Source organism: Argopecten irradians, chromosome 9, assembly GCF_041381155.1.
Source record: "Argopecten irradians isolate NY chromosome 9, Ai_NY, whole genome shotgun sequence".
Lineage (NCBI taxonomy): Eukaryota > Metazoa > Mollusca > Bivalvia > Pectinida > Pectinidae > Argopecten > Argopecten irradians.
In genome coordinates, this window is record NC_091142.1 from 16,558,927 (window position 1) to 16,703,105 (window position 144,179).

At 34.8% G+C, this 144,179-nt stretch overlaps 5 protein-coding genes and 1 pseudogene across 6 annotated transcripts in view; 4 read left to right on the plus strand and 2 right to left on the minus strand.

Moving 5' to 3' along the window:
• Window positions 1–12,662, minus strand: part of LOC138330564 (thioredoxin-related transmembrane protein 2 homolog) — a 23,447-nt gene extending 10,785 nt beyond the window's left edge. The window contains exons 1-3 of the mRNA XM_069278128.1: window positions 12,639–12,662; window positions 10,174–10,280; window positions 7,789–7,854 (exon numbers count right to left, since the gene is read on the minus strand). Of these exons, the coding sequence (XP_069134229.1) occupies window positions 7,789–7,854; window positions 10,174–10,280; window positions 12,639–12,662 (197 nt within the window). The remainder of the gene's footprint in view (window positions 1–7,788; window positions 7,855–10,173; window positions 10,281–12,638) is intronic.
• A 1,648-nt stretch (window positions 12,663–14,310) lies between these two features.
• On the plus strand, window positions 14,311–16,920 carry LOC138331634 (switch-associated protein 70-like). The gene is made up of 3 exons (XM_069279354.1): window positions 14,311–14,316; window positions 14,504–14,702; window positions 15,195–16,920. Exons 2-3 carry the CDS (start codon window positions 14,520–14,522, stop codon window positions 15,693–15,695), a joined length of 684 nt encoding a protein of 227 aa, XP_069135455.1. The 5' UTR covers window positions 14,311–14,316; window positions 14,504–14,519; the 3' UTR covers window positions 15,696–16,920.
• Window positions 16,921–18,626: 1,706 nt separating this feature from the next.
• Window positions 18,627–42,183, plus strand: LOC138331635 (NACHT and WD repeat domain-containing protein 2-like). The gene is made up of 28 exons (XM_069279356.1): window positions 18,627–18,873; window positions 21,836–22,260; window positions 22,735–22,937; window positions 23,668–23,783; window positions 24,463–24,674; window positions 25,149–25,283; window positions 25,624–25,752; window positions 26,249–26,457; window positions 26,860–27,008; window positions 27,968–28,070; window positions 28,598–28,810; window positions 29,279–29,609; window positions 30,457–30,609; window positions 31,080–31,226; window positions 31,548–31,761; window positions 31,913–32,069; window positions 32,442–32,610; window positions 33,258–33,617; window positions 34,080–34,328; window positions 35,478–35,748; window positions 36,361–36,490; window positions 36,846–37,014; window positions 37,635–37,768; window positions 38,157–38,412; window positions 38,850–39,017; window positions 39,875–40,041; window positions 40,328–40,472; window positions 40,611–42,183. The coding sequence occupies exons 1-28, from the start codon at window positions 18,791–18,793 to the stop codon at window positions 40,706–40,708; spliced, it is 5,295 nt and encodes a 1,764-aa protein (XP_069135457.1). The 5' UTR covers window positions 18,627–18,790; the 3' UTR covers window positions 40,709–42,183.
• Window positions 42,184–45,604: 3,421 nt separating this feature from the next.
• Window positions 45,605–64,107, plus strand: LOC138331636 (intraflagellar transport protein 74 homolog). 2 transcript variants are annotated; one of them, XM_069279357.1, is made up of 7 exons: window positions 45,605–45,730; window positions 47,078–47,622; window positions 58,748–58,870; window positions 60,176–60,334; window positions 60,554–60,669; window positions 60,760–60,862; window positions 61,322–64,107. In XM_069279357.1, the coding sequence occupies exons 2-7, from the start codon at window positions 47,302–47,304 to the stop codon at window positions 61,529–61,531; spliced, it is 1,032 nt and encodes a 343-aa protein (XP_069135458.1). In that variant the 5' UTR covers window positions 45,605–45,730; window positions 47,078–47,301; the 3' UTR covers window positions 61,532–64,107. The 2 variants fall into 2 exon arrangements, with proteins under 2 accessions (XP_069135458.1, XP_069135459.1); XM_069279358.1 differs by lacking the exon at window positions 45,605–45,730 and adding an exon at window positions 45,864–46,123.
• Window positions 64,108–68,192: 4,085 nt separating this feature from the next.
• Window positions 68,193–72,201, plus strand: LOC138330849 (uncharacterized; annotated as a pseudogene).
• Window positions 72,202–140,812: 68,611 nt separating this feature from the next.
• Window positions 140,813–142,287, minus strand: LOC138330565 (uncharacterized). The gene has a single exon (XM_069278129.1). The coding sequence runs from the start codon at window positions 142,073–142,075 to the stop codon at window positions 140,813–140,815; it is 1,263 nt and encodes a 420-aa protein (XP_069134230.1). The 5' UTR covers window positions 142,076–142,287.
• Window positions 142,288–144,179: the final 1,892 nt, after the last annotated feature.

Here is a 144,179-nt window from a genome sequence, read left to right on the forward strand (position 1 = left end):
TAACATAACTTTACTATTCGTAATATAACCGTAATTTTTACGAATATGATAAGAAAATACTATGTGATTTTACCAAGCTGCTTTATCGTTGGATACTTAACAGAATACATAATGTAATGCTGGCTTGACGATAAGAAATTAACCAGTCATGTTAATTTTACAGTTCATATTATTTTGTTTTCTTTTTATTTCCAGAGTGTAGAGGTCCCGTGGTATAGCGATGACGTCGGGGCCGAGAATGACTACTGATGGATAGAAGAATAGATTACAACGGTTATCTAAATTATTGTATATAACGCAATTCAATTGGTCATTATTAACATTGACCTAGTCAAAAAAGAGGAGAATGTGGCAAGATGAATACTAGACGAATGGAGGGTTGATTGATCTTTAATATAGTCGGCGACCATAATTATATAATTACCTTTACATTCTATTGCAGGTTGTCATGGTGCAATCATCCATGTTGTCTTTTTTAGTATTTGGTCTATCGTACCGAAAAGTTAGTTAGCATTTTGCAGGCGTAATACGTCATTTTATAACGCAGGCTCCACGAAGACTGTGAACACCCGCTGTGTTTTGTCAGGTAAAGCCTGTCGCCTGGCACGTGTGTATACCAGTCGGACACCTCTCTACAGGGGGTACAAGGTGGTCACAGGTATTGTATACAGATATTGAATTCATTTAACAAGGTGAAGCTAACATGCTTAAAACACGTACTCTGCATCATGATTGTATGATGATCGACATGCATCAACCCTAATAGTCTAAATCTTGCACGGACCATCACATGTTCACTTTTATCACATCTATGATCAGCAAGTCTATATCTGAACAATAATAAGGTCTGATACATTACCATTACTTATATCCCGGCAATCGGTAGTACACGCTGGGATTTGGCAGTTTTATTTAGTTCCAAACAACAACAAGACAATACTCCTGTTTAATTACGGAATGAAACTTATTCAGATCCTTTTACAAAAACTTCACTTCTTTTATCTGGTATACTACCATTACTTATACCACGTAAATCGGTAGTTCACGCTGGAATTTGGCAATTGGTAGTTCACGCTGGGATTTGACAGTTTTATTTAGTTACAAACAACAACAAGGCAATACTTCTGTTTAATTCCAGAATGATTTTTTTTTCAGATTCTTTTACAAAAACTTTATATACCAAACCATTCCGTGTACGCTTTAATAAATAAATCTGCCGATATTTTGAAATTTATTCTGATTTATGTTACGTGTTTTATTCAATAAAGGCATTTTTCAGAAATATCGAGAAGTTAAAGTCGCATAATATATATTTCGTCTTTATGTCCAGCAAGTTATCGTTTCTACAAACTTAACGTAAATATGATTGATTTTCAGTCAAACGTTCATATGTTTCATTTAAAATATTAATTTCAACACAAGACGATACATACATCATGCGAATATAGTACCAAACAGGTAGCGAGTTGTCCTAATTTAAAAAAAAAGTGTGTATAACCAGAGACATACATAATTTATTTTATCTACGTCTCTGTTATATTATGTCTACGTCTCTGGAATAAGTCACGGGGAAAATCACCATTGTAAACTAAATCACAACCTGTGTTAACTAAGCAAAGTACCTGGCCGCGGGCAAAGCGTTACAAAGACAATGAGGGATCACACATATTGATAGCGGGGAAAGCCGACCTGTTGTTTGATTGACAGCCACAGGTACGCTAATTAGTAATTGATCCATGTCACTGCAACTCACAGGTAAGTGCCCGAGCAATTTTCTTCTGATTCTTTAACAAAAACTTCACTTCTCTTACCTGATATACTACCATTTCTTATATCCCGACAATCGGTAGTTCAAGCTGGGATTTGGCATTTTTATTTAGTTATAAAACAACAACAACAAGACAATACTTCAGTTTAATTACGGAATGAATTTTATTCAGATTCTTTTCCAAAAACTTCACTTCTCTTACCTGATATACTACCATTTCTTATACCCCGGTAATCGGTAGTTCACGCTTGGATTTGGCAGTTTTATTTAGTTACAAACAACAAGACAATACTTTAATTCCGGAATGAATTTTAATCCGATTCTTTTACAATAACTTCACTTCTCTTACCGGATATACAATTGTACTACCATTTCTTATATCCCGACAATCAGTAGTTCACGCTGGGATTTGGCATTTTTATTTTGTTACTAACAATAAAAAGGCAATACTTCAGTTTAATTTCGGAATGAATTTTATTCAGATTCTTTTACAAAAACTTCACTTCTCTTACCTGATATACTACCATTTCTTATACCCCGGTAATCGGTAGTTCACGCTTGGATTTGGCAGTTTTATTTAGTTACAAACAACAAGACAATACTTTAATTCCGGAATGAATTTTAATCCGATACTTTTACAATAACTTCACTTCTCTTACCTGATATACTACCATTAATTATATCCCGATAATCGGTAGTTCACGCTGGGATTTGACACTTTTGTTTAGTTACAAACAACAACAACACAATTTTTACGTTTAATTACGGAATGAATTTTATTCAAATCCTTTTACAAAAACTCCTGTTCTCTTACCTGATATACTACCATTAATTATACCGCGGCAATCGGTAGTTCACGCTGGGATTTAGCAGTTTTACTTATTTACAAACAACAACACAAAACTTCTGTTTAATTCCGGAAAGAATTTTATTCAGATCCTTTCACAAAAACTTCACTTCTCTTACCTGATATACTACCATTAATTATACCCCGGCAATCGGTAGTTCACGTTCGGATTTGGCAGTTTTACTTATTTACAAACAACAACACAATACATCCGTTTAATTCCGGAAAGAATTTTATTCAGATCCTTTTACAAAAACTTCACTTCTCTTACCTGATATACTACCATTAATTATACCCCGGCAATCGGTAGTTCACGCTGGGATTTGACAGTTTTATTTAGTTACAAACAACAACAAGACAATACTTCTGTTTAATTCCGGAAAGAATTTTTTTTCAGATTCTTTTACAAAAACTTCACTTACCTGATTAACTAAAGTACCATTTTATATACCCTGCAATCGGTAGTTCACGCTGGGATTTGGCATTTTTATTTTGTTACTAACAATAAAAAGACAATACTTCAGCTTAATTTCGGAATGAATTTTATTCAGATTCTTTTACAAAAACTTCACTTCTCTTACCTGATATACTACCATTTCTTGTACCCCGGTAATCGGTAGTTCACGCTTGGATTTGGCAGTTTTATTTAGTTACAAACAACAAGACAATACTTTAATTCCGGAAGGAATTTTAATCCGATACTTTTACAATAACTTCACTTCTCTTACCTGATATACTACCATTAATTATATCCCGATAATCGGTAGTTCACGCTGGGATTTGACACTTTTGTTTAGTTACAAACAACAACAACACAATTTTTAGGTTTAATTACGGAATGAATTTTATTCAAATCCTTTTACAAAAACTCCTGTTCTCTTACCTGATATACTACCATTAATTATACCCCGGCAATCGGTAGTTCACGCTGGGATTTAGCAGTTTTACTTATTTACAAACAACAACACAAAACTTCTGTTTAATTCCGGAAAGAATTTTATTCAGATCCTTTCACAAAAACTTCATTTCTCTTACCTGATATACTACCATTAATTATACCCCGGCAATCGGTAGTTCACGTTCGGATTTGGCAGTTTTACTTATTTACAAACAACAACACAATACATCCGTTTAATTCCGGAAAGAATTTTATTCAGATCCTTTTACAAAAACTTCACTTCTCTTACCTGATATACTACCATTAATTATACCCCGGCAATCGGTAGTTCACGCTGGGATTTGACAGTTTTATTTAGTTACAAACAACAACAAGACAATACTTCTGTTTAATTCCGGAAAGAATTTTTTTCAGATTCTTTTACAAAAACTTCACTTACCTGATTAACTAAAGTACCATTTTATATACCCTGCAATCGGTAGTTCACGCTGGGATTTGGCTGTTTTATTTAGTTACAAACAACAACAAGACAATACTTCTGTTTAATTACGGAATGAAATTTATTCGGATCCTTTTACAAAAACTTCACTCCTTTTACCTGATATACTTCCATGATTTATGCCCCGAATATCGGTAGTTCACACTCGGATTTGGCAGTTTTATTTATTTACAAACAGCAACAACAAGACAATGCTTCAGTTTTTGGAATGAATTTTATTCAGATTAAGTTACAAAAACTTCACTTCTCTTACCTGATTAACTACAGTACCATTACTTATACCCTGCAACCGGTAGTTCACACTGGAAATTTGCAATTGTAATGAAAAAAAACAATAGCAAGACAACATATCTGTTTCTGAATGATTTTATTTGAGATTAATTTAACAAGCTTCACTCCATTCACCTGACATACTACCCTGACAGATTGATGTCTCGGTAACCGGTAGCTCATGCTGGGACCTGGCACTTGGCCAATTCTGGCTAGCTGAAACACAGGTAAGCCGTGCGCTCAGCCGTGACCGACCCTGGCAGGGGGCCAGTACCTTATCGAAGGTGACTGCTGGCAGGGAGCCAATATCTTCAGCGACAACTCTGAATTTTCGATGACATTTGTCTGAATTTTCGATTACATTTGTCTGAATTTTAGGTGACTTGTCTGAATTTAAAAAAACGTGTCTGAATCTTCAGAATTTGTCTGAATATTATAAAACTTGTCTGATTCTACAAGGAAAGTCTGAATAATTCAGATAAAACGTAGTAATTTCAGACTTTACTATCTCCTAGTGATACAGAGTTACATCATTTAGACCTATCGTAACAAGAGGCCCAAGGGCCTTAACGGTCATCTGATTACCTTTGCAATAATCATATAGGAAATTAATTAGATATCGTGTAATGGTAGCCATCTTCAATCTGGGATCAACCAGAGATGTAACAACACTTTGTCAATGCAAGTTTCAGCCAAATCGCACTGGCAGATCTTGAGAAGAAGTTCAAAAATGTGTTTTCAAGATGGCCGCTGCGGCGGCCATCTTGGATTTCGATTCAACCCCCCCCCAAAAAAAAACTTTGTCGGGACCATGTCAGGATCATTTCATGCAAGTTTCAGTCAAATCACATCTGTAGAACTTGAGAAGAAGTTCAAAATGTGTTTTCAAGATGGCGGCTGTGGCGGCCATCTTGGATTTCGGATCGACCCGAAAAATAACAACACTTCGTCGAGACCATGTCAGGATCATTTCATGCAAGTTTCAGCCAAAGCACACCGGTAGAACTTGAGAAGAAGTTCAAAATGTATTTTCAAGATGGCGGCTGTGGCGGCCATCTTGGATTTCGGATCGACCCGAAAAATAAGAACACTTTGTCGGGACCATCTCAGGATCATTTCATGCAAGTTTCAGTCAAATCGCACCGGTAGAACTTGAGAAGAAGTTCAAAATGTGTTTTCAAGATGACGGCTGTGGCGGCCATCTTGGATTTCGGATCGACCCGAAAAATAAGAACACTTTGTCGGGACCATCTCAGGATCATTTCAGGTAAGTTTCAGCTCAATCCCACCGGTCAAACTTGAGAAGAAGATTGAGATGTGAAAAGTGTACGGACGGCGCACGGCGCACGACGACGGACGAAGCATGACCTAAAAATGGCGAAGTTGCCAATCTCTATGTATATATGTTTCTGCTGGTGCATACATTAATCATCCGACAATTATATCCGACTCATCACTGTTAGCATTGGATCACATTATTTTCTAGTGATACACACTATTCTAATAATAAAATAACACAATTAATAATATCTCAACCATCGCTTAATACAGTGTTTCAGATGAACATTTTTTTTTACATATTTCATGTAAAATTAAGAACGTACCGAAGTCAATGATATTAAATTATAATTGACGTATATATATATATACATAGTCGTGCAACTAGTGTTGGAAATTGGTTGAAATTTTATGATTGATAATCAGTTTTGTGTAACCAATCAATGATCGTTTAAAATCGATTATATTTGACTGTGTATATATGTTTTCCAGGAAAATTGTACAAACTCTCTTCTACAGGCTCATGTGTTGGCATGTTCCCAGGTCGCTTATGTTTTCACAAATAAAATCATACTCCTCTGAACGTTTACATTACGACATAGTGCTTATGTGCTCTTCAATTCGTTTAGATGCTTCAAATGGTATTTGAAAGGATATGAGAAACAACATACATAAGCGATTGATTGCTACAAGTTTTATATGACATTTCTTGCATGTTTTACTGACCAGCTACATATAGATATACTCTCCTATATCATGATATCGGGCAATTCCTACGAAACTCGATTACAGATTAATCGATTAATTGTTCAAACACCCCGAACCAATGATGCTCCATGAACTCAATTAATCTAAACACCACTGCGTCCAACATGAACTGACAGTTAATACATTCAACTGTATTTCTGTATTTACACATATTCGTCATTGATATGATTGATCATTGTATTTTATTGGTATGCTGATGTAACAAAACACAGGAATAAAATAACCATAGAGCTGGTTTTCTGTAATGACTAGAATAACACAACATTGTTGTTTTTGTTGTATGCTTTGGTACATGTACATGTATGGCGTCACGTATTATACACAAACATGTGAGGGGCCGCTGCCAAATAACAAATTGTATAAATGACAGCAGGTTATAAATTGAGAGGGGAGTGGGGATGGGGTGGGGTAGGGTGTTGTGTTGTCCGTGAATTGTTAAGCAAATATAAGACATCCAACTGGGTCAGGTAAATGCTACAGGTGAGTATCCACATTGATATCTATATAACTGGTACGAGGACCTCGTCTGGAGTCATAGATATACATGTAATACATAACTACCTAACCGCTAGACCTAGGGTTTATACTTGCAGTAGTCAAACGTACATGTACACAATACCTACACTAAAATAAAAAATTCTTCTGTCAGTGTTTTCTTTTCTGAAACTAATACTTTCTATATCATAGTATGTATGACGAAATTCAGAGCAGACTTATAGATACCACCATTGATTGAAGACTATTTGTACACCTGTATGTTTTATAATTATTTTCAAAATGTTGCTTTATAAGTTAAACAAAATGTATTAATGCTTGAATAAATATACGTCATCACATACTTATTGGTAATATATTTATAAAAATTACATATTTTCTAAGACAAGATATATTTTTCATAATGTTACTCGTACTAAATCGAAATTGCGAATAGACATCGCTTTCAGAATCCAGATCACTAAACTACCGGAACCCGATTGACATTTATGATTGCATTTTGGCCTTCCGGTCACGCTATCACTTCGTTTACGTTTTTTCATTTGCGTTTTTGTTTTGCGTTTAGCGCTTGACGAAACACGTTTTTCGTTTTACGCTATTAGTTTTTCTTTTGTGTTTTCGTTCGTTTTCGTTTCGAGGGAAAGTTACATGCTTCAAGTACTGTAGGTCTGGATTTTTTTAAAAGCGTTTTTCATACTAAAGTTATAGCCAGAACCAGAGTCTGAGATCAAAATCCTGACTTTAATTTTTTTTAGGGTTTGAATGTAAAAAATCAGGGTCGGTCGGGTAACCCTAAACAGATTTTTTTTTTTTTTTTTTTTTGCCTAAACAAAATATTGTATTATATAAACTGTATACATTTTATGTGTCTATCGGGCAATACAGCATATAATAGAAGAAAATATCCCTTATCTTGGATATTTATTGAATACATCATAAGACACATATAAAACACATGTACTTACTTTTGCGCTACTTCTGGATACTTTGAAATATCTATTTTTCCAAACTTTAAATTATCCAAGCTGTATCTGCAAAAAAAATCAAATGATGATTATAAACCAATGTCATACACAATGTGGGTGTGTGTCCTTTTACATTTATACTTCTTACATCTAGAGGATTACATGTTTTTTACACAAACTGAATATATAAAATGTTCACAGAGAGTGTATAGATTCTTTGATCAAACATTTGTAAATGAGAGCTTTTCATTTCTATATACATAAGTAAATAACTTAATAATTTAATTATGATTTACAGTTTACAACACCACTATTAACATATCTATCAAGTTGTCAACCTATAAAACCATGAGTTGATGCAGAAACACATATTTCATTATTTTGATTATGTTATTTAGGAAATTGATATTTGTTTTGTTGAGGTTATGAGGGTATAATGATAATAGATCATGTGTAAATTATGTAACCCCGGCAAAGTCGGGTTACATAAAATTTACACAGGCTCCATTTTCATTATAACATCAACAAAATAAAACTCTATTTCTTATATTTTTTTACAGTTTTTACAAATAATTATTATTCATTCTTTCGACAGTTGCATATTTTTTAATAAAATATCCATGTTTTTTTCTCTCCTGTCATCGTCAACGAAAGTTGATTGGAAACGGCTGATTGGAATCAAGTCATTCATATGTTCCCACCAAAAGTGGGGTCATGACCCGACAGTGCTATGCCAGCAACTATTCCTGTAACAATAGAATCGCCGCATGTGCTGTACTATCATTATGCACTGATAATGATAAGACTAGAAAGCATGGTTATTGAGTCCATGTCAGACCAAGCTGAAAATGATCAAATTTCAATCAAATGATATTATCCTTAGGCAAGTTTTAGAGTAGTTGTCTACAGATGATATAGACTGAAAATTGAAGTGTACTCTTATTTATCCAGAGTGTACTTATGTTTTTGGTTTATTCATCCCATAGACAAAATCTATATTGCGTTCAACCGTTTGAAATTTTTTTCATTTGTGATTATACTGTATTTGACCCAATAAGTGCCCCTGTCTACCCCTTCACCTCTTTCAATCAAATATTATGATACTGTAAACCAACTTGTTTCTTGTGGTAAGTTCAATTTTGCGTATTTCACTGGTGACAAGAAATCACGAAAATATATCGCAACAAAATGTTTCAAATACAGGTAATAAAAGTAGAACCAAAGAGATCTCTAGATCTATGAGGTCTAAATCTCGATATTAAATATAAGAAGTTGTTACTCACCTGTTTTTTTTTATAGTAATTATTCAAAAGACTCTTAGTGTCTTACAATTAGAAAAATTGACCCCTTAGTTTGTTCAATTTTGGATCCCAACCATGTAATGATGCTATAGATATCATACAAATATGCTATCCAATACATAGTTTCAGCGAGGAAGTATTTCATATGAAAAAAGTAGTCTTATTGACCTTTTTGACCCTGCGCCTAAGGCCCCGGAGGGGTCAGCCCTATCATTTGTACGATTTTGAATCCCTACCCTGTAAATATGCTACTATTGCATTATGGGTGTTTTATCCCATGCTTAGTTGCAGAGAAGAAGTTGTTTATATGGTAAAAGCCAAATTGATCCCTTTTCACCCCGCCCCATAGCCCCCGGTTGGGTCAGTCCAATCATTTGCACAATTTTGAATCCCCACCCTATAAGGATACTACAATTGCATTTTGAGTGCTCTCCCATGCTTAGTTGCAGAGAAGAAGTCTTTTATATGGAAATAGCCAAATTGACCACTTTGAACCTGCCCCTCAGGCCCCCGGGGGGGTCAGCCCCATCATTTGTACAATTTTTGATTCCCTACCCTATAAGGATGCTGCCATTGCATTATGAGTGTCATTATGAGTGCTTTCCCATGCTTAGTTGCAGAGAAAAAACTGTTAATATGGATATAGCCAAATTGACCCCTTTTGACCATGTCCCTCAGGCCCCCGGGGGCGTCAGCCCCATCATTTGTACAATTTTGAATCCCCACCCTATAACGATGCTACCATTGTGTTATGGGTGCTATCCCATGCTTAGTTGCAGAGAAGAATTTTTTTTTTAAATGGTAAAAGCCAAATTGACCCCTTTTGACCCCGCCCCTCAGCCCCCGGTGGGGTCAGTCCCAGCATTTGTACAATTTTGAATCTCCATCCTATAAGGATACTACAATAGCATTTTGAGTGCTCTCCCATGCTTAGTTGCAGAGAAGAAGTCTTTTTTATATGGAAATAGCTGAATTGACCATTTTGAACCTTTGAAGCTTTGAAGTTTCAGATATTTGTCTGGTTAAACAATGATTATTTAATACTTGCCTTCAAATCAATGATAGATAGATGGTTTATACTTACTCTGCTGAGAGTTCAGAGAAAAGATTGGCAAATGATACACAAGGTGGAGACCAGGCAACGTAAAAAGTAACAACCCATATCACTCTTTTGTCACGCTTGATTTCCTCCTACCGAAAAAGACCAATAAAAAACCTGTCAGATCGATCTTGGTACTTAATAAATCCATTTCTCAACAAAAGCTAACGGAAACATTGATAATTCACAGGAAATAATACCACCAACATGATAAAAGAATTATTTAGATATTAAATCAATATTGCTCTATGTCTTAAGTTTGAATCTGAAAAGAAATCACTTTGAGAGTTCACTTTAAATTATACTTTATCTCTTATACACAGTATAAGTAAAATATGTATCTTGTTTTTCCACAACCAAATTTCATTGAAAGAGAAAAAATCGTCAGAATGATACAAATTTCACAATTTCACATTTATATAGACATGGTTATCTGCCCTTGGATATAGGTACAACTATAATTGTTTTGTCAAGTTAAATGTTGTATTTTTAAGAGGAATACATAATTTTTTGCTGTGTAATGAAGGTCACGATGCTGCCTACCCACAAGTGACCTTACCTTGTGTTATAGATATATCAATCCTCGATAAACCACGCAGGGGTTTCGCCGATCATCTTACGCATCGTCTACACCCCTTGGACTATTCTCATAGTGGAAATATGAAGGCAGCGTCAGCTAAAAAAGTTTTGACCAAATCACTATGCTAGCAAACATTTCCATTTGGAAGATTACAGAGAGAAGCGCGACGCCTAACATCAAAGCCTAGAACAATTAGTCAACCCACAGAGCTACCATTATACGGCTCTTTTGATGTAGCATTCGAAAGGACTAAATTACCTGTTCTATTCTTGTTTGCCCTCCAGTATTCACTATTGAGATAAGTCCGAGGGGGTGTAGAGATCGTAAGTGATCATGAAACCCCTGGAATATCGAGATGGTGTATATGCACTCAGTAAGAAAATCGAATACTATGTAGCAGTCAATATGACGAATTTTAAATACAATGATATAATTAATTCAGAATATAAAGAGAACCTACAATCTAAGTTTGGGTCCTCGAAAGTAAGGTAAATGTTGTTCTGTCCGCACTATAGTAATGGGCACTGCTCGCAGTAACACAATATGTAAGTACTGAAAAAAAATACACATCCATTTCTAATTAAAAAACAGAATGGAAAAAAAATTATACATATAGCTCTGATAGGGACACAATGCAACTTAGCCTAATTTTTGTAAACATCAAATTGCAAATCTGAAATTGTACACAATCTGGGCATTTGGTATTTGTAAAATACACTGTAGTTTACCTCCCTTGCTTGTTGTTTTCAATCATACATTTACTTTCATTAGATCAATGGAGTATTAACACCACAACTGAAGTTCTAAACAATTAAGATACTGTATTTTGAAACCCAATAACGCATTCAATCCTATTAAGCGCCCCACCAAAATTTAAGGCTTCAATTTTACAGACGTTGATTCATGAAAACCAAAAATATAAATCTGAGTTGGTTTCCTTACTGATTTTCTTATTGCTAAAATTTACTAGAATGGGCGAAGCAAATGTATGAATCAATTTTCATAATGGCTAGAATTTAGGCTTTTGTTTCATGCCCCCCCCCCTCCCTTATTTGCCTTTCACTTTCTCTAAGCGCCCTGGAGCGTTTATTATATGGTTCAAAAATCAAAGAAAAAGAAGAATTTACGGTAATTTCTAAATTATAAAACATTTAATTTAAGCTCCTATGAGACCATCCCAAGCTCACTTAAAAGGTCATAGTCTGGCTAAGGATGTGTATTAAGTAATTATTGAGAGGTTCCTAGAGAAGAAACAACCCTGCGGACAAGATGGACAGTGGGGTACTCTGTTCTTTATGGTAACAAAGTGTACTTGTGGAGCCAGAGGGTTCGGAGATGCTGTCGTTAATGTTTCATGGATACGATAATACTAACCACGCTCTCCATAGGGTAAGTTATTTACTGTACAGAAAAACATATAGATATGACATGTACACAAACAATATCGAAACCGCATAGAAGTATACCATACGCAGATTGCATTCGTCTCTGAAGGAACATGAAAACCACAACAATACACGTTTTGCGAAGTAAAGTCAGGCTGTATTTATATACCAAGAACTCCGATAGATTGTTGCTAAGAAACAATGAACAATATAAATGAAGAGAGTATTCCCCACACCATTGGGTTGTCCAAATATGGAAACGTTAATGTACAAACAGTGTTCTGGAAAAATTGCTTTTGTTCAGTTATTTATGATAAATGCTAATGATCAATTATCAGCCAAGGTCATTTAAGGGGGACGACCTCTGGCATATGGAATATATCGGCAACTAAACTTAACTCACTATAATCTATAATATCTTTATCATTTATTAACAAATATTTAGTCCTTTACCTTGCTTTCTGTTCTTTAACACAATTACACACCCAAGGAAAGTTATCCACTCCCATTCTTTCTGAAAAATAAAAATAATACACTTATATTACTATGTTATTAAAGTTAATATCCAGACTGATCCTTTTTTATTTGTTTTACAGTTAAAATTGATCAATCTTTAATTGGTGTTATAAGACATGTATTTGAGGGTTTTTTCAACACTGTTTAAAAATTGTTCATAATCATAGTATGATCTGTTAATGGCTGAAAAGTTTTGAATGTGTTAAAATAGGAGATATATTAAATGGTAAAATTTGTTATCAATATGGTGTTCTTAAATGAATACAATGATGTATTTGTTACTGGTAGAAAAACAATGTAAAACATAAAACATTAACGGAAATTGAACTATATGTGATTGATTATCATGACAGCTACATCTCACATCTTCAGACTAAGATTCAAACCTTGGACATCTATTCGTCAACACTGATGTCACATGAACAGATAATGTCCAAATAATATTTTATTCTTTGTGTAGCTGTCAACAAGAGGGCAGTACATTGTATGGTAGTGTTTAGCCCAAGGCTATATAATTATGATGTGATAAGGTACAGGTTGGGTCAGGCAGCTAGTTTGCATGGGGCTTTGGTTTGCACTATATGTATGTGTTCCATCAATTCAGATAAAATGAGCCTCACTGTGTTCTTTGAAAAGACTTTCGGAAAAATATGGGAGTCTATTTCATTTTCTATAATTATATATATTAATATGGTATAAGGGAACGGCGTAAATGCAAAATCTGAATGATATTTTGTCTGTGAAAAGACCTTTTTTTCTAACCTGCTAAATAAACACAAAAAATTACACTGGAAATAACTTATATTATTTTATATAGTAATAAACATTAAGAATTATATTAAAGGCCCATTACCTTTCCGGAGCAAAAAATAAAGGTTTCTTAAAAAACATTAATAACATCAGAAAATGCATACAGATGACCTAAAATAAGGTTACGACACCAAACATATGTAAGAGATCCTGCGTAATATATAAAAACAGTGGAGAGTCAATTCGCTGTTTTGCCGTCTGGCGCAGTGATAGTCAACTACCGCGCGGTATTTAGGACGACGGCGAGAAACATAATACGACCCACTTAACATATATTATTAGGGCTGAAACGATTATTCGAATAATCGGAGGCGATTAGATTAATGAAGCTAATCGCTGATAATCGATTAAAGATTTTATTAATCGTTAATCGTAACATGCATAGCAAGTGCATTGTTAAGCTAACTAAACACGTTGACAGATCATGGATTTCTGAGTAAGCCATTCCGACTGGAGTTTCATCTCTTTATGTACATGTTTTGAACTCAACAAAGCATATATGATGTGAGAAATACTTGTTAAATTACGTCTCTGTGGAAGTTAAAGTCATTAATCAATGAAAAAGTGGATGTCATGAGAAAGCTTGCAACACGCTGTTCGCCAATTTTCACTAGCGATCGACTCCATGTTGTTACGTCACGGAGGCCTAATCGCCGCCGGGACGCTCGGGAGCGGAAGGAGCAGTAATCTTGAACATTTAAATTTTACTATTGCATGTGTTTATCATATAAAAAGAATGTTTTTGTTCATATTCTAATTGAAGATAAGAGTTGTTGATTTATTTTATTTTTTTGATCACGGAAATAAAAAAGTTCATTGACGAAAATTGCAGGCTAGGTAAGATACCCTTACAAAAACACATAGAAAATAGACCCAGGCATTTCGCAAGAAAACGCTATCTATTTCTTTGACACTAACATGTAACCGTAAATATAGGCCGAATTCGTCTCGAGAAATTGAATATGGATAATATTTCATGGTCATTATTTTTATAAAATTTTAAAGCAATATGTACATTTTGCAGGTTACTGGATGAGGAGATGGAAAAACGAGAAGAACTGGAAACGTTACGTAAGGAGCAGGAGGAGTTACTGAAACAAGAAAGGACCCGCAGAGAGGGTTTAGAGGAGCACCAGTTAGAACAGACACGTAAGCTTCAGGAGGCTGCAGAGACGCTGAGACAGCTGGAAGCTCAGAGACGGGAGGCTGAACAGAGCTTATCGGTATGGATTTTATAGTATTCAGATGAATATGGTATTGACACGGTCTTGACTTCAAAAATGAGTACATTTGCTAAGTTACATGAATACTAGTTCAGGGTACAGAAGTGCTTGCGTATTTCGACTAAAAATCCTTGGCTTTTATATATATATTACTTCATTCATTGATACCTATGTGTATACAATTCATATTAATATTCAATTTAAGAATTTACAAGTCTTATAAAACATATTGGAACGAAAACAAGTCTTATGAAACTTATATGAATCCGTTTCCATGATACAAATGTAGTTTATATCGGCTACAAAATGTGCGTTACATAATTGCAGAAACTGGCTCCGATCTACTTGGTATTATCTGAAACAGTGATTTTTGAATTCGACTTGGTCAATATATTCTAATTTAGCATGCCGGTATAACATAATGCTATCATTTCAAATTTGCTTTAATGGATAATATACTATTTTCAATACGGTGCTGATTTTTCATTGTAGGAAGCATCTGAGAAGTTGCAGGTGGCCGAAAAAGAGCGTGTGAAGCTGGAACACAAAGTGAAGCTATGGAAGACTCCGACAGTGGGATTGGCCAAACCAATAGGACCTAAAGTCGACAAGTTAACCACACATAGAGGACTAGGCGCGTTCTGTGAGGAGGACTTTTTAAAGCCCTTCCATACCCAAACAAGTGTAGATGGAACAGGAAGCGGCGGTGAAAACGAGACTGGAAAACAGTTAGTTAAAAACGAGGCTGAAAAACAATCGGATACTGTCAGTGACACGCCTGTGGAGAGTGAGAATGTGACACTTTCAGATAAAAATTCACATACCGAATCTGATGCTGGCCTAAATGTTGAACAAAACAAAAGCAATAGTGAAAGTCTTAAACAAACGAAACAAAACGAAAACAAAACAACCGATCTAAATTCTATGGAGTCGGTGAAAAAACATGATGATTTAAAGCAGGAGATTGTTGAAAACAACGCTGATGACCAGTAACACAAGAAATAGTTGTTAGAAAAGCCTACAGGCCAGGATTAGTGCTAGTCGTAGTTTTAAAGGTTAACTTTGCTTTAATTTTGTTGATATCAAAGTTACGACCAAATATTCATTTGCATGTATGTACTGTATTATTATGAAATGGGTGCGATATACTGTTTCATATCAATATCTTGTGTGAATTCTCTCGTTATTTAACGTCGATTTAACAAACATACGTAGCACATAAATGCAATGTTTTATAAATACCATGTTGTCAACTAACGAAAATAGATTGTAATCACTCATGCAAAGTTTGATCTTCACTGAAAACTTCAATGGTCTGCAATTTGTGTTGAATCAAATGGCTAAAACAGAAACAAGACATTCCAGGTATGCAGTATTTCTATCATCAATTTGAAGTTGTATGCAAATCTCTATTTTATTTCATCTCTTCTTTATTATTGGCTAGTTTTCAATGGATCCATGTTACTGTATCTAATCAAAATAGTATTTCTTGTACATGTAATTTCCAACATCACGAACTGTAATAAAACATACAATGTGTTAGTATGGATGCTTATATATGATGGTTCATATCCATAAACACACCAATATACTATTGACATAGTTGTAAATGTCGCAAGAAATATCACGCGTTTTGTTTCATATTTTGGGTTATATGGAAAACCGAGTTGCATCCCGTGACCGACATCGGCGATACACGTATAGATCGGAACCTCCCGAGTCGTCTCACTTGACTAATATTGACAATACCCATACAGATCGGAATAGATCGGAACCGTTCGGAGACTTCCGAGCTATTTTAAACGTGTACACGTTAAAAATAAATAGTCAAACTTAATTGTTTAATAACTTTGCGAATACGAACTTTTCAAAAGTCGGTAAATATGGAAAGTTTAAAACGTAGAAAGGCAGAGAAAAATATGTAGGACACTTAAATACTTTTTCTATGCCAAAATTACAGCAAGTCACAGACCATACAACTTTAAAGATAATTCCTTCATCAATTTTCGGAAGTTTTTCCTTTCTATTATGTGGCCTCATTACTTTCCGAATTCTAATATGCATTCCTTCCTAACGTTTGCTATATATTGTCTATATGGGTTTCATGACACTTCTTATAGTCACCTATCACCTTACCTGTCTTATGTAGTATCATTTATTGCATATAGCAGTTCAATTTATTTGTTTGAAAATGAAAAATAATAAAGATGGTTTTACATATCTTGTTATTGTTGTATTTATGTTCATGTATGTGTGTTACGTAGATATTTTACTAGACATTATTGTGTGATTATTATACGAGATTGCGCTATAACGATACACTTTGTTGTAAAACTGGGTTAGTGAATACATACACAAAAGTTCATATGTCTCCCAAAGTACGCAGATAGAAAAATGCCCAACATGAACAAATTCTGGCTCTGATAACAACCTTAATATTTAATAGATAAAATCCAATTAATCTTCACCAACAGTTGTACAATATCGATCCATCGATAAAAAACTATTGCTGTATATATTTACACTATCATTTGGAGGGAAATTACAATGGTATTCACAGAACCATGATCATATATATACAATATTTGTTCAGTGTCCGATAAATATCTAAATGGTTTAATTTATGGCTTTGCTGAGTATGGTTTATAATCCAGAACGAGTTGTCGCCCCTGTGTCGCAAAGAAACTCAACATTAGGAGGAACAACATATTATTTTTTATACACAAGATCATCCTCGATACTCCAGGGGTTCCGATCACTTACGATATCTACACCCCTGGACTATATCAAAGTAAAATTGGAGACAACAGAACAGTACATGTAATTCAGTCATTTGATTTATATCAAAAGAGCCATATAATGGTACACTGTGGTCGACTTTTGGCTTTGATGTAAGTCGTGTCTCTCTCTGTAGTCTTCAGTGGGAATCTTTGCTTGGCTGTGATTGGTCAAATGTTTTCCGCTGAGCTGCCTCCAATTTTACTATGAGATAGTCCAGGGGTGTAGAGATCGTACATGTAAGTGATCGGAACCCATGGAATAGCGAGAATGACACAAGATGTGCGGACATATTTGGACGTCATCTGAGGTCAATTTTATAAGAAACATATAGATATGTTTCATATGTTTCTGATTTTACATTCAATATGATTTTTGCGAATAAATAAATTTAAACTTCTGTAAGTCCTCTTTATAGTGACAGTCTTTCTGCATTAAGTGTTAGTGATCATTTGTACATGACATCAACAAATTTCTATTTACAAAACTATAATAAATACCAAATGTCGGGTGGAAGAGTTGACGTTCTACGAAAACAAAGCTGAAAAAATCTGGTTACAAGAAATTTAGTTATCGAACATTTTTGAGGCATTTTTGAGAAATCTGTTAATCTATTAATAATCTTTATACTGGTTTAAGTATCGACTCATTTTTCATATATATATAATAAACGATAGAACGGCAGAATAATTCTAACTAACTTCATGTATACACATATTTACATAAAGTGTATATATTATAAATGGTATATTTACTCTACCCTATAACTTGTTGGTTACTACATACATTGTATGTACACAGTTTGTGATATGTTTTATATAATATACGTTTTATAGACATATTAAAGAAACATTTTACATACACTATCAACCATATGATTTTCGTTTTCGAGTTTTCATACCTTATATTTTCCCCAGTATTTTTTCAATCTATGAAAAATATGTATTGAATAGCAAATGCACAATATAAAGATTGAATAATAATTTATATCCCATACAAATCGTTACAAATAACATAGTTTGTGAAATAATTTCTGATACATTACATGTAACGGGTATCTGTAGACGCGTAATACACATTTGGTGTTTGTTTTGTGTTGACACAACAAAGAGACAACATGACGTTGACTACCTGCAATAGACACAATAATGTTTCTATTTATAGACCAGTGGTGATTGATCATACGTGTATCGATTTTAGAATAACTATAGGTAGTTACTACAGCCAGGTAGAAGGGGAATTCCAAACGGAAGTCGCCATGATTAACAATCTTTCCAAACGACCCATGTGACGTACATGAACCCCCCAGGATGGGGTCGGGAGGGAGTAAAACCGCGGCCCCTAAAAGGGCTGAGGACAAGTCGGCAACCCCTAATAAGGCACTTAACAAGAGGTATTTATACATATGTCTCAATGTTTACTGTGTGACTAGGCCCTGTATAGTATGTTTATGTTTACATATTAAATGCAGTTAAACTGTACATGAATATACACATTATATACCTGGAAACTTGGCTATATTTAGGTAAATGGCGCACTGTAAAATATGCATGTGATATTAATTATAAATGCATGTATCTGCATACATTTATAATACACATTGTACATGTACATGGAACTTTTATTGAATTCGAAATGTATTTTATAACCCGAAACCCGTTCTTAGTAATTGATTTTAAAGGAGCAGGTATACATACAATGTACAGTATGAATGTTGACATTTGAGGTACATAACAGAACATTTATTTGAACTACGATTACAAACTCTGTGTGTATTGTAATTGTTTTTGACTTGGATTATCTGTTGACAAGAATAGGAAGGTATCGATTACACAATAGTTACGCGGTATGCAATCAGCTGATTGAAGGGAACTACATTTTATCAGAACTGTTTCACAAGTTCTGAGTCGTCTAATTTAAATCTTGTCCACGTCATGATCTAGAAAGTCATAAATATATAGTAACTTGTAAGATCTTGCTTTACATAAAATATATTGCACCAGTTAGAAGATAAAAGGTCGCCGTGACCTTGACCTAAAGATCAACATTTCAGCTATGCCCATTTTTTTCACAATTATCGCCGATACCACTTAAACCAATTAGGATAATGAGATAAATATATAGACTTATTTGTTATTAGAGTAATTTAACGCCAACACACATGATATTGTAAATAGTGTGTCCATTGACCAAATCAAACATTTCTATATGTATTACGGGGTTACGCTTTTGTTCTTTAATATCAAAGCTGTTGAACAAAAGATAAATTTAATAATAATTGTATTCGTAATTAATTCTACCATGTACATGTTCTATGATTGTTTATACGTTTAATAGCAACATTATAACGGACAGGTTTTGCCCTTTGTAGGTATAATATACTCTCTTTCTATGCCTGTATTGCTGAACTAGCCTCGTTTACATTCCCAGATGTGCGTTGTACATTTGTATATATATACAAGTGTAGAGACTAACATAAGAGTATGCATTCATAAATCCCTATTAAACCGACCTTCTAAAATATTACATGTGTGTACATGGAAAGTATATGTATATAGTGCATTTATACATTGCCTTATTTATCTTATAGCCAACTAAATTACTATTTATAGAATCAATTCAATTAAATATAGTCTGGAATCAAAAGTGGAATGTGAAATCAATATGTACACATGTCGATTGTGAAAACTATATGTATTTCAAATTTTGATATTTTTGAGTGGGTATTTACATGTACATGTATAGATATGGTTATGTATAGGACAACACTTAAAGTGAAACAATACCATTTATATTTTATAATATCAATTTGAAATACAAATCAGGACAGAACGTCTTTTGGGGAAATCTCAAAATGTAATTCATGTCTATAACTATTGTTTGTTAAAATGATGATAGTTGGTATTCTATCAGTGAAACACACGTGATAAATACGTTTTGTATTGACCATAATTAATTATTTTGTCCCTCAAAAACTGCAGTCCAATAAGTATCCTTTCGTTAAAAATACCTTACTTGTTGGTGACGGTATATTATATCGAGGGTTAAGATTGCATAAATGACACTCATTGATCTCTATTAATATCGACAACATATTATACCCTGTACATGCAATTTCATTATGCACAAAGGAACTTCTGTATTCAAAATGCATTGCGCAATTTCGACATACAATGTACACATTCAACGTACGCATACCTGGAACATATATCATTTATTCATGTATGAATAGCAAGTAATGGTATGGATTAGAGAGCAAGAGTATTTGAAACGTATAACAGACATACAGATTTAAACATGACTTCATGCATGACCAAGCACTGACCTGTCCCCTTTCATTTAGTTATCACTCAGGGTATTGAAAGTATACCTCAAATATCTATTTAGTTATACAAATACATGTAGGCAGCACTTGATAGCCTACAGTCACGTTACATTCTATACGTTATGGTTTAAATCCCTACACTTTAGGGTCGTCTACAAAACCAAAAAGATTAAAGATATTATTTGTAATGTTTTTCATACTGGTAACAGGTATGTTCAGTATATTTGCAAAGTAAAATGTTTATAAAAACAATATTGTTTGTTTGTCTTTTACATCAATTGAACACATAGGTTACCATTATTTCTGCGACTTAGGAAACCGACGTTCATGTAATATAATCGACCAACAAAAAAGTAGAGTCAAACCTGCCTTAGAGACCGCGGAACCAAATGATTTCGCTATATACGATATATGAACGTTCGCCACTGTCCAAATTAAATGGAGTTTCAAGTCTGGTTACCTGTTACTAATTTTGAAGAATGGCATCTCGCATAACTATGAATAAAAAGAAATTAAGATCTACCATCTTGCTAAACTTTTATGTGGGGGGTGCCATCTTATGTTGAATTCCGCACCAAAAATTGACCAAAATATTAATGAAATTCCAATATTGATTACCTCCCCCTGTCAGACACACACTTTAGTAAATTTCTTTAGATATTTTACATCTATATGTATTGCCCAACCCAGACATTAAACATTTGAAACTGATGCGCCCTGAATACCCAGCAGCAGGCTACGAAACATTCACCTCTCTATGAAATCTTGTGCCCAAAAGGGGATTTCTAGGAATCTATTTTTGGTTTGATTCTGCAGTCCCTCTCAGCGACCATCTCTGTATAAAGACCACCTCCTTAATAAAACCACTTTCCTAGGATCCAAAATAAACAATTTCAACGCACTTTAAATTCTTTTGACTATTCATGGTTTGTTTTTGGTCGTTTAAATTTTTTAATCTATCGATGATTTGTTTATGGTCGTTCAAATTCTTTTGTCTATCCATGATTTCAACAGTGTGGTATGTTTTCAGTGTTCATACAAATGGATCATCAAAGACAGTGCAAAATGATAAACAACCAGTGCCAAATTCTGATACCAAAAGACCTACAGGAAATCCCTCGTCCAGTTCAGACCCAAAATCAACTTCTAATTCAAAACACGTTTCAAACGGTACATCGACAAAAGTAAATAACCAAGGAAATGAAAACAAAAAACCAGACGAGACTTCGTCGTCAACAACGACGGGCACCAAGACTAAATCGGTGCTCACGAAATCAAAAAGCAAGACAAAGTTCCAGCATGGTGTGATGAAAACTATTAAAGAGAAGGAGAAGAAAATACCACGGGTGAATCTGACCAAAACATCCACAAACCCTATACTGACCGGTGACGTCAATGTGACCGTACCGTCCACCAGTAAAATTGTCCGGATATTTACAAGCAGTACATTCACAGGTAAATTATTGATGAAAGCACAAGACATAATTTTTAAATTTTGTTCCAATGATTAAAAAATGGCATTTGTATTGCTAACTTTTGCATTTGACTTTTATCCGCGGATCAAGGTGAAACCCACTGTCACTTATCAAGTATTATGGTCATATGCTTTCAAAAACAGTTTATTTGATTGACGTCCTCTTAACAGCCATATCAATGTAAGTATGGCCTCCCAAAAGTGCGTTCGTGTTGTGGGGAAATACAGTACGTATGGCGTGACTCTTTGTAATAGTGGAGTTCTTGCTCTATACTCTTTCATTGCTCACTGAAGCATGTCGCTGAGGAACCGCTGTTTGGTGTCTCCAGCGGCATGCTTCAGTGGGATAGTGCCATAAAAAGGACAACATTTTCACTGATACACGGAGACATAGCATGGATATCTTTCCTTCTTAACCTTACATAATAATAAAATACTATTTGAAAATTGAACAGACACTATGCACGAGAGAAACACGTGGATGCAGGAGGCTTACCCCCAGCTCCGTACGTACTGTCAGACCCGGGGATACGAGTTTCAAGTCGTCGATATGAGATGGGGAATCCGTGAAGACGCTTCTGACGACCACACGACCTTTGATCTTTGCATGACTGAACTACGACTGTGTCAACAACTTTCTACCGGACCAAACTTTATCGTAAGATTAATTAAGGTCTAATTTCGGTAGAAAATAACATGAATATTGTTTCTCTATAACATAAAGAATCAATTCAAGATCATCCCCAAGTAATCGTTACGCTGTAGTATTTGACAAGCAGAGGTGCAATGTTATCTTTACGTAACATGTGTTGATACCATAACTTTTAAGCCAATACAAATACTCGTTAAAAATATTTTATCAATAGAAGTATTATGTTATGGTAGTTATTAGAATCACTCATTGTAAGTTTTATCATATTTGTTTTCTTTATAATGTTGATGTGTATTTAATTGCAGTGTTATCCCTTATCAAATAAATTTGTTCTTTACATGAATGCCTTCATTAGCAAAAAAACGTTTATAATTTAGGATTTAAAATAAAAACCAAACGCTTTTCATTATTTAAAATACACTTTGATGTTATTTTTGTGCTTCATTGGCAAAAAAGCGTTTAAAATTTAGGATTTAAAATAAAAACCCAACGCGTTTCATTATTTAAAATACACTTTGATGTTATTTTTGTGCTTCATTGGCAGAAAAGCGTTTAAAATTTAGGATTTAAAATAAAAACCCAACGCGTTTCATTATTTAAATACACTTTGATGTTATTTTTGTGCTTCTTTGGCAAAAAAGCGTTTAAAATTTAGGATTTAAAATAAAAACCCAACGCTTTTCATTATTCAAAATACACCTTGATGTTATTTTTGTGTGTGATTTTATGTTGTTAGTCCTTGCTCGCCAATAAATACGGATATCGTATGCCACCGCGAACCATCCCGGTGGACGAGTTTCATACACTCTTGGCAGGAGTGAAGAAAGAAGAAATCAAAACTCTTATAACTAAGTAAGTTGTCAATACGTTTCGAGATTGCTACTAAATTGTTACAATTCCTTAATTCCTATCACACCGAGTTCCCTTTAAGGGATATTTACTCTGCATACGGCATGGATATGCGTAATGGGTTTGTGTGCATTTGAGAGATTATCGTATACTTATTTCTTTCTATGGCAATGGTACGATTACGAGATATTCCTAGTTTTGTAGTGTTGTCTAACTGATGAAGTACATGTCACAATATACCACAATCATTCTTGTCCTACCGAAAAAGTGTTGCCACTGATACTTGTATTAGAGTTTCCAAATTTTCATACTATAAGCCAACTTATGTTTGCGTTCTATCAAAGATTCGCTCTGATAGTACATGAAAAAGAAGAACCAAATGATTCTAAATCGCGAAAATAATTTTCCACTAATATGAATTGGTTTACAGTATGATACCGTAAAAAACATTTAAGATTGTATTTTAAGCAAAGACATTTTAACACACAGAGAAAACCCCAAGGTACAATGTAGACTAGTTTACAGGTTTTCAACACAATTTGACTTGCATATATAATGACCATTTGTCTATTAAGGGCAGGCATTTCATATTCTTGATGATAGTCGTTTTCTTTTTCATTCATTTGCGTGGTCTTTATAATAGATAGGTTTGAAATTAGTTTTTGTTTTGTCTAACCTGCAGGTGGTACCTTCTTGACAATAATGCCGTGCCCCCAGAATACGTGTTACAGCCGATCAGTAAATACATCCCTAATCGACTCAGCAAGGACAAGGACTTGCTTAGTGCTGCTAAAGACGAATGGAACGATGATGAATGTGACATGCAGGACGCCTTGGAGGAGTCCGCCCGGGCGAACCTTCCAACGGAACAGGCTGAGAAATACTACGTCTCTAGTAAGGACAACATATCTCAGTACGATCTCAGTTACAGTATGTGACACTAGCCTAGAAAAATTCTGCACCAAAACGTCCGACTCATCTCAAGAAATTCCATGTTGCAATAAACTAATCAGTTTTTTCCGAGACACGAAAACACGAATCTTCGTGTAACACACCGAAATATCGTGAAGTCCTCCTGATTTATAACAATTAAACCACTGTATCTATTGAAATATAATCATTAAACGTCAGAACAAAATTCGAGACAGAGTGTTTATAGGTAAACATGTGTACCGTTTCAGAAAGCTTATTAACTTACGAACTTTCGTGAGTCATGAAGTTCGTAAATATGACCTACGCAAAAGTTATGAAAATTCATAAGTTACAAAGCTTTGTGAAATGTTACCCCGACCAATGCAGCGTATGCTCTATAAAAGATGAAACATTGAATTGACATTATACTAATTTATTGTCGACTGTCCTTTATAGTAACTGAGAAGGAGATACAGAAAGGAATGTTAGACGTAACTAACCCGGGCCCTCACTGTCTATGGTTCTGGAGACATATCGAAGGAATTGAAAATATGGACGGCAGCAAGTACAAATTGCTCAGGAGATATATAGGTAAGCATGGCATAACCTCAATCTCATTACAAACTGAAAATAATATGAGGAAAAACGAGATATGATCAAAACAGTTAACAGTTCGGTTTAGCTGCATTATCACTTTTGTATGGTTCATAGGTTGAGTTCAACGAACGTACATTAAACACAGAATATGAACCCACAAACAATAGGTTCCATTGTTTGACAAGCATGCTATGCATATGTATCCGTTCTCCTCTTGAAGATTATCTAATACTTATACATTTTGTACATGTATCGTTCGTAAATGATAATTCATAGAATTCAGTTTTGTTAATTGCGGCTGTATAATATTTGGACCACGTGATAATGGTTTCAGATCTTAGTGGCGAAGATGAGTACTGGCAGGAATCGCGACGACTACTTCGTATACTTGAGGACACAAAGATGAAACCTCATCTACCAACGGAAAATATACACCAGACCACCGTCACGTGGACAGAGAAAGGTAACTTATATACATCACCTACAGTCCCATGTCATTGCCCCGTCGGTCCGATTTAGAGGAATTTACTGCTTTCCCCGAGTTTGATGCAATGTCGTACTGAATAACCCGATTTCAGTTTCATGTATATGCCTCCTTTTCTCGGCGTTGTCATTCTTCATATATCTTGATACTGCCTCTTTTACGTGTTTCATATTAGAGCACTTGGTTCATTGAGGAAGGAAGCATTTGAAATATGTACCTTGATCGAGATAAATTATACATAAAGTGGAACCCACTTAATTTTAAGTGATTAATTCGAAAATAATAATTATACTTTTTCACACATATTCATTGCCTTTCCCGTTTGTTATATTGAAATCTGGATAATTTGAAGACATTTTCCATTCCCCGAGGACTTCAGTATAAACGTGTTCCTCTGTAACTATGTGCCGCTGTCAGTCTAGTTAAATTTGTTGAACATTTGTACGTCATTTTGATTTGATGTCTTACCGTTAAGGTATCGATCCCGATTTTGACGAACACAAGAATTACCTGCAGACCATGACGAAACACTTCATTAAGGAGATGAAGCGGTTGATTGACGCTGGTATCCAACAGCGATCGGACACGGAACTGACCGATCCACTCATGCTAGAATGTTGCCAACACATTCGCTTCTGTCAGCAGAAGTGTGAAAATTTCTGTGGGAGGGCAGCATCCCTAGAGGTATTTCTGAAATGAGCGATAGAAAAAATGAGTGTGGAAGCTTTAACGAAACTACTTATTGTAAATAAAATAAATAAGCATATTGTTACAAGAGGGATAAATTCGGTTTTTTTGTATTTTTCAAGACGATGAAAAAATAACGTAAAGCAATGAATAGTATATTTTTCCATTTTAGTTTGCCAAAATTTATTTTGTGAAAAGAGATGTCTCCTCTTGCTTTTTCACATGTTACCTACTCAGTATGGTTTATTCAAAACCTACTACTATTACCTACTACAAATAAAGCAAACGTAAAAACAAAAAAGCCGAAAGAACAAATTACCGTGTTGTTGTCGATGAAAAGAGTGATCATTTAAGATGAAAATATATATTAAAACGTACAATGTCGTTTTCCTTTTGAAGAAAATCAAAGCGTACATCACAGCCACCGATACCACTAAGCCATTGGTGATCCACGGAACTTCTGGATGTGGTAAGACGTCATTGATGGCCATGGCGGCCAAACTGATGCCCTCTTGGATGTCAGACCCACAACCAGCTGTCATCATCAGGTAAAGCGAACACAAATACGATTTAACATTAATTTTCCTTAGAAATTTAGAAATGTCTGCTTACAAAAAGGTACGTTTGTGTTGCCAACAGTTTACATTGTAAATGTTGAAATGTTCAATAGTTTGGAACACATTGAATAAGAATTATATACTTCCGTATAATGCGGATTGTTTATAATTTGTATTGTCTACTAATGATGGAAATTTCTCACAATGAAATTATGACGTATGTCTTCAATTAATTTGGTAATGTAATTAGTGGTGGAATTAGCATTGCATTTTGGACTGGTCTCACAATAGATATATCATAGACCTTCTCGCTAACATGAAACAAATCTGTTTCCTCTTTTTAAGACTTCTGCAAACAGTCGAACCATTTATTTACAATATAGTTGTTGTATTAAATATATAATATTACGGGGAAACCACACTTCAATTCTTCATGCTACACAGGATGCACAGGGTTTTTGCATTACATGCATATAGCATTATATAAAGAAAAAATATATTTAATGACATACACTGACAATATCAACTTCATGTAGTAATTAAAGACATTAATCAATAAACACACTCGCTGTTTTAATGGTGACCAGACTTCGTGTATATAGCAATAAACTCACACAGAGTAACGATACTTGGAATTAATTATTCATCTGACCTAAATTTCAGAAATAAATCGAGAGTTAATGTGTCCTAAAAGTCAGAAGTTCTGTTTGTTGCTTCATTTATTCATTAACACATTCTATCTATAAATAAAACCAAAACACCGACAAAGTACAATATTCGTTGTTGCAATGGCATCAATCTAATACTTCAAAATTATTCTTTTACTGTTTGATTAGGGCATGCTTGTACATGTGCTAGTTTCCAGATGCTGTTTGGAAAGTAGTAGATATGTCATATATTCATTTTACATTGAACTGACTTTAGCTTGTACTTTTTTATTTGGAAAATAGATTTATAGGAACGACTCCCGACAGCTCCAATATCAATGGTCTACTCACCTCTGTCATCAATCAGATAAAGACGGTCTACAACCAGGTTTCCCTTAATCCGGAGGTAACACAGTTGGTCCATAGTTTAGTGTATCACTATTATATCTGATACATCTGATATATACTCCAGTGCTAAATAGTCCACTAAATATGGCATTTACTTATCTGTTGGTCATGACGCAATGCATTCCTATGGGGATATCAACATTTATTGTGTTTTCATTAATGGCTGGTCAAAAGAGTTAATACATGTATAGCATGGCTCAATATTGTGCCAGACACTCACTTAATAATTGGTTGTATGAATGACCAGAAACCATTCAATGAATTTCTGGAATAAAGATTTATAATATTTTTATGTTTTGGTAGCCATATATAGTGGTTACCAAGGTTATTTGCATAATTATGTTTTTATGCTAATAAAAAAATGTCTGTAGCTTTACGGAGCAAAGCAACTAAAGTGTTAATCAAATCATAATATAATGTAAAATTACCATCAGTAAAATGATGATATGCCAAAACACTTAAGAAATAAGCAGATATTTCGAAAATAATATTGTTGATCAAAGAAATTAACCAATTTGTTCACAGAGTCTCCAGGAATTATCGAAGGAGTTGGACTATGTACTAAGTTTTGCCAAACCTTCAAAGCCTCTTGTGGTTATTCTCGACTCATTGGATCAGATTGACATCTCCTACAACGCTCGGAGTCTGTTCTGGCTACCACGGACTGTTAGTAAATATGTCAAGGTCATAGTATCTACACTTGAAGATGAAGAATTCGAATGTTTTCCTAAGCTAAAGGTATGCATTAGCAATGTCTCTTAAGTCGAATCTTTGGAAGTCGTCTTTAACTAATGATTTTAACGATGTTAAGTGTTGTGTAGAAATTTATATATAGGTTTTATTTTAAGGTTTACTTCTATTTTCTTTGTTAATTACAGCGATAACAGACATAGGCAAATCGTCCCCATACACCATTCTCTCTAATTTGTATTCATCTATTTTTATTTTCATTTCATTTGTACAATATATTACCCTATCCTTCGGTTATCACACAAGATGGCACAAAAGATATAAAATATGTTTTCAATTCATTCATATAATGTCTCAACCTTTGCAAATTTATGAGTAATCATTGCGATTGCCCAACATCGATTCATCACAAGATACATTACATTGTTTCAAAAGCTACATATCACTACACAAAGGTTGATATGCAACCAGTCAATTTATTAATATGAAATTTAATGCGTTTTATTGGAAACTTAGGCTATGTTCAAAGACGAAGAGGATTTTTGGCTGGTACCTGAGCTGAAAGCCAGCGATGCGGAAGGTATTATTCAGCAATGGTTAAAATCCAGAAACAGAACTCTCACCTCGTCACAACTAGAACTCCTCAACAGGAGTGTCTTCCATTGTCCACTACCATTATTTCTGAAACTGTCGTTTGAAAATGCACAAGGATGGCATTCATATTGGACCAGTAGCGAAACCGTCCTTCAGAAGACTATACGAAGTAGCATTGATAAGCTGTTTTCTAAATTGGAAAGCAAGCACGGGGAGATGTTCGTGTCGAGAACTCTGGGCTACCTCACGGCATGTACGTAGACTACTCCAAATAATCGTTATTCTGTATCTAAAGATGAACTAGTTTATGCGAAATACTGCAACCATCATAGAACTAATTTGCATACAATAAGCTTATTTCTACATGCAATAAAAAATTACAAATGTTTGTGCTTTAACTTTGCGAAAACAAATATTGCCACAAAAGGTGTCAATCGCAAATACAATAGAACTAGGATGATTCTAATTCGGCAAAATTTAATCGCAGTTAAAAGATAAATTTGTCCAGCATAACATCTGAAAATAGATTATTCGTGTGAAATCGTACAATGTAAACAGTATGGCAAACAAATGCTGATGAACAGATGTAATAGGCTGGCAGTGCAGCAGTTCGGATTGTATTATGTTACATAACGCACAATCATTTATGACAAAGATAGTCCCCAGAATTAAAAATTTACATTAATATGGTATTAACATATCTGTTGGTCATGACGCAATGTATTCCTATGGGGATATCAACATTTATTTTGTTTTCATTTATGGCTGGTCAAAAGATATTGTGCCATACATGGCTGGTCAAAAGATATTGTGCCATACACTCACTTAATAATTGGTTTGTATGAATGACCAGAAACCATTAAATGATGATCTGATGAACAGATGTAATAGGCTGGCAGTGCAGCAGTTCGGATTGTATTATTTTACATAACGCACAATCATTTATGACAATAAACATACAGTCATCAACTACATGTATTACTTTCTTTTCCAGGTTTTGATCATAAAATAATGTTTTGATACAATGTATCCATAGAATTAAAAATTTACATCAACAAGATTCTGAATGACATTCTTTTATTCGTTTATTATTTTTGCAGCCAGGAATGGTCTGTCGGAGTCGGAGTTAGAGGATGTGTTGTCGTGTGATGAGGACGTGTTGAATGACGTATACCAGTTCTGGGTACCTCCAGTTAGGCGATTACCTCCACTGTTGCTGGTTCGGCTTAAGGCAGAAATTCAACAATATATAGGTTTGTAATTCAAATAACTATTTATCTATGGTTGGATATATAAACTACATTATGTACTTTTAATGTCACATTTCATTTGTATGAATGATACTTAGTTTTGTTTATCGTATCAATAAAAGAAGATTAATAGATTCATTGATTTAGAAACAAAAATAAACAAAAAGAAATGAAGTCTATTTACCTAAATAAATTCATATTAAAGGACATTTATTTAATAGACGATAAAACATGAACAAAAGAGTTATATTGGTGTCATTTATTGCATATTCGACTCATCAAGCGCGTGCTTCTTTTTGTGTTGAGATGTACAATAATGTATATGATACCTCCATGTTGCAGTCGAGAGAGTTTCTGATGGTATTTTTTGTGTGGTGAACTGTATATGATACCTCCATGTTGTAGTCGAGAGAGGTTCCGATGAATACGTATTCTTTGTGTGCAAAACTGTATATGATACCTTCATTTTGCAGTTGAGAGAGGGTCCGATGGAATTCGTGTATTCTACTGGTACCATAGACAGTTCATAGAGGCTGCTAGAGCCAGGTACTGTAAGGCCAATGTCAACGTCACGATTAACAAGGGTCTGGCCGACTTCTTCGATGGGAAATGGGCTGATGGTAAGTGTACTGGAACGTTTTGGTTTTCGCATATGGATTTATTTTCTCTTTGTCAAACTTTAATCTGTTCACCTGTTGTGTGCCTTTTTTACACAGTACATATATTATAATCTAACATGTAAAATGTACACTTATAACTATGTTAGTACGTTGATATGTTCACGGAGAAAGCAAAATAAAAAAAAAAAATCAAATTCCCATGCAGCGAATACATCAAATTTTCCAATACAGTTTAACTTTTTTCTAATTATCCATTTCTAATTACTTTATTTCAGTCTACTTATTTATTCTATGCTATTCATGATATTGCTATTTTCAAAGGAAAAAAGAAGCCCTATGTAGATAAGAAGAAAAAGTCTGGAGAGAGTGACCGTCATGTTTCTAGTCAGCCACTTACCTACGGAAACTCTTACAACCAGCGTAGACTGAACAACTCCCCCTATCATAGGACTAAGGTTGACGTCACAGAGCTGAAAAAAGAATGTCTGATGAACTTCAAGTTTTTACAGGCCAAAGTGGTGGCGTCTTCAGTAAGGTAAATTGTATATGTATAATTTTATTTTAGTACTAAACTAAAACCCTGTGTCTTTTGTCGATTATTTCGTTAAATGTACACGTGTTACAATGTGTACTGAAATGCCTTACTATTTTATTTCTCGGAACTTGTCCATTTTGTTTTTATTTAGGCCCATCTTAGATGATTTCGCCTTTGCAAGGAAAACCTACCCAAAAGACCAGGACATTGAGGTTGTAGGGGCAGCCATAGAGATGTCACAAGGGGCATTGCTGTATGACCCGTATCAGTTGGCTCCACAATTGATGGACAGGCTGGCGGGAGAGAAAGTAATTTTAATAAACTTTTCTATAGCAAAATCCATTACACATTACAGTTTACACTATACATATTGTATTCAATTAGTTGAACAGATACTTATCTGTATAGATTCGCCATACTTGGGAAAAATAGTATTCAAACATAACTTTAACAGTATTGAATTATAGGTCTTTCTTACATTCCAATCGACAAATGCTATCGAATATTTGCATTAGACTGCAAATCTGTGCGCTTCTCGTCGTCGACACTCAGCCTTCTTTATTACTGACGAGACTTGAATGGACGAAACTTTAACCCTTCTAATGTATAAAGTAAGTATCCCGGAAGGATAATGCATGTATACAAATATTTCAATAACTACTTTTCTGCTTTCATTCCAGCTTTCAATAGACCTGTTACAGCAGTGTAAACAATGCAGTGTTCCCTTTCTGGCTCCGGACCAAGACGTGTTGATGAAGCCAGGTGGTCAACTCATCTACTGTCTAACAGGACACCAGGGTCCTGTCCTCTCAGTGGACATTAGACAGGACGGAAAAGTGGCCGTGTCATGTACGTGTTAAGCAGAATCACATAATCTGAGTGGCCTCTTTAGGAGATCACATGTTGAAGCGAAAAAGTGTTATATTCAACGACTTTACCCACTACTCATCTAGATTATTCAAGGACATACATGCACAGTGTTCATGTATAAACTAAATTAACATAAAATATATCGAACTGTTAATTTGCCGTTCGCCAGGTACTGTAGCCACGCCTCGTGCCTCGTGCTCGCAAACACATTCAATGTCGTAGCATTCACAACACGAAATACAGAGTGACATGTTATACCCGGAGGGTTTGATTGGCAGCTGGCGAATCGTCAATTACTCTCCCCTTAAAAAGATATTTCTTCAATATCTTACTCATTATTTGTTGATGTGATTTCCATTGTTACTTTGATGTGATACAGGTCTTTTCGCCTGTATTATGCGATATAAGAATAACATCTAGAGGTTTTTATTTTAATTGCCCTTTATTAGTCTCCAAATTAATTTTTAAGTTTTATTTTTTATGGCATAATGCATCTGAACACTTGCTTTGTAAAGTACTCTATCGCTTCGCGTCTATGATTGAATGATGATATCATCAATATTATTAATTTCATTTATTTATGATTATTTATTTGATTTTATATAACGTGTAATGCAATTTTTAAGGTTCTGATGATGACGAAGATTCCGTTAAAACCTGGGATCTAATAGATGGGAAACTCCTCAAGTCTTACGACGGTATAAAATTGAATCCATGCCAGGTTCGATATGTCTACAATGACAAATATATCCTGGTTGACTACGCTGACGATTACATCGCCTTACAAGGGTCGGGCGAGATCGCCTTTGCCATCGATAACATTGGCGGACAGTCTGCGGTCGGAGGCAAGAACAAAACACTGTTCGCAACGTTCTGTGAAAATACAATAGACGTTTACAACATGGAGAATGGTGACTGTATGACCACGATAGAAATTTCAGAATCCGAGTTATCGTTCTGTATGGATATGCCAAGTGCGATTGCAGGTAAATTATAAGATTAAATGTTTTTTCGCATACTGTTAACATGAGCATTTTAGCGTGCCGAAAATTTCCAATCTGTTCGTGTTGTAATGATCTTTATATTAATTGATTTGTTGATATCGCCTTGAACATTTCATAAAAGAAAAATAAACGAAAATTTCTACCCGCAAACAATTCAATTTTTACAGTATTTCATTGCCTACTTTGGGAATATGGTGTAATAAATTTCAAATGTTTACTGTTGTTTAGATCTATCCCTGGATTCCAGATTTAACAATTACAAGAATACCTTTTTGATTTATCTTATAAACCAAGATATTTTAAAGATATACAAAATATTTTTAAAATATACTGTTACTAGAAGTGAAATCTAAATCATTAATTGATGATTTGAATGCTAAATTCCTTTATGACTTTCATTTTTGTGTATGCGAAGTTGTTTAAAATTCATATCTGATTCTGAAGCCTCTGAAAACTACGTGGTTCTGACGGATTCTGACCAGCATTACTTCACGGTCTACAACTTCCCGAAGAAGTCCCTCAGTCACTGGGTACCCGTATTTAGTTCCAAACGGACTTCTGGCCAGCCAAATCTAACCATAGATGCCATAGTCATCGTACCTGATGAGACAAGATTCATTCTCTCTAATGTCCGGGACAATGACCTGCATATCTACAATTTGACATCTCTGGACAAAATTAAAACAATCAAAGGTATGGTTGTCTTTAACCATTTACAGTCAGACCTGCCATGAAATGCACCTGTTTATAAAGACCATATTCATCAACCACATTCTGTACAATTACCCATATATATATAAGTATGAGTTTATTAACACATCCATGCATTTGGCATTGTGAACAACTTTGGTAGAGTTTTTCAGATGACAGATAAAAGAGAAATGAAATAAATGTCATGTACTTTGTATTTGACTGTACACAGATGGTCCAAATCTAACTAAAGAATTCAATTGATAAATCAACATACAATATCTAATTAGTTGCCATAGAAAAAGCGTGATTAGTTCAAGTAAATATGTCTAAGGCTTGTGATACAAAAAATGTACTAAAAACCATAAAACGGCTGAAATGTTACTCTATGTAATATGTGAACTGAAGTATTTGTCTTTCACAAAGGTCTATGAATGATGATATATCTTTATCTGTCGCACAAAACATGTTAATTAAACTCTTCTGGTTATCTTACTGGATAGTGTTATAAAAGTAAATGAGTAAATGAATATGATAGAAAATGTAAATGTTATTAAAGTAAATGAGTATGTTATTAAAGTAAATGAGTATGTTATTAAAGTAAATGAGTATGTTATTAAAGTAAATGAGTATATTATAAATAAAAGTAATAAAGTAAATGTATTAAAGTAAATGAGTATGTTATTAAATTAAATGAGTAGTTATTATTAAAGTAAATGAGTATGTTATTAAAGTAAATGAGTATGTTATTAAAGTAAATGAGTATGTTATTAAAGTAAATGAGTATGTTATTAAAGTAAATGAGTATGTTATTAAAGTAAATGAGTATGTTATTAAAGTAAATGAGTATGTTATTAAAGTAAATGAGTATGTTATTAAAGTAAATGAGTATGTTATTAAAGTAAATGAGTATGTTTAAAAGCTGGTTATCTTACTGGACAGTGTTATAAAAGTAAATGAGTATGTTATTAAAGTAAATGAGTATGTTATAAAAGTAAATGAGTATGTTATTAAAGTAAATGAGAATGTTATTAAAGTAAATGAGTATGTTATTAAAGTAAATGAGTATGTTATTAAAGTAAATGAATAAACGAATATGATAGAAAATGTAAATGCACTTTGGTGTTCAAATATTGTATTATATTTCTGTAGGTTTCCGTATGGACTTCGCCCAGAACTACAGAATCACAGCCACCGGAAACTTCCTTTACTTTCCTGGGGAGGTCGATGTCATCGTTTGGAACCTCAAAAAGGAGCAAAGGTCAGCTATTCTACCCCACCCTGTTCCGTTACGTGATGTCATTTGCAGGGGATGGAAAACCATGGTAACGGCTACAGATGATACAACAGTTCGAGTGTGGGATCTGGAGAGGAAAGAGAAAGAGACCAAAAACCAGAGTCTGGTTCTCGGCCATAGCATACGGTAAGGCCAAAATATCACTATTGTTATGGTATAACCCGTTGATTTCCCTAGCTATGATTGTAACGTATTTTACTTAATTAATATGGGTTGTGAACATTTCGTGAAAACTGGTTTATATTCAAAGTATATGTTTCGAAGATCGGTGTTTTTCATCGTTATTTCGGGCCAACACAACATTGCTTTTCTGTGAATTTTTGATGTTTGAATGTCAGATTTCAGATGATTTCTAACAAAAGCAAATTAAATATAAAGAGCTTTAAGCCCTTGTCTGGGTTTAATTGGACAAGTATATGTTGGGAAAACTATGATACTTGTAATACAAATTCAGAAGATCTTGTGGTTTCTACGGCCAGTACATGTATGTGCATTCCTGCTTTTTCGTTCAGCACATTACTAAAAGAAAAGTTAAATGTGAAAAGTCGCCTTCACATTGACATTGTATGCGAAATTAGAAAGCATGGCGTCTGTAGTTTTTATGTATAGAACAAGAAAGGGAAAGTTTGGTGCTGCTGTTATAATGACGTCATCACTCGATATATTGGCCCGTCAAGGGAAGATAAAAAGACGATAATTATCATATTTAGTAATTTGCATCCTTGTTGTATGTTTCAGATACTTTGTCCCCATGAAGAATCCTCGTTATGCTGTTGTCATGTCCCAGACGGATAAGACGGACACTGAGAGTGTGTGCCTACAGGTTTACGACATCCCCACCAAAACGGTTGTCCGCTCAGGCACGCCGGTAAAATCATAACTCAGAACATCGTTCAATTATACACCCATAGAGATACATCGTACCGTACCGAACAAAACACACGCATTAATGTAAGATAATGGATTGAAATAAAATCAAGAGATGTGCCAAAATGGGGCGAGGATTGTTAAAATTGTTGTCGCCGCCTGTTATCCTCAGTACAACTGGTATCAAGATCATGAAACAATCTTAAATTTAAATCAATCTTAAATTTAAACTTCAATAATTACAGGTTTTGAAATAATGTCATGTGTTTGGCTGAACAAACACTTAAAGTTTTCGATAGTTTCAGGATCTCGAAATATTGTTAACTCTCTCCTGTTTTCAATTTGAACTGCTGCAGAACGCTCCACCAGGAGTGATTAAAGTCCTGAACGACAATCATATAGCCGTAGTGACGAGCTCCAGGAAAATCAAGATAGTTAACCTTGATACCATGACAGTGAGCAAAGTGTTTGAAGGCGACGTATCTCCCTATACAGTGGATATCTGTGTCAAGGACGATGGTTTAGGTACGGACAAAACGTTCTCAACTATTTCGTTCTCATGCAGGAAAACATAAAATGATTGCAATTGCTTCATAATATAGCACTAAGTATGGAGATAATTATTATTTATATTCCTATGTATCATGTTGAATTATTTTAGCCTTGTAGATGCATACTAAAATTTAAGCCTGAATCGAATATAGACCGGTCTTGAATGTAAGCCTCGAGTGTGTTACAGTCTGGTGTATCTTGCAAATACACCAGTACTGTCATCTTGATAACAATTTAGTTTTGATTTAACTTACGAGAGTAAATAAAGACGGTTGCACTTCAGGAACATTTTTTGTTTACTTTTGGTTAAGATTTCGTCGTTTTCTTATTACTTTTCCAGTGTTACGACCTTACGTACAATTACATGTTGGTGTAAATTATGTTTCGTTCAATATCCTCATATATTTATGATTTATGATGCTATATGATTTTGCGGTAGTGGAGTTGTATTGAAACACCTATCAAGTGATTTTACGTCGTAACAAAATAATTTCTTTCCCTTGCGATGAGTTTCTGAATCAATTTAATCAGAGGAGGCGTCTGTTTGATATCATATATGTACATATGTTCACAATATACACCACAATTTTCAGAAATTATTACTCAAACAAGAGGAAGACAGCGTTTCAAGGTTTACAACACTTCGACTGGAAAGACAAAATCAATTATCCAAAGACCGTCAAACATTAAAAAGGACAAGAAAAGTCCGTTTGAAGAAACATTCTACGTACGTATAATATATATCAACTGAATCACACTTTATCTTATGGGAATGCTTTAAATTCGGTAACATTTTTGTGAGACATCATTTCCTTTGTAGTGTTTTGTTGCAAATCAAATGGCTAAGGTGTCTCAATAGTCATGTGTAGTGGACGTCCTGACTAACAAAGTACTGTAACAATAGTCAGTCGACCTCGTCTACAACCCAAGTAAGGAACAAAGAGAAAAATATCTATATATATAAGCCAAACACTTACATGCAAGGGGGATACTGTGACCACATATCTAGTGATGATATTTTTGCGATTTTGCGAATTCTTTGATAAATAAGAGCTATGGTTAAATTATCGAATTGGAATATTCATCAAAAATTATATATTTTGCTCTATGTACAGGTTAACAAAGAATGGACGGTGCTAGTCGGGCGTATATCTGGAGGTCCATGGGTCCTGTTCGATATAACAACATCACAATGTCTTATAACAATATCTCAAAACGAGTACAACTTCACCGACTTGGACATTGATAGATCAGTTCTGTCTGACGATGGGAACACGTTCGTATTTGGTGTAAACTCATACACCGACAGTCCAGGGACCTCTAAGGAACAATACAGATTAACATCCTTTGCAATCTGGAATGTAAAGGATAGTAAGTTTATATGCATACCAAGACGATATAAAGAAATGTAGTTATCTTTATTTGGTTCAATCAAATTATAGTAAAATCCTATTTTGAACATGTTTGCGACATAATGAATATGCATATTAACAAATGCAGCTACAGTAATGAACATGTATGTAAGTGACACATAGAAGATTCAGTAATATCTTATCATTTCTCTGTCAAAAGCGCTAAAATTATCTTATCATTAAATAATATCCTTAATAGTATTTATTTAAACATGTAACTCAAATGTATGTTTAAGACATGGAAAAGTGACTCTCGTTCAAGTACACCACAATGTAATTGAGAAGTTACAACATAAGATACAAAAACCAGATAAATTGTCTGTTAAATAGCACCCTTAATATTCATTAAAAAGAAAATATGTTTCATTGACATGTAAATGTATTTGACAACGCCAGATAAAAGTGTGTGCCTGTGTGAGGATGGGGAATACCAACAACAGTACTTTGAGGTGGCCAACAGGAAGGGTGTAGATGTTTCGGTGGATGAGATTCACGTGCTAGACGCCAACAGGCTGATCACAGCACATGATGACTTCATACTCAGAGTATGGGACAGAAATACAGGTACATTGTTAAACTCATACTTAATTAGTACGGAAATATTCTGATCTACCAGAGTTACTTCCCTTCGTTTCTCCCCGTCAATGAAGAGGACTGGTACTGATATACTTGCTATACTTCAACGTATTTGGTCTGTTTGTGATAGCCCGTTAAAATACGAAACTCTTATTTTGTCTGACTGCCTCAATTAGAAATACTCGCTGAATTACATATACTTGAAAATGTATTACATCATATTGCATAGCTCTCTTAAAAACTGTCTGGTGCTGGTCTTTCAATGCCACCAACAACGGGTAACATTCGAATACAAATCCAGTAAAACCCACATAATTTGGTCTCAGGTTTCTTAAAAAACTACTTATACTTCTTCATTCGTAATGAAACTAAAATCCTTTCCATATGTTGTTATTTTGTATTTGTTAATGCTTCAATATCCAAACGGCTTTCAATTTAACTTATTGGGACTGTATTTGCAAAGTTTATACCTGGTTTTATTTGTGTTGATACTATGTGTTACACCTGGTTGTGCTTGTATTAATAGTTTACTATTCCGAATTTGCATATTACAGTGTTATCTGCACTTGCGGGTAGGTATTGATTGTGACGTCATATGTTTGCGAGCGTAACGTCATAAATTTCGCAGAAAATGACGTGAATTGCGCTCACAAAATAATGACGTAGCAATCGATACCTACCCGCAAGGGAGTTAACTCTGTAATATGCAAAGACGGAATTGGAAATGTTGAGATTTACAATGTAGAAATACAATGATTCTGCCATGGTAAATTGTTCTATCAAACAGTTTACTGATTTTCTTGCAAAGCAATTACTTTTTAAAACTTTGTTTCTGTTACTCTTAGGTCAATTACTAAAACGTCTCGAGGGCCACTGTAGTGCTGTGCAGGTTCATCTGACGGAGAACGGTCCATATTTCTTTTCTTATGCAACATACGAAGAGGAAAATTCAATACGCGTTTGGGACAAATCCACTCTAACATGTCTGGCCAGCTATCGATTAGACAATACGGTTTGTATAAACAATAAAATTACATGCCAAAAAATAACGAAGAGTGATTAAAATTACAAGTTCTTAGCTGCATGTAAGATGTACATTTTGTGTGATATTTGTGAACATCCAATATTGTTTTAAAATATTATGATATCTCATAGCCTAAAAATGTCACGTCGCCTTTTATTGGTTGATGCAAAGGCGTAATAATATCTTTTAAAAAACTTTATGACCTAAATAAGAGTTTCACAAAATTAGATTAATTTTAATAATTTCCGCTGAAATGCTTCCCATTTGTTTCCAGGTTGTGTCCACCAGGGTTTGTTCAGATGGTAAGCAGTTCATAACGTCTACCCGAAGTCCAAATGCTCGGCTGGTCCACTGGAGAGTAGAAGGGGTGAATAACTCTACCGGTCTGTCTTCCATCCCTGTGCTGTTTAAAGGAACAGGTAAACTGGAAATATGTACCTTTATCATCAGTGTATATAAGTATTATCTATTTCTAGTGATATGTCACACATTGACTGAAACCATTCTTCCATGCCTGATGATGATGTGCTATTGACTTGATCATTTTTGGCTTGCAGTTTCTAACTCATCGTTGGCTCTTGAAGTAGAGGACGACTATATAGTGGAGGAAAATGATTTGGACACGGATGAAGAAGAAAGTGATGAAGAAGATTGAGAATATTATTTGATGGATAGATAGAGGATGTGATATGAAAAAGTGAGAAAATCATATGCCAAGGCCAAATTGATACAATATTTGTTCATGAAACCAAGGATTCCGTAAATTGACATAATTATACAGTACAGTATCTATGGATGCATAGAAGATGTGATATGAAAAAAGTGGGACAATCCTATGCCAAGGCCAAATTTATATTTGTTCAAGAAACACTGGATTCCGTAAATTGACAAAATTATACAGTATACATGTATATATCTAGGATCATGAACCGAACTTAGGCTAAAGTTTAGATTAAGCCAATCAAAACTGACATTACTAATATTGTAACATCATCTTTGATTGGCTAGAGACAAGATATCTTATTACAGAGTTATCTGCCCTTGTGGGTAGGCATAGATTGTGACGACATGTGTTTTTAACATAAGACATACAACATAATACTGTTCGGAGAAAAGGACGTGAATTTCACTTACAAAATACATAAACAAATAACGGCATAATTGATACCTTCGTAACTGAATAAACGGTCAATCGACTTGCCCTACAATGTTGCGGGCGAGGAAGTGATGCTCTTCGTACATGTAGCAAGCCTTAAATACTTTATCAACTTTTTTTATATATCAAATGATATTAAAGGTTGAACAACCACTGTTGATATATATACTAGACGAGTTGACCACCTGTAATATGATAGAAAAAGATACATGATGCTGGACATCATTGTATCATGTTTGAAATTTATAACCAATATCGATATCAAATATTGAACTATATAATTATATTGTATAATTTTTATTATTAAAGTGTATTTCAATTTTTATTTTTATTTATAGTAGCATTTTCAATAGTTAAAACACTAATATTTCTTTTTAATTTGTGGAGTCTATTCTATTTAGCATTGGTCGATCCTACATGTAATGGTACAAATACAAATATTTAATAGAACTATGAGTTAAGATATTTCATTAAGTTAGAAAAATATTGGTGAAACTAAGACCTGAGGTATTGTTTTTTATTTCTCGTTCTATTGGCAGCGTCTACTGATACCTATAATACACAACTGTTGATTCAGTTATACATCCATAATTTAAATAATATGTTGTGAGTGAAATATTGTAGAACGAATGGTAATGTTTTTTTATTTATATATTTTTCTAACTTATTTCCTTAATATTAAGTTGTCATATGTGGCTAATAATATCTAATCTACACTTGTTGATGAAATTAAGCATTATGATCTAGAGATTACTTATAATCTGTATGTATATGTCCATGTCAGCTCGTTAAAGAGCCTACACTATATACACTTATTTATCTCATACCTATATATGTAATACTGGCTGGTCTAGAGCAATTGAATACACTCATGCCGCCTGAGGCTGTATTGCATGGTACCCATGCACTAAAGCCTCATGACGTCACAGCGTCAACAAAATTACTATTTTCTAGGTACAATTTAACATTTCTTTTCAGAAATTAGGGTGGATTAACTTTAAAAGACTCAAACAGCGGAATCTGCGTTGAAAATATCATGTAATTTTCATGTGTGAAGAATTTATTTGCAGTTGCGTTTTGTTTGTAATTTATTTCAAAATGCAGAGAAAAATAGTTTTAAAATTGCAATAAAATGTCAATGTATGAGAGAAAAATACTCTTTTATTTGTCGATATGAAGGATAGGGATATTCTACCCTCGGGATCACAAAATGTTTTAAAACCTCGGCAAGCCCCGGGTTTTATAACATTTTGTGACCCTCGGGTACATTATTGATATTGTATATATTTGTTATACAAAATAAATGTTCGCATAATGAACGTTTAACTGCTTTAACACAATTGCTTATGATTGAAGCACATGTGAGAAAGCGGGATAATTTTAATTTTGGATCGTCCCTCTAGATCTTCAGGAACATGCATAAAACACGCGTGAGTATATATACATGTATATGCGAACCGACTTGAGACGGCGTGTTTGGTAGTATAGCAAATGTGGCACTCTAATTGGTAGTTTAACATGGGGAATCCCAGTCATTAACAACACAGGAGGAACATTCCATTTAAGTACGTCTAGGCAATATGTTGATGCATTCTATTTTTCTCTATAAGATATACATTATTATGTAGTTCTAATTTATTCTCGCAACGATTTTCTTACTGACAAACATCAAATAAAATTGAAAATTTAATAAAGTCTTGAGTGTGTTTCTGTTCTTATATTAATGTTGGTTTTTTTCGTCTTTGTCTTTTTCCCGTTCTGATGTTTGTAAAGCCCAACATTGTATATTCTTTTTTTCACATTCAAGAATAATTGAGTAGAGGAAAAAGATGGAGAACCACTGGACTGGGTGGTAATGCAATTATAGCAAGTAAACTATTAGAACAGAATGAAACTTTTTTGTCTCTAATGGTAATGCTGAATTCCAATAAAAAGACCATTCATGTTGTGTCTACCAAATTCGACAGGAATTGCGGGATGCTTTGGTTTTTGAGTCAACATGATTCACGCTAGGGTTCGTTGAGGGAATTTATCATATTTTACCATATTTTTTTTCAATTCTAAAAAAAAATTGTGTTGACTTCGTCTATTTCAGATAAAGCTAAAAGATATATAAATACACAAAACATTTTGTACTTCGTTTTCGATTTGCAGTACAAAGGCTTTGCCAGGCTGTAGGGAGCTAGGAATTTCTAAAATAAGAAGAACCGAAATGTTAAATAGTTTATAATCTCATACAGGTATATGGCACCTGGTATTGAACCATTTTATTGAATATAAGTACATGTATGAGTATTGAAGGAAATTTTTGTCAAAATAAAGGGATGTAACTCTTACATGAAAGACTGTTGTATAAATTGTACATGTGCATTGTACTAATTTACTCTCAAAATAATAAATTATTACTTGTGAAAATAAATTATAACTTTAAATGTACCTGGAAATTAAATATGGTAAGGGCAAGTCAAATAGAAAAAAAAGACTACCAAAGGCATTGTCTGGACGTGGAGCTCTGCAAATATTCAAACAAAGGGAGGAAGAAAAATTAGAGGAAGAACGCAAAAAGGAAGAGCGAGCTGAAAAGAGAACGGAAATGAAACAGAAGAGAGAAGAGGAAAAGAAAGCAAAGCATGAACGCGCAGAGCAAAAAACGGCTTAAAGAGGAAAGAGAACGAAGTAAACGGGTATTAAAGAGGAAGGAAGCTCAAAGAAAGCTTTTTGCCACATACAGTAGGAAGACTTTGAAGAGGAGTTCGAGTCGGAGAATCCTTTTTTTTTTTTTTTTTTTTTTTTAAGAATGCGCTACTTGATGCAGCAATGATGAGCACTACACTTATTAATCTGAATCGGGAAGCAGACATCCTCGCCTATATAGATTTACATGTGGCTTTTGTAAATAAGTTAGTTTATCATTGACTGTAACCGCTCTACATTTTATATAATCAATTGTTCTTTGTTTCTTGTTTGCACTCGGAAATTAAAAACATTTTTTTCTTCTTTTATCTGATGATAACTTATGGTTAAAAGGGAATTAATTAGTCAACTTACTGGTAATATTGTGAAAATAGCATAATAAATTGAATCAGCATAACAACATTTTTTGATGGTCGATAATACCCGGATATGGTCGATAATACCCAGCACTAGTCCGCAAAACCGGCCTATATTATAAGGCTGTTTTAATTTTATTTTTGCCGTATATGTATATATTAGGCAAAAAAAGCCTAATAATATAGGCAGGTTTACCGGACTAACCCAGCACATATTGTTGCTTAATATTGAAGGTCATATCAAGGTCAGCTACTACATGTACCTTTGCATCAAGCTTGTACAAAACGATGATTCTTTAAATGGACTATCGCACCGCCTTAGTCCCGGTTGTATAAAGCCGTAAAGTGGCCCAGTGTACCTTATAATTTATCCTAAGTATAAGTGGTCGATAATACCCCAGTGTGCTCTAATTCATCTGCTCCTGTTTTTGGTAGAAAAAAACCCAACATTTTTCAGTGTTAGAACATCTTTAAATGATTCTTAGACATACACGTACATGTATCATGAAACAGATTTTTAACTTAGTAGTTCAACCAGTTAATTAGTATCAACTTTCATACAGTCTTAGTTAAAGATGCTCCACCGCCGACAGAGCTAGTTCGCTAAACCTGCCTATATTATTAGTTTTTTTTTTTTTTTTTTTTGCCTTATATAGAGTCTAGATCTATTAGGCAAAAAATAAATCAAAAAAGCCTAATAATATAGGCAGGTTTAGCGGACCACGAGTCTACGATCGACAGAGCATAAATGATATTCATCATTTGATCAATAATTGGTGTTAATCGTGTATAAGTATGCCTAATTAACTCAAAAAATAACAAAATAATTTATTTCGCCTTTGGTGCATTCGCAATCATTAGATTCTACTTCATTTTATGATAAGAAATAGATCTAAATGTACATGTAGAATTCTACATGTACATTGTACATGTAGGTAGTGCCACGGAATATTTTTTTCGGGATGCAAATATTTTTGATTAGGCCTATTTTCAATATTTTTAACTTGAAGTAAAATTAGAAGTTCAAACTTTTCAATGGTGGTAATGGTATAAAGTAAGTGGAATAACTTTAGTAACTGAAGAAAAATACAAAATCGTCTGGTCTTTTTTTTTGATAGTGACAAAAATACCATTTTTGAATATGACTGTTTGTGGTCAGCTTCTGCTAATTTTCGAAGATTGAAACAAAAAGAAATAAAAAGAAATTAAAAGAAGTTGAAGAGCAAGGAAACGGTTTTCTGTCTAAAATTACAGCTCTACAGCCCTACAGAACATATTTTGTGGAATATGGTTATCTAAAGCAGACGGCATACCGGATGACTGAATGAGTTACCGCCCTTGGTAGGTCTTTATTGACCAATCGGGTGTCCTGTATCAGACAGTGTTCGGTTTCGACTTGTCGACAAGGACGCCTCTGTGAAATTCGCCAGTGTCTCTTCCTACTGAGAAAATGGGGAATTAACCAGAACACGTGAGTATCATTACGTAGTGTGCTTTGTAATCCGATACAGTTTAAGTGTAGGATAATGACAGACCCAGTGCTGTGTGTAGTAGGCTTGGCGTATATCTGTTAAAAAAAATGTAAGATGTAAAATTTTCAACAAGACAAAGTTGGCGCCGAAAGCACATGTTTTCATTTCTATCGTTGAGTTATAATTATTGTGAACGAGGACTGGGTACCTTTGGATCAAATTCCAAAATTGAACAAACATATCAGAGTGTTATTGTTGATGTGTATTAAATCGTTGAGGATCCTATAGGTACATGGGTGTTATTATACTGGACGTTTGAGTCACCAGCTGATCAGTTGTGTAAGGTTTAATCAAGCATGAAAACTTACCACGATACACAATGAAGTCACCGTGTAAGAACGCTTTCGATCTGGCCATATATTGAACTTATCACTAAAATTATATATTGATGTCAAGGACGTATATGAAAAGGATAAGTCACACTGAGTTTTGGGGAAATATAAGGCAGGAGCTTTTGTGTTTGGGCACTGACCATGACTTTGCCTTTGGGCGATGACTGATTTTCCTTTGATATCCGCCGGCGCAGCCTTTGATGTAGCTTGCGGATGCGAGGGTCACCGTCTTACTTTCTGAAGCGGGTTGTCATTTCATGAGCTGTCGTACTTTTAAACGCAAATTGAAGACATAATCTCTAAATATTCCGTTCTTAAAGCAAGGAATAAACGTTATGAAATTTAATAAACTTTACATTGGTGTTTCGTTTGACTTGATAAGACAAGTATTTGTTGAGAAAAATGATTTTTATTCCTGGTTCATAGGCGTCTCGCGTGTGGTGTTTAGTAATGTAAAGAGACAGTCACGAATCCTTCTCACTTATAAATCCTTGATTGATGTACAGATGAACGGTCAACCAAATTATATTGGGGGAGTCTCCATAGCAAATTAATTAAAGGAACATATGTACATGTAAAATGCCTGTATATTTTATACATGTACAAATGTACATGCATGTATACTCCCATAACATAGAGTCAGTGGGTCATCCAGTTTCTTGTCGGATGTTATTTTACTGACTGTCGACATGGCGTGATGTTAAAAAAGTGTCTTTTTATGCTAAATATATTATATATTAGTCTTTTGACTATTGTTAACAGCTAGAACTAACTGTTATTATGTTAATCTTTCACAACTGTCCAATCTGACTTTCATACAGTTGTTTTATAAATTATTAGGTATTGTACCATATTGCATCTGAAAACTGGTTTTGAATGTCTTATATGTATATATGTAAATGTTGATTTCAAATTCATTCTTTTCAAAAAATGTTTTTCTTTCTTTATTTACAGATGATGGTAATTCACTTCAAGACTGACAAAAATAAAAATGAGCAACAATGTTAAATACCGATCATGAATATATGACATCCATACAAATTTAAAAAATCTTTTTTCATCGATACACATTACGCAATCCTCAATATTGTGTTATAATGAGGCAAATTAATGAACTGAGTCTTCGGAAAGCAGAGTATATAATAGAGGTTCTATAAGTGGATCGTAGGATTAAATTTATGATGTCAAAGTCAAACACAAAAGTAAGAAAGCTCGGTGCTATCAGACAGTCTGCTAAGACTCCTGGAAAAGATGATATTCCAAAATTGTCTTCATTCCATTCTCCAACAATTCACGGAACAGGAGATGGGAAGACTGGTATGGCGGGGATCACTGGGAATGCAATGGCTGTTCCGCCACAGAGGGAAAAGAATATAGCAAGGGAAAAAGAAGCGAAGCCTAGTAGTGTTAGTGTCAAGTCTGATTCTGGGAAGTCAGACTCGGCATCAAGTACCAAGTCACAGGACCTGGCAGACAAAAAGGAGATTCAAGACCTGAAGGTAAAGTATAGAAATAACTTATATTTTGTATATTACATTTTATGAATATAGTATGCATATGGTTTATTAATCACAGTTTTCATCAACATGACCAGGACTTTCAAAAGTATAACTTCTCAAGTGAAGTGTTTCATTAGTGGCATATAAAAGCTGAAGTTTGGCTGGATTTTTTTTGTTGGTAAGTCTGAAATCAAATATGGCCACCACATTCCCATTATGTTTATGTGCATGCATATGAAGAGATGGTAAAGAAATCACCACATGATATTCAATTTGGTTTAATATATATATATCATCATGTGAAAGATAAATGGTTTAATATAACACATTTAATTTTATGAAATGTTTAAATGCATGTTGCAAAGTTTAAATACATAAAAAGAAAACACATGATGTAGAAATCATTTGTTAATTAATATAAGTTTTTCTGAAGACATTAACTGGTAGTTAAAATTTTATGGCTTTAAGTTTTTTAATACTTTTGGATTCCTTTGATTTGCAGGACTGGATACTGAGAGATTATTTCTCTTTAATGACTGTCAAAATTATTATCTATTATCTTCATTATACACAAACATTTAATAGTCAAAATTATTTCAAAATCTTCTTTATTACTTAATAATGACCAGCATGACTTAAAAATCTATTTGAAAATATTCCATCTGCTTGTTACGCTATTATATAAATTTGCTCAACAATAGCACTGAAGTATTTAGTATATCCTCTGATAAGAGAGCTGTAATTTGTTCTGAAGAGGTCTCATGGACATTGAATTCCCATTTTACATGTAGAATCAATTATTTCTAGATATACAGGTAGTCAAGTGACCTTGTTATTGATCTGACCACAATTAAACGTTTGTTGATATCCATGCATGGCTGTTATAAATTCTATTATGAGGGTATGAAATAATGGGTAATCAATATTTTCCTGATATATATATATTGAATACTTTACCTCGCATGTTCTACTTGGAGTGCATATCAAATAAATGTCATTGTGGTAGAACAGAGGAATATCAATTTTGAAGACTAATGGTATAATTGGGCTGAAATTTGGCTCTGTAAAAATGAATTTGATATGCTATTTAAAGGATAAATTATTGATTGTCAATTTTATAGGTGTTTACAAATATTTAGGGACAATTCACTCAGGCTAATTCTTTTACATAACCAAGAAGCAAAATATGGCATAAATGTATTGCTCTACATTTTTTATGAAAAATATAACATAAAATATTGACAAATTTCACGTCATTGTTTAGTATTTTAATTAATACTGTTGAAATATCAAAATGTTGATAATACGATTAAGCAGGTACAATATGGAAGCTGTACCCATTCCAGAGCCAAAGTAACGCACGGTAAACAAATATACTACATAACCACTCTGACTGAGAGGGCGATAAAATGATTTTAGGCAAGAAAATTCACCTAATAAGTTAAACACGCTACTCTAAGAGGGATTTGAGCAGTTCTAGACAAAAGTTGAATTACTCTATGAGCAAGGTACAGGGTTCGGCATACAAGAAATTTGACCACAATATGGGTAATGGAGGACAGCAAGCGAGTTTGAACATCTACACACATGTCGCCACCATGGGCTTTTCAGGCATATCACAGTAAACTGACAGATCTAATTTCCATTAGAACTGGTTTTTTCCGATATATGTACAAATTTTAATGTTCTCTTAGACTGAATTGTCCCTTTAATAGATTTATAAATAATGTAATAAAATCAATATCATATTAAATGAACACATGTGAAAATAGCATGCAGATATGTCAGAATGTCAAAAGATACTGAGTCAACTATAATATATAATTACTAATTCTGATGATTATTCAGTTGAAATGCTGAGGAATGGGAAGAATTAAAACGAAAACTAGCCAGCATACTCTTAATTTAATTTGATCAGAATTTTCAGGCTGAAATTTATTAATAGATTATATTATCTCCCTCTAGTTTAAATCGGACACATCTAGAGATAAAAATAAAATCGGACACATCTAGAGACAAAAATAATCAAGAAAAAGTTTAAGATGCTCCACCGCCAACAGAGCATAAACGATACTCATCATTTCAACAGTAATTGGTGTATAATCATGTATATATATGTCTAATTAACACAAAAAATAACTAAAAAGAATTTCTTTTGCTTTTGGTGAATGCCCAATTAGTACTTGATTTCATATAGGACATAGTGCCACAGGAATTTTTCCAGGATGCAATTAATCATTTTTAATAGTTTTATCTTGAAGCAAAATTAGAAACTCAATGGTGGTTATATATAATGGTGTAAGGTAAATTACTTTTGTAACTGAAGAAAAATACTAAAATCCTGTTAATACTCTACAGGCTGGTACTGATTGTAGGGAAGAACAGTAAATTTAATACTTAGATGAAAAATAATGCTCGCAAAACAACATCTAAAAATACTGAGCCACCTTATATTTGTAAAATGTAACTACAAGCACATATGTATCGATCAATTTTGTTTGTAAGGTTCTTGAAGATTTTGTAAACATTGAATAAAAGCAAACAGTGGGGTCGATCATCTAATTTTTGACAGTTGATTATGGAGGTAAAATTTATCGGCCAAGTGCTTTCGCCAACACTGGGAGTCATAGTGGCAAAGAGGAATCAAGATGTCTTATCACTTGATATATATGTATGCATACATGTATAACCTTGTCTTGTCGTCTGTTTTTCTCTTTGTACTTTGGTCCCTACCCCATATATTCCACACCATTTTCAAAACTTTGCATTATAATGCGTATACTAGTCTTAAACTAAAAGGATGAAAAAGAATATTAATATTAAGTGATAATTATTGAATGCGATGTATAATTTTGAAACAAAAATAACATTTAATCTCAATTTCGTTTTAATAAAAAAAAATAATACTAGTCGAATGGTAAGCCATGCTACTAGAAAAAGGTCAAATCGATATTATAAATATTATGTACATATACATGTAAACACATGAGTTTTTGTGGACTTTGTAAGACACTTTTACCCCCTTCCTTATTCCTTTAGACAATTACATACCAGGTATATAAACTTGGACTTAATTTGTTATTGAGTGCTTGCTAGAATTATAAGTTTGAACAATAACATCTGTATGCATATTTGTCACATAATTCACCTAATATTCAGTGATTTTGCCCGTGTAATATTTCTGCATATGTCACTAGTGTAATATGACCTGGAGCGATTTTCATTGGCTGAAAATTCATTGTGATGTCATGATCAGATAAACAATAAAATGATGTCAAGAAAAATGACTTGACCTCAGGATTACAAGGACCGTTTGACAAAATGGCGGTCTATGCTGGATTTTTGAAATACATTTTGACGTTAAATTCTTTGTTATGAAGGTATTTGTAGATATGTGATAAAAACTATCTTAAATTTGTGTTCATTTCATATGAGACTTAATGAAACTCATGTTGAAGTATACTTTTTGCTCGTTTCATAAAATCTCTGTTGAAGTATAATTTTTGCTCTCATAAAATCTCATATGAAATGAATACTCATGTAAGATCCCATATATGTATGTCTATGATTATGTTGAACATCTCTACTGACAACATTGAAATTCTCAGAAAATAATCAACAGCATCGCAGAATATAATAGTGATATTGACATCGCAACATAAAATAGTCCTTGGAGAATGTCCCAAATATCATCTGGTTTTTTTATATGCTATACCCATGGTTTAATAATTGAAATTTTATTTAGATTTAGTCCATATTAATAATTAAAAAAAGTAATATCTTTCTGTCAAGTAACTTTCAACTTGATCTAGTCCCTTGGTCTATTAAAACTCTAACTTTATATATATGTATACATTTATACAATGTAAAATATTGAATAGGAAAACATATCCATAATATTTGAGTTATATTACTAGTTTGATGGATGAGATTTTTGCTGTGTATATATACTTTCAATAGAATCTTTGTAATTCATAGCAATTCCTGTTATAAAGTTTGTCTTTATTTTGCTATAATTGAAATATATATTGTTATAAGTTAAGGGGGGTATGCAGGAATCAGGTTGTTAGTCATGCATTCACTCTAGCGACAGTTCTACAATGTAGTTATAAAATGTATATACATTGTATACACTTTATTATAGCATAATAAATTATAAATAAACGATATTGCTTCCATATCTGTCATATTCTAGAAGCATTCATAAATGTATTAAATTCAGGTTTGGAAATTATCCACCTACTCAATTTCAGCTTTGCAGAGTTAGTAGTATATAATTTCTGTTTATAAGTTAAGTCTATTTATAGGAGAGTGCCTAGTTTATAATAAACGCAAACTTTTAATCCGGTCTATCTATAATTCCTAAAGTACAAACATAAACACAGATTATAATATAGGAATAATTTAATGGTTTTGGGCCCTTAAGAGGATAAGTCATTTTTAAGTGGGCATATACAAAGAATGACTACCTCCATGATAGGTCAATATAATTATATATTTAATACTAGTATAGTGTACTACATAGATAGGTGTGCCTCCAGCTGGTACATGCATATAAAAGGCCAAATAATGATTTATGTGTTTCGCCCTTTAATAGAGAGGGTTAGTAGTTAATCAGTTTTTTTCTGTTGAGTTGATTGGAATTAAGACTTTATATCTCTGCTGATTAAAACCATCAATTTGATTCAGAATATTTTTGATATCTCTACCTGAATTTATTTACAAAAAAATGAATTTTGCAAAAACTGATTGTATGGGGTCTGTAGGATTACCAGACACAGCTATTGTTTTTGGAATGACCTAATGTTATTTTGTGCTTATTATATAAGAAACTACTAAGTGCTTAATATGTCAGTTCATTACCTATTCGATAAAAAAACAATCAATGTGGACAGTCCACAACCCACTCGCCCACCTAAGTTCACGGCTTATTCACATAACAGTACAGCCAATGTGGACAGTCACAGCCAATAAGGGCGGTCCCAATCCATTCCCCCTACTACTTTCATTACCTATTCACATAAAACAGCAATTGTGGACAGTCCACAACCCACTTACCCACCCCAGTTCATTGCTTATTCACATACAGGTCAACTAATGTGAACAGTCCACACCCCACTCATCCACCCAGTTCATTTCCTATTCATATACAGGACAATTAATGTGAACAGTCCACACCCCACTCATCCACCCAGTTCATTGCCTATTCATATACAGGACAATTAATGTGAACAGTCCACACCCCAATCATCCACCCCAGTTCATTGCCTATTCATATACAGGACAACTAATGTGAACAGTCCACACCCCACTCACCCACCCTAGTTCATTGCCTATTCATATACAGGACAACTTATGTGAACAGTCCACATCCCACTCACCCACCCTAGTTCATTGCCTATTCATATACAGGACAACTTATGTAAACAGTCCACACCCCACTCACCCACCCTAGTTCATTGACTATTCATATACAGGTCAACTAATGTGAACAGTCCACACCCCACTCACCCACCCCAGTTCATTTCCTATTCATATACAGGACAATTAATGTGAACAGTCCACACCCCACTCATCCACCCAGTTAACTTCCTATTCATATACAGGACAATTGATGTGAACAGTCCACACCCCACTCATCCACCCAGTTAATTTCCTATTCATATACAGGACAATTAATGTGAACAGTCCACACCCCACTCATCCACCCAGTTCATTTCCTATTCATATACAGGACAATTAATGTGAACAGTCCACACCCCACTTATCCAACCCAGTTCATTGCCTATTCACATATAGGTCAACTAATGTGAACAGTCCACATCCCACTCACCCACCCCAGTTCATTGGCTATTCATATACAGGACAACTAATGTGAACAGTCCACACCCAACTCACCCACACCAGTTCATTGCCTATTCATATACAGGACAACTAATGTGAACCATCCACACCCCACTCACCCACCCCAGTTCATTGCCTATTCATATACAGGACAACTAATGTGAATAGTCCATACCCCACTAACCCAACCCCAGTTGATCGCCTATTCATATACAGGACAATTAATGTGAACAGTCCACACCCCACTCATCCGCCCCAGTTCATTGCCTATTCATATACAGGACAATTAATGTGAACAGTCCACAAACCATTTACCCACCTCAGTTCAGTTTCTATTCATATACAGGACAATTAATGTGGACAGTCAACACCCCACTCATCCACTCCAGTTCATTGCCTATTCACATACAGGTCAACTTATGTGAATAGTCCACACCCCACTCATCCACTCCAGTTCATTGCCTATTCACATACAGGTCAACTTATGTGAATAGTCCACACCCCACTCACCCACCCCAGTTTATTGCCTATTCATATACAGGGCAATTAATGTGGACAGTCCACAAACCATTTACCGACCTCAGTTCAGTGCTTATTCACATACAGGTCAACTAATGTGAATAGTCCACACCCCACTCATCCACCGCAGTTCATTGCCTATTCATATACAGGGCAATTAATGTGGACAGTCCACAAACCATTTACTGACCTCAGTTCAGTGCTTATTCACATACAGATCAACTAATGTGAACAGTCCACACCCCACTCACCCACCCCAGTTCATTGCCTATTCATATACAGGACAACTAATGTGAACAGTCCACACCCCACTCATCCACCCCAGTTCATTGCCTATTCATATACAGGACAACTAATGTGAACAGTCCACACCCCACTCACCCACCCCAGTTCATTGCCTATTCATATACAGGACAACTAATGTGAACAGTCCACACCCCACTCACCCACCCCAGTTCATTACCTATTCATATACAGGACAACTAATGTGAACAGTCCACACCCCACTCACCCACCCCAGTTCATTGCCTATTCATATACAGGACAACTAATGTGAACAGTCCACACCCCACTCACCCACCCCAGTTCATTTCCTATTCATATACAGGACAATTAATGTGAACAGTCCATACCCCAATCATCCACCCCATTTCCTTGCCTATTCATATACAGGACAACTTATGTGAACAGTCCACACCCCACTCACCCACCCTAGTTCATTGCCTATTCATAAACAGGACAACTAATGTGAACAGTCCACACCCCACTCAACCACCCCAGTTCATTTCCTATTCATATACAGGACAACTTATGTGAACTGTCCACACCCCACTCACCCCCACCCTAGTTCATTGCCTATTCATATACAGGACAACTTATGTGAACAGTCCACACCCCACTCACCCACCCTAGTTCATTGCCTTATTCATATACAGGACAACTAATGTGAACAGTCCACACCCCAATCATCCACCCCAGTTCATTGCCTATTCATATACAGGACAACTAATGTGAACAGTCCACACCCCACTCACCCACCCAGTTCATTGCCTATTCATATACAGGACAACTAATGTGAACAGTCCACACCCCAATCATCCACCCCAGTTCATTGCCTATTCATATACAGGACAACTAATGTGAACAGTCCACACCCCACTCACCCACCCCAGTTCATTTCCTATTCATATACAGGACAATTAATGTGAACAGTCCACACCCCAATCATCCACCCCATTTCATTGCCTATTCATATACAGGACAACTAATGTGAACAGTCCACACCCCACTCACCCACCCCAGTTCATTCCTATTCATATACAGGACAATTAATGTGAACAGTCCATACCCCAATCATCCACCCCATTTCCTTGCCTATTCATATACAGGACAACTTATGTGAACAGTCCACACCCCACTCACCCATTCCCTATATTCATTGCCTATCTATTCATATACAGGACAACTAATGTGAACAGTCCACACCCCACTCACCCACCCTAGTTCATTTGCCTATTCATATACAGGACAACTAATGTGAACAGTCCACACCCCACTCACCCACCCCAGTTCATTGCCTATTCATATACAGGACAACTAATGTGAACAGTCCACACCCCACTCACCCACCCTAGTTCATTGCCTATTCATATACAGGACAACTAATGTGAACAGTCCACACCCCACTCACCCACCCTAGTTCATTGCCTATTCATATACAGGACAACTAATGTGAACAGTCCACACCCCACTCACCCACCCCAGTTCATTGCCTATTCATATACAGGACAATATGTGAACAGTCCACACCCACTCACCCACCCTAGTTCATTGCTATCATATACAGGACAACTATGTGAACAGTCCACCCCACTCACCCACCCTAGTTCATTGCCTATTCATATACAGGACAACTTATGTGAACAGTCCACACCCCACTCACCCACCCTAGTTCATTGCCTATTCATATACAGGACAACTAATGTGAACAGTCCACACCCCGATCATCCACCCCAGTTCACTGCCTATTCATATACAGGACAACTAATGTGAACAGTCCACACCCCACTCACCCACCCCAGTTCATTGCCTATTCATATACAGGACAACTAATGTGAACAGTCCACACCCCACTCACCCACACCAGTTCATTGCCTATTCATATACAGGACAACTAATGTGAACAGTCCACACCCCACTCACCCACCCCAGTTCAGTTCCTATTCATACACAGGACAACTAATGTGAACAGTCCACACCCCACTCATCCACCCCAGTTCATTGCCTATTCACATACAGGTCAACTAATGTGAACAGTCAACACCCCACTCACCCTCCCCAGTTCATTGCCTATTCATATACAGGACATTTAATGTGAACCGTCCACACCCCACTCACCCACACTAGTTCATTGCCTATTCATATACAGGACAACTAATGTGAACAGTCCACACCCCACTCACCCACACCAGTTCATTGCCTATTCATACACAGGACAACTAATGTGAACAGTCCACACACCATCCACTCACCCACACCAGTTCATTGCCTATTCATATACAGGACAACTAATGTGAACAGTCCACACCCCACTCACCCACCCCAGTTCAGTTCCTATTCATACACAGGGCAATTAATGTGAACAGTCCACATACCATTCACACAGTACAGCCAATGTGGACAAACCACAACCCACTTACACACTTCAGTTCATTAGTGCCTACCTATTCACCTACCGGACAACCAATGTGAACAGTCCACAATCCACTCGCCCACCGACTGGGTGATATAAATAGGAAAGGACTGTCCAAAACTTTCCAACTGGCACACGGCATCACTATTATAGATTATATAAGTACATTTGAATATACAATATAATAAAACGTGCTGTTACTGATCTGCATGCCTTAATATGTCACACATTGTGTGCTATATATACGTTACACAAAATACATTTAGTGTAGACTCGCATTTTAGGAATTGAGAGTAGGTAGTTTATTTTTATCCTAAAAATATTTGTAAAATAAAAATGAGCCTCTTAAATAAGGTTAATAACATAAAAACAGAATAATTGAAAACAGTGGAATATTGATACCTTATCCTATATGTCTCTGACATCGTCGAGTTCTATGGCTTTAAGTCGATACACTTCTATCACATAATTTGATTTTTAAAAGAACATTAGTTGATTGATAGACATCCTGAGGATGTACATAATACATGGTATCATAATCCTTAATCTGATATAATTTCTTGTCTTAGTCATAACTACCTAGTAATTGCCCTGCTGTTTTATATCGTGTCACTCTGCATTTTTAACATAGGTGATCGTTAATAGGAATAACATATAGTTGTTAAAGGTTTGCTACCAAAAATTGTATTCATGACTATAAAATAATTAATGGACAGATTGAAGGAAGGTTCTGTTAAAAATGACAATACTTTTAATCACGGTTCGCTTGCTAGTGCAATGTACCACCTACAATCCTAAATGTTCAATATATAGAACACATTCTGCTTGTTCCTTCGATTAGGAGAAGAGTGTAGCTGCGCCATTTTCTTACAATTGTTGGGCAGACTGTCAGACTCATCACCTGTTCATCATCCATATAGTTTGATGATCGTTTGCTCGATTGTTTGCAGTAAACTGTAATATCCATGCGTTCCATGTAATTATTCATCGAACATATTCCACACTGAATGTATTACTCTCCATGACCGAGGCATTTAAAGCTATCAATGCACCGTTAGTTATACATGTATGATATGTCTTTAGTCATAAGTAAAAAAAATGCTTATATATTGGAATTACACAATAGAAGTAAATCGGTATGGAACAAAAGAAAATGTCACTTGATAGGCCTGCTATCAGTCACTTTGAATATTTCTATTGCCGAACGTTTAAAGAAAAGATATTAGCATGATTTAAATTCTGTTCTGTGTCGTTTGTCCAGTATGTTTATATATACATATTAACATGTACCATATTATTGTAATTAACCAAAGCTCAAATACGTCTTAAATCTTAATACCTATACATCCACTGCACATTCTATAAAGAATGCCCTGCCAAAAATTAAAGCAGTATAAATGCGATACATGTATGTAACAGATCGTGTTCAGACAGCACTTGGATCGTGCGAGTTGTCTGAGTTATAGTTAGTGTAAGACATTTTGTTATTACGAAAAGGAAATTGTCTATCAACATGCCAAAAGCACGACGGCGAATTGGATTGAAAGATAAGGTATTTTTATACATAATTACATTAATATTTGTCAATTCTTGTTAGAAGTTAAGGAAGTTAAAACGTCATTACAGTATTTGTTGTAATTTGTATGCTTGAATTTCATGCTTTCATGTGATTTAACAAAAAGGTATATTGCAACAGATCTAAAGACAGGAATTACTGATTATTTTACTTAATGAATGGTTTGCTAAATTCGCGATCATCGTGATTTCCACGAATAGAATGGAAAGAATGGTGAAATAGAACGTATTATTTGTAGCTTATTACTGTTAGAAACTAACTGGCAGTGAACTTGTAGTTTACCCCTGCGAATAAGTATAAAAAGGGCAACCTTGAAATCCCCACTCCGTGAAATTTAAGATATAATACCGTACATACTTTGTACTGTGTTTGGTCAAGGGTGATCCCGATGATTTTTATGGAACTCGGATAATACGAACTCTTAAGGGATCACGAGAGTATTTTGTTATACCCAGAATGCAAGTCATTTTGTAATAATAAACTTTCCATTACAGGCAAGGGAACGAGACCTCCTGAAACAAATCAGCAGTCTACAGAAACAAGTAGAGGATCTACAGGAACAGATACGCAACAAGGAAGTAGAGGCGGTCACGTTACAGGACCAGATTCTGAGACAGGTTAGTGTCACGTCAGCGCCAATATATACCGCAAACATAAATATTTATACGTGATTCAATTACATTCTGCAATAGTTTGCAATATTTTCAGCAATAGTTTACGATGTACTGTTTTATGTATAAAGGTCCCTGCATCGAAAATATTGTACAACTCTATTACGCATTAACGTTACAATATGAATTTGTCAATGTTATTAGAACAACGAACATATGATTCAAGCTTTAAATCTCCAGATTATCCATCACGTCTAATTCTACATAAGGTATCAGAAGGTCATATAATAATAAAAATTTAGATAATTTACAGCAACTAAACTACAAAACACAACCTCATAAAGATTCTTTTTGGAAATTCTTCAATTAAGTTATGAAATGCATTACCAGTAGATATTCGTGAAAATCCACCTATTGGCATAATGAAAAGTGTTTTGCAAAAAGGTATTATTAAACCCCCTCCCCCTGAAGTAATCTGAAACAACATTTTATTTAAAAAAAGTAGAAGATAGTCCACTTTATACCTGTGGTTCAATCGAAACTATCATTATTTTAATACAATGTTTTAACTATACTATAATAATCATTAATACATTACATCAATTAATTATTGTTCTTACCGGAATATACAAACTTTTGGAAAATGATAGCTATTTAATCCAAAATACAAAGACAAAAATATTTCTAGCAGTTCATACCTACATGTATATCAAATTAAGGAAACGATTTTGTTGGAGCGTAATTTCATCAGCTTTGTTAGACTGGCGTTTATTGATAACACTTTATACCACATTTTGATAGAATTATGAGCCCATTCTCGTATATTGTAATCACCAAATGTATGTTTATTGTATGTACATGTACATATCTTGTATTCACCACATGTTACTATGAACACATTTTTCTAAATTCAATGTTTTCTGTGTTTTGATTTGCCTTGATAATTCAGGAAAAGGAATTTATATAAGCTCTGAGCTTGTTTTCCGATTCCGAAATATGCTGATGCATTTTATATATGAATAAACATATATACATATTAAAATACTGTATAAACTAAGCTTTAATTGCAAACTAAAGCTGATATAAAAGAAATCGCATACCTATAAGTTGTACAACTCTCATCAAATACAATATAGACCATTATGCATACACCTAGATAGCTAATGCTCACACAGTTAATGCAAAACAAGAAATAATTTTTGCAGTTATTACTTCGAATCCTCGGGAGTTACTTGACTTCCTGTTATTTTTTTTTATTTTATGTACTGTATTAACCAAGGTTTAACATTGTACGAACGTACTGTGTTACAGGAGGAAGCTCATAAAGCAGCACTGTTAGAAGAGAAGACGTCACATGACACAACACGTGCAGACAGAGATAATCTTCTGAAGGAGCTTGAAGCGCTCCGAGCAGAGATCAAGACTATCCGGGAAGAAAACGCAAAGAAGATGGAGAGCTTGAAGAAAGAGGTTAGTATTCGCATGCTTGAAATAGTCAATTTATTTCTATAGCAACGCATAATATTGAAAACAATTCTCCAAATCCAAATAATAAAAGCATAACAACTTGAACCTGTTGTATGCTTTGCACAAATCTTTTCGAAGGTATTTTTTATATTGTAAATTTTGTTTTATCTTAAAACTACCATAACATATAATGATATATACATAAACATTATTTTTGAACAGATGGAAGAAAAGCACTCATTAGAAATTGCCGAGAAAGACAAAGAAATAAAACTCCGTGATGAAAAGTTAAATCGGTTGAAGATGCAGATGGCAGATGCATTAAAAGGAAATTCATGGTATGTATTGGGATTCAGCAATTGCTAATTATAATAAGCGTATATTACAAAGTATATATCCGAGTCTGATAATCATTTATTTTACTACAGGGAAAGACAACAGCAGTTAGAGGAACTGACAAAAGAGCTAGGCCGACTTCAGGAAGAAGCTGACAGTCTAAGGATGAAACTCAAGTCATTCAAATCACAGAAGGTAGTTATGAATTTTAATATACAAACAATAAACGCAAGAGTGGTCCATGACCATTTACAATATACGTTGTATCAGTTTCTGATATACCCATCGATAAATCTTTTTTCAGACAAATCAAAATGTTTGTAGATATGACCTGTCATCTGCTAAGCACGACGTGATTTAACGACATTAGTATGCAGACCCTGACTTGACATGATCTATGTTGTCGTTTGATATAGCTATAAAATATATATTAGAGAATTCTCTTAGCGATTTTGAAGAATACTTAAATTCATTGTATAACAAATGAGACCATAGGAAAGAATATTCTTAACATTATTTCTAATCATACTGAGCACTGCAAAATTATTTTGCATTTGATTTTTTTTTAAGATTTTCTTTTGATAGTATTTCCTATTATAACCATATATGATTATGAATGACAAGTTTAATGGTGGCAAAATGTGTTTGTTTCAGAACAACCAAGCTGGCCAGTGTGGAAATTGTCAAGAATCTCAAATGAAATTGGAGAAGTATCAGCTGGCGGTAAAGGAACGGGACGCAAACATCAAAGATCTCAAAGCTTTGGTGACAAAATTTGAAAAGCAACTGACGCAACAGGACGAACTATTAAAATCATGGGCAGAGTCTAAAGGGCACAAAATAGCGGGTTATCCGGGGAAATAAGCTATAAAATGGGTGCTATGTAAATGTACATTGTAATACACGTACATTTTAGTAGATTAGTTAAGGGTACATTTGTTGATTTATTTTACTGGGTCTAATTAAAGTATATTTTCTTTTTATGATATCTGTGATAACATTTTTCTAATATTTAGTTGTATGTGTTACCACTGAACAAAAGTTTTCGAAACTTGCTTTTCTTGTTGACCGGGATATGTAATCTAGATTTTAAATCACTTGATAACTGTTCCAATTCCGTCCATTTTGTACACCAACCTGATGCTGGTATAGTTCTTCAGCAGATAACAATCCCGTTATATAATCGTTGTGTGCTGCATACAACATAATCTGTTTTTCTAGCCTGTTAATTAGATATTACATATTCAAATTAATCTAACTAGACGATTCTGTGTTTGCATATTACAGAGTTATCTGCCCTCGTGGGTAGGTACTGATTGTGACGTCATGTGTTTACAAGCGTAACATCATACTTTTCGGAGAAACTTACGTCAATTGCGCTTATAAATAATGACGTAACAATCGATACCTAACCGAAAGGGAGCTAACTCTGTAATATGCAAATATCTCTGATCTGTCATTTGAAGTATCAAACATTCTTGGATCTTCATTTGTGTTCGTTTTCTTCGTGTTGCTACTTATTTAGTACATGATATCTGTCTTTGCGAGATTTCACTACTGGGTAGGATAAAAGAGTGTTTAGTGTTGGTATTATATATAAGTTATATTTTATAATGGTTTCACCGGATAGGTATTCATATAGTTACTTCATGTCGTGATATTTCATCAGTAATATACATGTATTTGTTTTATACATCTGCTGATGAAAAACTAAAACACAAATTTTATATAGCAACATCCGTCAGTAACTTGAAGTGTTTGAAGCAGTTCAGTTTCAATGCATGTATACACCTATTTATGAAATGTGTATTTTCTAGCGAAGGGAATAATGATATTTTCAGGTTTCTATCTAAAATGATAATGATAATAGTAAACTTTATTTCGAGGATATAAAACCTGTATATTATGATCAGACGTATTTCTACTCTCTGAAAATATGTTATAAGACATAATTCTCCGCTATGAAAATATGTTATTATAAGACATATTTCTCATCTCTGAAAATATGTTATGAAGAGGCATTTTTCTTCTCCCTGAAAATATGATATTATAAGACAGTTTTCTCCCTCCTGAAAATATGTTATTATAAGACATACTTCTACTCTCTGAAAATATGTTATTATAAGACATATTTGTAGTTGTTCTGCAATGAACTCATTAGGCACGCTCTATGCACTTCCGTTATCTACACTTGTAAATGATCTATGAAATACAGTTATAAATTATACGCTGAAGTCTTGACGGATGCCCTCTCTGTATGTTATGATTAAATTACATGTTATCTTGAAACACTTGAAAAAGTAAAACAGTTTGAAATATGCATAAGTAAAATCGTGTAAATTGTGGAGATTTTTTGGTATGGTTTGTTCTCTATATTTTCAGATATTTTGTTATCGGCATTTTACCACTTAAAAGCTTCTGACAATATATACAAGTCCTGTTTGAGTACAATTCAGGTGACACTATTATCTTCCTACATATATGCAATCTTTGTGGAAAATATATTCACAAAATCTGCAGAAAAACATCTTTGCTTAGAGATTTAATTAATGATCAATCGGCCTGCTTGATCCTGTATTAAAAAGTTTGTTTTCTTGTGACTAGTTTCCAAGTCAGACTCAAGATGTATTGATGGTGCTAATGCCATATTGTCTTTTATGTGATCGTTGGACGCTGCCATTGTGAATTTTTGCTATTGTATTAGAAAAATGTCCATATTCATATTGTCTCGACGTAAGACAGTGTATTGAATGTATTATACTAGTACAGTATGTCTATATAGTATTATAGTATGTGTTGGATATCAACAAAAAAACTAATGTTTATTTTGACGCCCTTAGTACTGATATTGTTATTATATTCTGAAAACAACTCCCTTAAATGAGCGAACTAATATAATTTGGCATGCTCATACACAAATAGCTTATTTTCGAATTATACTGCCAAAAAGACCTGTAACTATGACGTAATAAACTGATGTGTAATGTGTATTCGCAAATTGTATTTGCTCGTGACTTTAATCTCTCGTTGAAATAAGTTCGTTTACACAAATGTGAATATCATTTTTATTTTTTGCATAACATTCCTGGTCTATACACTCTTTAACTTCTTTTCCTCGGTTATAAAGTATTGCACAATTAGTGTTGACGTAGAAAAGTTTACTATGTATATCAAATTTATTTGTAATTAAATACCAATTTAATTTTGTAGTAAAATATATACACATGATATTTCTTTGGCCATGCATATATAGTGGTTATGATAGAAAGAGAAAGATATTATGTAACAACATTCACATTTTAAGTGCCTCAGAATCACAATATTAAAAAAAAATATTTTTATGTTTCTCTAAGATAATCCGTATAATAATGTCATTGTGCTTAAGATGTACAATTTTACATTTACCGACCACAAAAACAGTATTCTTATTGAAACGCATTTTATTTTAATACGTATAAATTGTTTTAAATATTCAAATTGCATAATTATAAATGTTGTATTTTATGTATGATCACATGTAGATTTAACCCTAATGCCAAAATAAGATTTTGGTCGTGATGTTATAGATGACTCAAGTATATAGACATATGTGTATACCCCATGTCATTAAGTATAAAAGGAGTATATATATACAATGTATATAGAATACACACACAAAATGCCAGAATTATGTCAGATATAGGTGTGATTGCAAAGAAGTTCAATGTCATTATTATTTTTTTGTACAGCTTTTAGTACATTTAAATAATCATTTTCGGTAAAAGGTATTATAATAATTAAGAATTAGACTTCATTGTCCTGAACTGATAATTGTCAATATAAAACATTAAAAAGGAATGTCGCTATAAAGACGAAAACACAAATAGTTAGTGAAGATAATAGATTACGAGAATAGATTTCATGACTACGACAGTCAGATTAAGATACAGGTTTTCAGTACATGTATCATACATTATGTTGTGAAGATATTTATAACATAGACTACATTGATAGCAAAGATCTGTATTTTAGTCGGATTATTTCTTCGGAAAACCATGCAGAGTTTGCAGATATTCATTTTCAAACAGACATGCAGAGACGTAGAAAATGACAAAATTGTTTTCGTGACAATTATTGTATTATAGTAACGCAGAAAAAAATCGTGTAAATGTTAATGATATACGTAAAACATAAATATTGCGTTCATAAATAATCATTTTCATATAAAATGTGAGCTCGGCGTGTTGTCATGATTAAACAGTTCTATTGGAGGAAAATCCTGAAAGGGCGTGAACGGTTTCATGTTATCTTTGTATCTCTGCTGTGTATGTTTCTGTCCGGATGGTTGCTCTGTAAGTGTCAACGACGATTAATGTAATTAAAAGCAGAAATAGCAAAAATATAAAATAGTCAATGAAACTCGCTTTCAAAAGAAACAAACAATGATGATTTGCGTCAGTCTTAAACTTCTATGATATAATCTCAGGGCAAGCTTCATATTGCCCCCATCTGCCTTATGAAATCATATTTTCTCTTTCTGCATTTGAAGTGTAAGCTCTGCATGTGGAATATTATTTTTCATAACGAAATTTGTTAAAAATTATAACTGAAGTAACGCTTACATTTTATTTATCAATACAATTGTTGATCTATGACACATTATCCATGCTACTTGTCTAATAATGACTATTTATTTGTATGATAAGATGTCTAGTCTTAGATGATTATATTATATACATTGCCTATTGGAAGTAGCCTTACACGATATCACTTGTTCTGGGGTACGTATTCACAGCAGGGAAATAAATATATTTAAAATTCATGAATTTGTGTCTGTTGAATTTTCTTCGCACATGGTTTATTGTCTTGTTTATAGGAACCACAGAATCAAACCAAAAATAGATTCCTGGAAATCCCCTTTTGGGCACAAGATTTCATAGAGAGGTGAATGTTTCGGAGACTGCTGATTGGGTATTCAAGGCGCATCAGTTTCAAATGTTTAATGTGTGGGTTGGGCAATATATGTAGATGTAAAATATGTAAAGAAATTTTAAAATGCTGTCAAGTTTGTGTCTGACAGGGGGAGGTAATCAATATTGGAATTTCATGAATATTCTGATAATTTTTTGGTGCGGAATTCAACATAAGATGGCACCCCACATAAAAGTTTAGCAAGATGGTAGATCTTAATTTCTTTTATTCACAGGTATGCGAGATGCCATTCTTCAAAATCAGTGACAGGTGACCAGACTTGAAAACTCCATGTAACCTGGACAGTGACAAACGTTGATATATCGTATATAGAGAAATCCTTTGGTTCCGCGGTCTCTTATACAGTAAAAATACGTTTGTAACAAAAATATTTATACCAAATTCATTGACTACAACGTAGTAATTTTCATTCCCCGTCAATGTTTCTTTAAGATGTATGTAACCTGTGTATAACGTGCTATGCTTTTAACGAAATGATTTCGTTTTACTTCAAAGGTTCATTATAAAATGTTTTAGTGTGTTTGGATATGTTTCAAAGCATTGTTGTAGTCAAGCGAAGATGCAAAGAAATCTTAATATATGCAATCAACAGCAATCATCAATTTTAGACTTATTGCATTGGTCTTAAGGAAAACATATTACCTTGATTGCGGATATATATTTTTTCTTTGTTTTTTATTCTGTTCATACTTCATCAGTCTTTCTGAATGGTTGATTTTCAAAAACATTCGACCAGCAGTTATTTTGATTTTTGACGGACGACGGAGGCTGCGGTTTCGCATAAGCTCATCACTTTGGTCATCCGTACCGAATGAGCGAAAAATAATCATTCTATTGAAATTAAAAGTTTTGTATGAAAAAAACAGAAAGCATTAAAATAAAGTAAAGAAATAATTGTTATATTTTTTGGACGCGCGTCATTCATACACCAGTGAATCACTGAAATTATTTTCTTATTCTGATAAATATTTATTAGAACCTAGCAAATGTGGACTACATGTATATGTACCCAGGGGTGAATACAATGTAAATGTCAGTGCAGTGTAAACCTCAGACCTCGACTAGGATTAATATCCAGGAGCTTGTCAAAAATGAAATTATTATTATAATTATAAAATAAATACTTAAATTTATGTCCTTTTACAACCAATATCATAATGTACGAAAATATATTGTTTCGTGATATGTGTAAGCATTTGAGAAAAATCAAAATCACCAAAAAGGAATTTTCGTCGAATTTTCAATTGAGAAAAAGCGATCTCGAATGTAGAATTCACTCGCACATTCGGGGCGGACCTAGACAGTGCTTTTTTATGTGGAAGATAAATTTATTTGCACCATCTAGTTCCGCTTAGATTGCTATAGGATGAGATCGTAGAGGGCGACGCCAGTGATTTGGCAGTCATATATATTGCACAAAGAAACGAAAACTATTGTTTTTAAACTTTGTACTGATGCAAACATATTCTGTTTAAAATAACACACTTGAACATACTTAGCCAAGAGGAAATGCTTTAAATCCGGAAATGCCTATCTTGTCACAAAGAAAAAGAAGGAGTTTCCAATTCCTATGTATATACGTTTCTGAAAATATGTATAAGAAAAACGGGGGGAAAGGAAATAAAAAAGAAGAAAAAAAAATGACTTCATGGAAGAGAAGATCGTTAATGCAATGTCTCTATGCTATATGTATCCTATAGTGTATCATGTTTGATACAACATCCTAATCAATTAATAAACAAATAAAAACTCATTAGCATAACTTATATAGACATCAGTCTGTCAAAACTCGTAATTAACATATATGTAAGATACTCGTTACTCGTCCTTTGTTAATACATGTACATGTTAGATGGTAAATGTATTAATATTACGTCACACGATTCAATGACAGATCTAGGTATTACTAGTTATGTTTACTAATTGTCAGCGACCTACACCGACTTACACACTAACTTATATTTAAGGTAATGATTGATGGCTACTGCGTCACAGACATTAACGAGTGGAAAACCACATAACCCAACAATAAACATTTAAATTCTTAGAAAACCATTAACAGATACACGCACTGACAGTCTGACAGAATCAACACAGATTCATAGCATGAATATTAATGATCCCTTCCAAGTAAACCTACGTGATAAATTAAGAAAACTAGTAAAAACATTTAAATAAACCGTTCATATCATTCTGTGTATTTCTCCTACTTCTTATATAAGCCAGTGTCTGCCTTTGTCTTAATTAAACTATCGTTTACACAGCTAGGGTAAGTGTTATACTATTATAGACTAATTACAGGCATGTTTATATATGTGTATTGTATATTGTAGTATTATTTCTGTGGTACATACAAATCTTAATACAATGGAGCTAAATTCACGATTGAATACACACTTTCTTGTAAACTAATGTTATATCGAGTTGCACGTTAGAATAAACCAATTTATAAAATATTGTTACAATATTTATACATCGTTTTACATTTATTGATTATTTTCATAATGTGTAAATATTATCTTATATATTTTCCTTTCAGCATACAATATCCGCGATGAAAACAGCGATTATCATGGATATCTTTTCTGTGATCATTTGCCTATTTCAGTTACAAGCAGGTATGATTAAATAAGATCACCGACCTTGTTAAAATGATTTGAATAGAAAGAGGTGCAATTTTGAAAAGGTTAAGTGTTTTGTTTTGATGCATTTAATCTATCCATTTGTATAGAATTAGACATGATATCACAATGAATCTAAATGTTCATTGTATCAACATTGTTTTGCAGAGAAAAGTGCTGAAACGTAATACAATATTTTTCTATTTGTTTTTACATTGTAGATGAATAATATGTTGTTTTTATCTAATACCTATACCGCAAACCAACTTTATTTCGCGTCCGGTTTATTTTTTGCGAATTTCAGGATCAAAGTATTCGCGAACGGTTATATATGCGAATTAATATCCTCCACAATTTTTGTACAATTAAATTCAAAGGTATCTCTGTTCGCTTTGAAACGAAAATCGAGAAATTTAGAAACTTGGATTACAGCATATATAAGGTATTGCATGAGTGTAAATACATGTTGTCAGAAATTTAAATGAATTATATATATATATATCAACTCAATTAAATAAGTGTCATACTATCAAACGACAAAAGAAATCATCAATTCTTGTAATGCAAATATACCTACCTTTGATGTCACGCGAAATATATATACATATTTCCTAATTACAAAAGTATCTTTCTTTCGAAGTTCTTTCCGCGAAATTGGATTTACAAAGAGGGCGGACGACGGGGGCCCGATTACCAGGATTGTCTTCACAATATGGCTACCAGAACCTGGGAGGTTAAGGACCTTGTAGAAAGAGTGTGGTTGCCAAGGTGAATTTCGCGAAGGCTCCCTGCAGAATTGCCAATGGTCTGGCGTGCGGGCATCGCACACCACGTCTTAAAGTTGAGGTCAATCTCCATAGACACGGACCAAGAAAAGGATGGCTTGTCAATATTGGGGACAGTATCTCCAATGATGGCTATGGTATATTCTTTTGACTATATAAATATTGTAGGTTCTAGTTAACATATATGTCTGATATTTTATCACAGATATTTGATTTGGATATTAGAGTCATATGGTGTACTGTACATGTGCTAGAGACAGTTTAGTAACAACTATTTTTGGGATTCTTCGTTCTCCACTTGAAATTCAATCGCTCACATAAAAATATACTTGTTTACTCTTTGCAGAAACAGTCAGTCTGAATGATAGATTGTATAGATGAGTTTGTTTTCATTTCTATTTCAAAGTATGTCATTGACAAATAATATGTAGATAGGATTGGACTTCATTCATAACTTGTATACCTTCATCTCTAGCTAGTTGAAAACAACACTACATACACAGGTTCTCTCTGCACTGCATACCTTATAAATAACTCAACAACTTTAATTTGTTTGTCAATAAGAGCATTTATTAAAGGGACAATTAAGTCTAAGAGTACATTAAAATTTGAATATATATCGGACTCAAACCATTTCTTATGGAAATTAGATTAGTTGGTTTTACTGTGATATGCCAGAAAAGATCACTGTAGTATAATGTATGTGAAATGTTCAAACTCGCTTACTGTCCGCCATTACACAATGTGGTCGGACGTCTTGTATGCCGAACCCTGACCCTTGCTAGTGTAGTGAAGAAATGTTTTGTCTAGACCTACTAAAATCTCTCTTACATAAGTGTGTTTACGTTATTAGGTGCATTTTCTTGTCTCTTGATACTTTCAGCATACTCCTCAGTGGTTATGCATTCCATTTGATTAACGTACGTGACTTTGGATCAGGTATGGGTACAGCATACATGTTATACCTGCTTAATCGTATTAATTAACGATTTGGAATTTCAACGGCATCAATCAAAATACATAACAATGTCGTGGAATTTGTCAATATTTCTTTTTATATGTTTCATAAGGAATATAGAACAGTACAACTAAGTCGTATTTTGCTTCAAGGTTATGTAACAGAATTAGCCTCATTGAAATGTCTCTTTAACTAAATGCCAATAGTAAATAGGAATTTTGTTTCAAAGTATTACATATATGTATACAAGTTAGTATATTCCTAAACTTTTAAAACAACACCAAAAGATAGTGGGGAGGGAACAATTACACAACGCCTATCCGTGAACATGGTACTAAATGAAACATCAAATTACGTAAAATTGGATTAACTAAAAAAAATCTGATACATGCAAGGTGGACAAAAAATAAGTCGGGGAGGAGGAGGGCAAAAAATGTACATAAATAGTTCTGTGATGCACAGTTATACAGTCCTCTCCTTATGTAGGCGATACAGACTAACACAATAAACATAAATACATGTTGGGGTCTAAAAAGGTAAAGGGAGGTGACTCCCCGATCGATAGTTGTATTACACTGAATATCTGTAACTCTTTGCATGTTTTTTAATAATTTGTGTTTCCTCTAATCATACTGATATTGTTTTGATTATACTTCATAGTATTTATGTATTTACGCAACAGAGAAGGATATAACGTCGATATGAATCAAACACCAATATAGAATATACATGAACATATATCCGTATGTGGATTTGATTAGTAAGATTAAAATACTAATCCATAATTACTTTACTAGGGGTTACCACGCATAGATACTGATATCAACACCTATCTATGTATAATTGAATAAGATATACATGTACTAAGCTGAGCTTAAATCTAAACAACAACTAGTTGTAATTTGATACCCATAGTATTGTTATTTGTTTATTGACGGGACACTATGAGTCAATACTTTATCTTGTGATTTGTTTATCTATAGTCGTGAATGGTAGTATTTGGTTATGTGTGACTGGCTAGCTCTAAACCTAAGGCTGTTTCTGGGTGTAGTTTCATCAATATTTCTTAAGAATTCCGTAATTCTTTATAAGAAAGCATTACAGAATATAATGTAATTTCATGAACTTTGCAATGCTTTCCTACCTAAATTAAGAATTTCCTTTTAGTTGTAGGCTGTTAATGAAACTCGACTATGATGTAATTTTGACATGTGATAAACCAAATCTAAATTTAAGTCTGTTTCATGATCATGGGTCAGATGTGAAAAGTGTTGGTATTCCCTTTTTCTATGTCATATTTTATATATGTCATCTGTTTACACCTGTAGGTGGAGATGCCGGGCACAATGATAACGCCGCGGAGATACAGGCTGTGGTAGGGGCAACGACCTATGACGTCACTTCCTATAAACGAGGTGGAGCCGTCTGCCAGTACGCGAAAAAAGCGTTCACTGACCATCATATTATCAATCCGTCTGTCGACACCGTCACATTCTATGTGTCCGATCGGACGTATCGTATAACCAACGACCGAGGCTTCGACGCCACTCATTGCAGCGAGTGTCTCTTCGCCCTGGACGGACAACCGGACACTAAAGGCGGAGCCTATCGCGTCAACAAAGATATCTACCTATCATTTAATAGAGTGATCAACAGGGTTTCCAGGAATGGATATGGCGTATGCTCAGTTAACCTATCATGGGAATGTGATCCATAAATGAATAGACGTGTTAAAACAGGGTTACGAAATCTCACGATTTTAGAGGGAACTCACGATTTCATGTGGTTGTCATTCACCGAGCTGTGTCGCACGCAACGGGAGTTAAATATCATGTTGTTGGGAACTACTATCCTTCATTCATCTCTAGTCTGCCTGTCGCCATTCACAGAAAGAAGCAACTAAGGCAATCTGATCAAACTCATCTGTTCGTGGCTTATTCGTTATTTCTGTTGCTTGTTGTTCTGGCATGGTACTCGCAAAAGGAGAGGATCGGTGTGGTATGTTATGGTGTTAAAATACGGTCTCTGTCACTCAGCTGACGGAGCATGCTTGTTTGGCTCAGTCGGTAGAGTCGTACATTTCTATTCCGGCGATCCATGTTTGGTTCCTGGTCAGCGCACTCCACAGGAATCATATGTGTATTTTTCCTGTTCTTTTACACTTACAGAAGTTAATTAATGAAATTGTATTGAACCTTTGATTTTTTATATGAAATCAAAACGTTAACATTGCATAAGTTGGGATGAACTTACAACGTCATCAAGATGGCTGACATCTCAAATTTCATTAAAATTGAAAAATAGTCATAACATTGACATTTTTCAACCGAAGAAGACAAACGAAGTACCAAAATGACCGCAATAGAACAAAAACAAAACATATCACGACCAAAATATCAAATATATATGTAGTGATTTGTAAGCAGGAAATAAATAAATAAGATCATAAGCTCACAATTGTAATTTTTGAGCAAATATTTCATATTTGGCTCGAAGCAAAAATGTTTTCTAACAACAAGCTATTATGCGTTGACTTTTTATCAATCAGTTAAAACAACAACAACACAAAAATATAAATATAAAGGCAAAAGAGAATTATTGATATAGCGACATTTGGTTTCCAAAATATCACCGGGTGCGTAGTTAGGGCATCTAGTTGTTATCTTTCCAAACCGCTGACACTACAGTTTCCTGGTGTATTATGATTTTCTTAAATAGAAAATTAACTATTAACTCAGGAGAAAACATGAGTTTAAATTTGGCAGAATACCTAGGTGGGACAGCTAGGTCATTGTTTCCTAACTTAAAAATTTCCTAACATAATCCATTTTCATGTTTAATTCCTATACATAGCATTATCAAAATACCAGATGGTTACTTCAGTGAATAAAGTAAAGTTGGACAGTTATTCGTTATTCGAATAACGAATAACTGTCCAACTTTACTTCTTGCCGGGTAAAAAAGCGTCACCTCTTTTGACGGATGCAGCCAAATTCAATATAGTATTTTTTGTATAATTCTTTGGAATATCTATAATTTTTCGGAGTTTTCAAATAAATATTTAAAGCACACATCTTTATAAATCATCTGAGAGTTTAACTGTCGATACTAGATTATTTTACTGATACCAAATCTTCAGTTGCGATCACATTTGTTAATTTTTAACTCGGATGTATAAGAAGTAAAATATCAGAATAAGACACTTATATAATTCATTTGAAGCATAATACTAACTAGCGGAACGCGCCCTGAGCTCCAGGTCGGAGACTGGATCTTCAGCTTAAGTATGTATTCTTCTGAGGTTTCAGTCCCGTTGAAGTCTCGTTTCGACAAAGATCAAAGAAGTTATGAGATATTCAAATACAATTTATCAATATCTGTAGCAAGTTGCCAGTTGCAAATTTTGTCAAAAAATTACAGTTCTAACTTTAGCAGATTTTTTTATACGGGGATATTAAGAAATGGCCCATTTGGCGGCCATTTTGAAATTGTGTCTTTTTTCGCTTTGAGTAGAGCCAAAGTTTTATCATTTTTTACTAAAATTGTTTTTACTTAAAACATCACTGCACCAGCATTTTTAGCTGTATCGAGCTAATTTTTGCTGTAAATCTTTACTTGGTTCGTGATATTTAAAATATTGAGCATTAATGTATGCAATGATTCACTTTTTTCACTTTTTTTTACATTTAATGGTAATTTTAGCACTTTTATTTTTTTACTCTAAAATACTGAAAAATAACAAATATTCAAGTGGGGCAAAAAAGTAAGCACACGGACCCCCCATTTTTCTGCCTGATTTCGAAAGAACAACCCTTTCCTTATTGACATGCAAAATATAAAGAAAAGTTTAATACCAGAACTTTTTCTATAAAGTGTTAGATTTGGCAAATATGGCTGAAAATGGTGCATTTTGAAGCTCAAAATTAAGGGGTAGGGTAGCATATGTTGTTATTCTGAGAAAAAATATTAGTCTTATTAATCAAAACTGGTATATTTTAAAAGAAGACTACTGGAAAATAAATTCTACAAACATTAATACATATCAAACACCTCATAAGGAAATTATGGCTTTAATATCTTGTGTATATGGTCAAAACGGCAAAATTCCCATAAAATCCAATATTTTGTCAACTAGGTATCTTTGAGTGACAGTAGCTCAAAAACGAGCACACGGACATATGTTTTTTCTTTCATTTTCTTTCATGGTATGAACTCCTCTTTCCAAAAATCTATATGAGAAAAAAAGCTTAAGTAACACATCTTACATACATTATCAGCCGTATACGGTTCAAGGCAGTAGGAAGACGTGCTCGTGCACGATTTTTGAAGGTGGCTGTCAACTCAGTGGTGTCCATAAGACATTCCATGGTAATCTTATCCGGATTGAAAGCGGAACAAACCCTGAACTCTAGGTGGGGGAGAGGTTACCTAGCTCAAAAACCCCATCTTAAATACATTGTCAGCCGTATACGTTCGCTTTCAATCCTAATAAGATTGCAATGGTATGTTTCATGGGAACCACTGAGATGGCAGCTACCTTCAAAAGTCGTTCACGACCACTGCCTGGGACCGTATACGGCTGATAATGTATGTAAGATGGGTTTTTTGGTCTGGGGATCTACTCTCCCACCCAGTGCTGATGTTCGTTCCGCTTTCAATCCTTATAATAAGAATGCTAAGGAATGTTCCATGGGAACCACTGAGATGGCAGCTTGCTTCAAATGTCGTGCAGGAGCACGTCTTCTCTTCTCCAGACAGGGGTATCCATAGTTTTACCGGTGTGAGATTTTTCGATCTCACCCTAGGTAAAGAAAAGCTACACGAAATCTTCACACGTGCTAAAAAAGGGTATGACGTCACGAACACAGTATCATGACGTCGCGGTAATAAATATAATAGCGTAACAACAACAATGAAATGACGTCACAAAAACGGCGACTCTTTGAAGTCACGTCATCCTCGCTTGCATAAGTGAAACGTTTATTAGAGACAAAAAGTGATGCACGGAGTAAGAGAAAAAGAATCATTCATCCTCTTTGGGGTGAGACAGAATATATCAATCCTCGTTTCATCTGGAGATCCACTCTTCTACCAAGTGCTGAAGGGTATGACGTCACGAAAATAGTATCAGGACGTCGCGGTAATAAATGATATAATTTTAGGCAAAGCCTATCTGAGAGCACAGCAGTTAATCCATTCTTTCGTTTTTGTTTTTTTAAATGTGTAATTAATTAGAAATATACCAGGTAAATAAAGGATTTCGAACGGCGAAAGAGTAATCTCCCCTGACCCATCAGTCTTATCGATGTTGACATGTGTTTTGTTTTTATTGTTATTGTGTGCGCTGAATAACTGTACTGCTAGAAACCATTTATAGAGTTATTAATTATTAGAATAAAAGCTTTGCTGAATTACTGGCATTGAGTTTAAAACAAGAAAACTAATATTGAACACAAGACACTTTTACTTTCACTTTCTGCACAAAAACGTGACTGCGGCTACAAAGATTCAGATTAAGTTAAGATTCAGGACAAAATGTAATTGTTAGATTAAGGTAAGAATAAATTGGAAGGTTTATCTTTCACTAATGTTTTCATTTTGAAATTTTTGCAAGCGTTACTTGTTTGTAATCACGCGAGAGTGTGACTTTGGATACTGTCTTGCGTAATGCTGGATCATGTGTTGACTTTGTGTTTCCGGTTTATCAGAAAGTTTTCCAACTCTACATATATGGATGAATTACATAGAATAACGTTACCGAGACACCTATATCACAAGAGTTCGCTTCGAGACACCTATATCACAAGAGTTCGCTTCGCTTTCTATAATAACGTAACAACAACAATGAAATAACGCCACATAGACGACGACTCTTTTAGGTCACGTCATCCTCGCTTGCATAAGTTAAACGTTTATTAGAGACACAAAGTGATGCACGGGGTAAGAGAAAAAGAATCATTCATCCTCTTTGGGGTGAGACAGGATATATCAACCCTCGAGATAAGATTCTTAAGCTGTCAAACACTCGGCAAAGCCTCGTGTTTGACAACTTAGGAATCTTAACCATCGGGTTGAGATTCTCTTGTCTCACCCCAAAAGGGGTGAACGATTCTATTAATCTCACCCTAGGGTAAAGACAAGCTACACGAGATCTTCGCACGTGCTAAACAAAGGTATGACCTCACGAAAACAGTATCATGACGTCGCGGTAATAGTATTATAACGTCACGACTACAATGAAATGAAGTCACGAAGACGGCGACTCTTTGAGGTCACGTCATTCTCGCTTACATAAGTGATACGTTTATTAGAGCCATAAAGTTGTGTACGGGGTAAGAGAAAAAGAATCATTCATCCTTTTTGGGGTGAGACAGGGGATCGCAACCTTCGGGATAAGATTCTTAAGCTGTCAAACACTCGGAAAAGCCTCGTTTTTTGACAACTTAAGAGTCTTATCCTTCCGATTGAGATTCTTCTGTCTCACTCCAAAAAGGATGAAAGATTATATCATTCCCACTGCCTTAGCCCGTATACGGCTGATAATGTATGTGAGATTGTTTTTTTGGTTTGGTAATCCGCCCTCCCACCCAGTGCTGAAGATTCATTCCGCGTTCAATCCTTATAAGATTGCTATGGTATGTTTAATGGGAAACATGGGTATCCACTCTCCCACCCAGTACTGAAGGTTCGTTCCGCTTTAAATCCTGATAAGATTGCCATAAAATGCTCTATATTAACCACTGAGACGGCAGCTAACTTCAAAAGTCGTGCGCGAGCACGTCTTCTCACTTCTTGGGACCGTATACGGCTGATAATGTATATAAGATAGTTTTTTTGGTTTGGGGATCCACTCTCCCACCCAGGGCTGAAGGTTCGATCCGCTTTCAATCCTAATAAGATTGCTATGGAATGTTCCATATGAACCACTGATATGATTGCCACCTTCAAAAGTCGTGCACGAGTACGTCTTCCCACTGCATTAGACCGTATACGGCTGATAAAAATAGTGACTTCAATGCTTAAATGAATAACTGTACAACTTCACTTTGCTAAGACAACCCACCCCACAAATCCCCTCAAGGTTGTCTTCACCGACGTTCGAGCATTTTGGCAAATGTATCAATAAATAGCGATTTTTAGGATTTACCTCTATTACCCCTATTTGGCCCTACCCCTCCTGCCCCAGGGGGGTCAGGGTCACCATTTATACAAAATCTGATCCCCTTCCCCTAAGGAAGTTTCTGGCCAAATTTGGTTGCAATCCATGCAGAACTCTAGGACAAGTAGCGATTTATAGGATTTACCTCTATTACCCCTATTGGGCCCCGCCCCTCCTGCCCCAGGGGGGTCAGGGTCACCATTTATGCAAAATCTGATCCCCTTCCCCTAAGGAAGTTTCTGGCCAAATTTGGTTGCAATCCATGCTGAACTCTAGGACAAGTAGCGATTTATAGGATTTACCTCTATTACCCCTATTGGGCCCCGCCCCTCCTGCCCCAGGGGGGTCAGGGTCACCATTTATGCAAAATCTGATCCCCTTCCCCTAAGGAAGTTTCTGGCCAAATTTGGTTGCAATCCATGCAGAACTCTAGGACAAGTAGCGATTTATAGGATTTACCTCTATTACCCCTATTGGGCCCCGCCCCTCCTGCCCCAGGGGGGTCAGGGTCACCATTTATGCAAAATCTGATCCCCTTCCCCTAAGGAAGTTTCTGGCCAAATTTGGTTGCAATCCATGCTGAACTCTAGGACAAGTAGTGATTTATAGGATTTACCTCTATTACCCCTATTGGGCCCCGCCCCTCCTGCCCCAGGGGGGTCAGGGTCACCATTTATGCAAAATCTGACCCCCTTCCCCTAAGGAAGTTTCTGACCAAATTTGGTTAAAATCCATGCAGAACTCTAGGACAAGTAGCGATTTAAAGGAAATGTTGACGGACGGACGGACGGACGACGGACGCCGCGCCATGGCAATAGCTCACCGGCCCTTCGGGCCAGGTGAGCTAAAAACTGTTAGAGGTATCTTCATAATTCCAGCTGTTCCAAAATCAGAGAGCTTTTTTAGTGTTCAAGCAAAATTACTGTATTTTATTTTTCTTACTTTTTGAGAAAATCAACTTTTTATGTCCCTGTTTCCCCGATGTAAAAATTCACTTGGAAGGTCTTTATCACTACGGTGTTAATTTCGTTTGAAAACAAGCGGCGTTCTGACGCCCTTCGAATTTGCGAATTCAAACTCAACAAATGTAGCGGAACAATAACAATAAACCAGATATTTTCATCACTAATATCGAGATTAATTAGGCATAGAACTCGATACTAGGTAATAAGAATTTCCTGTAACAGTTGCGAGAGGAAAATATTGCGATGTGAGTAAATAAATGTTAAATTTCTTCATCTGATTACCATTTCGAAATTTGACGATTTGATCCCGAACATTCCAATGGCGTCACTTTTTAGTCCTCTATGAGCCCGGGTGATTCGACCTTGCAAGCTGACGTTTTGAAGGAAAAAGCATTCATTTGTGGTATTATGGTGGCAATTTGCACTCATATACAGCATAACACAGTTTAAAATAACAGTGTAAGTTTATCTTGAAAGATTTCAATATTTAAACGTTACTTTGATAAAAAAGGAAAAGAAACAGTAGGCCTAGGCTACAATGTAAATCTTACAGCGTTTGTGGATACAATGCTTCGTTGAAATTCATGAAATATTGCACAAAAAACATAAATTACATGCTTCTGAAACATATAATTAATGATTTGAATTGAATATGTTTGACATTGTGTGTGAACAATCTATTTTGGTCTTTCGCCGTCGAAAACGGATGAAACCGCGGTACTGGGTTGCGAGCGGCTATCGTGATTTTTTCGTGTTTTTTTTTCTTATTCATTAAAAAGAAGCGATCTTTGAAGACTTAAACATTCACATGAACTATCTTTAGTTGAAAATGTTTCGGCAATAGCATTCTTTTTTTTATATTTGAGATGAATGCAACAAATCGGATCTGTTCCCGACATCGACTGTATAGGCTTACATTGTACCTGCAGTTCTCGTGATTGTTCATGCAACTTAGTAGAATATATTTTACGATGCATACGCAGTAGGCTCGATCGAAAGATATAATCTAAAAAAGATAGTATTGTACAATTTATCACTGCATATTACTTTGATATTTCATGGTAATTTTATAAAATAAAAACTGTCGTTTTCTCCGTTTTATCAACGTAACACGAGCCTGTACGTGCTTCGTCTTGGCGAAATCTCAGGGGTGTCTTCACCGATCACGACGTTTGAGTATTTCGGCAAAAAAATCAATCAATCAAACAAACCAACAAAGATTATCGTATACCAGGTATATCAAAGAACAACAAAAAACTTTGTGATCAAAGTATTGTTATAATTTTTTTCACTTTTCTTCATGTTAAAACAACAGCTACATGCACATTGCATTTACAAAAGTTTTTTTCCTATTAGTAAATACTAAATATCATACATCATCAAAAATTAGCTATTAAAGATAGGTGATTAAAATAACAATGTTATCTGCTTCTTATAAAAAAAGATCACTGTATATAAAAACAGAAATCTGGCTTAGTGTTAACGTGCAGATCTTCTGATCTTTCAATTCTCACCACTGGCTGCATTTTTCCCCCTTTTTTTAATATATCATGCAAACATGCCCATTCAAACTATTCACAAAATCTGGTGAGGGCTACATGTACATGTAGCTACTACTACAAAATAAATAATTATATATCTGAGGATTTACATCGGATACACGGTCAGTATCTTACAGTAGGCTAAGGACGTAAATGTATCGTTGAACAGGCCTGTTAGTTGTATTTTGGTGTCGACACGGAAAGACGAGATGACTCCTGTCTCCTAGACATTAAAACAAATTTTTATTTCATATAGGCTAATAATAATTTGAAAACTGCCATACACCGCCTGCAAGGAGACGTCCTAGGCCTATCGCTACCCACAATACACTCGATCGTGGTCTTATACATATGTATATAACTTTTCATCGATAATTTGATCGAGATATATATGTTTTCGACAGTTATATTAAGAATTATGAATATTTAATAAAGAAAATGCGTGTTGTTTTCAAGTTCAGTTCGGACCGTTGGTAATGATATAAATTGCAAGACACAAAACGAAGAATTCAATTGGTATTTGCTTCTTAATTGTATTTGATTCTTATAATATAAATAAACGAAATGGTGGCACATTTCACAGAATTAAAATGAAAGTTCACTCGTATTGGTAATCCAATATGTAGACACCGAATTAGTTGTCCGTAGATGGCGATCCACCATATAAAAGTTCCGAATTTGAATAATGTTCACACACAGTTCACTACGTATTTGGTAATTCAAGAAATTTCCTTAGTGACCGCTTTGAAGGTTGGGGATCCAACTGATATTCATAAATCAGGCATGGGTTTTTTTTATAATAAAATGACCATTTTCCAAAGGTAAACCCGGATGTAATTAAGATAAATAACATAAAGATATTATCACAATTAAACGACCTGACAATATATCGACAGCTTGATATGAAATATATCTACTTAAGCTTATCAATGACACCATTGCCTCAATTTATATAACAACAAAGAACATCTCAAATTTCTCTATGACAAATATGTGGAAGGCACGTGTGTACAAGATAAAAACAACCCATCTCAACTGCTATTCCGGGACCGTGAAATGTAATATTAGTCACCTCCGCCCAAGCACAGGGGCACGCAAATTATTCATCATGTAAAATAATTCCTATATACGTCATGTCCACATGACTCAAAATTGCAAAAAAATGAATTATATATTATGTAAGTATCGGTTAGCTTGTAATAATAATAACAATAATAGACTTTATTTAAACTTGATTACATGTTGAGCTAAGCAGCTCGTCTTACACATGGCCTTTTTCACATTCTTTTTAAATAGATGGTTTACTTGGGTTCATTTCCAGTTTTGAGGGAAACAGCTTGTGTCAATGCCCATATTTAGTAATTTACAGACAACTGGTTAAATAGCCTTAGCACAATATTTCAAAAATTTTGCGCTTTTATTATCAAACCCTGTGGCTTTGCTGACATCTAAACTAGATAAATATTTCTCTATGAAAGGAATGTCAACTTATTTTATATATATATATATATAAATATCGGATAGCTTGTTATTAATAAAAATAAGAAGAAGGAGGGAAAAAACCCCAGAAACAAATCAATAGCTATATCCATCCTGAATTGAAATCCCTAATAAGAAAAAACAGAACAAAACAATAGGGATTTCCATCCTGAATCCCTAATAAAACTACCCCTAAAATTCGTATGTTTACAGCATTCTAGTCTATCATATTTATGAACATTTTAAATTCACAGCAGGTAACTCTTTTATTTACAAATTGAAGAACATGTAATCGCGTTTGTTTTGTATGTCTTGATAAAGGGGCAGATCGCCTCGAAAATTTGACAATTTTGTTTTGTCCACACGGTTGGAATTTCTTCCTTGTCCCAAATTAAAGAAACAAACACAAATACAATTTTCGTGTGAAATACTGTTATAAACTAGTACCCTGTACAGTTCTCAAAATAAACAATGAAATAATCTTTAATAAATAAACATACCAATCTATGTTCATTTAAATCGATAAAGAAATAGTGATTATAACACCTCAGCAAATCTACTATCTATATATACCATGACATTAAAAAAACAGCGAGTTTGATGGCATCAACCATAAATTGTAAAATTTAAAATCCTTTCAAATTACTACAGTATAATACATGTACACTGTAGGTACTAGGGACAAATTTTACTTGGGGTGATCTATGTATGAAGGTCACTTGGTCATTAGGGTCATCTGGTCTCTCTAATGGTGTTTAGCTCGATGAACAAGGTATATTTGAACCCAATATATATTTACGCGTGCGATTAGATTTTGCGTATTTCGCTGATGATAAGAAATTGCGAAAATCAATCGCTGCAACAATCGCAAAATGACACAACATTAGATGTTGTCACCGCCAACAGTATATGCGTTACAGTCAGGACAAAAAAAAAAATTCCCAAAAGAAAAAGATGGCAAATATAAAATTAAATTTTGGCTGCGTAAGAGCCATATCAAAAATGGCATATTAAAATGCTAGAAAAACAAGGATGAACCATACAAATAAGTGCCAAGCCATATCGAAATATGTGCCAAAAAATAACAAAATATGAGGTAGATGCATGATGTCAAAAATGAGCCAATTGCTCTGCTGGGAAAGGTAACCAAAACAATATGTACGCACAATAAATATGCAAATCGCATAAAAGTGGTGACACCGCCACCCACCAAAATTTGGGAGTATTAGGGCGACCACAAATAAATCCAGCAGATATCAAAAACTCTTCCTCCCAAAAATAATACAAATCAACTGCGCATTAGCAAAACAAAATCAATCAATAAATTTTGTATTCAATTTTTTTTTTTTTTTTTTTTTTTTTTTTCTTTGATTATGATTGTCCTGTCTGCAAGCACCAACTGAACAAGAAAAGTTGCACCACAACTATTAACAAAACTTCATTTGCTTAAAACTAAGGCAACCAGGCCCCCATAGTGCCTAATTTCGCCTCAAAAGGAGAAAGTAAATCTTTCTGTGCTATGTTTCAAAATGTCTGCAAACGATACAAAAAAAGGATTACTATCCACTCAAGTGAACACATTCGAAAACAAAATTGAGTTCTTATCAGTTATTTTCTGGAGTCTCAATGTGAACCAAACCACCTCCCCCCCCCAAACCTACCATTGCAAGGACCCTATCTGGCTAAGATTTCTCACTGGAATAAGTTTAACTGTAAATTAACCTTCACCCCGCCAATTAATGCGAGGTAAAAATGGCTGACAACACCATGTCTATGGTTGGGGAACTTAATCCTGATAAAATTCGTCTACAAACCACTTAATATCTAGCCTATGCCTCAATTCACATGATATTAACCTGTGCTACATCATTCACGCCCACAATGTATAACTAAAAGGGCTGGTGGTTCAAACAATTGTAAAAGGGAAGCTGAAAAATTAATACCGACTACAACCACTGATAATATCTGTATTAACTTAACTAAAAACTCTGGTAATCATGAGAATAGGTAAGATGGCTATACAAGCTCTATCATTTAGTCTTAACATGAAATTACAGACATCTGTTTTGTTTTTGACCAGACTTATTACCTACTACTCCTGAATTTCCATACATACTATAGGAGCCACAACTCTGGGGTTAAACTGATTACCATCGCAAAAAATGGAATCAAAAAACCCAAAAAAAAAAAAAAAAAAAAAAACAAAAAAAAAAAAAACAAAAAAAAAAAAAAAAAAAAAAAACATGTATTGGACGAACCTTTAGGCGAAACTGTTTCGTCATAAAATTTCCATTGTCAGTCCCCCAGGTTCTCCTATCTGTAGTGTCATATACTTTAAACAACCCAGAAATATCATCAGGATTGGGCAGATAAAGATAGGACAGAAATGAAAAATAGTCAAAAGCAGATCAGTCACACATAAAATTGTCCATTTTATCTTCATACTCTTTTGTTTTTCTTACTTTACCAAGCTGCCCTGTTAACAATGTAAAATGTTTATCTTCAACAGATTGTGTGGCAGGTTTTTGACAAATGCTGCACAAGGGCCAACAAATTCCCTAATAGAATCTTTTGTCTTATAGTGCATGATACTGAAACACCCAATTCGCACAAACGCTTTATGAACCTGATGTGAGAATTGGGTTAAAAAATGGCTTACATTTCCATGCCAAAGATTGGGGTATTGAATTCTGAATTTACTAGTTACCTTCAGGCCAGGGGAGTTGTGCAAACCAGCTCAGTTTGCATGATGGGGACTGCTTCAACTAGATGTTTGGGCAACCCTTGCAGAAACCTGCTCATAACAGGACTCTAGATGGTTCTGATGATAAAGGACCCATGGACCGGTTCCATGTTACCATTCTGACTTGTTAAACATATCTTATTGGTCATTAATGTACATATGGTTTAGGAAGTTTATTTCTTACTTTTGAAGCCTTTCTTCAACTCAACATATAATATTTACAGGTGCTTGACATACATACTATAGGTTATAAATAATAATTGACGGGTATATTGTGTCTGAGTATATAACAACCAAGATATATAATTCTGTATTATAATATTAGTAGAATTCCAAATCTTCTGGTGTTGACTTTATAAATGAATGCACAAGTTCAAAAATATCAAATTTACATGACAGTTTACTTCCCAGAGACAAGTTTCATTTCCATAAGTAAAGTAATATATTAATTTATACTTTTGTAAATCTAAAATCATTTAAAAACTTGGAGCATTTCTGTATGGCAGCAGCAGCATAATTTTTAACATACAAAAAAGAAATGGTATGCCATTTTACACAAGTGTATCCTCAATTTATACAAATATGAATTGGTGCCAAATTTACAAGGAAATAGGTCATCAGTTAGAGAACTACCACTGATGACTTAATTTAGTATGTATAATATTAAATTTTCCTTTCTTCCATAATTAATAAGTAACATTAGGGTAGCTCATAGATATAGACCGAGAAAGAGCTACTAAGTTTGTTTCGAGCTTCTTTACAGTAGTGGGAACGAAAAAGATTTTGTTTGTAAGTGGAGGTCGATAATTGGAATTTGGCCAAAACTTCACAATTATTACATAAAGTATAAGGATTATGATAGCCTAGTAGGTGGTAATAAGTTATTTAGCATGGGACTTATACAGTAACTTGTAGTTTTCTTTTAATTTGTTTCAAAAATAATTATGATTCATTTTCTTGTATAACACGGGATTAATCCGCTAATAATTAGCCTGAGAACATCCGTCCAAAACTTCTCTTTGTATATTCAAGAACGAGGTAAAATAAAAGACTTATAAATTTCAAAAGAGGATCTTGCTTTAACATAGATTTGATTTCCTTAGGATATTTTATTATTATTAATTATTTTTTTTTTTTTTTTTTTTTTATAAATTGATTTATAAATTTCATTGAATGGTGATCAGACATTTTAGCAATTTGAATTAAAAAGATCTCAAAACTATGAAAAAACTACTAAAATCTAAAATGTTTTCCACAAAAAATTAAGTCCCAAATATTGTCATTACAAAAGTAAAATTTCCTCAGTTTTATTAGGATTAAGAAGGAAGTTTCTAGAAGGATTTGTTTTCGTAATTCCTGACATTTTGTTTAAAGTAATGACTGGTCCATGGAAATCGAAGTTATACCTGAAGTATCAACGTGGTGCATTCTTTTGCATTTTTGTGGCATTTACTCCAACTAAATTGTAAATGACTATATATGATCTGTGCAACAAAGTTGACTAAACGTTTGAATTGATAGTGGACTTGTTATCTGTTAGACTGATTTGTTTAATTTGTTAGCTTCAGAGCCTTTGATCACTGAATATATTTCCTCTTTCTAACAATCGACTATACAAATGTCCTCACAAGCAACTATACATCGCCAGTTTCAAAACAATGCAAGTGACTATACAATTTTAACTGATCACCCTACAACTTCAAAATACGATTAAGTAAAAGATATTGTGTCCATTAATATGTATTTATGTGTTTTACATGTATATTATTGGATTAATTTATAAAAATGTGATGGTGCTTGAAATAATGACAGTCAGACAGAATACATTAAATAGTGCAAAATATTAGGCGGATGTCTCAATTCTTCGGTGATGAACAGCAGATCAACTCACGAAAAGTGTCTGAAATGTTAATGCTGGTTAACACTCAAAACTTCATTAGTCACTGGTAGTTCAAGTTGCTATCCATGACGCCGTTTATAACTTTAGATTACAAAATAAAGTATAGAATGAATCAAATTGGCGAAAAAATATCCACTATCCATTGTTTCATTTGTCTTAGCAAGTGACCGAGTACCGCTTTACAGACTCGCAACTACGAAATTAAATGATAACATATCAATGCATTTAATTGTAATGTTTGATCACAAACAACAATTCCGAAGCATTTTTGTCAACATAGAGTGATTATTTATTTCAAATACATTGATGTTTACTTCTTATTTATTTGTAATACCCTCTCATATTGTAGCGTTTTATTCAATAGCGATTTCAAGAAAAAAGAAGTCTAAAAGTTATCAAAGTTTTAATCTCCAAATTGAAATCTTTTTGTTTTTGTTTTGTTTTGTTGAAACTATACTTAATAGTAGAAGCTTCCGGCCACAAACGAAGACTCAAATGGTGTTTTCACTATTTCATGAATTTCATCACATTACTATTAAATAAATGCAATTACCTATCTATGTATACACTTATACAGCTGTATCTATACATTACTTTATGTCCAACTAATATTTAGCCAGTGTAGCCTGCTGCATTCGTTTCCATGATCATATACAATAGCAGTTAACCACATCTATATATAAATATGTTATTTCCACATACATTATTTATATATATTAAACATTAAAAGTACCAATTTCTTCAGTGTGAAGAGGCTTATACTCGGACATTTGTATAACGAGCTGGCATGAACATTTCACGTTTTACTCGTTATAGAACTTTTCAAATAAAAAAATACAATTAGTTAAAACAATACGAATACGCTTGAATCACTCTCCGTCCGTCCTAATCATCATGTTCGACATTAAGATGTGCCTAAATGTTACTTGACAATTACTGTTTATAAAATGATTACCATAATCAAATAAACTAAATACATATTACTGTTTTAGTAATATCTAAAATACAAATAAGTACTTAAAATTGCATTGATAAAATATGCATTGATTTTTCTTTGATATCCTAAACATGCACATATTCCATCACTTTATAATAAATGGAGATGTTGCCGCATGGCCGTCTAACCCCATAATGACCAATACCCAAACTTGCTACCCATCATTTACTCGGCATAGACAATAGGTCAATACCATATAAGGACAGCACCTAATTGACACACGTTAGGTCACATTCAACCAAACAGTCCCTCTCGCTCACACGAGCTATTTCTGCGCGCCCCAACGATCATGTCGCATGGCGTATTTGTGACCCGCGAATATCGACATACTAAAAATACTGTACGAATTAAAAGTAGTTACCGAAAATAATACTGCTGCATACGTCATGATAACATCTCAAACAATTTCATTTTATCCAAAAGTAATTCGAGAAAAAAAAAGTCGAAAGTTTTTATCAAATTAAAATCTACTAAAATTGAAAAGCCTACTCTGTTGTTAGATATGGACTTGATTCTATCATCATACGCCATCTTAAATCCTATTATAATATTTTTTTTTTAAATTATGTGATACCATTTTAGTAGATTCGTATCAAATACATGTAACCGTAACGATGTCATTTTTCATTAATTGTTTATATGTTGATTGTCAACTCGCAGTGGAATACTGATGTTTCTTAGCTCTTTTTCGTTGTTTAATTGCGGATAACCCAACCGTTGATAAATATCAGAACAAGCCGTATTAGTCTCATCAAGGACTCTGATGTCAATGTTGTTTCTCCATTCACGTGCAGTTAATGCGGAATTACGCCTACGAGTGTCTGTGTCTTTTCCATCCGTTGATGCCTGTGTCATTTCCTTAAGACGGAATTTCTCTTTTTCATCAAACGAATAACCTAGAAACTTGTAAATTTCAGCTATACTTCCAGAGACATTTTGTACCAAATTTTCATAATAAACGGTGTATATTCTTTTAGGGTATACTCTTTCCAATGCAGACGATTCACGAATATTAGTTCTCATTTTCTCACATAATGACATCGTTCCAAGAAAGGTTGCCCACCACCCCGCCTTTCTAGCCTTATCTCTTGAATTAAGTATCGCTCTTGGGTCCCTAAAAAGATGAATTATCTTTAGATTAGGGAACTCGTGTAATAACTTTAATGCCAAACCGATGCTTAGCCTTGGAACTTTGCTCACTTTGGATACTGCAGTTGGACACTCATTCAGGTATTTATTAAAGCATAAATCCTGTTGATGACACACGGAGCGATTTCTCTGAGTCAACCCTATGGATTTAGAATATTGCCATGGTTGCATTATGTGTTGATACTTCTGACTGTCACAGTTGTATATTCCCCGCATAACGTTCAGAAAAGTATCATCAGTCATGCTGGTTTTATTACTGAAATAAAATAGCATTACTTGTAATAAATGTCTTGCTTAATTACAGAAAAAATACTTCAAATATACTAATTTTATGTAGGGTATTCATCTCTACATGTTATTCCGGCAATGTGTGCATTGCATATTCAATACAAACTCGCTAGCAAAGGGTATTCAGTGCACTGTTCCTGAAACCCTTGGAGAATTTCGCGTCAAAATCGAAAATCCTGATTGGATGCGGCGAGGTTCAACCGACCAATCAAAACGCGTTTTATATGTCAACAATACTGGAAAGAAGTGATGACAGTGACCCTGGAGACATCCCATGCTTTTCAACAAACAGTTTCAGGTGACGTCATATTTATAATTTTGTCAATTATAAAATGTTTTAGATCAGCTAAATGAAGTAATTGGAGACGTTTCTCTCCAAAGATATATTCAAAGCAAATATAACAGCGGATTCTGTTTTACAAAGTTAAACAATTTAGACTGACTTCGATTTCGTGATAAAATTGGCCACTGATGCATGAAACACAAACATTGGTTTTCGAACAAATAAACAAATAACTCACGAATATGTTATTTTTTGGTATTTTGAATCAGTTGCATTAAAACATGTTTTCAAAGCTTGCTGCCATTATCTCAATACATAGATCACCGATACATAGTTTGGGAGAGATATATGAGAGTAAAGATTCAATTTAGACAGCTTAATTATTCGTAGAGAAATATTGATATATCCCATCTGAGTCGTAAAATTTCTAATTAAACTAAAAAGGAATGGTTATCATACTAATGTAACTAAGTATATTAAATATCAGCCCCTATAGATTGGCTATACAAACCTGCAAGTGTTGTTATTCATATAACACACGACCCCGTTGTCCATATGCCCCCATATCTGAAGTGTATTAAGCGGTTCATATATGTAGAAATTAACACGTCTGAATCCTAGCACCTCGCCCAAGAAAGTAGTTCCGCCTCTCAAATAGCCAATGAGCATGACATCATAGGTCTTATTTTCTGGAATGAGTGAAGCCGGCCGATAGAAGAACCTATAAATAAAGGATAAATCATAAGCTTTCTAACAGCAAGACATATGTAAAATATAAGGTATCTCATAAGTGTATACGCTGAACTCTCGATAATGCGTTCCCAACCAAAATCTTTCGGATTGCGCATTTCTCAGACCGTTGATTTTGTGGATCCATTTACTTAGTCAGTAATTAAATCCGTTACCTGAATTACCCGATCGGATTATCTCAGGTTTACAGTATGGTTATTTTTCGTTTTTATCTATTTTGCTGAAGTTGCCAAGTATATGATATGATATAGGTTATAGCTTGATTTTCAATTATTTTCTAATAAGTGGTCCCTTGGAGGCCGTTAATATGCATACATGTATGACTCGATGTTTTTCTTTTTAGAAATACTGAGTCAATATTGTACTTGTGAACTCTCATTGTCAAAATGGTGAGCTAATCGGAGTTGTATGGTAAGGGCATCGTTCGTCTTATATTTCCATTTTTACTGCAACCCCACCCCCGTAACTTCCTTTGAAGACGACAGATTGAGCGACGCCCAAATTCAAAGCCACACAGTCAACTACAATGCACCGTTATATCAAGGATGTGAGCAGGTACATGTAAGGACTGTTCGTTCCTAACATAAGATCCATCGAAGCGAGGACCTATGTTAACCTGTCAATTATTACTGGTTTGATGCTCTTGATTACTATATGTTATGTAAATATTTTACGTTGTTCTCAAATGGAACAAAAGGCATCAGTTGGCTAGTGAATGACACAACTAATTTGTATCAAATATCATGTGACCGTTAAAGGGACAATTCATTGAGGTTAATTCTGTTACATAACCACGAACAAAATATGACATAAATGTATTGTTCTACATTCCTTATGAACATATAACATGTAATATTGACAAATTTCATGACATCGAAAAGTCTTTTGGTTGATAATGTTGAAGTTCCAAATCGTTTATCGAGTGTTAAACAAAGACTACATACATAACCACTGAGGAGTTAAAATCATTTTTAGGCAAGAGCATGAATCTAATAAGGTAAACATACTACTGTAAGAGCGATTTGAGTATTTTTAGAAAAAAGTTTTTTTACTACACTGGCAATGGATAAGGTTCAGCATACAAGACATCCGACCACTCTGTAATGGCGGACAGTAAGCGAGTTTGAACATTTCACATACATTTTACTGCAGTAGGCTTTTCTGGCATATCACAGTAAAACCAACTAATCTAATGTCTATTAGAACTGTTTTGTGTCTGAAATATGCACATTTTTTTACTGAATTTTCCTTTTAAGGCGATGGGACTCTTTTTTTATAACTGATTTTTTTATTCCGGTTTTCATATACAATACACATTACGTAATTATTTCCTTATAATCATTTCACTGTTACCATCTCACCTCCTCTAAATTATCAATCTTATGTACAAAATACTATCTCCATCATCATCATTCCATACATCCTTAAGTCATTATCACATCTTCAAACCACATTAATTCACTCAGTACTCTATTTATAGCTTTATTCATTTATAAACAACACTGCATTAGCTATGATTTCCACTCCAATCATCATTTTCATCTACCTTACACACATCTTTCATTTCCAAACAATTGTTGTTATTTTCATTTTTATTATTTGTTTTTGTAAAGCTTATGTGGAGAAATAATTCATGTTACATACATAACTTATTGTCGAAAAATTGATATTAAAAGAAATACATGTGTATTGCATTTTTTGATAGAAAGGAAAATAAACCAAAAAAGGGAAAAAAGGGAGATAAGAAGAAAGGTAAAACATAACAAGAGATAATAATTAAACAAAAAGGGGATGGTAGACTAGCCATTTTTTTTTTTTTTTTGCCTTGTCAAGGTTTAATTTGTATGATACGCAATAAGTAGAATTAAAATAGTGTGCTAGCTATATGTTTACACTATGTTCACACGGCAGCCCCGTTTCAGACCACCATAGACAACGCAGAAGGACGTGATAGAAAAACGTGAGCGGTCGTGATTACCGTGAATGTCGTGCCAGATTTTTAAACTGTCAAAAAATTTGCCACGTCAGTCACGGTACAGATGGTGAACACACAGGACGTATAAAACTCGGTTAACAAAACAACAGTACAAGGTCGTTCCGTTGTGGTGGAACGGGCAGCAATCACGTTCCCCGGAAGCTCACAGTGATTTCAAGTTTTGTGACGTGCTGCTGCGTTTTTCTACGTTTTATCACGGTTGATGCAGATTGGCTGCACGTTTTGTGCCGTTTTATTCAGGTTTGTCAAGGTTTTGACGGCAAGGCAAGGTCGATGATAACCGTTTTGATGCGCGTTCACGCTTGTGTTGAAAGCCCGACGTGATACGGCTTGTTACGTCTTATTACGGTCTTACGTTGCAAGCAATATATGATGGAGTATCATTGCCTGGCCTGGTACAATATTCGCTGCTTCATGGAATTATTTGTATAAATAAATTATCACAATCAGCTTATTTGACCTCTTATCAATCGTGTTAAAACCGCAACAACAAAAATATATAGACAATGCAAAAAAAGAATTATTGTTATAACCCAAAATTTAATATAATTAGCAGCGTCTCAAAACTAACACAACACCTACTGATTATCGTAACAAATGTAACCAAAGTCTAGAGCCTAGTATTTCCGTTAATATCATTAAAATCAGTTCCCACAGTGTTTTGTGTCTCTTGAAAATGAGCACATCCCTGTTTATTTCCATATGCAATGCATAAGCAAAAAGTCAATATGGTACTACCATGTCACTAATATGTCTTTACACTGGTTTCTCAATGATAACCCAGCTGGTACATGCTGTCCGAATCAGAGTTCGAGATATCAGTAAGTCAAATTCGTCGAAAATGTGACTGCATTATCAGTGTATGTTCTAGCCTTTTATGACCCACTTCCCTGACCAGAAGTTCATCACAAGTTTCAGGATAGTTGGGATCACTTTTTCCAGATCTAACATATCGTACGTATATATCTGCTGTTTCAGACTTCTCCGCCATAATGGAAATTACACCAGATGCACATTCTTCCAATGGTGGAATTGGTTCTCTTAAGCACATAAGGTCCCAATATTGGGTTCCGTGGGGGGGGAATGAGGAAGTACTATTCTCAATCTTGTGGACCCATCGTGCAACCACTAAATGGCACTGGTGATTACATCGAGGTAATTAATGAGGGCATAAATGTTAAAATTCTTTTCGGTCTAGCCTTTTCCACACCTCTTGAAAAAGGTGCTGGTTGCTTGTCCACATCTGGTGTATGCGCAAAGAGACCATTGAAGACACCTCCAGTAAAAAAGTTCCCTCTAAAGTGCTTTTCTCCAAAGTGAAACTTCACTGGCAGGGTGCGCCTCATTTATTACCTGTGCCGCCTAACCACGAATTAAGGAGAACCAACTCAACCCTCCGCAGAAATGTTGATCTAGGTGTCCTTTTTTCCTTCATGCCGGGGAAGTCTGGAACATCATATACGATATGTGAATCTATGGTGAAACTAGGTTTGGAAACAAATTATACCACGATTGTAATCCCGTAATGTAATTGTCACATCAGTCCACCGGAGGTCGAAGACGACCACTACTGGCGAGCAAAGCACACACAAGAAAATGATTAGCAATTAAGAACTAGTGAAAGAAATATTGTCAAGTAACCATCTTATTAATCTTGCGTTTATACACAGATGGACCATTCTAAAAGCCACAATATGTCTTTTCGAAAAGGTCATGGTATTTACGGAAATTAATTTGATACCCACTATTATAGGTGGTGTTTTGCAGACAGTTTGAGAGGCTTCTATCTACAAAATTTCGATGAAAATGGATTATTTTTAGTTCCCACTTAGATATTCAGCCAACTTTAAATTTTCAAATTTGTATAATGATAATAAATCGTCAAATGTTCTATTCAGGAAATTCCCAAGAGCACCAGGGAAACGGTAGTGTTTTAGCGGTTTGTGAAAAAATATCATATGCCGCATCCGGTGATGTTTTGTAAACCAAATTGGAAATAACAAATCTCTGATGTAGTTGTTGTTGTTTTAACAAATTGATTAAGAGGTGAAAAACTGTATTTGTGTGTTGTTGGGAACAATTTTTGCTGCGACAAGCCAAATATGAAAAATGCTGAAAAATTCATATTTGAGCTTAAAATATTTATTGTTTCATTTGCTCCAAATATAAACGACCGTCATTTTGCATCAGACTTTCGTAGATGCCTTAATATCCACGGTCCATCACGTTATCCGTAAAAGACCGTGACAAAACTTCACAAGACCTAGCTTAACTTGAAAGACAGAGACAAAAATAGCCAAAATTCCACGGCGCACCACGTTTCGGGCAAACGGGGCGACCGTGGTCGCCGGGAACATAGTGTAAACCTAGCTTTTAGCAAGAGAGATAAATATATAAATAAATAAAATTAAGAAAATTCTACGAGTTTTTTTTTTAATTTACGCCACTCTAAAACAAACTTTTCATTCATTGAAACACCTTTACTAGTAGCAATATATTTTTGAACTTGATAATGATCTTGTATAGTTTTAATTAAAGATGCTCCCTCGCCGACGGACCATAAACGATACTCATTATTTTAACTATAATTGGTGTTTAATTGTGTATTACACAAAAAATAATACGAAATAATTTATTTTGCTTTTGGTGCATGCGGGATCATAAATTCATTCCATATAGGATATAGTGCCATGGGATTTTTTTTAAGGCGCAAAAATATTTTTGATATTTTTATCTTGAAGTGAAATGAGAAGCTCAAACTTTTCAATGGTGGTAATGATGTAAAGTAAGTAACTTTTGTAACCGAAGAAGAATACTAAATCGCCTGCTCCTGTATTTGATAGAGAAAAAATACCGTTTGTCAGCGGTGGAGCATCTTTGAGGAATTATTATGTAATGAGTTGTGAAAGCATCGCATTTTGTAAATATACTGTTCAATAACAATAATTATTTCATTATCAACCTTATTAATGTATGGCTAATTATCAGAAATTACACCAAATATAAAAGACTTCTTATTCACTGCAAAAGGTATGAGTAATGCTTGTGATAGTGATTCAAAACGTTGCCACAGTGTTTGGACTTCATTACATCCCATAGAATATGTGTGATGGTTTCCCTTTCAGATTTACATGTACACAATATACACCAAGGGGAGGTAACTAAGCCAATTTTAAATAAAAAAGAATTAGTTGTCAGAATATGATGAACTACTCTGAACTGAAACCACTGAAACTTTGTGTTAATGGTGACGTGAAAAGGAATTTTATAAATATTTACCCAATTATCATCCAAATCATCAAATATCTTGTTCCATTTCAGTTTCCCTGATGGTGATAGGTTATTCTTTACCAATCTATTGTAAAAAATCGTGGAGCCTTTCAGTTTTGTATGCTCAAACAATAGAATTAAATTCAATGGTATAAATGGAATAGCAGCATTATCCATACCTAATTTAACCACTAAAATTACCTTTCTAATTGCCGGTGTGAAACTTTCATAGTGAAAATCTGTGATTTTTGTAAAAAGTTTTATTTTAGACTTTTCTTTATAATTCTCTGTTTTTGTAAATAAAAGGTCATATTTAGTAAGAAAAAGGAATTACATACAATAAAGCTGACACACATGTATCTTGAGAAAGATTGTATCCCATACTTTCTTGTGTAATTATTCTAAATTCTTGAAATAATTTCAGTTTTATTTTAGACTTTTTCTTTATAATTCTCTATTTCTTGTAAATAAAAGGTCATATTTATTAAGAAAAAGGAATTAGAAATCAAAATGCATCGAAGAAATTATTTCAAGAATTTAGAATAATTACACAAGAAAGTATGGGATACATCTTTCTCAAGATACATGTGTGTCAGCTTTATTGTATGTAATACCTTTTTCTTACTAAATATGACCTTTTATTTACAAAAATAGAGAATTATAAAGAAAAAGTCCAAAATAAAAGTTTTTACAAAAATCACAGATTTTCACTATGAAAAAAACCATGATAATTGTAGTTATCCCGTGTTTCTATGAGAACTCATTCAGAGAGAGGAAGGAACCTGTGGAAATATTTTTCTTAACATCACAAATGTGAACAACAACTTTATTATAACAATTTCTATAAAATATGGATTTCCCTCTCACACATATCTGTTTATTATACCAAGAATGCAATTTCAAGACAGACTCAATATTTCCCAACTTTTCTTGATTTGAATTATATGTATACCATGATTTGAAGACATACTTCCAGAACTGATTTTTACATTTATTCATACAAACAAGTATATATTCACTACCCAATTTGCCATTAAGTCAATGTTAATGTAAGTTTTGAAGATGGATTGCCATTTCTCTGTAGTTTGGAATAACCTTCTTATCCAGTTAAGCCTTAAAGAGGAAATAAAAGCATAAATATTAATCATCTTCAAGCCCCTATTCAAATAATCTTAAACTACACTATCTCTCTAAATTTTGTCAGATCCACCATTTCATAAATATTGAAATAAAATTTTATTCAACTTAATAAAATGTTCATTTGGATTGGGAAGAGCAATAAAAAGATGATTAAACTGTGATACTAGTAATGATTTAATAATATGAATCGTACCAATAGGAGTTAAAGACCTCCTACTACAATTTTTTATCAAAGATTTCAGCTTAATTGGATTCTGGTCAAAATTCAGATTTGGAATTTATGAAGATTTACGCTAAAATCAATTCTTAGAAGTTTGAATATGCTTCTTCCCCACTAGCCCATATGAAGTAGAAAATAATATTGACTTAACTTTTTATGACCTATCCTAATTACTTTGTTTTATCCACATTTATTTTTACCTAAATTTATTAAAACTCATTTTTATACCCTGAAATTTTATTAAAACCATCCAATTCCCTAATTGTCTCTGTCAGAGATTCCCAGATCCATCTAATATAAGTGATGTATCATCTGCGTACTGAGATACTAAAATTGGACAATTATTGACATCTAATCCTTTACATTATCAATATTTTTTTTAATTTAATAGCGAAGATCTCTGCATAAAGTATGAACAAATATTGAGCAATTGGACCTTGACGACACCCTCGTTTAATATCAATAGAAAAAGATAAATTACCACCCTGATTGACCAAAGAAAAAGCATTTCTATGCTGAGTTTTCACCCAAGATAAAATTCTTCTACCAAAACCGAAACCATTTAAAACTTCATTAATGAAATCTCATGAAAAAGAAGTCGAATGCTTTTTCAAAATCTATCATCAATAACATCCCAGAGATATCTTTTTTTCCTTTGCATATTGCATTTATCTATTAACTAACTCAAAACAGTTTTCATCCTGTATGCTATAGTTCCTGATGCAATTTTGTAAACAATATTTAACAATGATATAGGCCTCCAATTTTTCATAAAATGCTTCGGTTTGTCCGCTTTTGGAATACAAGTAATAATCCAATATTTCGATAACTATAATTAATCGATCTAACTACAAAATGACCTATTTGCTTCCACAAACATTAAACAAAAACTCAGTAGTGAAACCATAAGATCTAGGACTGTTTTATTTTTCATATGCGTTAGTGTTTTACTCGCCTCCTCAAAAAATTATTTCCCCTTCTTAATTATTTGACTCAGGTAGGGGCAGTTGTGGAACCTTACAATCACAAAGAAAGTTTGTTTTTAAATCTATTGGTAAATTACCAGGCAAATCACATAAGTTTTCTATAAAAGTTACGTACTTCTTCCAAAATATCTTCTTGTTTAGTCAAAACACCATTATCAGTATAAAGGTTTGGACAAATTTAGATGTAAAATTCCGATTTTAAAAACCATAAAAATAATTTGTAGGTTTTCCCCTCCTCCATCCATCTTGCTCTAGAGCGAACCAAGCTACCTTTTATTTTTGCCAACCCTATTGCTTATAATGCTTTTTTCTTATTATTCAAATCTTTTTTAACCAAGTCATCTTCCTTCATTTCCTATATAACTTTTTTAATATCACGCTCAGTAAGATTTTGTTGGTTTTTTGTAAGAAGAATAAGAAATGATTTTCCCTCCTATTTCCATAAACATAGTTTCTAAAAATAGCTGATCATGTATAGTAAGTTGTAATTCGGAGTCTGGTATATTTTCTAAGTTTTCAATGTTATAAACTGGAATACAGTACTGTTTTTAACACTATCAATACAGTAATCAATAATATTGAGATATTCAATATATGTATCACAAAGTAATGAATTATTAAATTTCCATAATCCCTCACCCTTTTTTTAAATTCATTTAGTTTCAAAGCTATTTTAGGCAAAGAATGGTCCAATCGATAACCTGGATCTATACAGGAGAGATTTTTCTGTCATACCTACGGGTGTAATACTGGGCTGGTCTAAAAAGTCTATCTTTTCGGGACGTTGTACATCTATATATAGGTTTCGCCGTATAGATGTGTAGAATGATTTTGAAAGGAAAATTATCGCTCTTTCAAACAGTAGTAACCGTTTTTTAAGACAATGTACTAGACATGTGTTTTTATGGTCCGTCCATTTATATCTGGCCAACACTACACAATATATATATATACATTGTATATTATAAGACTCTTTCATATGTCGATATGAAGGATAGGGATATTCTACACCCGAGGGTCACAAAATGGATCTATACAGGAGAGATTTTTCTGTCATACCTACGGGTGTAAAACTGGCTGTTCCAAAAAAAGGCTATCTTTTCAGGACGTTGTAATCTATATATGGATTTCGCCGTTACTCTTCAAATATATACAACTGTGGACTTTTCATAGCCGGCCAATGAGATTGCAGCCGAACCCTCCCTCATGCATATTATATCGGCCACACCACCAGTATGAATTTTAATAAGATGACGTTCAAGGTGTTTGTCATAATGGGGCTTTTATCGTCTTAATGACGACACTTTGGATAGATATGTAGGATGTTTTTTTTAAAGGAAAATTATCGCTCTTTCCAACGGTAGTAACTGTTTTTATGACAATGTACTAGAAATGTGTTTTTATAGCCGCTAAATGTAGGCGAGTTAGAAATTTGGAGTCGATGAGTTTCCACCTTTCTCGTATATAGTACCATGTAGAATATAATTTTATCGTTTTTTGATCTAGACCTCTAAAACGTCTAAAAATGGTCTTAGGGCACTCTGGTGGGTCCATGATTATATAATCTGTAACTAATTCCCAGATCCCTATGGTCGACGGCACAGTGCACGTGCCTTTAATGTCCATACCGACCTCAACAGTCAGTTACACAACAGCTCTACACATTACATGACTTTCACACAAAATCTACATATTTATAAATAATCCGAGTCACAGAATATACCCTGTAGTATCCATTCAGGAACACATATGCATAGCTTCCCTCAACTTCGCTAGCCAAGGGTATTAGTCCGATTATCCTTTCTACTACCCTTGGCATATCTCACTTCAGAACAGGTGTTTTTGCTTTCAAATTCTGATTGGATGCGGCTAGGTTCAGGCGACCAATGAAAACGCAGCTTTGATATGTCAACAAAACTGAACTGAAGCGATAGGATAGTGACCTACATTTGTCTAATGAGTCATCATGCATGCCATGCCTGTGATGTTAGTTATATTACTATCTATTTAATCAATTAGATGTTTTATACCAGCTAAATGAACGTCTTGGAGATGTTGCTCTCTAAACAGGTTGGAAAGTACTTGCGTGGTTTATGTTTCACAAATTAAACAATTAAAAGATATACTGCGATCTCGTTACAAAATTGGACATTGTAGAATTTCTGCATGAAACACAAGAACTGGTGTCCGAACTTACTAATAAACAAATGACTCACACACATGTTCATCTTTGGTATTTTGAATCTGTCGCAAACAACACGCGTGTTTCATAGGGCGCTGCCATTTTTTCAACCATACAACAATGATACGAGCTTTTTAATTGGTTGCTTATTACGTAAATTGAAGGGGTGCAACTGCGGTGATCCAGCAGGTGGCGCAGTGCGGGACCACCCGTTCTGACGTGAGATATGCCAAGGGTAGTAGAAAGAGAATCGGACTAATACCCTTGGCTAGCAAAGTTGAGCTTCCCTGGTAATGGGAATATACAATCTCTATGGTCCGTCCATTTATATCTGGCCAACACTACACAATATAAATATACATTGTATATTATAAGACTCTTTCATATGTCGATATGAAGGATAGGGATATTCTACCCGAGGGTCACGTTTTATTGCAATTTTACATCTATAATATCCCGTCATTTTGAAATAGATTCGAAAAAATCCACGGTTGAAAGTCAATTTTTTCATGAAAAATTACGTGATATTTCCGACAAAAAATCCGTTGTTTGCATCTTTTATAGTAAAACCAGTCAAGTTTGTGAGAAAAAAAATGTTAAAAGGAAATAGAAATTTTGTTGACGCCATCACGTCACGAGGCTTTATTGCATGGGTAGCCATGCAATACAGCCTCAGGCGGCATGAGGGTATTGCCTAGACCAGCCAGTATTACACCCGTAGGTATGAAAGAAATACATATCTGTCACTAGTTAACGCGAAATATCGTTCAAGCCTGTAACATGTTACCTTCAGAAAGTTTCCGTGTGCAAAATTAGCGTTATTTCTGAGATAACCTTCCCCCAAAGGCGTATCATTATAAGTGCTGCCATATAATTTGAGACTTTCAAGGCTAGGCAATTTGAACAAATTCCTGTGAGGAAACCAAGGGATTTAAATCCGGAAGCTCCTGGTTTTGTTCAGGCAGTTCAAAAAGAGCAATTTCAAAAGTTAAACAGAAAGTTAAACTCAAGGAAAAAAAACTTTAACAACGAAAATGGTGAGAGATTACCTCTCTCCCAGAGAAAATGTTTCGTTTGCGGGGAAATAGGACACCTCTCATATGACTCATATGAAAGACTCATAATCAGGTCGGGAAACTAGACAGAGCTGGTCTCGGGGCCAGAGAATCAGCTCCCAAATGTGAAGGGCCCATCATTGTGTTAAACACTGTTCACTTGTTTGCAAGTGTGGGGATAAGTGGTTCTAATCTTAGCTTATTAGTCGATTCAGGATCTTCTGTGTCTACATACACGTACATTGGATGTGGATGTGTATAATAAGTTACAGATATAGAGATTTGTTGGGCAGTTGTTGACATTTTTTATTTTTCTATGTTAAATTTATTTTGATACGATTTACAATTGTTGGGCTTATAATCTAAAATCGTTATCTCCATCATGTTATGATGAATTAAATGTGAAGTGTTTTATTACTAAGTTATATAATCTTGATCTTTAAAATGGGGAGTATAATCAAATTAATTGTGATTTTGTAATTATGCTCACATTGTGTATATTGATGGTACATGTGATTTGTTAAATTGTAGACAAAATAGGCTCTCTATTTTTCTACTACGTGTGTTCGGCAGGCATATAAGTAGCTCACGCTGAGTCTGTCTCGTCATTAGGTGGCTGTCATAATATATGTTTGTCTATAAAACTATGTTTGTCTTTGGCGAAGCCAGGTAGCTGTTCCACTGTGTTATATATTGTATGGTCCATCTGTGTGTCGTCCCAGCGGGGCATTGTTATTATTCGTATCATTAAATAAAAGTTGAGAAACTTATTCGTGCCTTGATTATTTTTGTTTCACATGGAAACCCAGGCTAGAACCTGGGTAGACGAGGTCACTCCTCCTACAGCAAAACGGCAAAATACACACATTTTCCTACATCGACATACAAAAATTCCAAAATCTCATCGTCTTAAATTCAGCTTCTGCTATGTAGAAAAGACAGCAATATTCGCAGATTTTTGCACAGCAAATTTTCCACCGACTGTTCGCCGCGTGCCCAAGTGATCTTTCTGCAATGGGACTCTTGTTTAACATATTTTTTATCCATCACAAGGACATATTCGTTGTAAGGTACGGGCAATGTTCCTCTTTTAGTTCTACACACCATAGTCTTTAAAAATGGTGGTTACTGTCAAGGATTATAGGAGTGGGACGACTGGTTCGCCCGTTGTCAGTATAATGTGACCGGATGGGATGTGTTGTCTGTTGTCTTCGGCGGCATGCTTCGGTAATATAGCACTATAAAAAGTGCAAAAGTTCCACTATACAAGACGACAAAAAATGATATACCACAGTCTCACAAAACACGCTCCAAGCACACCGCATACATATGATGCCATTCTTACATGACTCTGGCTGTTAATATGACGTTAACTTATTCATACAAACAAACACATTATATTTCCAATTTCACTACAACCTCAGTGTGTAATCTCAGTGTGTAACGTTCCCTCGACACGCACGCGAAACGCAAAACGAAAACGATAAACCAAACGCAAACGAACGAAAACGCAAACGAAAAACGAAGAACGAAAAACGCGTTTCTTTAAACGAAAAACTCAAAACTCAAAACGCAAGCTATCGAAGATGAACGCAAACGATAAACGGAAAACGAAAAACGAAATACGCAAACGAAAAACGAAAAACGAAAGGTAAAAATCGCCGAGACCGGAAATTAAACGTGATCATAGTAATCGATCCGCACAACGGTTATAGTGATCCGGATTAGTCTATATATGGTTACAGTATCTACAAAAAATGTAGGTACATGTACTTGTTCACCTCGGCAAGCAATGTCACGGCCAAGGACACAATTACAAAAGCTTTGGTCACGGGTGTACTAAACAAAGGACGCATGTATATACAATTTCATAACTGTTCGTCCTTGCTGTACCGGCTTGCAAATACAATATTTTTTCAAAGATACATAAATAATAAAATTGTAAGTGTTATAACATGAACAACACTGAAAACGATTGGCATTCAACAATAGGCATTTTATCAGTATCTTATAATAAAAACACACTAGAAAAAATTATAACTATGATATGTACAAAGATATTTAAAAAAAAACATAGATATAATTTGACATTGACAATCATTATCACGAGGAAAAATGCACTAATATGTTTCTTTTGAATAAAATTGTTGTATACGTATGGCACGTGGTATATATACATGTACACGACGAAAATCACTAGTCTATCGTGAAGGTCTTTCGTAGTTACTGTATCCAGTTTATGGATATAAAGTTCACCATACAGTTTACAAGCATTGACGGTAATTTGAAGAAGAGGTCTTCAAATATTTGAACAAATACGCCAAGATTATGAAATTTACGTCAACAATATAAATTTTGGACCACAAAATGTGTAAAATTAGTGAAAAACAGTCTTGGGCGATTCTTTTATAATTCATTATTATTTGTTCTTTATTCTTCATTTCATATTACAGTGAACTGCGTTCAAGCGTCCGGATTAGACTCCTCCCTCAAATGTTGTAACATTCTGTTACGACAGCCAATGAAATCTCTGGGAAGTTACCTCGATTGGTTAGACTCCATGTGGTGTAGCGCAAACAATGTTGACTTCAAAGAAATCTACTGATTTGACTTGGTCACACCTTTGTACCAAAGATTTGTTAGCATACACTTGGAGATAAAAGTTTCAAACATGTTTTTTAATTCAATAGTACCATATAACCATCGAAAGACAACAACACTATATCTTGATAGCTTCGTAAAACGTTTCCTGGAACATACACGGTTATAGCTGTATATATAAGCTCAAAAATATATTTGTTTAGGGTTACATTGGCAAAAAAATAGGGTCGGTAGGTAGCGATTTTTTTTTAAAATTATTATATATATTTTATATATTTTTTGTCAAGTTCAGATGCAATAGCGAGCTGTTTACTAAACAGATATATGGCTCCTATTTATCAATAAAATGATTAAACATTAGTGTCTTTTACTCTTCACTCTTTATTTAACAATGAATAATTGGAGATTTGACTAATGAAGAAGGTATTAACAGATTAGATTGGCCTAGAGTAAAACTATTAATTGGAGTATCCCTTTTGGTACAGAAAAAAAAATCAGAGTCGGGGGTAAAAAATTAGGGTCGGTTGGGTAACCCTAAACAGACATTGTTTGGCCTAATGTAGATGTTTCATCCGGAAGCAGACATCCAACGTCTAATTGTTAGTTGTTTGAATCGTAATGTTTAAAAGTATGCTTATAAATATGTAGATTTCTATTCAAACCTATGATAAAGTTGTGTCTAAAAACCCTCTATTGTAGTTCAAGAAAGCATAATTTGACGTTTTGGAATATACATGTACATGTATAAAGTAACGACTCTCTAGCTCATGTGATTTCAAATAAAATAGTATTATTAAGTTAAGATACCAAATGTCCACTCACTATAACCTGTGACTATGGCTATGTACCTGTAGGTCATGACTATATACATACACGTAATGCTGTTTTTAATTGTTGCGGTATATTAATGATTGAAATTACGAAAGTTTTTGAATGTGCAACAGCTATAACAGGTAAACTCCGCCCTCAGCTAGATTATCGCTGTTACTAAACTCCGCCCACAGTTTGACTGACGCTATTCCCGAGCCGATAAACGCGCGTACGACTGGTTGAAAACTATTCACGTGATTTGTGGTTTGAACGATCCGAAAGGCAATTCCGGACGCTTGAACGCATTTCACTGTAAGATTATTCTGCAAATATGTTTCTGTCGTTATTTGGGTAATTACATGTACATATGGTGGCTGATTTGTGCCATTTTCGCTTTTTCGCTTTTTTCGCTTTTTCGCGTTGGAAAAAAAACGCGAAAAAGCAAAAATCCTATTTTACTTTTTCTCTTTTTCGCACTTTTTCCAACGCGAAAAAGCGAAAAAGCGAAAAAATGCGAAAAAATGCAAAGCGAAAAAGCCAAAAAAACGAAAAACGAAAAAGCGAAAAAGCGAAAATCCATTCCGTCGCTTTTTCGTGGTATTTTTTGGCTTTTTCGCTTTTTTGTGTTAGAAAAAACGCGAAAAAGCGAAAAAGCAAACATCGGTTTTTCGCTTTTTCGCATTTTCCCAACGCGAAAAAGCGAAAAAGCGAAAAAAAAAAAGAAAAACGAAAAAGCGAAAAAGCGAAAATCCATTCTGTCGCTTTTTCGTGGATTTTTTGCGGCTTTTTCGCTTTTTCGTGTTTGGAAAAACGCGAAAAAGCGAAAAAGCAAACATTGGATTTTCGTTTTTTCGACTTCCGTCGTTGTGACAGCAACACATTATTTCATAAAGGAGGACACCATTATATGGTGGCTGATTTGTGCCATTTTCGCTTTTTTCGCTTTTTTCGCGTTGGAAAAAACGCGAAAAAGCGAAAATCTTATTGTATATTTTCGCTTTTTTCGCACTTAAAGCGAAAATCTTATTGTATATTTTCGCTTTTTCGCACTTTTTCCAACGCGAAAAAACGAAAAAGCGAAAAAAATGCAAAGCGAAAAAGCGAAAAAGCCAAAAAACGAAAAAAACGAAAAAGCGAAAAAAGCGAAAATCCATTCCGTCGCTTTTTCGTGGTATTTTTCGGCTTTTTCGCTTTTTTGTGTTAGAAAAAACGCGAAAAAGCGAAAAAGCAAACACCGGTTTTTCGCTTTTTCACATTTTCCCAACGCGAAAAAGCGAAAAAGCGAAAAAAAAGAAAAACGAAAAAGCGAGAAAGCGAAAACCCATTCTGTCGCTTTTTCGTGGATTTTTTGCGGCTTTTTCGCTTTTTCGTGTTTGGAAAAACGCGAAAAAGCGAAAAAGCAAACATTGGATTTTCGCTTTTTCGTTTTTTCGACTTCCGTCGTTGTGACATGCGCAGCACATTATATCATAAAGGAGGACACCATTATAAGGTAGCAGACCACAGAAAGACAACCTGGCTCGGTCCATATTATTATTAAAGGGACTAAATCATTACATTTCCATAGATTTATTAGGGTTTTTTACTTCCTACAAACGTTCTTATACCTGAATTAGAAAGTTTTCAAAATTACAACATGTTATTTGAAATATTGGCAATGTTTATCAACGTTAAAATATCGCAAAACGCAACCCGAAACTGTATCCGTCGGGATTGGCTGTTTATAACGGGAATAGCCGCATGCATCTTTGACTGCGAAATCGGGATTACTGAAAATCTCATCCGGCTAATGGATATACATGTATATATGTAGTTTATCGGTTATAATAACCTGATTCAGTGTGATAGCCGATACATTTACAGCGTATCTACATTGGCAAGTAAAACAGCATAGTTCTATGAAGCTTTAGAGCATTTGTTGGAAATATGACAAGAAGTGAAAGGTATTTTCACTCGTTAATTATATTCTACATGTATACAGGTGTACATATACATTATTAAGCAAACATATGCATAGGCTTACAATGTATATGTAAGGTAAATGTTTGCTTTTAATAAGAAATGTTTTAGATATATATACTGTAGTTAGGCTAAATTGAATTCAATGTATTTCCGTTAAAAACATCACAGACACTAGTGACTGCCGTTCCAAACGCATCGATCGTTAGACACATACAATGTATACATTTTGTGAGACAATAAAGATGGCCTTTTTGCAAATCGATTGTTATAGTCAGGTGTTCGTTATACACAGGTAGTCATATGAATAGGTTTGATTGTATTATCAAACAAAGCATCGGCCATTTTTATGTCGACGCTATATCCACACGGAATTCAATGTATTTCCGTTAAAAAACATCACAGACACTAGTGATCTGCCGTTCCAAACGCATCGATCGTTAGACACATACAATGTATACATTTTGTGAGACAATAAAGATGGCCTTTTTGCAAATCGATTGTTATAGTCAGGTGTTCGTTATACACAGGGTAGTCATATGAATAGGTTTGATTGTATTATCAAACAAAGCATCGGCCATTTTTAGGTCGACGCTATATTTTGTCCACACGAGGGGTCTTTCGGTAAATTTGATTAATCGTGACCATATATCATTCAATTTCTTACTAGATTTTTTTTTTAATCTCAATTAAATTTGAATTGTCAACTTTCAAGTGCGAATGTGTCGTACATGTAAATGTGCATTATCTATATTGGCAGTTAGTCTACCCGACCACCGTGCTAATTAGGAGATGCATCCTTCCGACTTGTTTCATATTTTATCTAAAATTTAGATATAAATCGACATTATGTCCAAAATTTAGTGCGGACAAAGAAAAACTAGACATGTGGGAAAAGATCACTTAAAATATTTACTAAATAATGATCAGTGCGTTATAATGTACATTAATAACATCGTCAGAAAACCTTAATATCTTATGATTTTTAAAAAGATGATTTCCGTATATATATATCCTCTTTATTAACTCATTCCCTGTGCTTTGGTTAAGGTACATCAACTTCATTGTGTCACTTAAAAAAATCTGACCGTACATTTCTATCACAATGGCAAAAATCAGCAAATATATTGCACTGGTCAAAAGGATCAGGCACAAGTTATTCCCAACTTTAACAGCCATCTCCTAACATTATAACACAATTTACATATTATACACGATAACTTATAATTAGATAATCTTATACGGATTAAACAATTCAAATAATACTACTTTAAATAAAATTTAATAATAATTGTGTAGTAAAAGCTTTTTTATGTTTAAAGCTTATATGTATGTTTTTACAATTTACCTCAAAAGCCAATTTTTCATCACCTAAAGCAGCAAAGTAAGGTGTATTTCCAGAGGTTTGCTCATTAATTTCGCTAATTAACTTTGTAAGGGCAGCTAAGTACATGTAATTTGGACATTCTAAGAAATATAATAAGCATTTTCACAATGATTTCCACAGTTTGTACAACGAGAATTTTCAACTAAATTTGAACGGAAAAGATCGTACATTTGTGCCACAATCTGGTGTGAAAAATATTTAATTTTCTGTCACCATAGTTAAAATAAATTGGTCGATGAGAGACTATTTGCTTGGAAAGAGCAATCTTAAAAGGAGAAATGGGTACCTAATGACTTAATATCATTATCTAAATTATTCCAGTCTCTTAAAGTAGAAGGTAAGAAAGAATTGAGAGTGGAGGAGAGTCGATAGTTTGAATTACAAAAGTCGATATTGTTTAGTTTAAACATATTTTATTGACATAAAATGACAAAAGGATAAGTCATTAAGTTTTTCCAACTTATATGCGACTTCTCCTGAAATATAGAAAATATAAACATACATAAATGAATAGTCACGTGATTACATGGAACAAAATAGTATGAATTCATATAAAACACCAAGAAAATTAAACTAGTAAGAGAGAGGGAGAAAGATAGAGATTAATCCCATTAATCGAGTTAAGAAATTGATTTGTACTATTAGTATTCGTGTGATACCATTATAATATATAAAACAAGCGATGAAAAATGGGGGAAAAAAATCTTGACAACTTGTAATGATATAGGAAATAAGTAAGAGAGCGAAAGAGAGAGGGGGGAGAGAGAGAGTGTGAAAGAGAGAGAGATAGAGAGAGAGAAAGAAAGAGATGAAGAGAGAGAGAGGGAGTCGATCAATCAAATCTACCCGTTCTTACCAGGAATTGCTGTACAGCTTTTGCAATTTTCATGTTATTAATGATTGAAATGTTAAGATCACCTTTGCATAGAATATCAATGTTAATGGCGCCTTCGTACCACGATAAATCAGTGTTGAGAAGTGCTCGATGATTGGCATACAGAGGGCAAACAATAAAGAAGTGATAGCTGTCCTCACAGGGATGTCCACACTGACAATATGCAGAATCGGTAAGATTTGCTCTAAAAAGGTCATAATTTAGGGAACTTGCTCGGTTTCTTAGACGACAATGGAGGATATTAAGTTTTCTTGGTTCATATGTTGCAAAAGGAAAATTAAGGTTTGTATTTGTTTTCAGGGATTTCATTATATTGAGTTTAAAAGAATTTATGGAAGGAGAATTTCTAATGCTATGGTCTAAAACATTCCAAAGATGTATAGTAGAGGGAAAAAAATGAATTTTGAGATAATTGTAAACGATAGAAGTGTTCTCTTATTTGATATGCATTTCGTAAGTTATAAGGGGTTAAATTACCAACATCATCAGGCAATATATCTATGAGGAAACTTGGTGCCATATCATGGACTATTGAATATAACATCGAAAGTTTACGAGCTTCTCGTCTCTTAGAAAGTGGCAGCCAACCGGTTTCGCGGTATAAAAACTCAGTTTTAGTAAAAACTGGAAGCCCTGTAACAATCCTTGCCGCTTCTAACTGAATATTTTCAAGTTTTAAAGAATTATTTACTCCGCAGTTGTCCCATACTTCACACGCATACTCAAGCAAAGGTCTTATATAAGTGAGATACAGTTTTTCCAAGTTATTTCTTTTTAGAATTAGTTTAAGTTTGCGTAGGGTTGCTATGTATTTAGTTACTTTTCTTGTGATATATTCTATATGGATATTCCACTTACAGTCGTTAGTTATAATAACACCGAGGTGTTTGTGATTATTAGTAAAATGAATGGGAGTGTCATCGAAAGTAAGGGACGGGTTATACGGTAACTGACGATTAGATATGACTAGAGCCTCTGTTTTAATGGGATTGAATTTCATCAACCAATCTTTCGACCAAATTTCTAGTTTCCTTAAGTCCGATTGTGCTTCGTTCTCGATTAGAAGTAAGTTCGAGGATGAGTAAGAGAGTGAGGTATCGTCTGCAAAAAGCCTAGTTAGAGAAGCAAGATTACAAGAGATATCATTTATGTATATCAGGAAAAACAAGGGTCCGAGTACAGAACCTTGAGGAACACCAGCAAGTATTGTTTTAAAAGAAGAAAATGATTGTTTTTACAAAAACCGCTTGTTTTCTGTTACACAAGTAGTTACTTATCCATCGAAGAAGTTGACCTGATATACCGTAATTGTTCAGCTTATGTATGAGACCCTTATGCCATACCCTGTCGAAAGCCTTCGAAAAATCACAAAATATTAAAATGGAATGTTCATACTTTTCCAAGGAGGTAATTATTGAGTGATAGATTTCAATAAGCTGATGTGAGGTAGAATGCATGGATAAAAATCCTGCCTGGTATTTATAGATTAAGTCATTATCAATCATGAAATTATAATTCAATTTTGCTTGTTACGAGCATTTTCATTGGCTTAAAAATTACTTTATCAGCCCATAAAGGAAAAATGGCGTCGCCGTTTGTAACGTCGCTTCTGATTGGCTGAGATGACGGCGTAATAATTTCATAGACAAAAGAGTCCCAAAATGAATTTTAAATGTTGAAGAGATTATCTTTAGTAAAATGAATTATAAGGATTAATTTGAATAGATTTTTTATGTTATGGAGATATAACACAAAAATCTGAGTGTACTCTCATCATAAACCGCTTCGCGGTTTATTTAGAGTACACTCAGATTTTAGTGTTATATCTCCATAACATAAAAAATCTATTCAAGTTAATCCTTAAATAAATGTATTTATATACTACACGCTCAAATAATTTACCTATACAGCTTAGAAGAGATATTGGTCTGTAATTAGACACAATGCTGGGGTCATTAGATTTAAAAATAGGCATAACATGAGCAATTTTCCATGCGTCAGGATATACACCAGACGAAAGGAAATAAATAAATATAATAGACAGAGGCACACAAACTTCATTTGAGGCCAACTTCAACATTTTATGACTTATACCGTCAGGGCCTGACGCTTTTTTAACATTTAATATATCTAAGATGTCTAAGATTTCACTGGGAACAATATTTATTTCGGATAAAACAGAGCCAGTACGACTATCAAATAATGGTAAATCTTTATCTAATTCATTTGCCGGTAAGTTGGAAACAGAGCTGAAATAATTATTTAAAAGTTCACATTTACTATCGTTATCATATATTCATTTCGTTAGTGGTACAGTCCGATAACGGGGATATTTCTGTGTTCTTCTGTCCTTTAAGTATATTTCTAAGAAGTTTCCAATATATCTTGGGATTGTTATTGTTATTATCTATCACTGTATCAATATTATCGTAGAAAATTTCTTTTGCCCTTTTTATCATGTTATTCACTTTATTTCTCATATGCTTATAATTACTCCTATTTCGATCTGTCCTATGGTTAAAAATTTTTTTTTTAAGTCTATCTCTTTTTCTCATATAGAGTCTGAGGAGGCTATTCATCCACGGTTTGTCTGTATCTCTGACCAGAATTTCTCTGCAAGGAATACATTTACTTATAGCTTCAAGAAAAGTTTCAGTAAAAAAACTACACATTTGATTAACATTTGGCATATTGTTCAAAATATCAAACCACGGGATACTGCTTAACGTGGTCTTTAGTTCCTCAACATTAGCATGCTCGTACTGCCACACCTTTCTTTTATAAAAGTGGTTAACTTTTACTGGAATTTTAATTATTACAAATGCTGCATCATGGTCACTAACTGCTTGCTCAATATTTACAACATCAGAAAAAATGACATCAACCAAATCACTAACTATAACAGGGTCAAGAAGTGTGGAAGACGTAGCAGACTGCCTGGTAGACTCGGTAATTACATTTAATAAATTATAATTTGTCAGAATATAACCTAAATCACCTCTGACATTTACAGAAAAATCAACATTTAAATCGCCTGTGATAATTACATATGAAGTTTCTTCAAATGCAGCATCAATCGAATATCGCAGATGCTGCCACAGGTCAGTACTATTATTACTAGGGGGTCTGTATAAGTTGCAAATTAGATAGAGAATATTTTTGCATTTTATCTGTAACCATATTAATTCAGTGTTATCAGATTCAAGGTCGAGTCTTCGCTTGGCGAAAAGGGATTCTGAGATATACATAGCGACACCGCCACCAAACATATTTCTATCCTTTCGAAAAGGTTCAGAGAAACCATCTATTCGGATGTCAGAATTTGGAATAGAGTCATCAAGATGTGTTTCCGTAACACATAAAATATCAATATCGTCTACCGATATTGTTTCTTAGAGTATATTGATTATTTTCACCAACTGTGGGAGGTAATAGATTCGGAAGAAAATTAGGAGTATCATGAGTTTTCATCTTATGTAATAATTTAAGTTTTCTACTTGCTCTCCTATCACTTGTACTTAATAATTCTAAACCTGATTCACTATAAAAAGATATTTTTTTTGCAAATGATGGCAAACTCGTTATTATTCTAGCTTCTTCCATTAGACAAGCATATTCTAAAATGGGTAGTATAAATGACTTCTAAAGGTGTAAAAGGGTATCACGATTTAGCATATATTTAAGTTTACGCAATCCATTTGTTTTCTTCATAACAGATTTATAGCTTTCATTGAAATTGGCATTTGTGTCTATGGAATCGACTAAAAATTTAGAAAGTTATCATCAAAAATCAAATCTAAATCTGCATCAATGTCATTCAAGTTTAAAATGAAGAGCACTTCAGTCTTATTGGGATTAAAAGATACAAGCCATTTTTTTTGCCCACCTATTTATGTTTTCTAGATCGCTGTAAAGTGCATATTCAATATCTCTGCATGATGATGATGATTTTGATAGAGCTGTATCGTCCGCTAAAAGAAGATTCAAGCTCATCAGCAATATCGCTTATGAAGATAACAAAAAGAAGTGGACCAAGTATTGAGCCTTGAGGGACTCCAGCCATAATGCGATTACTGAAAATGAATTATTAATAAATACTTTTTGTTGTCGATTACTAAGATAATTTTCTAACCATAATAAGAAATTTCCTGAAATACCATATGATTGTAATTTTATAAGTAGACTTTTGTGCCATATCCGGTCAAACGCTTTTGAGATATCATAAAAAAAACCATATTTCTTCCAGATTTATACAAATATTATGAAAAAATTCTATCAATTGAAATACTGTTGAATGTCCTTGCATAAAACCGATTGGAACTGGAAAAATAACGAATTTTCAAGGAAATAATTATAAATATGCTTATAAACTACCCTTTCAAATACTTTTCCAAAAGTTGAAAGAAGAGATATAGGTCGATAGAGAGAAATGGAGTGTTGATCTCCCATTTTAAAAAGTGGCATTACTTTAGCAAGTTTCCACATATCTCGGAAAACACAAGACGATAGGGATAGATTAAAGAGAATTTCTAAAGGTTTGCAAACAGTGTCAGCAGTGCTTAAAGGGACTAAATCATTTAAAATTCATGTAATAAAAGATAAAAAGAATTATAGAAATAAAAATAATTGTAAATGTTGTGTTCTTTGTGTTAATAAAAAAGTTTAAAAGTGTTTATACCCATTTTGTTCAAGATGGAGAAAAACTGAAAAATAATTAAGGAATAAACATTTATTTTGTTGAGGTTATGAGGGTATAATGATAATGGAGCACGTGTAAATTATGTAACCTTTACACGGGCTCCATTATCATTATAACCTCATAACCCCAACAAAATAGAAATCTATTCCTTATATTTACAGTTTTTCACGTAAATGAATATTATTTATTCTCGTGACATTTGATTATTTTTTTAATCAAAATACCCATATTTTGTTCTCTCCCGTCATCGTCAACGAATTCGATTGAACAGGTGATTGGAATCGAGTCATTTATATGTTCCCACCAAAAGTGGGGTCATGACCCCATGTTGCTACGCCAGCGACTATTTCCGTAACAATAGAATCGCCGCACGTGTTGTACTATCATTATGCACTGATAATGATAATTCTAGAAAGCATGATTCTTGAGTCCATGTCAGTGCAAACTGTAACTATATAGAAACGACCTAGTCACTATTTCATATTATTATCTTTAGGCGCGTGTTAACAATCCCTATTTGCATGCGCGATGCTGGAACATTCAAAACATCCGATCGCTGGAAATCTCATCTGTCTAATGGCATATCTGCTATCGACTGAAAACGGCAATTTATCGACTACAAGTTCCTGATTACTGTGTTAAATCTAATATGCAGAAGTTTTGTGAAGAGTTTCTAAGTGTAAATAATCCTTTTTTGTACATGTTTCTGCAGCTATAAAGAAGAGTTTTCATTATATTATATGGTTTTATACTCCCGTCTACCATTTTTTATTTTCATTTGTCATGATATTAGGTACTATAAATATAGTCCACTAAACCTGCCTAGATCTATATTATTATGCTTTTTTCCCCTATAATGTCCATATCCGTCTAATGGACCTTCCCTATGTATCCCTCTAGTTATAATGTCTATCCGTCTTATGGACATTTCCTACATATCCCTAGTTATAATATCTATCCATCTAATGGACCTTCCCTATATATCCCTAATTATAATGTCTATCCGTGTAATGGACATTCCCTACATATCCCTAGTTATAATGTCTATCCGTCTAATGGACCTTCCCTATATATCCCTAGTTATAATGTCTATCCATCTAATGGACCTTCCCTATATATCCCTAGTTATGATGACTATCCGTGTAATGGACATTCCCTACATATCCCTAGTTAAAATGTCTATCCGTGTAATGGACATTCCCTACATATTCCTAGTTAAAATGTCTATCCGTGTAATGGACCTTCCCTACATATCCCTAGTTATATAATGTCCATATCCGTCTAATGGACCTTCCCTATATATCCCTAGTTATAATGTCTATCCGTCTAATGCACATTCCTTACATATCCCTAGTTATAATGTCTATCCGTGTAATGCACATTCCTTACATATCCCTAGTTATAATGTCCATATCCGTCTAATGGACCTTCCCTATGTATCCCTCTAGTTATAATGTCTATCCGTCTTATGGACATTTCCTACATATCCCTAGTTATAATATCTATCCATCTAATGGACCTTCCCTATATATCCCTAATTATAATGTCTATCCATCTAATGGACCTTCCCTATATATCCCTAGTTATGATGACTATCCGTGTAATGGACATTCCCTACATATCCCTAGTTAAAATGTCTATCCGTGTAATGGACCTTCCCTACATATCCCTAGTTATATAATGTCCATATCCGTCTAATGGACCTTCCCTATATATCCCTAGTTATAATGTCTATCCGTCTAATGCACATTCCTTACATATCCCTAGTTATAATGTCTATCCATCTAATGGACATTCCCTATATATTCCTAGTTAAAATGTCTATCCGTCTAATGGACCTTCCTTATATATTCCTAGTTATAATGTCTATCCGTGTAATGGACCTTCCCTTCATATCCCTAGTTAAAAATCAGCCTAACTATATATCTAAATTTTATCTTATTAAAAGCAAAAACTTACCTTACATATACATTGTAGGCCTATGTATATGTTTGCTGAATAATGTACATGGTACATCTGTATACATGTAGAATGTATACATAATTAACGAGTGAAAATACCTCTCACTTCTTGTCATATTTCCATCAAATACTCTAAAGCTTCATAGAACTATGCTGTTTTACTTGCCTATGTAGAATCGGCTATTACACTGAATCAGGCTATTATAACCGATAAACTATGAGTGGCCTCTTAATGGGGTTATTATATATATATATCTATTAGCCGGATAAGATTTTCAGCGATCGTCAAAGATGCACTCGGCTATTTCCGTTATAAACAGCCAATCCCGACGGATACAGTTTCGGGTTGCGTTTTGCGATATTTTAACGTTGATAAACATTGCCAATATTTCAAATAACTTGTTGTAATTTTGAAAACTTTCTAATTCAGGTATAAGAACGTTTGTAGGAAGTCAAAAACCCTAATAAACCTATGGATTTAGTCCCTTTAATAATAATATGGACCGAGCTAGGTTGTACCTTATAATGGCGTCCTCCTTTATAATATGTGCTGCGCATGTCACAACGACGGAAGTCGAAAAAACGAAAAAGCGAAAATCCAATGTTTGCTTTTTCGCTTTTTCGCGTTTTTCTAAACACGAAAAAGCGAAAAAGCCCAAAAAATCCACGAAAAAGCGACGGAATGGATTTTCGCTTTTTCGCTTTTTCGTTTTTCGTTTTTTTTTCGCTTTTTTCGCTTTTTCGCGTTGGGAAAATGCGAAAAAGCGAAAATCCGATGTTTGCTTTTTCGCTTTTTCGCGTTTTTTCTAACACAAAAAAGCGAAAAAGCAAAAAAACACCACGAAAAAGCGACGGAATGGATTTTCGCCTTTTCGCTTTTTCGTCTTTTCGTTTTTTTTGGCTTTTTCGCTTTTTCGCTTTGCATTTTTTTTTTCGCTTTTTCGCGTTGGAAAAAGAGCGAAAAAGCGAAAAAGTAAAATAGGATTTTCGCTTTTTCGCGTTTTTTCCAACGCAAAAAAGCGAAAAAGCGAAAAAGCGAAAATGGCACAAATCAGCCACCATAGTCTACAGTTTCATTACACATTTTCAGTGACTTTCATTTAAACATATTTAAGGCATAAAAACAATAATTTTTCAGTACAAAATTTCTGTGTTATAACTAACGTTTATAAGTCATCTGAAGCCATTTGAATGGTTTTTACAGCTTTATTCATCAAAACTTATGGTTTTTAATAAATTAATATCGAAAAAATAGCATGTCCGCCCAGTTACGGCACATATAACTTTAAATTGAGATCGTGATATATTTGTTAGTTTCAATTCATCGGATCGTATTTTAATGTAATGGAGTCCAAGGATTTATAAGTAGATATATACGTCCTTGTTACAAGATGTCCATAAATTAATGTTACAGAAAAAAAAGTTCATGAAATACAGAGATATCGTATTTGTTTTACATTTGTGCTAGTGTAAATGTGATATTTGATAAACACGTAATTTTATTAAAAGGTGACATATATATATATATACCTACAGCTCGATCGGATAAGCTTCAGACTACAGTACATGTACATATACAAATTAAGTGTACAGTAACTCCCGGGTCCCGAGTCCGTGATTAAAATTATTAGAAATCCTGCACCCTGTTACATATTCTATATAATTAAAGTTTCAAATGTTTTGGAACATACAGTGAAATAGGTCTAGTGCTACACCGGCAGTTGACTCTATTTTTAGTTTTTGCTTGCGCACGCGCAACTAACAATTCCCATTCAAAACGAAAAGAAGTGCATCCGGTTGACGAAACGCAAACGCACGCAAACGCAAACGAACGAAAACAAATTCAAATAAAAGCTCAAACGCAAACGAACGCAAACGAACGCGAGCGAACGAAAACGAATCCGGATGAGCAAACGCAAACGAAAAACGATAAACGAAAGGAAACGCAAACGAAACCCAAACGCGTTTGAGGGAATGTTACACGCATTTAGTACTGTAGTTTAATGTGTCAAAATAGTTTTAGTCGTTCGAACCGAGTCACGAAGTAGACAAATTTAATAGTTATATAAAACTACTAAAAGAAACATATTGTAAGTTGTACCTATATCGCGTACAAAGACGATCATACGATGACTTAAAAACAAGAGGCACAGATGGGCTATATCGCCCGCCTGTTTTTCTATGCGACCAAATGTTCTGAATGTAGATTTACTGTTCATGTAATCCTTATGATTTTACATATATACACTATACATGCATATGCTTACCTTCTAAAATATGTTGTGTTTCGTAGATATATATCCTTATGAATAGAAATATGAAACGAGACACATAGCAAAGCTATGAAACAGCACATGTATATACGTATCCGATGACTCATCATCTTTTAGTGATTAGAAATGAAATACCAGTTCCTGTAGTAATGATAAATCTAGATCTGCACATGCGTGTTTGGTTTTTATTAAATATTCTATATCCAGTCATCGGTGCGAGATCAAACCGGGGCACTTTAAACATAAACACATATATCACAGTAGGCGAACATCACTGTATAAATACTGGACGTTGCGACCGCCGAAGCGAGATATTAAACAAAACAGAATAGCGGGTACTGATATTCAATGTGTGTCTCAAGGTACTACATACTGTGTATTTGGCCATATTTTCATCATTTCAATTCTAGTTTGTATGTAATTCGAAGTTTCTACTTGTACATGTTAATAGCTTAGAATTGTGGATGAATTGCAATCCCGGGGTGGTGGGTATAGTAAGATATATTTAATTATAATGTCACACATGTAAAACAAAATGCTACATTTCAAAACATTTGTACACATATAATGAAAAAGGGTACATTAAATAAGACAATACGCTATTTCAAATATTACCATTAGCATCAGTATTATTGTATTATGCTGTGATCGCCGCTTGACGCCATAACTGCTGCTGGATTGCGTACTTATCTTCGTCGTATTTCTATCGGCTAAAAGCGGATATAATTGTGGTAGAAACAGGTTACGCGACTCGTGGTTGTTGGATATGGAATTTATTACATACTCGTAAGTTATTTTTTAAAGGTTTCAAAAGACACTCGCTAAAGCTCGTGTCTTTTGTAACTTTTAAAAAATAACTCACTCGTGTGGAATAAATTCCACATCCAACAACCACTCGTTGTGTAACCTCTATTTATCATAGGATCAAACTGTATACAAAGTCATAAAATAATGCCTTTCTGCGACTGAACATATTAATAATACTGAAGATAAAAGTCGACAGTTATTAGGCATCATCGGTCCTCAAGTAATTAGCCTGCAATTGCCCTTGCTGCCCCTATTGCATAATCTTAAAAGGCGACTAAATTAAGGGATATTTTCTTTTTACTTATTCCTAACTAGTTTTCTTCTTCCTCATGTCTAAAACTGTGGGTTACTTGATACGATCTGCGTCATTTTCCCAAGAAAGTCTCTTCGAAAATTCCGACCAATCAGAAGAAAGCTTTCGTGGCCTTTTGGGAGAAGAAACATTATCAAGGTGTACATGTACTTTGATGTTGAAACTATTTTGTTACAATAATATACCGTATTAATATAGAAGGTAAATTTAAATCAAAGCCCCACTATCCGCATCTGTCTTATTTTTTCATGATTTAGAAGAATGATGAAAAACAATCCTGTTATAAATCTTGCAGAATAAGGACTAAATCAAGATGAATGATAATGATTCGGAAGATTTTGATGAAAATCAAATAAATATTAGTCAAACAAGCCGAAGTAAGCCGACATTGTAACGTCGTTGCCGAGAACGTCATGTAAATACTGTAACTACGTAACGTCTGTCCGAACTCTTCCGAGAGCGGGTCATGAATTTTCCGACTTCCGTACAGCAATAATCGTAGCTTCTATGTCAACCAGTTTAAAATGAAGGCATGTTTACAAGTATCGACTTTCAACGACTGCTGTTCCAAAGTTATTAAGAAATCATTTTAAATATTCTTTGATTTAATATAATTGCAACTACATCTACAAATACTAACAATATCGGGATAGAATCTAACTTGAATTTTTGTTGATAGTTACGTATAGTCTGGCTTTACGTTTCAGTTTTCATTTTAATTGAAACATATTGATAAAAAATGACAAAATATATATATATATATATACTAGATTTGATCGCGATCAAAACACGGGATTTCCATCCAGCAAATAATCATGTTATCGATCGCTATAATATTTTCTCTTCGTATAAAATCGAACTATCTGTAATGAGCGAACAAACGGTCGAAAGAACGAACAAACGCAAGCCCGAAAGAAGAAAGAAACCAATAACTATCGAACGAAAAGAGCAAACGAACAAAAAAGGAAAGAAAGAACGAATATAATGATTATATACGCCGTGTATCTGGTTGAACGCGGGCCTTCCTTCCATCCGTCTTTTAATCGGACTGTGCACACGTCCTTACACACAGGACAAACTGCATATAACATGAACATACTTCCAGATATGATTTTATTAACTCAGACAAACAAATAAACAAACACACAAAACATGAATTAATGGATAGACTGACGAACAGATGGAAGGACAGGCAGACACGCATGATATGATGTTCACAATTTGCACACATGAACTAACAAACAGCGCTGAAAAAGTTGAAAGTAAGAACGCATTACGATGAAATTAATATACACATAAATAACACATAAATAAAATGGCATATTTTTTGCGTACTGTAAAGATACAGTAAAATCTCAAGTAGTCGAAGGTGAAGGGACTATCTTACAAAGTTCTACTCTTCCGGACTTCGACGCATAAACTGTCTAGACAGTGCACACACTTGTGGTTTAGTTGATGTTATCACTTACAAGGTTTTTAAGTTTTGAATTTTTGTTTTCAAATTACATTTTAATGGAACCGATTCAATAAAATCAACTGAATCGATCGCTGCCTGTCATGTGAAACATACATGTGTATTGAACGGATCACTGCCTGTGATGGGATATTATCATAAAAAGTATAATATATCTAAAAATGAAATCTCAACTTTTTGTGTGATTTATGTGAAATGAAGCCGCCACTTAAAACAAATTTTGTTTAACACGCAACCCTGCTCGTCTTAGTACGCTTTTAGAATGTTTTTGCCTAATATATAGTCAGCTCGCGACACCTCTTAAAAACGTGAAATCGTAGGAAAGATTTGGCCTACGCTACGTCAGCGGCAAATTTCTAAAACGTACGTATTATAGATACCTATTCATCAGGATCAAATGTACCCCACTGCCCCCATAGTATATCTCATTTGTGAAATTAAACAACTCTGCACAATGACATACTTCTGGACCATTCTATTTCACACATTTGCAATGGCCGCCGACTACATATTTAGTTGAGTAAACGGTACATGTATATGCAACGTTGATATCGCGAATGTGATGCGGTACCAGCGATGTTCGTGTTCAATTTGAATATATTTGACAAAATGTCATGTATGTTGACAATGATTCCACTATAACAACTTTAGGTGGCTGGCATTTTGTTTACCTCTCAATAGACAGTCTATTAATCTGTCTGCCAGTATGAAATGGCAGGACACACACTGCGTACAGCACGCGCATACTTTGAGATACATTTCATTAAGTCATACAAACAAACAAACAAACACACGATTCACGAACAAACGAATGATGGATGGAGGGATGTACAGGCAGACAAGCACGATCAACTTCGCTAGCCAAGTGTATTACCCTTGGCTAGCGAAGTTGACGCACGATAACGATCACACTTTCACACAAGGACGTACGAACTGCTGACAAGTAAATGATGAGCCAATCAGCGGGAGTCTGGTGAGAAAAACAAGTTCCCTATTTTAGTGGAATTTGAATTGAAAAGTTTTGGAAAATGTGTATTGATATTTTCATATTGTCATATCCTATATTTCAAACATACAGAAACTACTGATTTTTTATACAGGGATTTTTATAATGTTTCAGTAAATATAGGTTTCTGGCTCTATCTGGATCTTGAGAAGATTTTTTTAATCTGATTTTAATTTGACTCTTTGGCTCCGCCTTATATGTACCTTTCGATCTTCTAAATGTGTTCCGAATCTTTTACCAAATTACAGCTGTGTCATACAAACGGTAAAATTTACGTTAAAAATTAAACGAAATTACATATTCGGAGGGCTATATTTCCTCCATTTTCTAATGCATGACTTTGCAACAAATGATAAAGGCCCTACGACTTCACAAATTACGGAAAAAATAAGGAAATGGAACAAATTGCAATATTTGGAGCGCTATTATTTCCGCCATTTTTCTTTATGACCCCTTTAAAATCCATAAATTTTGCAGACAAAAGTTCATAAAACATAGATATGAAAAATCAACACTGTACATACAGGTTTAAAGGCGCTGAAACGTCTGCCGCAAGGACAAATAAATATTAAATGCCCAATATATCCGCCATTTTGAATAATATGGCTTTGAAATTGGTCATTTTATGTGCTTTAGAGCATGTTCTTTCATATGCGCTCTTCAAAACATTTCTAATGTAAAGTTCATTTTTGACCTTTGTTTGACCTCATTGGACCCTCTAGCGAACTCTTGACCCAGACATAATCTCTTAAAAAAGCGTTTAAAGTTCGTTCGAAAAAAGTAAATTTTAACGTCTGTGACCTTGACCGTTATGGTCCAAAATCGAGCGTACGTTTTAAGAACTTGTGTACGAACATAACGTGTCCAAAGTTGAGCGTCGTACCTTCTTCTGTTTTGTGAGAAAAAGTGTTAAGAAGGTTTGTGGAAATGATAAGAATAATACCTAGATTTGATCGCGATCAAAACACGGGATTTCCACCTATGTAATGAATGTCAGTGAACAGACGATTGCTTTAATACTCTTTTCCCTCACTTCAAGTCGAATTAATGAACGAACGAACGATCTCATTCAATATTAATCAGCAAGCGTTTCTTACGAAAGTAGTCTAGTCCAACCGAAAAACAGATTTAGGGGAATCCCCTTTTGGGCAGAAGATTTCATAGAGAGGTGAATGAATCGGAGCCTGCTGATTGTTAATAGTTAAAGTGTGGGTCGGGCAATACATGTAGATGTAAAATTTGTTAAGAATTTTGATGTGAATTTGTTTGGTTCTGTAGTTTCCGTGTATTTTCCCAACATAGCACCGGTTTTGCTTAAACAGCCGGTGTCACATGTGACAGCTCTGCCACACACATAAAATGGTTTAAATATGTCAGTTATTGGGTTTGTGTTTTACCTTTTTTGTTTGTTTGTTCGATTAAATGTACGTCCTATTAATAGCTAGGTTCACGTAAGGACGGTCTCCCATACATGCGGTGTAGCTACACATGTACATGTACGTGTATCAACGCAAACATGGCGATTGTGTACATTGTTCATGTAGAACTTAAAACATCTCGAAATTAAAGTATTCAAGTTGGGTATAGGTAACAACCAGCCAAATGAAAAAAAGACCTTCGAAACGGCCCGTGTGTATACAAGATTGAGCCCAGGACAGAATTTTAACGCGGCCGCTGATTGGCTGGCTGATTATGAATTTCAAAATTAAAAATGTTTTCTGTTTTCATTTTGAATCATATGACCATAAAATTAGTCATGTTCTGTGTCTGAGACCATGCTCTTTAACATCCAATTCAAAACGTTTCTCTTTGAAATTTCATAAATTACGGTAAAATTTACGTTAAAGAATGAACGAAATGTCATATTCAGAGGGCTATATTTCCGTCATTTTCAAATTCATTACTTTGAAATTAAAACTCTGTACAGAGAATATGCCAATGTCTATATTTACAAAAAGTCAACACCCTACATTAAATGATAAAGTCGCTATGAGCTCACAAATTACAGGAAAAAAAGGAAATGGAACAAATTGCCATATTTGGAGAGCATTATTTCTACGATTTTTCTATATAACCCCTATAAAATCCATAACTTTTGAAGTCAAAAGTTAATACAACATAGATATGAAAAATCAAGACTGTACATACAGGTTTAAAGGCGCTGAATCGTCTGCCGCAAGGACAAATAAATATTAAATGCCCAATATATCCGCCATTTTGAATAATATGGCTTTGAAATTGGTCATTTTATGTGCTTTAGAGCATGTTCTTTCATATGCGCTCTTCAAAACATTTCTAATGTAAAGTTCATTTTTGACCTTTGTTTGACCTCATTGGACCCTCTAGCGAACTCTTGACCCAGACATAATCTCTTAAAAAAGCGTTTAAAGTTCGTTCGAAAAAAGTAAATTTTAACGTCTGTGACCTTGACCGTTATGGTCCAAAATCGAGCGTACGTTTTAAGAACTTGTGTACGAACATAACGTGTCCAAAGTTGAGCGTCGTACCTTCTTCTGTTTGTGAGAAAAAGTGTTAAGAAGGTTTGTGGAAATGATAAGAATAATACCTAGATTTGATCGCGATCAAAACACGGGATTTCCACCTATGTAATGAATGTCAGTGAACAGACGATTGCTTTAATACTCTTTTCCCTCACTTCAAGTCGAATTAATGAACGAACGAACGATCTCATTCAATATTAATCAGCAAGCGTTTCTTACGAAAGTAGTCTAGTCCAACCGAAAAACAGATTTAGGGGAATCCCCTTTTGGGCAGAAGATTTCATAGAGAGGTGAATGAATCGGAGCCTGCTGATTGTTAATAGTTAAAGTGTGGGTCGGGCAATACATGTAGATGTAAAATTTGTTAAGAATTTTGATGTGAATTTGTTTGGTTCTGTAGTTTCCGTGTATTTTCCCAACATAGCACCGGTTTTGCTTAAACAGCCGGTGTCACATGTGACAGCTCTGCCACACACATAAAATGGTTTAAATATGTCAGTTATTGGGTTTGTGTATTACCTTTTTAGTTAGTTTGTTTGTTTGTTCAAATGTACGTCCTATTAATAGCTAGGTTCACGTAAGGACGGTCTCCCATACATGCGGTGTAGCTACACATGTACATGTACGTGTATTAACGCAAACATGGCGATTGTGTACATTGTTCATGTAGAACTTTAAAACATCTCGAAATTAAAGTATTCAAGTTGGGTATTGGTAACAACCAGCCAAATGAATAAAAAAGACCTTCGAAATGGCCCGTGTGTATACAAGATTGAGCCCAGGATAAAATTTTAACCCGGCCGCTGATTGGCTGGCTAATTGTGAATTTTAAAATTTAAAATGTTTTCTGTTTTCATTTTGAATCATATGACCATAAAATTAGTCATGTTCTGTGTCTGAGACCATGCTCTTTAACATCCAATTCAAAACGTTTCTCTTTGAAATTTCATAAATTACGGTAAAATTTACGTTAAAGAATGAACGAAATGTCATATTCAGAGGGCTATATTTCCGTCATTTTCAAATTCATTACTTTGAAATTAAAACTCTGTACAGAGAATATGCCAATGTCTATATTTACAAAAAGTCAACACCCTACATTAAATGATAAAGTCGCTATGAGCTCACAAATTACAGGAAAAAAAGGAAATGGAACAAATTGCCATATTTGGAGAGCATTATTTCTACGATTTTTCTATATAACCCCTATAAAATCCATAACTTTTGAAGTCAAAAGTTAATACAACATAGATATGAAAATCAAGACTGTACATACAGGTTTAAAGGCGCTGAATCGTCTGCCGCAAGGACAAATAAATATTAAATGCCCAATATATCCGCCATTTTGAATAATATGGCTTTGAAATTGGTCATTTTATGTGCTTTAGAGCATGTTCTTTCATATGCGCTCTTCAAAACATTTCTAATGTAAAGTTCATTTTTGACCTTTGTTTGACCTCATTGGACCCTCTAGCGAACTCTTGACCCAGACATAATCTCTTAAAAAAGCGTTTAAAGTTCGTTCGAAAAAAGTAAATTTTTAACGTCTGTGACCTTGACCGTTATGGTCCAAAATCGAGCGTACGTTTTAAGAACTTGTGTACGAACATAACGTGTCCAAAGTTGAGCGTCGTACCTTCTTCTGTTTGTGAGAAAAAGTGTTAAGAAGGTTTGTGGAAATGATAAGAATAATACCTAGATTTGATCGCGATCAAAACACGGGATTTCCACCTATGTAATGAATGTCAGTGAACAGACGATTGCTTTAATACTCTTTTCCCTCACTTCAAGTCGAATTAATGAACGAACGAACGATCTCATTCAATATTAATCAGCAAGCGTTTCTTACGAAAGTAGTCTAGTCCAACCGAAAAACAGATTTAGGGGAATCCCCTTTTGGGCAGAAGATTTCATAGAGAGGTGAATGAATCGGAGCCTGCTGATTGTTAATAGTTAAAGTGTGGGTCGGGCAATACATGTAGATGTAAAATTTGTTAAGAATTTTGATGTGAATTTGTTTGGTTCTGTAGTTTCCGTGTATTTTCCCAACATAGCACCGGTTTTGCTTAAACAGCCGGTGTCACATGTGACAGCTCTGCCACACACATAAAATGGTTTAAATATGTCAGTTATTGGGTTTGTGTATTACCTTTTTAGTTAGTTTGTTTGTTTGTTCAAATGTACGTCCTATTAATAGCTAGGTTCACGTAAGGACGGTCTCCCATACATGCGGTGTAGCTACACATGTACATGTACGTGTATTAACGCAAACATGGCGATTGTGTACATTGTTCATGTAGAACTTAAAACATCTCGAAATTAAAGTATTCAAGTTGGGTATTGGTAACAACCAGCCAAATGAATAAAAAAGACCTTCGAAATGGCCCGTGTGTATACAAGATTGAGCCCAGGATAAAATTTTAACCCGGCCGCTGATTGGCTGGCTAATTGTGAATTTTAAAATTTAAAATGTTTTCTGTTTTCATTTTGAATCATATGACCATAAAATTAGTCATGTTCTGTGTCTGAGACCATGCTCTTTAACATCCAATTCAAAACGTTTCTCTTTGAAATTTCATAAATTACGGTAAAATTTACGTTAAAGAATGAACGAAATGTCATATTCAGAGGGCTATATTTCCGTCATTTTCAAATTCATTACTTTGAAATTAAAACTCTGTACAGAGAATATGCCAATGTCTATATTTACAAAAAGTCAACACCCTACATTAAATGATAAAGTCGCTATGAGCTCACAAATTACAGGAAAAAAAGGAAATGGAACAAATTGCCATATTTGGAGAGCATTATTTCTACGATTTTTCTATATAACCCCTATAAAATCCATAACTTTTGAAGTCAAAAGTTAATACAACATAGATATGAAAAATCAAGACTGTACATACAGGTTTAAAGGCGCTGAATCGTCTGCCGCAAGGACAAATAAATATTAAATGCCCAATATATCCGCCATTTTGAATAATATGGCTTTGAAATTGGTCATTTTATGTGCTTTAGAGCATGTTCTTTCATATGCGCTCTTCAAAACATTTCTAATGTAAAGTTCATTTTTGACCTTTGTTTGACCTCATTGGACCCTCTAGCGAACTCTTGACCCAGACATAATCTCTTAAAAAAGCGTTTAAAGTTCGTTCGAAAAAAGTAAATTTTAACGTCTGTGACCTTGACCGTTATGGTCCAAAATCGAGCGTACGTTTTAAGAACTTGTGTACGAACATAACGTGTCCAAAGTTGAGCGTCGTACCTTCTTCTGTTTGTGAGAAAAAGTGTTAAGAAGGTTTGTGGAAATGATAAGAATAATACCTAGATTTGATCGCGATCAAAACACGGGATTTCCACCTATGTAATGAATGTCAGTGAACAGACGATTGCTTTAATACTCTTTTCCCTCACTTCAAGTCGAATTAATGAACGAACGAACGATCTCATTCAATATTAATCAGCAAGCGTTTCTTACGAAAGTAGTCTAGTCCAACCGAAAAACAGATTTAGGGGAATCCCCTTTTGGGCAGAAGATTTCATAGAGAGGTGAATGAATCGGAGCCTGCTGATTGTTAATAGTTAAAGTGTGGGTCGGGCAATACATGTAGATGTAAAATTTGTTAAGAATTTTGATGTGAATTTGTTTGGTTCTGTAGTTTCCGTGTATTTTCCCAACATAGCACCGGTTTTGCTTAAACAGCCGGTGTCACATGTGACAGCTCTGCCACACACATAAAATGGTTTAAATATGTCAGTTATTGGGTTTGTGTATTACCTTTTTAGTTAGTTTGTTTGTTTGTTCAAATGTACGTCCTATTAATAGCTAGGTTCACGTAAGGACGGTCTCCCATACATGCGGTGTAGCTACACATGTACATGTACGTGTATTAACGCAAACATGGCGATTGTGTACATTGTTCATGTAGAACTTAAAACATCTCGAAATTAAAGTATTCAAGTTGGGTATAGGTAACAAGCAGCCAAATGAAAAAAAGACCTTCGAAACGGCCCGTGTGTATACAAGATTGAGCCCAGGATAAAATTTTAACCCGGCCGCTGATTGGCTGGCTAATTGTGAATTTTAAAATTTAAAATGTTTTCTGTTTTCATTTTGAATCATATGACCATAAAATTAGTCATGTTCTGTGTCTGAGACCATGCTCTTTAACATCCAATTCAAAACGTTTCTCTTTGAAATTTCATAAATTACGGTAAAATTTACGTTAAAGAATGAACGAAATGTCATATTCAGAGGGCTATATTTCCGTCATTTTCAAATTCATTACTTTGAAATTAAAACTCTGTACAGAGAATATGCCAATGTCTATATTTACAAAAAGTCAACACCCTACATTAAATGATAAAGTCGCTATGAGCTCACAAATTACAGGAAAAAAAGGAAATGGAACAAATTGCCATATTTGGAGAGCATTATTTCTACGATTTTTCTATATAACCCCTATAAAATCCATAACTTTTGAAGTCAAAAGTTAATACAACATAGATATATGAAAAATCAAGACTGTACATACAGGTTTAAAGGCGCTGAATCGTCTGCCGCAAGGACAAATAAATATTAAATGCCCAATATATCCGCCATTTTGAATAATATGGCTTTGAAATTGGTCATTTTATGTGCTTTAGAGCATGTTCTTTCATATGCGCTCTTCAAAACATTTCTAATGTAAAGTTCATTTTTGACCTTTGTTTGACCTCATTGGACCCTCTAGCGAACTCTTGACCCAGACATAATCTCTTAAAAAAGCGTTTAAAGTTCGTTCGAAAAAAGTAAATTTTAACGTCTGTGACCTTGACCGTTATGGTCCAAAATCGAGCGTACGTTTTAAGAACTTGTGTACGAACATAACGTGTCCAAAGTTGAGCGTCGTACCTTCTTCTGTTTGTGAGAAAAAGTGTTAAGAAGGTTTGTGGAAATGATAAGAATAATACCTAGATTTGATCGCGATCAAAACACGGGATTTCCACCTATGTAATGAATGTCAGTGAACAGACGATTGCTTTAATACTCTTTTCCCTCACTTCAAGTCGAATTAATGAACGAACGAACGATCTCATTCAATATTAATCAGCAAGCGTTTCTTACGAAAGTAGTCTAGTCCAACCGAAAAACAGATTTAGGGGAATCCCCTTTTGGGCAGAAGATTTCATAGAGAGGTGAATGAATCGGAGCCTGCTGATTGTTAATAGTTAAAGTGTGGGTCGGGCAATACATGTAGATGTAAAATTTGTTAAGAATTTTGATGTGAATTTGTTTGGTTCTGTAGTTTCCGTGTATTTTCCCAACATAGCACCGGTTTTGCTTAAACAGCCGGTGTCACATGTGACAGCTCTGCCACACACATAAAATGGTTTAAATATGTCAGTTATTGGGTTTGTGTATTACCTTTTTAGTTAGTTTGTTTGTTTGTTCAAATGTACGTCCTATTAATAGCTAGGTTCACGTAAGGACGGTCTCCCATACATGCGGTGTAGCTACACATGTACATGTACGTGTATTAACGCAAACATGGCGATTGTGTACATTGTTCATGTAGAACTTAAAACATCTCGAAATTAAAGTATTCAAGTTGGGTATTGGTAACAACCAGCCAAATGAATAAAAAAGACCTTCGAAATGGCCCGTGTGTATACAAGATTGAGCCCAGGATAAAATTTTAACCCGGCCGCTGATTGGCTGGCTAATTGTGAATTTTAAAATTTAAAATGTTTTCTGTTTTCATTTTGAATCATATGACCATAAAATTAGTCATGTTCTGTGTCTGAGACCATGCTCTTTAACATCCAATTCAAAAACGTTTCTCTTTGAAATTTCATAAATTACGGTAAAATTTACGTTAAAGAATGAACGAAATGTCATATTCAGAGGGCTATATTTCCGTCATTTTCAAATTCATTACTTTGAAATTAAAACTCTGTACAGAGAATATGCCAATGTCTATATTTACAAAAAGTCAACACCCTACATTAAATGATAAAGTCGCTATGAGCTCACAAATTACAGGAAAAAAAGGAAATGGAACAAATTGCCATATTTGGAGAGCATTATTTCTACGATTTTTCTATATAACCCCTATAAAATCCATAACTTTTGAAGTCAAAAGTTAATACAACATAGATATGAAAAATCAAGACTGTACATACAGGTTTAAAGGCGCTGAATCGTCTGCCGCAAGGACAAATAAATATTAAATGCCCAATATATCCGCCATTTTGAATAATATGGCTTTGAAATTGGTCATTTTATGTGCTTTAGAGCATGTTCTTTCATATGCGCTCTTCAAAACATTTCTAATGTAAAGTTCATTTTTGACCTTTGTTTGACCTCATTGGACCCTCTAGCGAACTCTTGACCCAGACATAATCTCTTAAAAAAGCGTTTAAAGTTCGTTCGAAAAAAGTAAATTTTAACGTCTGTGACCTTGACCGTTATGGTCCAAAATCGAGCGTACGTTTTAAGAACTTGTGTACGAACATAACGTGTCCAAAGTTGAGCGTCGTACCTTCTTCTGTTTGTGAGAAAAAGTGTTAAGAAGGTTTGTGGAAATGATAAGAATAATACCTAGATTTGATCGCGATCAAAACACGGGATTTCCACCTATGTAATGAATGTCAGTGAACAGACGATTGCTTTAATACTCTTTTCCCTCACTTCAAGTCGAATTAATGAACGAACGAACGATCTCATTCAATATTAATCAGCAAGCGTTTCTTACGAAAGTAGTCTAGTCCAACCGAAAAACAGATTTAGGGGAATCCCCTTTTGGGCAGAAGATTTCATAGAGAGGTGAATGAATCGGAGCCTGCTGATTGTTAATAGTTAAAGTGTGGGTCGGGCAATACATGTAGATGTAAAATTTGTTAAGAATTTTGATGTGAATTTGTTTGGTTCTGTAGTTTCCGTGTATTTTCCCAACATAGCACCGGTTTTGCTTAAACAGCCGGTGTCACATGTGACAGCTCTGCCACACACATAAAATGGTTTAAATATGTCAGTTATTGGGTTTGTGTATTACCTTTTTAGTTAGTTTGTTTGTTTGTTCAAATGTACGTCCTATTAATAGCTAGGTTCACGTAAGGACGGTCTCCCATACATGCGGTGTAGCTACACATGTACATGTACGTGTATTAACGCAAACATGGCGATTGTGTACATTGTTCATGTAGAACTTAAAACATCTCGAAATTAAAGTATTCAAGTTGGGTATTGGTAACAACCAGCCAAATGAATAAAAAAGACCTTCGAAATGGCCCGTGTGTATACAAGATTGAGCCCAGGATAAAATTTTAACCCGGCCGCTGATTGGCTGGCTAATTGTGAATTTTAAAATTTAAAATGTTTTCTGTTTTCATTTTGAATCATATGACCATAAAATTAGTCATGTTCTGTGTCTGAGACCATGCTCTTTAACATCCAATTCAAAACGTTTCTCTTTGAAATTTCATAAATTACGGTAAAATTTACGTTAAAGAATGAACGAAATGTCATATTCAGAGGGCTATATTTCCGTCATTTTCAAATTCATTACTTTGAAATTAAAACTCTGTACAGAGAATATGCCAATGTCTATATTTACAAAAAGTCAACACCCTACATTAAATGATAAAGTCGCTATGAGCTCACAAATTACAGGAAAAAAAGGAAATGGAACAAATTGCCATATTTGGAGAGCATTATTTCTACGATTTTTCTATATAACCCCTATAAAATCCATAACTTTTGAAGTCAAAAGTTAATACAACATAGATATGAAAAATCAAGACTGTACATACAGGTTTAAAGGCGCTGAATCGTCTGCCGCAAGGACAAATAATAATTCAAATTTCGATTTTTGATGTCCAATATCTCCGCCATTTTGAATCATATGACCTTGAAATTGATCATTTTATGTGCCGGAGAGCATGTTCTTTCATATGCGCTCTTCAAAACATTTCTAGTGTAAAGTTTATTTTTGACCTTTGTTTGACCTCATTTGACCCTCTAGCGAACTCATGACCTTAAAGCTGACAATGCAAGTTAAAAATTATTAAAATGATTTTTTTTTTAAAACAAGTATACTCGTTGTCCAAGAATCGTTTATGAGACATTCCCCAGTTGAGGACAGCCATTTTTGTTTTACATTCCGACGACTCACCGACCCGTATATAAAGCGCGTGAATCGACACACGTGCGCTCATTCGTGTACCCATACGCCAAGCAGTCCACAGTATATATCACCTACAAATAGGTAAACAAAACCCTCACCTTTAAAACTATATGGGACTTTTGTTAGCAAGAAAACATGTCAACTCCTCTTAGCTGTCATTTAGATGTTTCTCAAAATAAAATTCCAACGCAAGTGAATAGAAATCCAAACAATAATCCGTCCACATATCTCCACGTATATCATTGTACTCGATGCACTCAACTGTGACTACGTACCTGACCCGAGCGAGCGACAACTATCAAGGACACACGTGTCGATGTACATATGCATGTACGTGTAAAATTTGGTGTATATTGAAGTGTGTTATTAGTTCGTATTGGACATATGTTGGGATATAGCTGACAACACATTCATCTATTACATCAATGAAATATTGTCAGGTGAGTGCAGTGTTTATTTTCAATTTGACATTGTTATTTGCAATATCGGGGCATGTGTATCTGAGACAAGACATGTTTAGAATGACACACGTGTGTCAAGTGTCCCGTGCTTTATATAGGGGGTTGGCCAGTGAAGGTTACTAAGAAGAGCAAAAGAAAAATGGCTGCCACTTCCTTAGATACCACACTGTCATAACTAGGGGATGTCTCAGAAACAATTTTTGAAAAAATATTTCGCTAATATTTTTTTTTTTTAATTTCAAATGCATGTTTTTAACTTGCATTGTCAGCTTTAACATAATTTCTGATAACATGTAATGATAAAAAAACCCGTGAATTGTCGCGATCTACCTTAAGAACGAAACGTACATGTTGTGTAGTGTAGAATTGAGATCAAAATGTTCAATATCGCGATCTACTTGAATAACGAAACGTACACGTTGAACAGCGTAAGGTTTCAGCGGGTTTAATACTTAACATACATGCTTAAATTTTTGCATAGTCATTGTATGGACGAATGTCTACAGAACTTATGTTTTTTCATTGACCTTGACCTTTATTTAAGGTCACAGGGGTCAAAAAGCTTGAAATCTTTAAACGACTTCTTCTAAATAAGCGAGAGGCCTAGAGACCTAATATTGGGTATGTGGCATGCTGAGATGAAGGGCTAAGATTTCTTCAAATAAATGGCCTTGATCTTCATTCAAAGCCATGGGGCTAAATTACCTTTACCTTAATTCAAGATCACAGGGGTCAAGTAAACTCACACGTATTTAAACTACATTTTCTTAATAACCAAACAGCCTAGAGACCTGATATTGGGCCTGTAGCATTCTCGGATAAAAGGAATACCACGTTTGTTCAAATGAATGACCTTGACCTTCATTGAATGTCAGAGGGGTCAAATAGGCTATTTTTGGTTTGTTCAGGTGTTTGTCTGTCTGACCTCATATGAAATCATAGCTGAAAGTATGTTCGTTTGATATGTTTAATGTGTCTGTCCTGTGTGTCCGTATGTATATGTGTATAGACAGATAATGCTCATGGACAGCTGATATATATATAACGTCAGTTATAGTAACCGCTGGAGTATCGAGGATGCGGACTCACATAAAGGCTGTTTGCTATCGTATACGTAGCTAAACAGCCTTCGAATAAATACAAGATACGTATTTTGTGAACTATTACAATAACGGCATCGCAGATCGCACAGTTGGGCGCACGCTGTTTTAAGTAGGTAATGCGATCATAATATCACCTTTATCAAGGTTATTAATCAAACGTTAGAGTTTTTGTCATTTTACACATCACCGTGACACCCCGTGTACGGATACTGAAACATGTATTGCTGTGAGAAGACAGCAAAATCTTAAAGTTCCATTTAAAACAAAACACTTTTCTCTAGCTGTTTTCTTTCTTGTTTATTCTGTACCCAAGCTCTTTCTAATCTTAATCATGAAGGGATAAATTGTTTATTTAGGGTAAGGGCATGTTTTGTATGTATGAATGTGATAAGATTACATTATTTGGTCAAAGGGAGATAATTTAATATTTCGTTCGCACGCAATAATATTTCGTTCGCACGCAATAATATTTCGTTCGAACGCAATAGTATTTCGTTCCCACGCAATAATATTTCGTTCGAACGCAATAGTATTTCGTTCCCACGCAATAATATTTCGTTCGAACGCAATAATATTTCGTTCCCACGCAATAATTTTATTTATTTCATGTCCGCTCACAGCCACCGTATAAAGGTCATGTTTCGGTAAAATTTTATTATATACATCATTTATTCATGGAGCAACTTTAATCCTAATGCAATTAAATTACAGTGTACATAAGGCTTACAACCAGACATCTTCAAGCTTTTATGTTTGTAAGATAATTCATAGAACGTATGCTTGTAAGATATCTTATAAAATATAACATATACACTTTTTTATTATTGATATTTTTCTTTTGATGTAATTTTGACCTTGCAATGCTCCATGAAGAAATATAACTTGCCGCTCATAGAAATTGTCAGATCAGTAATGCTGAAAAATGTTTTCGTGAAAATAGAACTGTACATTAATTATAATTACTATATAAAATGCAATATTTACTAATTTTCGGACTATTGGGTCTTCGGACTATTGGGCCTTCGGACTAAAGGGCCTTCGGCCTAACGGGCATTCGGACTATTAGGCCGTAGGGACATAAGGGTGTCACTGCCATCTGTTCGTCAGTCTATCCATTAATTCGTGTTTTCGTGTGTTTGCTTGTTTGTTTGTCTGAATTAATAAAATCATATCTGGAAGTATGTTCATGGTATATGCAGTTTGTCCTGTGTGTAATGACTCATTGCGGATAGTTCGATTTTATACGAAGAGAAAGATATTAAAGCGATCGTCTGATCGATAACATGATTATTTTCTGGATGGAATCCCGAATTTTGATCGCGATCAAATCTAGTTTCTTTTGGAATTATTTGAAAATTCTTTTGTTTTTTACTGCTCTTCCTTAAGATGTTAATTTGCAAATGCAATTTTAAGAACAGTACTCTTGTATACAGTGGTCAATGATGTAATCAAAATCTGCGCAACTCTCTGGGCAATAACTCCATTATCCAAGTTATCCATCTGTGTGAAAAAGGGTCTTAATTTACCAACATACAAGATGATTAATACAATTCATACAGTCATAAAAACCAAAATCGTTATCAAAACACAGTCTTCTCGCTACAAGAAATACAGTACCGTGTCCAAGGGTGATGTTTATAATCGATGTTTGATTTGTTTTCTATAATTCGAATGCTTTCTATGAGAAGTACTTTGAATTAAAGCAAAAGCAAATGGAGTAATAAATCGTAAAATGTAAGTGGAAGATGATCTACGGGTTAAATATTCAAACAATTTGCGAGACTATCGGCCACAGAGAGTACAAATTAGTATCAAAGGATAATGTACTTTGCGACAACCTTTGTAAGCATGCGAAAGTATCGAAAACTTGACCTTGATCACATGCATACCGTGTTTTCAAAACAAATATCTCGCTTTGGCGGTCGCAACATGCGGTATTTATATGATATAATACATGTATGAACGCACACAACACTTTTAAGACAAGTGAGGAATTAGCGGTAAATTTAGTAACTATTATATTAAAGATGCTTCACCGCCGACAAAGCAGAAATGATATTAATCATTTGAACAATAATTGGTGTTTATTCGTGTATATATCTAATTTACACAAAAAAAATAATATAAAATAATGCATTTTGTCTTTGGTGCATGCTCAATCAGTACTTTATTCCATATAGGATATAGTGCCACGGAATTTTCACGGAATGCAGTTAATTGTTTTCATATTTTAAACGTGAAATGAAATTAGAAGCTCAAACTTTTTCAATGGTGGTAATGGTGTAAAATAAGTAACTTATGTAACTGGAGAAAATTATTAATCGCCTTCACCTGTTTTTGATAGTGAAAAAAGACCAGCCGTCAGCGGTGGGGCACCTTTAAGTAATTGATTTACACGAACTTAAAATTATACGTCGTCCCTAGTATTTATGATAGCTAGGTATACTCTACAGACACTGCAGCTAGTTTTGTTGAAACATCGTAAAAACAACAGAGATAACTAGATTTGATCGCGATCAAAACACGGGATTTTCACCCAGGTATTGATTTAAGTAATAATAAGATCTTGAGAAGATTTTTTAAAGCTGTATTTTAGTTTGACTCTTTGGCCCCGCTTCTCAGGCACCTTTTGATCTTCTTGTAGTACTTGAAGCCTTCAACCAAACAACATTCGTGTCATGGACGTGAGGTTGGGTTAGGAAAATAATGGGGAATAACTCGTACAATAAGAGTTAAGATTATCTCCCTTTGGCCACATAATGTAATCTCATCACTTCCATGCAACTACATACACAGCATCCCGCACACAAAATAAAATTTGGCTTACATAACTTTTACCATGGTTTTTTAAGATTAGAAAGAGCTTAGATGCTGAATAAACAAGAAAGAAAACAGTTAGAAAAAAGTATTTTGTTTTAAATGGAACGATGTTGCTGCCTTCCCGCAGCAATTCATGGTGCAGAATCCGAACCCGGTGTGTCACGGTGATGTGTGAAATGTGAGTGACAAAAACTGTAACTTTTGATTAATAAAGTTGTTATCGTATGATGGCATTATAATAACCTACTCAAAACGGCATGCGCTCAACTGTGCGTTCTGCGATACAGTATATCCACATAGCCTATTTGGAACTGTTGGTTCAATATTCTTTTCGTGTAATTAAATCACCTTACACTTAGCAAACAGAAAGTTAAATAATTTGCCCATTAAAAATTCTTGTGATATTTCACACAAGATATACGATGATGAACGACGGTTACTGTAACTGACGTTATAAATATATCAGTTGCCCATGGGTATCATCTGTCTAACAGACAATGCATGTGTGATAGAAATAAACAAAGACGTGGTTTACTTCTGTTGGTTCTTTATTACTCTCACAGGAGCGCGTCGTCTACTGTACATATGGTTATTTGAAGCGGGAACGAAACCCCTGCAAACATAATACGTAAGCTTCTATAAGTTTCTGAACATATACACATACTATTTACATCCACAAATATATTGTAATTACATTTATAATTACCTTTGACTAGTTGGTAACAATTAGTCGGAAGTGTCGTGGAGTAAGGAGTCCCTGTGTCTCGGAGTAACCTCGAAAGGCTAGTTCAGCTCCGCAAATGAAATGTCTAACTTATATACCCACTCACACACACACACCCCTACATGTATACTCCTGCATGCACGCACAAACATACCCGTACACAAACCGGACAAACAGGCTAAACAAGCTATGACTGACAGGAAACCTGGACACACATGGACTAACTATAAATAGGCACACAGGTAAACAGGACACACTCCCTGTAATCGGTAACGCAACAAATACACGACACAGACAAATGAACGTAGTACATTTGACCCTATGACATACTCCCCCTTTTAAAATAAGATGTCCTGACACAATCAATATTACAATCTATCTTACAGCATTACAGCCATCATTAAACACTCCTGGAACTAAAATAAAGTTTATTTATACATCTTTTTATTTATAAACCTGTATTATCACATTTTCAAGTATGTACAAACAATGGTCAACATTATGAACAAGTTTCTGTAAATTTCTGAAAATGAAACGCATCAATTCTGTTCTTAGCAAAGGACCCAATCTCCCTCGACAATCTGTTGCATTTGCCATTCCCCATACCTACTAGGAGCTCGGCGCACTCGATTGGAGCGTCTCGGAGATGGTGTGTAATTAGTATAATCAATATCTACTGTAGTAGTGTTCCCGCTATGGGAATTAGTCCGAGTTTCCTCCGACCTCTCTGCCCCGGTCGTACCGGTAACAACTCCATCATTATAACTTTGTGAGTTATTCTCTGAATTTTGTGAAATTCTGGAATTGGATATACTTTCACTGGTATTACCAGTAAATATACTTCCACTAGAACTTGAAACATTCCGACACTAGCCCTCCTTGGAACATAACATGTAATATCCGCCCCCGAACTCGAACTAGAATCCGACGTGCTGCAATCATCACCCGGGGTAGTTCTTGTACGGATTTTATGCCGAATTGGGGTTTTACTGATTTCGAGAGGATCTACATCATTTTGTCCAAAATATGGCAACAGCATGTTGCGATGAACAGTACGAGTTCTACCACCTCTTCCGCTATGTTCCAATTTCACACGATACACTGGCGAATCTTTGTGGGGTTTGGAAAGGACTTTGTATGGAAATTTCTCCCATTTATCCGCAAGTTTACATTTTCCCTTCAAATTTACATTCCTCACTAAGACTCTATCGCCAGCTTTGAGACCAGAATCTCTAACATTTACATCGTAATGTGTTTTGTATGTTTTTGCAGATTTCTTGGCATATTTTTCCGCTGTTCGATATGCAAACTGTAGCCGGGACTTCAACTTTTGACATACTCAGATTTTGGTTGAAACTGCCTAAACTCTTGCTCATGTAACCCAAAATAAGCATCACCTGCCAGCCTAGGATGTCTCCCAAATAGTAAATAAAATGGTGAAAAACCTGTACTAACGTGGGTTGCGGCATTGTACGCATGCACCAAAGCAGAGACATGAGCCTTCCAATTTTGCTTTTCCTTGTCCTCTAGGGTACCTAGCATCTTCAAAAGGGTTTGATTGAAACGTTCTGTCATTCCATTACCCTGAGGATGAAACGGAGTCGTGCGGGATTTTTTTAAACCAGCTAGCTTACACAGTTCCTGAATAATCCTCGACTCAAAGTTTCTCCCCTGATCGCTGTGCAACCTTGCTGGGAAACCATAATGTACGATAAAATTATCGAACAAAACCTTAGCTACAGTTGTTGCAAGCTGATTTCGGGTTGGGATAGCCTGAGCATAACGAGTGTAGTGATCAGTTATGACTAATACATGCTCATACCCCCCCCTTACTGCGTTCCATGGACAAAAAATCTAAACAGACTAACCCCATAGGTTCCGTCGACTGAATCGAAACCATCTCAGCCCTTTTAGTAACAGCAGTTTTGCGTCTGATACACCGATCACATGTTTTCACCTTTTCTCCAACATCACCTTCCATTCCACTCCAGAAAAATCTGGGTTTGAGTAGTGACAGTGTTCTGTCACGACCTTGATGACCTTGGTCATCATGATATGCACCTAAAACTCTTGATTTCCACTTATTTGGGAGTACGATCCTCCAAACCTGCTCTCCATCAAGTTGCATCCTATGCACCAGCTTTCCTTGTCTAATATCCAATCTTTCCCAATCCTTCAATAGTTTCCTTACAGACACAGATTCTCGAGATAATTTGTTCCCAGATAATCTCTTGCCCAGCTGAACTAATTCTACTACTCGCCTAATCACAGTATCCTTCTGTTGCTCTTCAAGCCAATCAACTTGAGTAAAACTTTCACCAGACAGTTTCTCATCTTGCTCTGAACCAGGTAACTGTAATGAGCTGGTGACTACCATAGCTTCTGCTAAAGGCAACTCACCCCTACGTATAGAAGCAGCCATACATACAGCCTTAACAACTTCCGGAAAAATGCATTCCTCCCCCTGACCAGGCTTACGAGATAAGCCATCTGCATCCCGGTTACTTTTACCAGACCTATAGATCAACTTAAATGAATAATTGGCCAATTCCGCTACCCATCTATGACCTGTTGCATCCAACCTGGCTGAAGTTGTTACATATGTCAGCGGATTGTTATCAGTATACACTTCAAACTGCTCCTGCCCATACAGATAATCCTTAAACTTATCCGTCACAGCCCATTTAAGACACAAAAATTCCAGTTTATGGGCTGGATAGAGTTTTTCACTAGGTTTCAACCCACGGCTAGCATAAGCTATAACCCTATCTATTCCATCCTGTTCTTGATACAAAACTGCACCTAACCCCTCTAATGAAGCATCCGTATTCAGCTTGAAAGGTTTAGAGTAATCGGCATAAGCCAATACAGGAGGATTAGTTAACTTCTCCTTGAGTAACTCAAAAGCTTGTTGACACTCATCAGACCAAACAAATGGTGTTTTAAGGTTCTTAGACTTGCCCTTGACAGTAGGGTGACCAACCAACAAATCATTCAATGGACGTGCAATAGCTGCATACCCCTTCACATACTTCCTATAATAGCCAGTGAAACCCAGAAAAGTGCGAACTTCCTTAACTGACTGACAAGGTTTCCAGGACCTCAAAGCTTCAACTTTCTCATCATCAGCAGCTATACCCTGTTCACTCACCAGGTGCCCCAAATACTTGACCTCAGTCTTGAAGAACTCGCACTTGGTGGGGTTGAGCTTTAACCCATTTGCTTTAAGCTTCTCAAACACTGCCTCAAGTCTCTCAATAAGTTGCTCAAAACTCTGTGAAAACACCAACACATCATCTAAAAATATCAAACATTCACTCAAACATAAATCTCCCATACATCGTTCCATCAACCTTTGAAATGTTGAGGGTGCATTACACAACCCAAATGGAAGCCTGCGAAATTGGTAAAACCCTAAAGGACCTGCTGTAAATGCTGTTTTCTCCTTGTCGTCTTCATTCATCAAAACCTGATAGTACCCAGAACGTAAATCCAGCTTAGAAAAAAACTTAGCACCCACCAACGCATCTAGTGTGTCATCCACACGAGGTAATGTGTACTGATCCTTGATAGTTTTAGAGTTCAAAGTCCTGTAGTCTATACAGAATCTTAATTGGCCATTTTTCTTCCTAACTAAAACAACATTAGAAGCATACGGAGACATAGATTCCTCTATAACACCAGAGTCCTTCATCTCTTTGAGGTGCTGCCTAACCTCCTCATACATGGCAGGAGGAATCTTCCGATATGGAAGCCTGAAAGGTCTCTCATCATGTAATCTTATACCGTGCTTAACTAACCCTGTACATCCTATGTCCATCTGACTGGTAGAAAACAAAGATTTCCAACTACCTAAAACTTGTCGTACTCTTAACATCTGCTCCTCAGTGAGATTATCAGAGTTTAACTGAACACCAAGAGTCTCTAAATCTAATTGTTCTCCACTCCCCTCACTGTCTACAGTTTGTGCATTGACTGATACACTCTCTCCCTATTTTGCTCTGGTTTCCATTGGTATAAGACCTTGACCTAATTAAGAGTACCCAGCTCTGTTCCCGGAGGTATTTGTACAGGATAGGCTAAAAGGTTACATATCCTTACAGGAACCCTGGCCGTTGTCCCTGGACTTAACTTTACGACTCTAGGACAAACAATCACACCTTTTGGGGAATTACTACTATTCTCCACCACAGCATTATCCAATCTAAGAGTCTGCCTGACTAGTCCATGTACAGTTAAACTCTCCCCTGGACCAACTTTGATGGCCTTACCAGTTGTACGTACAGTCAATGAATTTAACTCTAGACTTTTAAATGCGGTCTCCCAAACATGACCGTCTTTCTCACTAGGCATCAACAGTCTGAGCACATTAGTACCCACAATGACGGGGACCTCCTTGTTGTACTTAGTCTCAGGTACCACCAACAAAGGTACTCTCACTGTGCTTTGTTGACTTAACAACTCTATATCGGCTTCAAAATAGCCTAAATATGGCAACTTGCTACCATCTGCACAATAAACATCTATCCCAAAGTCATCTAATGACCTAAGTTCTGTGTCACCAGACAAGGAATCAAAAAATTTCTCACTACATGTAGACACCATAGAGCCTGTATCCACTAAACACTTAACAAACGCCCCACATACCTTTATTTCCCCCTCGTCAGCTTCTCCAACCAATCTGTCTTTAATATTCTTTGGGCTCTCAGTTTCACCATCCCCTATCTGCCCAGCTACAGAGGAGGTTACTCTTTTGGCAATTTTGGACTTTTGTTTGAACTCCTATTTTTATCCTTCTTTCCCTCATCTTTCTCCTTTCGGTAATTCCCAGCACTTTTGTTCTGTGGCGGTCCATGAGAATTCCTGCAAAATTTAGAGTCAACTTTAGTTTCCAGAGATCTCAACTTACTAGCTAGATCTGAAACTTGGTTCACCAACAAATCTAGTTTTGAACTCAAATCCTGTTCAACCTGTACTGGTTGGTGTTGTGTTGGTTTTTTAGAATTACCACCCTTTACTTTGTCAGCATTCTTTATCTCTAAATCCACAGCCCTAACTTCCCTGACCAAAGAGTCAAAAGTACCGACTGTATCATAACGATGTCGAGTCTGATTTTTAAGGCGTTCACTACCAAGAGATGTCCAAAATTTGGATCTCAACATACCATCTTTAGCAGAATCCTCAATGTGTCCACTCTCAATAGCAGATTGTAACAATGACTCAAGTCTGCAAGCAAATGACACAACTGACTCCCCTTCTTGTTGAGTTTCAGAATAGAATTTTTGGAGAGTAGCCTCATGAGTAGCGACATTCCCAAATAACCCATTTAATTTTTCAATAATGAGTTCAGAACTCGCATCATCCCGTAGGGTAGTTAACATCTGACGTGCAGTACCCCGTAACGACTGACGTATAGCCTGCCTCACTGTAGAAACAGGGTAGCTATCCTCTCTCATCAAACATCTTACCTCGCATCTCCACACATTGAAAGTAACGTCTCCCTTTTGATCGTCTCCACTGAAAGGGGGTATTTTAGGCGTGCGGGGTACTACAATACCCTGGTTTCCTGTAGAGCTCAACACGGATTCGCCCCTAGAAGGTGATCTGATATTTTCCTTACCTACCGTTACATCATCAAACACGCTAGAACTGATTCGTGCCCGACCCCGACCTTTTCTCATGGGTGTACTGGTCTTACCTGCTCCTCCTAAAGCAAGCAGCTGCTCATACTCCTCAGTAGTTAAAACCTTGTAATGCCTAGCATCTAAACTACTTATTAGATCATGGACACTTACCGATTCTTTTGGTCTGGTACCGGTCTCGGTAGACTGGAGTTTCATGTCCTGGCCTCCCTGCGCCATGCTTAAAGGAAGAACCGTCGGCTGTACGACTTCAGGCAAGAAGCTCAAAAAAACTAACGAAGTACCTGTACCCGGGTCAACACATAGAAATATTGAACACAGAACATAGAAACACAACATTGAAGTATATATATTCACATAAAACATAGAATAAATATCTCGCAAACACTCCGCACAAAATATATACAACTCAACCTAACTCTCTTACTCAACCTAAAGCAGTTCGTACTTATATCAGTCAAACAGTCTTGGCCGAGTCGTCAGAGTGAGTCAATCAGTAAATGCAGAGTACAAATTATGTCAACAACGAAATACAATAGCTGCGAAATAAATGGTAAATACTAGTACTACAAAATAGTTCAAAATACCTGATATTTTTTATAACATTTAGTTATTTACAGGAGTCACTGAATGTTCGTAAATCCGTACGTGGCCTTGACCTCTAGCTCGGTGTCGTGGTCCTCCGCGCGCTTAAATCGGGATCTTGTTGACGCAGGCTGTTGACAACGCACTCTGTTGACACGCACTGTAACCTATACGGTACCGCGATGTGCACATTATAATGAGCTCAGCAAAATAATATTATGTCGACACACTAGTGATTTTGACTTCACTGCTTCCACACAAATCCCGCGGGGTTGAAACTCGTAGGCCTACGAAAAACATGTGGCTCCAACCATGACGATGAAAATGGAAATTGGGCGTTGGCTCACGATATCCATGTTCACGTCGTCCGCTCGGGGTTTCCAAATTCTCAAAATATGAAGACGAACTTCTCAGCGTAGTACCACTACAGCTCCTGTCCCTACATGGGCGCCATTTGTGATAGAAATAAACAAAGACGTGGTTTACTTCTGTTGGTTCTTTATTACTCTCACAGGAGCGCGTCGTCTACATATGGTTATTTGAAGCGGGAACGAAACCCCTGCAAACATAATACGTAAGCTTCTATAAGTTTCTGAACATATACACATACTATTTACATCCACAAATATATTGTAATTACATTTATAATTACCTTTGACTAGTTGGTAACAATTAGTCGGAAGTGTCGTGGAGTAAGGAGTCCCTGTGTCTCGGAGTAACCTCGAAAGGCTAGTTCAGCTCCGCAAATGAAATGTCTAACGTCGCGCTCCCCCTTGCACACTACTTATATACCCACTCACACACACACCCCTACATGTATACTCCTGCATGCACGCACAAACATACCCGTACACAAACCGGACAAACAGGCTAAACAAGCTATGACTGACAGGACACCTGGACACACATGGACTAACTATAAATAGGCACACAGGTAAACAGGACACACTCCCTGTAAACGGTAACGCAACAAATACACGACACAGACAAATTAACGTAGTACATTTGACCCTATGACACATGTTAAACGAACATACTTCCAGCTATGATTTCATAAGGTCAGGCAGACAAACACACGAACAAATTATATTTTAGCCTATTTGATACCAGTGATCTTGAATGAAGATCAATGTCATACAATTGAACAAACTTAGTAGCCTTTTATCCAAGCATGCTACATGCCCAATATCAGCACTCTAGGCCGTTTAGTTATTAAGAAAAAGTCGTTTTAATATGTGTCAGTCTATTTGACCCCTGTGAACTTGAATTAAGGTCAAGGTCATTTATTTGAACAACCATGGTAGCCCATCATCCAATCGTTCTGCAGGTCCAATATCAGGTCTCTATGGATATTAGTTATTAAGAATTCGTTTAAAGGTTTTAGCATATTTGACCTGTGACCTTGAATGAAGGTCAATGTCATTCAATTGAATATACTTGATAGGCATGCATCTCAGCATGCCAAATGCCAAATATCAGGTCTCTAGGACTCTTTTGAGAAAATCAACTATTTATGTCCCAGTTCCCCCGCTGCAAAAATTCATTAATAAGAATTTCCTGTAACAGTTGCGTTAGGAAAATATTGCGATGTGAGTAAATAAATGATTAATTTCTTTATTCTAATTACCATTTCTAAATTTGACGATGTGATCCCGAACATTCCAATGACGTCACTTTTTAGCCCGGGTGATTCGACCTTGCAAGCTGCCGTTTTGAAGGAATAAGCATTTATTTGTGGTATTATGGTGGAAATTTGCACTCATATTAGGCCATGGGCTAGGAGGGTCCCACATGCAACCCCCTCCCCCCAAACCTCCGAACCAATATTTTTCTGAACCCTAATGACCCACTGATCACAAATCAAAATGTTAACATTGCATAAGTT

Coding starts and splice junctions, on each gene's coding strand:
- LOC138331634 (XM_069279354.1), top strand. CDS start 14,520: ATGGAAAAACGAGAAGAACTGGAAACGTTACGTAAGGAGCAGGAGGAG. Junction 14,703..15,194: donor AGGCTGAACAGAGCTTATCG/GTATGGATTTTA, acceptor TTTTCATTGTAG/GAAGCATCTGAGAAGTTGCA.
- LOC138331635 (XM_069279356.1), top strand. CDS start 18,791: ATGGGGTCGGGAGGGAGTAAAACCGCGGCCCCTAAAAGGGCTGAGGAC. Junction 32,070..32,441: donor ACAGGCTGGCGGGAGAGAAA/GTAATTTTAATA, acceptor CTTTCATTCCAG/CTTTCAATAGACCTGTTACA. Junction 34,329..35,477: donor CAAAATTAAAACAATCAAAG/GTATGGTTGTCT, acceptor ATATTTCTGTAG/GTTTCCGTATGGACTTCGCC.
- LOC138331636 (XM_069279357.1), top strand. CDS start 47,302: ATGATGTCAAAGTCAAACACAAAAGTAAGAAAGCTCGGTGCTATCAGA. Junction 47,623..58,747: donor AGGAGATTCAAGACCTGAAG/GTAAAGTATAGA, acceptor TTTCCATTACAG/GCAAGGGAACGAGACCTCCT. Junction 58,871..60,175: donor AGGACCAGATTCTGAGACAG/GTTAGTGTCACG, acceptor ACTGTGTTACAG/GAGGAAGCTCATAAAGCAGC.
- LOC138330565 (XM_069278129.1), bottom strand. CDS start 142,075: ATGTTTTATGTGAATATATATACTTCAATGTTGTGTTTCTATGTTCTG.